We start from the raw sequence: 103,692 nt of genomic DNA, 5'->3' as shown, positions 1-103,692 counted from the left end.
GGTGGGGGTGGGGGTGGGATCAGTGCTCTAGAGCGTCCCCATCAAGGACAGAAATTAAACTACTTAGATATGTTATCTAATAAACATAGGAAGAGGTTCTCCTTCTCATGAGTCACCAAGAGGATATGAATTAAAATCACGATTAAAATCATTACTGTAGGGCTTCCCTGGTGGTGCAGTGGTTGAGAGTCCGCCTGCCGATGCAGGGGACACGGGTTCGTGCCCCGGTCCGGGAAGATCCCGCATGCCGTGGAGCGGCTGGGCCCGTGAGCCATGGCCGCTGAGCCTGCGCGTCCGGAGCCTGTGCTCCGCAACGGGAGAGGCCACAACAGTGAGAGGCCCACGTACCGCAAAAAAAAAAAATCCCTACCACACACCCAGTAGCATGACTGAAAAGAAAAAGAGTGACAACACCAAGTGAGCGCAAGTATGCAGAGCAAGGAGAGCTCCCGTTCACTGCTGGTGGGAGCGCAAGCTGGTACAAACACTTTGGAAAATTGTGTGGCGGTACCTACTAAAGCTATAAGTACAGATGACTTCTGACCCACTAATTCCACCCTAATTCCATCAAATAAAAACAGGCATGAGAATGTTCATGGCACCACTATTCTTAAGAGCCCAAAACTGAAGACAGCCCAAATGTCCATCGACAGGAGAATTAATAAATAAGCTGGAGTATATTCACATAATGAAACACGACAGAGCAATGAGAACCAACAAACCACAATTGCATGCAGCTGCATCAGTGGATATTAAGCCAAAAAAGACAGACACAAAAGAGTGCATTCCATGTGTTTCCAATTAAACAAAGTGCAGAAGCAGGGTCTTGGGAGTTAGCATAGTGGGTCTCCTTGCAGGTAGATAGGAACTGGTAGGGAACACGAAGCAGGTTTCTGGGGTGTTGGTCATGGTTTTTTTCTTGACCGGGATGCTGGTTACACACTGGGAATTTCTGTCTTGCTGCACACATGATACATGCACCTTTTAATGTATATATATATACGTCAATTAAATTTACAAAATGAAACAGACAACTTAGCTTTCAATCTTTCCCTAAGCACCTTCCCACCCCCCACCCTGATAATAGTGATGGTTCCATTTACGGAACACCTATCGTGAGCCAGGCACTGCAGGTCACACTGCTGATTCTCACTATCTCTGGGCGAGGCGAAAGGTCATTTTGTGGATGAGGCACCAGAAATGAAGAGTAATTACGCAGCTTGTCCAAAGCCATCCAGTGGACAAGCGGTTGAGCCATGAGTCAAACCCACAACCCTACAGCTTGTGCCTTTCCCCTTCAGAAGCCCATTGCTTCTCCAGTATGCTTGGTCTCTTCTCCTGGTCTGCAGCCTGGCTGGGTAGGTGGTTCTTTGCCAAAGATTTGGCTGTCTCCCTGTCCCCTCCCCTCCGTCCCCTCCCCTCTGCCCCATTTCCCCTCTGCAGGAAATGCCAGCAGCTGCCACCATCGCCAAACACCCTAGAGGGCAACACGCTGTTCCTTGATGACAAGCCCCAGGGAGCCACCGGTGCTTACTGTCACCACAGGAGGGTGGTCTAGCATTCCAGAACTTGTCCTTGCCCTTGTGCCAGCCTCTCCTGGGAGCGTCTGGGCAGTGTTTGGGAGCTGTGTCAAGCCAGGGCCTACAGGAGCAGGGCTGGCAGATTTGCACCCATGACTAGTCCCCTGTGACCAGGTCTGGGTAGAGTAGGCTGAGGCCAGCAGCAGCCAGAGGCCCTGGATCCTCTCAACCCTCACACCCTGACTGGCTCTTAGAGGAAGTTCCTGATGCCCTGGGGAGGCCCCTCCCACAGGCCTCGGGAGTGGCCTGGAGGGCGAGCTCCTCCTCCTTCCCCCCTCCCGCACTGGAGATGTCAGTGCCTGGCGTCTCTGCGGTGAAAGGAAGTGCTGGGTGCTGAGCTAGGCATGGAACTGTAGGGTCAGATGTGATAGAAAAAGATGGCGGTGTCCCTGCCCGCAAGTAGCTAACAGCCTTGGTGGTGACAGCACCTAACATTTGTCGAGCACTCACTGTTTGCTGGCACTGTTTCTATCTCTTTATAGGCATTATCTCATTGAGGACTTAAAAGAACTCTTTGAGACAGATACTCTGATTTCCGTTTTACAGATGAGGGAACCCAGGCTCAGAAGTTGAGTGACTTGCATGGCAGGCCCTCTAAGCTGGTCCAGTCTTCCCCTCCCCCTCACGTTCACTCTCCTTGTGTAAGCTCCCACAGTTTGAGCGCAGGCTGGACTTACCGCCTCACTTCTAATGACTAGAATAGGGTAGAAGTAATGAACGTTGCTTCTGAGACTGAGTTATTAGAAGGCCGTGGCTTCCATCTTGGGCACACTCTCATTTTCTGGGATCACTCGCCCTGGGGGAAGCCAGCTGCCTGGTGGTGAGGCAGCCTAGTGGAGGGGTCCCTGTGAGTACATTTGGAAGCTGCTCCTCCCCCAGGTGAGCCTGAAGATGACTGCAGCCTCAGATGACGTCTTGACTGCAGCCTCATAAGAGACCCCAAACCAGAACCATGCAGGAAGCTGCTCTCACGTCCCTGACCCACAGAACCATGAGATAGTAAATGTTTGTGGTTTTAAGCAGCCGAACTTAAACAGATCCCGGGGGGATCTGTTATGTAGCAATAGCTGGCTAACCCATTTGCCTGCACTCATGCAGAGAGAGCTGGAATTGGGACCCAGGTGTGTCTGACTCCAAAGTCCCCACTCTTAACCACTCCTGGTACTGTTTCCCCTGAGTCGTGGAAGGACCACATCAATGCCTGAAGTGAACTGAGACTGCCTAGAACTAATGATGAGTCTGGGAGCCGAGGAACTTAACCATTCTGTGCCTCAGTTTTCTCATATATAAAATGAGGATGATAATAGTACCCAATTTCATAGGGTTGTCACAATGATTAAACAAGTTTATACATGTAAAGCTCTTAGAATGTAGTGAACATTCAAAAAGAGATAATATTAGTATTAGAGGAAATAATGTGTGCAAATATTGAATGAAATAAGATTCGGCTCAGTTCAAGCTCCTCTTAAAAATCAGTGTTCTTGGGGCTTCCCTGGTGGCACAGTGGTTGAGAGTCCGCCTGCCGATGCAGGGGACACGGGTTCGTGCCCCGGTGCGGGAAGATCCCACATGCCGTGGAGCGGCTGGGCCCGTGAGCCATGGCCGCTGAGCCTGCGCGTCCGGAGCCTGTGCTCCGCAACGGGAGAGGTCACAACAGTGAGAGGCCCGCGTACCGCAAAAAAAAAAAAAGTAAAAATCAGTGTTCTTGTTTGCAAAATGGAGATAACAATATTGTCAGTCCTTGTCGTCAGGATTAGGTGAATTAGCAGTGTCTGGAATGTACTAGAAGCTTCATAAATGGCACCTGAAGCGTGATGATCATGACTAATGTTCTAAGGGTGGCACGTGGAGGATAAATGACTAGTGAGTACTGTTGCAGTCCAGCCCCTGTTGACCGCACTCTCCTGAGACACCTCACATTCCCCTGCGCTGGGGTCTGGGAGCCGGCTGAAGGTGGAGGGCGGGATGAGGGTGTGGGCAGAGAGCCTGTGGTTCATGGGAAATCCATGAAGACGCCTAGACCTTTCTTCTGGTCCTTGGGAATGTGCTCCCTTAGAGCACTGGGCTGGCAGCTAATAGGTCCCTCAATCCTCCAATTATGGGATTATGTTAACAATCCCAAGAAGGAAATTGGTTCCATGAAAATCCCCAAGTCCCTGGGGCTGAAAGGCTTAATGAGTTCCCAGCACCAAGGATGCCACCATTTCTCATTCCAATTGATCTTTCTTGCGATCCCATGGTTTGTGTACAAAATATACTCCAAAAGAAATAAATAAGTAAATAATATAAAAAAAGATGGGCCTTACTCTGCAGCCCTATGTGGAAATGTTTGAGAAAATGTGATGACCATCTTTGTTCAAAGATTTGGAGATTTGGGAAACATGTTTGTATAACTTTCCCAATTTGTCATTGAGTTTTTTAGCATAGTGAAGAACCAGATACCATAAAGAAAACACAAAACACGTAGTCCCCAAAATGATACCAGAACATACTTTTTAAAAAGTACAGGAACTTCCCTGGTGGCGCAGTGGTTAAGAATACGCCTGCTAATGCAGGGGACACGGGTGTGAGCCCCTGTCCGGGAAGATCCCACATGCCATGGAGCAATTAAGCCTGTGAGCCACAACTACCGAGCCCATGTGCCACAGCTACTGAAGCCCGTGCGCCTAGAGTCCATACTCTGCAACAAGAGAAGCCACCACAATGAAAAGCCCGCGCACCGCAATGAACAGTAGCCCCCGCTCACCACAACTAGAGAAAGCCCGTGTGGAGCAATGAAGACCCAACGCTGCCAAAAGCAAATAAATAAGATAAATAAATTTATTTTTTTAAAAAAAGTACAACTGCAGAGCAAGCCAAATGTTGCCTTTTTCACCAAGGTCCAACAACGCTGGCTATGAACTTCAAGCAGGAAAGACTTGGATTGTGATCCTGTCTGAGGCAGATCACTTCCCGTCTCTGGATTTTCTCATCCATAAAGTGTGAGGCTTAGATCTATCACTGGTTTTCAAGTTGGGTACCTTGGAGCTCCTGGGGGTTCCCTGGGAGGGGTTCCACCCCCTAAAAAACCAGAGCTTCTCCCCTTTTGTCGGCCTCATATTTTAGGACTCAGATTCTGATTTTTTTGGAAAAGAGCTTTTCCTGCTTAGGGAAAAAAAAAAGAAAAAGACTTGAAAGCTACTTTCTTTGGTCATCTCTAAGGTCCTATCTAGTTCTGGTAACGTTAGAGTCTGTGTTCAAGAGGAGGGAAAGGGTGGTACAAATGGCATAGGAAACACAGGAGTCAGACTCAAAGGAGAACTTCCCTAATAGCAAAGAGCATGGAAGGAATAACATGGAAGGAGAGCTGAGGAACTTTCATTTGCAGGGATCTTTGAGAAGAACAGCAGAAGGGCTTAGATGCAAGGAGGTAGGTGAGCTGATTCCATGGCAGGAGGATTCCACTGCCCTGTGAAATTCCTACATGGGCTCAGCAATTCCTGGATGGGGAAAGGCCCTGCAGACCAGAAGGCACAGTCCCTCTTCTACATTTCTTTCCTTCTACCTGAACTTACGTCTCCCAGCTTTGCAACCTGAGTCACACATTCAACAAACATCCAGGAGTGCCTACTACGTGCCAAACCCAGTGCGAGTTCTGGGGATGCAGCCGTGAACAAGGCAAAAATCCCTGCCCTCTCGGAGCCTACGTTCTAGAGGGCAGCACGGAACTTGACCTACAAACGGCAGTCATTTAGTGCCACCCATACCAGGGCTCCAAGAAAGAAATACAGAACAACAAGAACGACCGCAGGGAGCTGGGACCCAGGGGTTACTGGGGTGGGTCTTCCTTGAGGAGTGATATTTGAGAGAAAGGTGAGAATTAACCAGGTGGAGAGGGAAGAGGACCCCATCCCACAGAGGGAGCCACAGGGAGGGTCTTCCAGCCTTTCCCTATGATGCACAGACATGCTTCCAATTTCTACATTAACCAATTTGCGCCCTGGGTGGTCTCACTGTCTGCATTAGCTTCCCCACCTGTCCCCTGGTGCATGCTTCTCAAACCTGAGTGTGCATCAGAATCAGCCGGGCGCTTGTGAAAACCACGTCCCTGGGCCCCGCCCCCAAGTCCTGAATCAGTGTTGATGAAGTGGAAAGGGATGAGGCTGGGGGCACAGCACAGAGCACCCTGTGGCCCTGGGGCAACAGTAAAAGCGATATAATTAGTGTAGTCACGGAGCGTGCGGGTTCTGGAACACCCTCTGGCTTTATGTGCAGGCTCTGCCACTCACCTGCCAGGTCACCATGGCCCAGTTACTTAACCTTTCTGTGCCTCAGTTTCATCATCTGTAAAATGGGAGTCCCGCAGTATTGACTTCGTAGAACTGTTGGGAGAAATACACAAGTTAATATACATGAAAAAATATGAACAGTGCCTGGCACATTGTACGTGTTAAATATTAGCTACTGTTATTCTCCATGGGTCGCCCTTGCATTAGGGGCCAGCACATGGGTGAGTCACTCTGCATTTGGAGGAAGTGCCTCTGGGTTTTCATATTCCTGGGTCCCCTGGCAACATTGTCATCAAAGAAATACCAAAAGAAACCTACCCTGAGGTAATGCTGCCTGAGGGTAGGGGACATCCTGGGGAGACTTGGGGGTGCTGAGCGTGGACCAAACCCCTTCTGCTCCAGGCCTTTTTCTCTCACCCTAAAGCCTCAGATCAGCTGCCTTGATTTATATTTATTCCATATTGTCAGCTTTTACTCCTGCACCTGTGGATCTGATATCACCCGAGCACCTCTCCAACATATGGTCCCTCCCCTGTGCTTGACTAAATCACATGGTGTCAGGGGCTGCCTGAGAGTTCCCAGAACTCACCCCCTCATTGTTCAGAGGAGGACACTGGGACCCATGGCAGGGAGGGAGAGAGTGACACAGCAGGGACTCTGCGATGTGGTCCTTTACAGAGTCCAGTGTACTTTCACCAAGCTGGCGCCTCCCAGTAGGAGGAGAGGCGGTTACCTTCACCCCTGGCCTTGGTCACGCCTCCACTGATGGTTTCCTTCAGCCCATGACTGGGCTCCAGCTGGAAGACCCCGGGCAGATACGGGGTCTGGGCAGGCATTGGAGCTTGTCATTCAGAGGAAGGAGGGGAACACATGGTCTGAGGCCCTGGCTTGTCCTACTGGCCTGGCTTCCTCGGATGGAGCCCAGCCTGGCCCTGAACAATGTCCTCCAACCAGATGAGACCTGTCATTTAAGGGAGTTCTTGCCCTCAAGGGCCAGAGGCACTGCCACCTCTGGGGCCCCTGGAGAGCAGCCTGTGCACTTGGACTACTTACTTCCTGGGACCACGAGGTGAGGAAGAGGCTGAGGTTCCTGCAGTGCCTGGCAAGGCGGCCACAGCCTCTGCTCTGCCCTCCACTGAAGCAAACTCAAGTCCCTTCAGCCATTTAACGAGCAGGGAAGGGGCCCCTTTAATCCTCCCAGAAACCCTGTAAACTAGGTATTATTTTGTCCCTATCTTATATGTCGAAGAGGCTCGGGGAAGTGGTGAGGGCAGAAAGTGGAGCAGGAATCAAACTCAGGCCTGACTCTGAAGCTCCGTGTTGCTCTGTCTCCAAGTAACCAGGCAGAGGTTGGGGAGGTTGGTTCTGGGCAAAAATAGAACCACACAAACCAATAATATAGGGCACTAGAGAGCGGTGGAGAGAAAAACTGAGATAAATTAGGGGGACTGAGGATCAAAAGAATGAGAAATTAAAGAGGAGAGGGAGAAATGACATCTTCTTTGTGTCCCCAACAGCAGGGGCTATACAGCTGCTTTACACCTGCTATATGCAGGTACATCCGGGTATAGTAGGAGAGAGACCCTAGGTGCTTGAGCTACACATCCAAAACACAAATGAATGCACGGCCTGGTGGGGTAGCCTGGAGAACCTGCCCATCCAGAGGGAGAGCCTCCACCCTGACCCTGCCATGTGCCCTGTAGGACTGGGGCCCAGGGTTGCCAGAACTCCAGGGCATTTTTTCAAGAGAAGCAGGAAATTAATTTTTAAAAATGTGAACCCTCTTAATTTAAAAATGTTAGTAACCAAAACAGTTTAGCATATCATTTTAGAAAAGGAAAAAAAAAGCCATGTTCAGCTCACAGACTGCAGGGGTGCAACCTCAGCTTTACTGCACTTGTTTCCATGAGGATCTCACCACCAAACTGTGAGCCTTTCCAAGGCTTCAGACCGCAGGAGGAGCAGTGTGGGCTGGGGGGATCGAGAATTGAGGGCTATGAGACTGTGAGGAAGAAGCATCCAGATTTTCTAGAAGGGAATCAGACTAAATGAGACCAATGCATTGCCAAAAAGATGCAAAGGAGCCATTCTGCCTTTGACCCTGGAGGTGCCTTCCGCCTGTTCTCCGCGGCCACAGCATTGCCGGAGCCCTCAGCTCCAGGCGGAGAACATGAAGCTATGGGCGCAGGAGGGCTGAGTGGGGCAGAGAGGGAGGGTTGTTTGGAGGCGGAGGGAAGCAGCTCAGCCTGGTTGCTGAGAAGTGAATCACATCTCCATGTGATGGGTGCAGTCCACACTTTGTAAGGGAACAGGGAGCAACCGGAGTCTGGCTTTTCTAAATATACCAGGGAAGCCAACTTGCCTGGCTCTGAATCGAGATTCCTGACAGGAGGCTCGGCGAGCCCTGGGATCCCACATTTGCAGGCAGCATCCCAGGCTGTGCTTCTCCAATGAGGGGAGAGGGGCTGATGCCGGGAGCTGGGACTTCCGGAGGAAGCCCACAAACTCCATTCTTGGGTTAATACCTGTAGGAACTCTGGGAAACCCTCACAGGCCTGGGTTAAGCTGTACCACCTCGGGGCTTCTGCGGTCAGAGGGGCCACTGGAACCCTACAGCAGGCCTCCTCCTCCTGTCGCCCTCAGCCTTCCCAGGGCTGCCTGGCACAGACCCCCCGTTTGTGTCCTCCAAGCTTCCGGGTACAGGCAGTGTCCCTGACATCTTTTCCAGGGTCTGGGAGGGTCCATCTCCCCCGATTCTCCAATCTTCTTGTAAGTCTGCACCTGAAATCACAGTGTGGACAGCTGAGGCTCTGCCTCCCTTCACAGGAAGCTCAAGTCCCTGGAGGAGCACGAAATCCCCTCACCGTACACCCAGAAGTAGCCTGCAGGGCCGTGCTGTGGGCCGGGGATGCGGGGTCCAGCTCTGCCACGGACCACCTGTGTTCCTGTCTCTCCTTGGACTCAGTTTCTGGACAAGTGGAGGCTGCAGGTGACGCTGCTCTTCTGAGGCCCCTTCCAGTTCTGACATGTCATGGTTCCCTCGTGTACAACATGGGCTGGAGGTTTGGGAAGGTACGAGGTGGGTGGTGTTCAGTGACAGTTCTCCATGGAGCAGGTGGGGCTGCTCATCTTCTCCTGACTGAATATGAAATGAAGCAGCCTCAAGCCGCTGGCAGGCTATAAGCGCCTGGAGCTTTCAGTTTGATCAGCTGTCTTAATGCAGGGGAGAAGAGGCAGAGATAATCAAACAAATGTAGGCTTTAGCCTGTGGACGGAGATGCCCATGGCATGTGGGCACACATCTGGGCACCCCGGGCACTGGAGGCCGGGCCCAGCCCAGCTCTGGTCCTGAGCTGCTGTGGATAAGCAGCCACCAGGCTGTGAGAATTCCTTGTAACCAAACTCTCAGCTGTCTTCAGCTTGGCTAATGAGGAGCGCCTGAGGAAAAGGCCGAGTCTGGTGGGGAGGTAGGGTTTTAAGCTCAGACCCCCAGGGCTCCGACTGGAGGTGTCAAGAAGAGTGCTGTAGCCTGGAACCCAGGAGGTGGAGCCCTTCCCGGACCTCCACCTCCCATTGCATCCACTGGGCTTCTCAGGGAGCCTGGTTCAAAGGGTTGCCAGGGGACCCAAGGGCACCAAGAGGACTAAAAGTCTCCAAGGAGCCGGCAGCTGTATGCTTTGAGAGATTATCTGGGTGGGGTAGCCCCCGAAAGTCATCCTAAATGAACCCCCTGCCCCCTGCCAATGCCCCTGTGCTCCAGGGAGCAGGGAGACAGCATGGTGGAGGGAAACCACTGTGCGCTTTGGGATCTGTGGAATTTGGATCAAATCCTGCATCCATCCCTGTTCAGAGGCCAAGCCTGAGCACATGAGCCAAAGCTGCAGGCCCAGCCCCTTCTTAACACATTGACTTCCTAAGTTTCTTTAAAGAACTTACTGGTGTCTGAAACGACCCTATTTAATCATTTGTTTATGTTTCCTGCCAGCCCCCCAGACCCTAGTAGAAGCCTGGGGACTGAGAATACAGTGGTCCACAAGCCTGGAGGAGTTCCCACCCTTGTGGAGTCTGCAGTCTTGACAGGCAAACAGGTGAGAAAAGATGGCAGTGAGAAATGGGAGGGAAATATAAGCGCTGTCACAGTGGCCTCAGAAATTACAATATTGCATGAGACATACTTCACTGTTGCCTGAAATTCTCACTTAACGGCGCTCCTGGTTTTTTCTGGCTCCCTGGCACTGTGGGAACACCCAGGAAGTACACCAGCGCCGGTCCTAGGACCTCGGACAGGCACTTCCTGGAGGCCAGGCCACAGCCACTCCTGAAGGACAGGAAGGAATTCACCAGGTGGAGAGGGAGAACCTCCCAGCAGAGGGAATGTGCTGGACAAAGACCAGGAGGTGAGAGCCAGGCGCCCCAAGGGCCTGATAGGCCTTCATGAACATGGGGTGCAGAAGGGTGGAGACAAAGCAGACACAGGTTACAGAAAGTCACTGGGTCAGGTTCAGGGGTCTGGACGTTGCACCAAGAACAATAGAGTTACTGCAGGCTGAGACAGAGAACGACGTGGTAATACTTGCATTTTAAAAGGCTGTTTGGGCTGCTGTATGGAGAATGGATTTGGGGGGAGGGCAAGGGTGGGAGCTGACAGCCGGTTGGAAGGCCACTGCTGCCGTCCAGCTGAGATGGTGGTGGCCCAGATAAGAGAAGAGGCAGCGGAGGAGGGAAGTTGATAAATGCTTTTGATCCTCTGGACATAGAATCAATAGGATTTAGCGACTGATTAAAAACTAAGTGAGGGCCAGTGAGGGAGCAGAAGAGGGAAGATGACTCCCAGGTTCTTGGCTTGACCAGCTGGTGGATGGGATGCCATCCAGTGAGGTGGGAAAGACTAGGACGGGGGAGGAGGAAGGGATTGTGGCAGGGGGAGGCGGGGAATTTCATTTTGGATAGGCTGAGCTCTGGGCGCTTATGGGATGCCCAAGTGAAGGGGTCTAGTAGAGCTCTGAGATGGATGCAGGCTTGAGTCAGAGGCCTGCAGTCATCAGCACAGAGAGGAAACGTGAAGCCGTGGCAGCCCTGCTCCTCCTCTCCAGCTCCTGCGTCAGACTCCAGAGGGGCCTGGCTGGGCGGTGACAGGGGGCACCGTGGCCTGAGCCTGATCCCTTCCTGAGCACCCAGTCCCATGGGCAGCCCTCCTTGGTTCTCACTGATGCCCAACACATGGGAAAGTGACTTGCTGCCTTACCTTCTGAGTTCTCTTAGATGGTTACATAACATGTCTCAACTTTAAAGTGTTCTCAACCGATTCAATTAAAAAAAGTAATGTGGGGGCTTCCCTGGTGGCGCAGTGGTTGAGAGTCCGCCTGCCGATGCAGGGGACATGGGTTCGTGCCCCGGTCCGGGAGGATCCCGCATGCCGCGGAGCGGCTGGGCCCGTGAGCCATGGCCGCTGGGCCTGCGCGTCCAGAGCCTGTGCTCCGCAACGGGAGAGGCCACAACAGTGAGAGGCCCACGTACCGCAAAAAAAAAAAAAAGTAACGTGGGCCAAAGAGAACATGTTCAAGGGCCAAATCTGCTCCGGGGGCTGTTGATCAGGGGCCTCAGATTTGAAGTAAGGAGTTAGGATGGAACCTTCAGGGTCAGGAGCCCTGAAGGCAACGTTCTTCAGAGTAAGCCCCTGGACCAGAATCCCTCGGGGAGCTTGGGTGAAAATACAGCCCCAGTCTCTATCTCCAGTGATTCAGATTCAGTAGCTCTGAGGGAGCCAGGAATCTGATTTTGTCAAGTACCCTGGGCGATTCTTGATGCACTCAACCTGTGAGTCAGGGGGTTGGCAGAGACTTGAGCAAGTTTGGTCAAGGAGGCAGGAGGAAACCAGAGGAGCGGGCTGTCCAGAGAAAAGATCATTTCAAGAACCATGTTGGCTTCCTGGGAGGGATTCCAAGATCCCTCTTCATTCTCCCCAGCATGTCTTGGCTTCTTCCCAAGGAAGAGGAATGCTAATCTTTGTGCTCAGTTTCGAGATTCTGATGGAGCTCCATCTGCTAGTGAGAGGGAGTGGAGTCAATGGGCACCATTAGGAGGTTGGTGTACAGGGGTGTGGGTCTCTCTTCTGGCTCTTCTAGCCATTAGGTGGTGAGCAGAGCCAAATCTGCTCTTTCTCCCTGGATGCTTTCCTGTCCTTCCCAGCCTAGGCCAGCCTGGAGCCAAGTATGGTGGCACATGCACTCAATCTTTGAGTATTTCTTCCCTGGAGATGGTGGGTCAGCCTTTCTATCACAGTGGTAGGACCTATGAACAACAGGGTGAGAGGTAAGCTGAGCAGGTCTCACGATTGCCTTTAGTCTGAGCTACTTCCTCTTACTGGTTTAGGAAGCATGAGTGTTCTATGAGGAGCTTACCAGAATGCTCCCCTGGGGCTCAAGCCACAGTTAACCATTACACATTCTGTTGGCTGGTTCCCCCTTGTTTCTTTTGCATACACCTTCATTAGAGATGCATGGAGAAAAAATGAGAGTTCTGGGCCAGGACTGGGTATTGCTGGGGCCCCCAGTCTACTCCAAAACCATACCAGTATTTCTAACATCCAGCAGGTAGTACCCCAATTTCAACCGTACGACAAGGACCACAAAGCATACACTGGATTTCATAACAAGGAGGTCACTAGTGACCTGGAACAGAGCTGTGTCGGTGGCATGATAGGAAGAGCCAGGTTGGGTGCGACGGGAAGAGTGGGAGGTGAGAAGCAGAGGAGAGAACAGGAGGAGAGAAGGTGGAGGGCTGGGGTCAAAGCCAAGATGCGGAGGCACTCCATGGGAAGAGACGGCAAAGAGGAAGTACAGAGAGGATGGGATGGCTGGAGTGAGATCCCTAAGTGTGTGTGTGTGTGTGTGTGTGTGTGTGTGTGGTGGAAACATCTAGAACACAAGGAGGGGATTAACTTTGGACAGAAGGTCACCCCTTCCATTCTAACAGGAGGAAAAGAAAAGGGTATGCTCAGTATAGGTAAGTCTATAGATGTGGTGATAGAAAGTTGAAGGAATTGCTACCTGATGGCACATTTCTCTGAAATTGGGGGTGTTATCCTGGGCTGGGAGTGAGTCAGAGGTTTAAGGAGGATGGAGTCTAAAGGGAATCATGGGCAGTGCCAGCCAGGCAGCCCCAAGGGTGAGGCACAGCGAAGGGTAGCAGCTGGATGATCCCAGCTCAGGGTTTTGCCAAGAGGGTGCAGTGGGAGGGCAGAGGGGCACGGGGGTTCTGATAACAGTGAGAAGAATGGTGGAGTCTGGCAGGAGAGTCTGATGGGAAGCCTGAGGGGTCATGGGCAAGAGAGATTGGGGAACAGGGAGAGTTGGGGAACAGTGAGAGAGCTGGAAGCTTCAGAAAGCCATGGATGGGTGTGAGCAGCAGAGGGCAGGGCATAGCCCCGGAGCTGCCCTGGCGGAGGGTGGGGGGGCAGAGAACTGGTCCCAGCTGTCTTACTATGTGGCCCTGGAGAAGTCACGTGCCCTCTCAGAGCCTCAGTTTCCTCTGCACAGAGAGTGATGGCTTCTCTGGCTCCCAAGCATCTAGGTGGTAAGCTGATGTGGGGAGGATGCCACCCAGAGCGAAAGGAACTCTAAGTAAGGTCTTGTCAGATAACAGGGCACACCAGGACAAAGCAGCCATCACCTGGTGACGTTCAGGGATGAGGGTAAAGTCAGGGAGACGATTTCCTGACACCAGGAGCCTCAAAGAGGACATGAGCCCGAGTAACAGGCTGACAGCGGGCACTTAAACTGGGGTGTAGGCACAGGGGGAGTGGCAGTTGGCTGATCCAATTTGGGGCTGTTGGTCCCAGATGGGTCTTCTCAGACAGATAAGTTCACATCCACTGGTAGGCTCCCTTTAGACGCACCAGAAAGTAGCAAATGGTAGACTCCATCCAGGGTTGCTGACACCTGGGTTCTCAATCTCATGTGTAATTCATTACCTATTTGAGATGGTGGTTTATTAAATACAAAAGACAAGGAAAATCTTCCCAGATCCCAGGCTAAGCCCTCGTGCATCTCTTTTTCTGTTCCCCCCAGGACATGTTAACATCCTCTGATGGGGAAAGCTGCTAACAGATTAGTATTTTTCATGGTGTTCAAGGAGCTCTAGCCCTGAAGATGTTTCAAGGATAAAGACTGAAAATAGCTTCCGAAAAGCCTGCAGTAGCACCCCATCTCTTGGAGATTCACAAACTGCATTCAGGTGCAAAAAGGTCTGAATAGCACAGCAGGAGAGAAAACTTTGTTTCAACTTAAAACTACAGCACCGCTCTCCCCCGGCATATCCGTACTCCCATGCCCTCATAACTAATATTCTGTGGCTTTCACTCTGACATAACATTGGCTAAATAAACCACCTGCTGTAAGACTATCACTGTCTGCCCTGGCACAGTCAACTAGTGTGGTTGTAGAGGCATTACGTATGCCCTTGGTTATCTATTTGGTATGTCCCAAATCGGTGTCATTTAAACAGCTCTTGAGGAAGACTTTAAGCCTGTTAAAGAGGCAATAATCCATGGCATGAATAGAAGTATTTTAAATCTATGAGAAAACTCACAGTCCAAGAGTCAAGTTAACTCACACCCACAGAGTGTACTGGACATGCTGCAGACAAGCATTCTCTGGGCCAGACACGGCCTTATAAGGTGGCCTGACATTTTTTCATGGCCCCGGCCACCCTCCAAAAATATCCAGAGCCAGAAGAGTGGGAACTGACTTTCCTGAACGTTTCAAAGATTAACAAGCAGGCTCTCCATTAAACAGGAGCACTAACACCTGCTTTACGACCAGCTCCAAAATCTCTCATTTCAAAGTCAGGCAGCCTGCAGGGTCCTAGCCGGGGAGGTCTCCCGAGGCGGAAGAGAATAGCTGGAGCCTCAAAGCACGCATCCAAGCTGGGTTTTTTTGCTCTAAAAAGTGTTATTTCCTGTACCCCTCCAGAATATGCTTTAAGACCGGGCTGCCATTAATTTATACGGACAAGAGAAATCTGTGACTAATTTGCTATAGTGCGCCTTCCTGCCCCTTCCGCGCCCTTGGACCGAAGCTGTGTTCCAAACGCCTTTGACTCCCAAGGCCCCGGATCGCTTGTGAGGTGCTGCCCCCCAGCGGGACAGCCCAGCTACGACAACACGGAGGCGGAAATCGCCTTTGGGTTTTAACCAAGTCCAGCATCTGGAAATGCATCTGGATTGCATCCAGGAAAGTCAAAGATAGATGTGGAAGCACTGCCGTTGTAATAAGTCCATGTTCTGGAATTAGTGAACAGAAAACACAATTTCCAAACATAAGCAGATTTATGAAATGGGTACTAGGTGCTTAAGTACACCGCCTCTCACATTTTATTTTTGCTCAAGTGACTTTTAAGGTAAATTGCCTTTTTGTGGGAAAAAAAGATTATTTTTGGTAATGAGACCTACCCCTATAACAATAAGGGGTATCGGGGTATCTCTCTAAATTTGAAAAAAAAAAGATTAGTTTCTCACGTTTAAAATAAGTGTTGGTCAACCCCCCCCCGCCCCCACAGCTCTCTCTTCTAACTCTGGTTCCCAGCTGCCGGCAGGTTCAATGTTAATAGGTATGGCTATTTTTGCTAATAGCTGTTTAGAACAGTTTCTTCACCACTAAATAACAACGAACCAGTCTATTTGTAATGCTGGGATTAAAAAAAAAAATGAGGAATTGCAAAGCTAAGTCTTCATTCTTGTTAAAGGGAACAGAACAACACAGCAGTATTTTCGGAATGATGTGTGTAACAGGTCTCTTAATTATACCAATGGTAATTAATTCCTCAGGCTGGGGCTTATGTTAACATAGTACACATAATTGCCATAAAATATGACAATGACAAATTACAAAGCCCTGGCTGGTTTCCCATTACCACCCTAAGATTGAAAGGTTGTGTTTTCTGTGTAGCCTCTACTATTAACTTTACCTCCGTTCTTCAATTTTAGTTGAAATAATTTTCTTTCTTTTCATAAATGAAAGCCTGTCTCCGAAGCAGATGAAACTCTATGTGAGGAGAGAGGCGGTCCTAACCACTGTGCTGGTAATGTCTGTGAACAGACAGCGTTCAGAAAGGAAATGTTCCTCTTTGGAACAAAGACCACGGTCCGGGACAACGGTGACAACTCTGAGAAAAACCTGGCAGACTCAGGAGGGGGCATGTCCCTGCTGGAGGCACCCTGAGATCATCCAGAGAAATAACTAGAAAGCGACCGGCACAGGGACGCATCAGCACTTTGATTTTGAGGTGAGGAAATCTAGGGTCTAGTACTAGCAGGTCAGAAGTGGCTGAGCTGAGTGCCCTTCTCAGTGTCTTTCTGCCCACTTGTTACTGTGGACGTCAGTGTGTAAAGTAGTGCCCAGGATTGCTCTGTATTTGGAGTTGTTTTTAGGAGGAGGTACTCAACCACTTGACCAAGTACTGGCTTTATTATAAGATGAACACTACTGGGCAACAGTATTTCCCCTCTCAACTTACATTAGAAAAGTTAGATTAAAACACACACACACACGCTGTAAGAAAAGGGCCCTCAATCTTTTACTGATTAATTTTTTATTTTTCTTGGTCACCTATATGAGGAATCTGTCTTGTCCTTCTGCAGCCAGGTTGGAGACTGGCTTGGTAAGCTTGAAGACTGACTGGTAGGAAGAATGACTTTTTGGAAACCTCTTAATAGAATCTGTTTATTTTTCCTGTAAGTGTAGAACCATTAGTGAATAGCAGAAATAGATTTTAAAACTGTAAAGAAAGAGCTGGATTCCGTTAACAGAACTGAAACTCTTCCGTAATCCTACAACACCATTCTCAGGCCAGTTCAGTGTGAAAAATCACTGGACTCACTGGTCAGTATTTCAAATCCAGGCAGAGCACACACCAGTTTATTTTGAAATGCAACACAGATCAGTATTTTATGAATACAACTTATTACTACATTAACATTATCAGGTAAAAACAGCTTCCAAATACATGCATAGAAAGTTAAGCATAGTCTTTGAACTCCTTATTTCTAAATATACAAAAAATACATTTAAATTATATAATTTTAGTGAATCAAAGACTTATAAAATTACAGTTTTGGTTTTCCCAACATAGAAAAAATATAAAAATGACTATATATACGGTTGTATAATTTTTTACCCAAATTTCAAAGGAGCAGTATGTACTGATATTGTCTTATAACGTTTTATCTGAAACTCAGAATTGAAAATAATTTGCAGGTTGTACCACATCAATGCCAACCTTTTATTATAAACGAATAACCAGAAACATGACTGGAAGTGAGGGCACAATCTCTTCACATGCCTTAACGCTACATTGTCTAAACCCTTCCTGTCGAAAGCTTGCTCCAGAGGAACGTTTTCATCAGGGAGGATGTGCTTTATTCCATGACTAACTCTCCACGGTGCCTTTGATAACAGTCAGTACGTGTTAAATGAATGAACCCAACCTTAGCAAATAGAACACAGCAAGATGCGGATTAGCAGCTTGTGTCTACAAAGCACTACTGCGTACCTCAAAGAATTTTCTGCCAGAAGGTGGTACCTGAAGTGGGGGATCTGAAACACCCAATCAGGTGGGGGGCTGGGCAGTTGATGCCTTTGACTGTGCCCTGAAATGAAAACGGTAAGTCTGACAAAATACCCACCAAAACACCACCTTCCTCATTCACACTTTATAGGAAGATGTGACATCTGGTGGGGTTAGATGTTCTCAATTCATAAGAGAACACCACCACTTCCAAAGAGAAATGAATTCATGTTAGAGGTAAAGAAACCAGTTACTGAGAGAGATGACCGAAGGACACGGTGGCATGGCTTACTTATCTTCAACGAGCATTTCAAATGTTGATGGACAAAAATGCACACTGGGGTTGAGACCCTTTTTGAGAAGGGAGTTGTTCGCTGCGTTCTTGTTGCCGAAGTTCAATTTGATGCATAACCACTATTTGTGACAGGCTGTTTTTCATAGTGACAAATTATAATAGAGAGGCCCGAATAAAACCCCCAAGCCAGCAATCCTGGAAAACCTGCATTTCTCATCCCATCTTCTACAACTATTCCAAAAACAAGTGAAAAAATCTTACTCAAATTAATAATAAGGCTAATATAACCCCAATTGATTCTATTTTATAGTAGAAATACATTTTTGGAAAAATAGAAAGAAAAAGCATGAAAAATAATCTTTCCCTCATATTTTGTTTACCAAATACAAGAATAGATTCTAATCTCAACACGCCCAAGTTAAGAGTGCTAACTTTAAGAAGCAGAATTTTAATGTTTAATTCAAAAATAATTTATTACACATCTACCTGCATTAAATTATAGGCTGCATATTGTCTTCTCATTTTCATCTTAATTTTCAAGCTTCTATGAAAATAAGCATTTAAAAATTAGTTTTCCATTACGACACTTCTAATATTAGCAATTATATTTTAATTGATAATCAGTCAGTAAGCTAGACTTTTACAGATCAACCAATTAAAAAAAACGGGGGTGAAGTCTGCACAAAGAACATTCTGTGTTTAAACTCTAATGCACATCTAAACTTGGGCTTTACATTTTTATCCAACCCTTTCTTGAAGAGCCTTAAATGCAGTTTAGCAATTAAAGTATGGCGACATGATGTTAATTAGACAATGTCCATATGTCCAAAGTATTTCTTGGCTGATCCAAAATGTGGGGACAATACTACTTTTAGCTCATGACTGCCCAACTGGAACATTTCACTGCCTCTGGACTTACAACTTGGTGGGAATTACACAGGACGATAATTAGGAAAAGTATCCAAACAGAAGAGATGAATGAAAATGTGAAGGTAAAATAATAAGGGCAGATGAACCCATTCCTGACTGTTCTTCCAGACTCCATTTTTAGAGTAACGCCTTCCATGTGCTTTCGTTAATGGATTCTTTACTCCTGTGCGACTAGACTGGCGTCAGGTCCCTAAGTAAGAATTGCTCTTGGCAAACACCTTGCTCAAGGGTGTTCTGAGAATGGTACTGTGAAAGGTACTTGTCGCTGACTAGTGACTGAGCTTTCCCTTTCTGAGAACTGTCATTTTGTTAAAATGTGATTGAGGCTGCGCCCCAGATAAAGTAGCTTCTCTACAATACACACATACTTATCAAATTCAGGCACACTTCGTAGGGGCAGGCAGTAACGACTCGACTGAAAACAAACAAAAGGGTTCTAGCTGTTTTCTGATTATAGGCACTACTCCAAAGTTTCACAGACATATATACATTGTATAAGTCATTCACTAGATAGGGGGGAAGGTCCCAGCCATAACTTCAGAGCATTCCAGAGGACAAATGGCTTCCAGCATGCAGTCAAGCACTTTGAGAGGGAATGCTAAACACACTGCAGACTGAAACATAGCTGCTGCAAGCTGGGCACTGAGCGGGCACAACTTCCTTACTCAGACTGTAACGCTCAAGTGTTAGTGTTACAGATCTTTATTTATCAGACACATGAGGGAAACAGGAGGATAAAAAACGCCAAATCCCTTTCCAGCGCCATCATAAATATTGGGAACTTCTGGCTGAAAGAACATGCTGAAATGGACCAGCAAGGATGTTTTATGTAACGGCTTTTGTTTTGTTTTTTTTATAAAATCCCAGGCCTATGTGACACTGGATTTGGGGTTTTGTTTTGTTTTGGGTTTTTTTTAGTATTTTAAAAAAAGTTCTTACTTATTTTCTATGAAACGTACTGGGAACAGAAAAAGTCTGCAGCATCTTTTGTCATTGGAAAGTTTGTTTCTGGGGGTGTGCAGGAAGCAGGAATTATTCAAATTTCTTGTGTTCTTCAGTATGAGAAAGGACCTTTCTTCTCTGGTGTATCATGTGGAAGTATAACTGGGGAAAAACTGGAAAGAAAAGAAAGAATTCATTAAGGAGATGACTTAAAATCACATGTTCTATGTAAAGCACATGGACTTGAGGTCCTCTCTGACTCTCTGGCCACTTTCTCTTTCAGCAACTAAGGAAGGTAACAAAGTGGGCTTGGAGAGAGAGGAAAAACACAGAGGGACTGACTTTCCCGCTTTAGCCGAGGGGGAAGGGTAGTGTGGACTGGAATGACAGACACTACCCTGACATTACCATTACCAATCAAGATGTCACAGAGCCGCCAAATAATACTCTTTACACTCTCTCATATTATCTTCACATTTATTCTCTGATTCCCCAACAACTAGGGGAAGAATTCTAGTGATGGAGTTATTATTCCTGTTCACAGAGGAGGAACTCAAGCCCCAGAGAGGGTGGGCGCGTGCCTGGGGTCTCACAGCAAATCACTGACAGAGTCAGGACCAGGCTCGGGGCTCCTGACTCTTAGTCTCAGCCTCTCTGTTACTGCACTGTCATCAGGGAGGATCTCCTGAAAGTACTTCCAGAGAAAGGCTGTTCTTTGAGTAGGAAGACTGAAGAGGGGGAGGAACGCTGTGACATTTGATCTGAACACCACTAAGCCAGGTTTGGATGAGGAAAAAGTCCATAAGAAAAGCAAGCCCTCAGGCACCAGAGATTCTATTCTGGGTCATTTAATAGATTACTTTAAAAAGGACTGGTTATCAAATGAAAAGGGTGGTCCTGCCTCCCTAGGGAGTCTTTAGAAATGCGGGTGGGGGGAGAGTATTGAAGGGGGTAGATTACTGGCATTCAGCACAAGGGGCCAGGAATGCCAAAATCCACAACGTATGACAGTCCCCCATGACTAAGAACTGTGTCATCCCAAATGCTTATAGTGTCCCTGCTGGGAAATGCCAGTTTAAACTACCTGACCTTCACAAGGTTACTGTAAACTGGGGGTTCAAAAACCATGTGAAAAACTCCAGTGAGATGGTCTTGGATGTACACTATCCCTCCTTCCCTTCCCAACCGCTCCAATCTCTATTTTTTAGACAGTAACCTGTGTTTGGGGGGAGGTAATTTCTACTACTGCCAACTCTCCTCTCACAGTTTCTTCCTTTTTAAATGGATTCCAAGTTGGCCAAATGTCAAATGATCCTCCCAAAGTACTCCAAGACATCAGTGGGTGTGTGCACACAGATCTGACAAACTGCAGAGGAGGCCCCAGTGCCGAACTGGGCTGCCATCCACTCCACTCACTATTTGCAGGCAGGAAGTTATTCACAGAAAAGACCCAGCTTGTGCATAAAATTCAGCAGTGAGAGAACTATTTTGGTATGAAAGCCAGAAAATTTGACAAGCTCCATAATCTAAAAACTGGAAGTAAAGATATAATTAAACCATAAGGAATGCTAATTGTAATCATTTGAAAATGTGTGGCCAGTCACATTTCTACAGACCTACTTTAGTAAAGGGAAACTTTGAGGCAAAGTACACCAAGGACTTTTCCACTGGCTGCATTTGTTATTACGCCACTCATAAGGTGGCTGTAGCCCCACAGGCTCTGAGGGAGGACAACGATCCAGAAGCCATTCGTTAGGCCCTTAGTGGCAGCAAGACGGCCAAGTACACCTTCTTCATTCCCCAGGCAAGGGCCTGCTGGCTACAGAGGGTCAGGGGTTAGAACTGGAGAGCCGACATGGCCCCTTCATTTTTTTACATCTTCCAGAGGTTTCTCAGCGCCCAAGAGAAAGGAATGGGGAGAATGGGGGTACTTGGGTTGGAAATTTTCTACTGCTCTGTGACTCCCTGGTGACCAGAACTTGGGTGACACCGTCTCCATCTCAATTACCCACAAGTTCACACTGAATCCAACTACAGTGGCTGAAACAATTCCAGATGCATGGCTACTGCTTTTAACTACACCGAATATCTCAACCTGCCAACGGGCCATTTAGAATTCTACCCTCTGCTCTTACAGCTCAGGACATGGAGGGTGGAGATGGCGGCTGTGCACGTTATGTGTGTCTGGCTTGGTGTGTCGGAGTCGGGGTAGGGAGCTGTGCGTGTCACTGGACCCACCTTCCTGTAAGGAAATGGGCTCTCTTAAGACTTGAAGGCTGAGAGCAACTGGAAATGCTCTGCTTGGGGCAAGTTTCTTCTGTTCCTCTAAAAATCAGAGGTGTGGTTATGGTTACTGACAACGTGGAGAGTGCCCTGCTTCTTGGTGCCCTCACCCTACTCATTGTTTCTCATTTCTCTCAGCCTTTTTTTTTAAGGCTGTAGCTAACTTTCTGCAGCCTTTTGAAGGCTATAGCTAACACCCCTATAGCTAACTTTCACCAGTTTGCACAAGGATGGGGGGAGGTGATGTCTACTGAGTCCTGTGGATACTGTACATCCTCACACTGCATCTGCAGCAGAGGAGGAAAAGAGCATCTTGCAAGGGACTCCAAAGCACCTCGATATGAGAAAACTCCCATGGCTGCGGCTCATGGGCCACACACAATATGGGCTATGTGTGCACCAATGCAACAGCAGGTCAGGACCATAACGAAGAGGTGCTGCTTTATGTAAGATCTGTGTATCATTAACTCCCCATTAAAGAGGGTTAAAAGGAACGTAAGTTGTAGAAAGGAAACCAAATTTGGTAAAGAAAGCTGCATTATCAAGAGCAACCTCTCCTAACTCTGCATTTTCTTCTCATAAACACCAAGTTTTGGAAAGCTGGAAACGTGCAGCTGGCTGGAATGAACTGTACAAACTGGTCTCAGTATTAACAACCTAAACAACTGAAAACATTCAGGGCCACTGGCTCAGGCCAGAAGCACAGTGAGTGCCAGCAGACACAAATACGGTCTGCATGACCATCCTGAGCTGGGGTGGGGAGTTAGGGATTTGGAGGGAACCTTTTAATCCCTGTGCTTGTTCTACAAGAGTTAAGCTGCCTTAGAAATGAAAGAATACAGCTTTGAACCAAGCCAAGTTCTCTTATCAAAAAGAGGCTGAGAATGGAAGAAGGGGGAAGGATTGAGGTAAAAGCAGACGTCTGTTGAGAGGAAAGCGCTGCCCTACTCCCTGTAAGACAGCTGGCTCTAAGGTCTGTGTTTTCTCTCTTTTCTCTTTTCAGGCCAAGAAGGACAATTCCAGAGAACTGGGCTTGTTCTCCTTCAGGAACCCTATCATCCTACCCTCCTGTGCTTGACCAGGCTCCTTCGCTACGCTGAGAGGTCAGCAGGCAGAAGCAAAAGGCCGGGCAGCACTGCTTGCCCACCAGAGCACAAAGACGACTCCGAGGTGCAGACAGACACGGGCTGCCCTGGAGAACTGCTCCTAGAACAGAGCCCCTCCTCCTCTTCCACAGACAGAAAACGTTGCAGCAACTCTGAGGTAGGGGCCCCAGATTTCTGACGATGACGCAGCACCTTGTTATTGGTTTGATTTCATGATATTCTCCTTGCCCCTCTCCCAGTTACCCAATACAGCATCTATCGCCATTCAAAGACTTATGCTGAATTTAAATAAATCCTGTGGTGCTCGTTGGGATATGTGTTAGCCTGGGTGTGACAAAACTGCAATTAGGAACTGTTGCTCTAGAGACTGGAAATGAAACTCTAGGGGAACAAAATGAGAAAGCTGAAAAGCTCTAAGTTAATTTTCATTACTTAAATTTTTACACTCTTCCATATTTATCTTTTGTTTGAAAATCAACTACCTTTTACATTGGAAGAGAGATGGCCTTTAGCCACCATGGTTCTAGCACCAGAGAGGAGGACTTGAGCATTAATAAAGAGTAGAAAATGAATCATGTAGCAGAACTGCATCCAAGAACTTCTCCAAGATAAATGTTCACATGAAATCGGGGTGGGCTTTTTCTCTCACAACGCGTGAAATGCAATTTTCCACAGGGGGACACAAACCTGTCACCTACAATTGTTAGGAGGATTCATTCAGTTAATGCTGCGAGCTGAAGAAAAAGCCAACCCTCTAGTCTGAATTTAACCTGAGGTTTAGGGGAGAACATAGCATCTCTCTCACAGACTAAAATAAGACTCAGAGTCACAATGCCTATGGAAGTAGGTAAATGAGAAGAAACATTAACTTTACGTGTCCTTGGGTAAAACAAGATCCTTTTGGATATGTGGAAATCAATCATAGGATTGCAACTGAACATCAGAATTTGAGAAAGGGAGTAAACAACTCTTCCTCAGCAAACGTGACTCATTTCAGAGAAGCCTCAAACATGGCTTTTTCTCTCTGTTCATGTGCTGATAGGCATGTTTGATTATCCATATATTTAAACCTTCAGAATTATTAAAATAATTGGAAACCATCCTGAAGATAACACTATGTCCTATTCAGATGGCTTTGTTTATTTCCAAACAAGAAAATAAATTAATCTATTTTTATTTTGTTTCTAGTTAACTATCAATTCCTTAAAAGTGAAGTAACTGTCTACTTTGATACAGTAAAAATCTCTTTACAGTGTTTTTCAAATACCACAGCAAGCAGTTCTCAAGAGACAGAAAACCTCAAGGTAAGGTCTTTAATGGCTTTTTTTTTTTTTGCTTTCCACTCAGTATTCTCCTGCAATAGACAGTTAACCTATCCTGGAATTCACTGTTTAAAACACATACTGAGAAGGACTGCATTTTGGCAGCTGTATTGAGAAGGGTTCATCTTTATTCAATTACTCCCAGAGAAAATTCCCTCTGACAGTCGGCATTCGACAAAAACCAAAGCGTTCCCAATAAATTAGATTTACGGTGTAAAAACAACCAAAAGGCATTTCACTCTAGTTATTCTTGAGCCAATTTCTGAAACATAAATAAATATATGCATAAACATCTACTTACTTGGAATGTAGGAGATCATTATCAGAATTAGGAACGCGTAATAGTCAAAAGAGAAATTGTATTTGTTAGGTAAACTGATGGAGTACAGGCCAGACTGTCTGACAAAGGGCAAAGCAGCATATATTGTGAGCAATTCTCCTGACACTCCCATTGGGTACAGCACAATGAAAAGCGTGTACCTAAAACAAAACAAAATATTCATTACTGAGGTTCGAAGCCAGCTTTAGTAGAAAGATGCATCCCCACCAATACTGATTACTTGGTAGAAAGCTATCGTTTATACATTTCCCTGTTTACCCAACTGCTTAAGTTCAGGTTTTACAAGCCAGTTTTTGAAAAGGGCCAAAGCAAGTATGCTTCTGAATGTTCTAAAAGAAATGTGTTTGGTCAGCCTCAAAATTTGGCCTAAATAAACAACTCTTCAAAACAACTCCCTAAAATAATTGAGATGATGCCAAATATTGATGAAGTAGGGGCACTGAGTCATGGTTTATACTGAAGGGTCCTGCCTCGTGGGGTGGGGGTGAGTTTGGGGGGGAAGGTGTTGGAGCATGGTGTCCAGGAATCCCTACAATGTACACCAAAGTCTGGTCTGTGGACTGAAAAACCCAGCACATCCAACGTGTGTATACTGCTACAACTTTTCAAATGTCTGTACGTGCTACTGTGAAAAATAAAATATATCCTAATTTTAAAAGACATTAAAAATTTTTATGATAAGCCTTTAGTCATTACATAATTTTCTAGTCAAAAAAACTACAATTACTATCACATGGGTGACTCCACACAATTTTTTTCACTTTAAAAAAAGGAGTTCCTCAGGTTTCAAAAACAATTCAGAGAGGTTCATCCTATGGAACTAACTGGAAGCCATTCTGAGGTGTAAGTATTGCTAAAGAAGTCATCAGCTCAGATTCTAAAAAGCCTTTGGCTGTTTGCGGCTGACAATAAATACTGGGCTCTCAATGTCCAGGTACAGGAATCGTGCTGAGAAATCTGTGACAAAAGAAAGACATGTTCTCCATTGCTACCTTCAGCCACGCTGAGGAGGATGGTGGAAAAGGAAGACTCTTCCAAGGGCCACAGAAGACAATGGACAAAAGAATCTTTCTCTAATTGTAAAATCAGGGTTTGGTCAATGAACTTTCCCTATAACCAGGATAGACAGCTTTCACAAGTCTGCCCAGCTTGGTTAGAAACTGTTATATTTTTCCCATTTTCCTAATACAAATGTTTTTTGAAAAAAAAGAAAAGAAAAAGGAGAAGTTCACATGCTTGAAATGTTGGAGACATTTGGTTTGTGTCTCTGTTTAATCACTAGACTCATAAATTGTCTAGGAACCGTCGTTGCGGAGCACAGGCTCCGGACGCGCAGGCTCAGCGGCCATGGCTCACGGGCCCAGCCGCTCTGTGGCATGTGGGATCTTCCCGGACCGGGGCACGAACCCGTGTCCCCTGCATCGGCAGGTGGACTCTCAGCCACTGCGCCACCAGGGAAGCCCCCCAAGGACAATTTTGATCCTTTGGCTTTGTCACTCCTTCCTGTAGTCATTTCTAACTCAGAAAACTGCTCACAACTGTGTCACACATTAGTTCAGATAATTAGATGAACTATCAGCCTTTTACACAATTCATAACAAATATTACAGCTAAAAATAATCAGAGCAAAGTAAACTGACAATATGCTAAAACTGCCATGTAACATTTGTTATTAATTAAAAAGTAATTTAAGAGTTATCTTGTTGGCAAAATTGAGACAAGAATTGGACTTGGTCCAAAATCCATCAAAATGGCAGAAGCTCATCAGTAAAATTTTCTATGGACAAAAAATGGATGGTATCTCAAATCTCTTTTGAATAATTTAACTGAAAAGAATTGATCCCAAGGAAATAAGTAGAGATAAAAAATTTTAAAGTGTTTCTATTAATCAAAGTTATGTACAGTCACTTATTCTGATGAAATCTACAGACCAGATTTCTACCTAACCCGTCTCACACAATTTCATAGTTATTTACTTATTTATTTATTGGCCACGCCGCACAGGTTGCAGGATCCTAGTTCCCCGACCAGGGATCAAACCCAGGCCCACAGCAGTGAAAGTACCAAGTCCTAACCACTGAACCACCAGGGAATTCTCACAATTTTATTTTTAGAAATAAAAAATAGTATTTAGGCAATAAAGGAAAAATACAGTGATAGATCACTTCAAAAGTTAGTCTTCATTCCCTGTACTTCTTTACCTGGCCCATTTGATGAGGTACGGCAGATGGTTTAATAGACTGAATGTATAAAAGGAGTAACGGATAATTTCTGTGATTGTCCAGGCAATAACAAACAGGAGGACACTGTCTTCACTCTGTACCTGTAGGAAAAGGAAGACAAAAGCAAAAGCAAACACATAAAACATCTTAACAAAGAAGCACTCACCATGTGGGGAGCCGAGTCCCTCACCCCCCTTACAGAGCTGGTGGGTTGAAGAAGTCGACACAGCCCCTGGTCTTTATTCTCAATGGCCATAGCACAGCACAGAAAGAGCTTACCACATAAAGGAACACATGCATGCCTATGACAACAATTGTGTAGAGCCAAGTGAGAAGGAATGCGAGCTTACTGATGAGTAAGAGAGACAGGGAGGGGAAATTATATGAGCTGTAGCCCACAGGGAGAAACAAACACGATGAGTGAGTTTCTGCATGTTCGTTTGCTGACCTGATGTGGAGAATGTGAACTGGCGTTAGTGGGAGCCAAGAATGGTTAGGTAAGATGGCAGAAGGGTGAATTGGTGGAAACCTTGGGTTCCATTAACAAGAATTTTAATTTGATTTACATGACAACTTGGAATCCAAGGAAGTTTCAAAGAAGGGCAATATAATGATTAAAACACAACTGAAGCTAATTCCCTGGGCAGGATGAATTCACATGAGGGAGGCTGGAGACCAGCTACGAGGCAGGGCCCATTTATTCTCTCCCACTGGTGACTTCTGCCCCCCGCAACCCCACCATGAGGCCTGGTTTAACTCAAGGATTACAGAAGCTTCCATGCTGATCACAGGAGGTGGCTAAAGCCAGAAGAGCTTTGGAATACTTAGCCTCCTCTGAAGTTGTTTTCATGCTGAAAAAAATATATACTTTTTTTTTAATTAAAAAAAAATTAATTAATTAATCAATTAATTTATTTTGGCACGCTGGGTCTTCGCTGTGGCTTCTCTAGTTGTGGTGCACGGGCTGTAGAGTGCATGGGCTCAGTAGTTGCGGCATGTGGGCTCTCTAGTTGCGGCATGTGGCATCTTAGTTCCCCGACCAGGGATCGAGCCCGGGCCCCCTGCATTGGGAGTGTGGAGTCTTAACCACGGGACCACCAGGGAAGTCCCCAAAACGATATACTTTAAACAGAGCTCCTTATGTATGTTTTTTAGGGGATGTATTCACTAGATGCCTTATACTGCAAATCTTGCATGAAAATTTATTACCGTGGTATTAACTTTCAGCTCCCCCTCTTCCCACCCCAGCTAGGTTATGATGATCCTTGACACTTGGAAACCGATAATAAGAAACAACCGTGCACACCAATTCACTTATATTTTCTTACATCCGAAAAGAGCAGTTAGAGAGTTGAATGTGAATAAGAAATTCCACTGAGGAAATCAAACAAATTTCAGTTACAAGATGGATCGTCTCTGTCTTACTCCTAACATCTAGTACAACAAAGGTATGGCATTCTAACCTTAACTTTTGCTTCTCTGCATTTGCAATGTTAATTTAGCACTTACATTCTTCCTCAGAAAGTGTACATGGAGCGATCCACCTACACAATGAAATAAGTAGTCATTTACATACCTATTAACTAAATTGCTCTCACAAAGAATTTCATAAATCCATAGTTACTACCCTCTAAAAATAATAAGAATTTTATACTGTCAAGAGCAAGGGTACTTTTTGTTTTCCTGGCACTCTTATATTAGCCAAAGTAAAGCAAAAGCTAAACCCCTCTAAAGCTTACATGTTTCATTTTTCAGTCTGTCCCCAAATCTTTGCTTAAAACCCATCTATACTAAAATATAATTTCAGAGCACACTTTGCTTTTTGATAGACTTTGTAATCCTCCTCATCTTAAGGAGATATGTTTTTACAGCTATGGGCTGAGGCCTTCCTTAAAGACCTTTGGGTTAAACAAGAAGTTCTTCTAATATTTTGCATTGTAATCGTCTTGAAAGCAGGGAGCGTGTTTTATTCATTTTTGATTCCCAAAAGCACTTTGTGATTTTCATAAGTAGGAGCTCAACAGATATTGGTAAAGCAAAACAATTCAATCATAATCAGTGGCCTGCTTTTTGATACCTGATATTAGTTTCTACGTTGTCTTAGAGGCCTTCAAATAAGAGAAAAGCAAACAAAGAAGCCCCCCGGCCTCCCACTCTGATCCAGCCTGCAGGTTATTTGATTCACTGTCCCACCGCCCCATTAGACTATAAACAAAAGAACTGTAACAAACTCAGACTCGGGATGAACGTGAAAACAGTCTGTTCCCAGAATCCAGCTGTGAAGACCATGTCACAATTTTAAAAAGACTAAGGATGGGGAAAATGATCATTCTGTACAAATGATATCTTCAGATCAATAGGAAGTACAACGTGTTATTAGGGAGGGGCTCACATAAAGTCAGAGATCAAGCTTATCTAATTTGCAGATAACTATCCAATAACACAAAATAGGGGTAGAATGGAATGAGTTAAAACCAGTAAGATCAATGAGCAGGTTTGGGCTAGGTTGACCAAAAATGTCTTGAAGCCATGTTTCAAAGCTGCATGTTCACAATCATGGCACACACGGGGGAATAGGCCGGGGGCAACCTGGCTGGCCAGGACACCTTCCTTTGCCTGGTGCGGTGAGCTGCGTGTTGGACCCTCCACACCATAGACAGCAGGTTTCAGCCCCCTGCTCTACAAAGGGAGAGGAGGCGTGGGGAGTGGGTGGCTTGTGTAATTTAGCCAAGGGAGTTTACAAAGAAATTCAAGCTGGAGAAACAAATGTGTGCAAGAGAAAAACCTTTACAAACAAATAGCATCATCTGTTTGCTTTAAAAGGCTCAGGGAGCATCAGTATATGAAAAGCTGTCATTTTTATTACATTCAAAGAAAAACAAATGGTGCCACATAAGAAAATCGCTATCGTAGAAACCCTCTTCTTAGCATTCTGGAAACTACTGCTTATCACTCTGGTTATTTCAAAGAAATCCCCTGATCGTGCTTTCTCTGGTAGGTGTTCTTTCCTCTTCTTGATATACCCTTTTCATTTGTGAAGAGAAGAGATTCTGGTAAAATCTCGGAGGTGAGAACTAGAGTCTGTTCTTGGCAGAACTGTGAACAGTATGTTTATCTCAGTCTCCTCTGGTTGCCATAATAAAATACCATAGTCTAGGTAGCTCAAACAGCAGAAATGTATTTTCTCGCAGTTTTAGAAGTCCGAGCTCAGGGTGCCAGCATGTTTGCTTCCTTGTGAGGAACGTGAGAGAGAGAGGGAAGTTCTCCCTAAAAATATGTAAAAGGTATCATGTGCAAGGATATTAGTGCCTTAGAGGCATGAATCTCATCGCGAAGATCCCACCCTCACGACCTCATCTAAACCTAACCACCTACCAAACGCCCCCACTCCAAATACTTAGGGTTTCCACGTATGAATTTTGGGGGACACAATTCAGTCCAAAGCGTCGTTTCAGACCAGGTGTTGGCAAACTTTTCCTGAAAAGGGCTAAACAGCAAATATTTTAGGCTCTGTGCCATGTGCGGCCTTAGTCAGGTATTCTTTTTTGTTGTTCTTTCACACCCTTTTAAAAATGTAAAAACCATCACAAATTGCAGGCTACATGTAGCCCACAAGTCAACCCTGTTTTAGATTCATTTGACACCAACTTTCCCTGTCTGTTAACCTCTACAAATATCATTCTTCAGCCTTCCTTTGGCAGACTCTGTGTGTGTGTGTGTGTGTGTGTGTGTGTGTGTGTGTTGTGTTTTGCTGGGGGGTGGGGGAGACAATGTATCTATAACCAAAGGACGCTATGGAAAAAGGAAGTAGTCTTAAAAGAATACATATAGGCAAGTTTTTCATGTTATGTCATCTTAAAATCTTAGTAATCTCCTTATGTTTGTGATAAAATATATATAACTTAAAATTTACCATTTTAATCATTTTTAAGTGTATATTTCAGTGGCATTAAGTACATTCACCATGCTGTGCAACTATCACCACCATCCATTTCCAAACTTTTTCATCATCCCAAACAGACTCTGTACCCATTAAATAATATCTCTCCATTTCTCCCTCCCTCTAGCCCTTGGTAACCACTACTCTACTTTTAGTCTTTAAGGACTTGCTCATTTCACAACACTGTAAATCAACTATACTTCAATTAAAAAAAAAAAAAGAACTTGCTCATTCTAGGTATCTCAATTAAATGGAATCATGCAATGTGTCCTTCTCTGTGTGGCTTCTTTTATTTAGCATAATGTTTTCAAGGTTTAGCCGTGTTGTAGCATGTATCAGAATTTCCCTCCTGTTAAAGATTGAATATTATATTGTACGTAAATACCACGTTTTGTTTACTGATTCAACTATTGATGAACATTTGCATTGCTTCCACCTTCTGGCTATTGGAATAACGCTGCTGTGAACATGGATGTACAAATACCTATTTGAGTACCTGTTTTCAATTCTTTTGGGTATACCTAGGAGTGGAATTGTTAGATCATATGGTAATCCAATGTTTAGCTTTTTGAGGAACTACCAAACTGTTTTCCACATTGGCTGCACCATTTTACATTCCTACCAACTGTGCAAAAAGGTTCCAATTTCTTCACATCTTCACCAACAATTGTTATTTTCCTTTTTTCTTCCTGACAGTAGCATCCTAATGAGTATGAAGTGGCATCTCGTCGTGGTTTTGATATGCATTTCCCTAAAGACTAGAGATGTTGAGCATTTTTCCATGTGCTTGTTGGTCATATGTGTATCTTCTTTAGACTGATGGGTCTAAAGAGATCTGACAACTCACTGTATATATGGCAACAACCATGTTTCTCCTTTCCCTGTGTATCCTAATGCTTAGCACAATACCTGGAGCATAGAAGATACTTAGTAAATATGTGCCATCCAGAAAGGGAAAAAAAAGGACACTTAGTTTAGACAGTTAGTGAAATCTGAATGAGGCCTGCGGATGGGACCATAGTATTGTATCAGTTTTGGCTTCCAGATTGGAGGGTTGTTATGCAGGTGATGTAGGAGAGTGTATGAAACATGTACTTGGGTGACAGGACGTCATGTACAGCTTGCTCTCAAGGTTCAGAAAAAAACGAATGATAACGGGTAGATAAATATAGAGGAACAGGTGACAGGAACAGGAACAAATGTAGTAAAATGTCAGTAGTCGGGGAATCTGAATGAAGGAAACATGAGAGTTCTCTGTACTGCTCTAGTTCAAATTTTCTGTAAATTTGAAATTACTTCTAAAGAAATTATTTTAAAATATCACCTGAGAACTAAGCAACCACTTTGGGGACATAATTAGAAGCAAACAATATCATCTGGTTTCTATAAATTGCTTTTGATATGAAGCCTCTAAATCTGCTGGAAGAGGCGGGCTACATAACCATAAAAGAAGATATAAGAACATTTATAACAAAAACTACCAATAAGAGCACACTTGAGAAGGAACAACAGGTTTAATGCTGATCCTAAATCTATATTGACATTACTATTGTCTTACACTGTAAGTACCCCAAGGGCAGGTCCAAAAACTTGCTTTGAAAAGGGGTTAGCTTACTTAAAAAGCAAAATCAGACTTTCAATAAATGCTTTAGATTAGGATAATAATGATGATTAAGATAATGATAACTCCCATTTAGCAGGGCTAATTATTCCTTAAGTATGGTAAAAGTAATTATGTCTAAATTTTCACCAGCTAACTGTGAAACCATTTTAATAAGTATAAAAGAATTCATTCCTATGTGAAGTCAATTATATCTCTTTTAAAAGTCAATTATATCTCTGCTTCAGGACATAGAATTCAACACGGTTGTGTAGAAATTTGTCACTAAAATTTTGGGAAAAGATTAGGTTACATTATAGCTAATATGTTACCTAACTTTTATTGAGCATTTACTAAGTGCCAGGCACTGTTCTAAATGCTTTATATGTATTAACATATTGCACCCCCAAGACCACCCCATCAGGAGGAACAACAGGGCCTGGGAGACTAGAACAGCTCCTCAGGAGCTAAAACAGCTGGGCAGCGGAAGCGTGACATGGTGCCAGCACCCTGTCTTTCCCGCCTTGTCAGTTATCCCACTCTACCGTACTGCTCAGTTCTGCTCCTGAGCAAGCCCTGTAAGGGCAGCACCTGTGATTTCTCCTTCCCATGCTTCCTAGTGCTTAGCACAATACTGGAGCAGAGAAGGTACTGAATGAGTATTCTGACCCATCTGCAGCCTGGCCTGCATGTTCTCTGCTTCTCTCCCTTGGTTGGAACAGCCTTGGGTGAGGAGGGCAGCTCCCCAGGGAGGGTGAGGCCACAGGGCTGCTGCCTGGATGGTGACGCCAGCAGAAGGTTTGGGCTGGGGCACTGGACAATTCTGACGACAATCCTGGTCCTTTCCATAACTTTCTGAAGCTTTTTTGAATAAAAATAAAACTCAATTATCTGCTTAAAAGGAATGTCATCCTTGACAAGAAGTTGAAATGTAATAAATATTGACATGTGGTGGTTTAAAAAAAAAAGATGTCTGGATTAGCATCTTTTCCCATGGCAGTTTCACGTGTAAAGTGTCCTTCATGATTTAGTGTTTATTAAAAATCCATGATAGGGTACATGGTAAACAAACCAGAAAATAATATTCCTTTTCTATGGAAAATGCAAGTTATATATTAATATTCTTCCCCTTTAAAGGAGAAAAAAATGTGCATCTACACAGATTTTTCTTAACCTACAATGACAAAGGGAACTGGTTAAAAAATTATTTCAATTACAACACAATAACTAAGGACTAATTTTTGACATGGATGATGGCCTAGTTAAACGTTTTGGTCTACGAAAACAAGTCTTGGTCATGAAATTAACTTTTCTGAACATGCAATGAGAAAAATGTATAAGCATGCGGTGAACAAGCAACGCATGACCAATTCTATATTTATGACAGACACGCAGGTCTGAATGCTAATATGTTCCCATTAGTCCAACTTTAATGCTATTATCTGCTCAGCCCATTTCCTGGGAAACATGAAGGAAGAGTGGCAGGTTCCTACCACTAGCCTCTTCTCCAATCACTGCAACTCTTGAATTAAACAGACCTCCAGGCTTCCAGGCTGCATATCCTTCTCTCTCCCAGCCTCAGCTTCCTCATATGGAAACTGAGGCAATATTTGCCTTTGCATGGTTGACGTGAGGTCAGAAAAACCTATCAAATGCTTAGTAAAATGCTAGCCATTTAATATACAGCAGTTATTACTATTATTCCATGAAAGAAAAATTCAATTCAACAAATCTGTATTAAGTTTCTACTATCTATGCTAGCCTCTGCTGGGACCCAGTACAGGTTGGTGGCTGCCTCTTAGGCTTAATTAATTACCAAGATGATATTTTGTTTGTTGTTGTTTTGCTTCCTGTTGGTAAGTGTTAAAGGCATTAGCCTGTACCAACTCTGGGATGTCTAAGGATCTCACCAGCTGCTAGCCTTTCCCAATGATCTTCCTGAGTTCTGTTTCATTTTCTCACCTCCAAAGAGCACATTATTAACTGAAAAGTTTTCATGCAACTATTTCCTTCAACCAAACTCAAACACGAGGACTGCATCAGAATGGGGTCATAATTAGTCCCACCTTGATCATATATACCCAATACAGTCTGAGTATTCTACGAAGCAACAGTCCTTAAACTACAGCAAGACAGCCTGAGAACAGTATTCCCAGCAGTAGGTTACTGTGGCCGCATAGGGAGAGCTGGGGCATACTCACCCCACTGTCCGCCCCAGACCTCTAAATGTATCATCCTAGCGTGCCTACCCAACACTCTAGAGGGGACAGGATTGATCATTGTCAGAAATGTAACTGACATGGTCAAAAGAACAGGAAATTGGCAATATACACTGTGAAATGTCAAGGTTCTTTTGTTCTATGATGGTTTAAGAATTGCAAAAATGTCAGCAAGACAGAATATAAAAACAAAGGCCCCAATGAAAACAAACAAACAAAGAAAAAAAACCCCAAAGGCTATGAATACCATCTCCTGGAGCATAAATATTAAAACAATGTCCCATGATCCTGGTCCACAGATATTTTGAGTTTGTACAGTGCTTTAAAAAATAGTTGAGCCAGTTTTTTAAGTTAGAGATTTTACATTAAAAAAAAAAAATCTGTATTTCTGCTTTTTCTTAAAAGAGCGACTGCATAACACTCGATCGATTTGCCAATCACTAGCTGAGGGGAGTACGGCCTTTCTTCTGAGATGATGTACACCCTCTAGTCATCATATTCTCCTTGAACTTTCCTTTAACACCCACCTGTGGGACAGACATCTAGTGCCAACTGATAAGCTCTGCTACAGATGGCAAAGTGCTACACAAATGTAACATGACTATTTGAAAAACTCTGAAGTTTTAAAAACTATTAAGTAGTATATAAAAACTTGGTTAATTTGATTAGCTTTTACACTTGAAGCTCTCAACATACACTTCTTTGAAGCAGTAACCTCAATAAAAGATTCCCTAAACTTGACCTAAAAAGACAGCACCAATGCAGAAGGCAAAAAAGATGCATGATTATCGACTTTTTGGTTATCCTGGTAATTTTTTTTGCCAGAGAAAAATATAGTAAAGGGGAGAAGATGCAATAGAAACGATTATGGCGGCAATTTAGAGAAAAGACAAGTTAAAAGCCTTTAATGCATCAAGCCTAATAATTAGCCTCCTCCCTCCCTTCCAAATGCAAGCACACCCTCAGCATGCTTCCACACACAACCACACATGTGTATCAAGTCACGTCTTACAAGTTCCCAAAGCGCACCAGGGTCACTTCAGACTGGAAAAGGGTCCTCTCTCTGGAAAATGCAGACGACTTAGTAATATGCTTTATTTTATCCATGATGCATCACAGCTTTTAAATGAGAGCTTCTTGACTATATAGGGCTTCTTGATATGGGTAGGTAAAAAAGGTTATTGAACCCTCTTCCCAGAAGCAATAGAAATACACTTCATATATATTTCACAGGAGCAGGGGGATAGGGATGATTTTTTCAGGTTCCCCTGTCATCTGCAAGATTCCCACTGAGACCAGTTACCTGCTGCATTCACTGTGCAGGTCAACTGTCAGGAGACTGAACGTACTGTTATTCTTGTCAAGTTATATATTTTTAATTAAGTTACCTGATTCTCCATATTTATGCTGAAAATACACTTATACTGAAAAAAGCTACAGCATATAAAGGACCGATTTGGCAAAGGAGCAGATAATTTAAGAGACAGTTCCTCCTCCTACATATTAAAAAAGTTTTCCAATGAATATTTATCAATGCTTTAAAAATGCCACTCATTGTACCGTGGAGCACAGCTGTTTAAAAGCAGTTTATAGCTAATAATTTTTAACTTTCCTTGACTTTGCTGACATATGTTAGCAATGCTCACGATGTATGCCACCAGCTCACTTTTACAGTGTGAAATGAGAATCTCTGAGCTCACTGGGATAATAATGTTGACTATATTTCTATGGTATCTTTGAACTCAAATGGGAGAGAAAAGGCCTGTGAAATGGTTTTCAACAAAGGCAAATGTGGGACATGTTATCATGGTGAACCCACTGCAAAGGCCAAACTGCAGGTCTCTCAAAGGTAGGATCTATATGGCCTCCTGCCTCACCAGTTAATCAACTGCTACCTCTGCAAAAGATAAGAATACCATCCACACTGTTTCCCACACCTGCAATCAGGATTTTTATGACAATTTAATCTAGAGTACCAAACAAAAAGTCCCCAGATTTAAAGAACACAGCATACCAAGTATACCACATAAATTTCCTTTGGCTACTTTTTTTTTTTTTTTTTTTAATTCGGGCCTCTCACTGTCGTGGCCTCTCCCGTTGCGGAGCACAGGCTCCGGATGCGCAGGCTCAGCAGCCATGGCCCACGGGCCCAGCCGCTCCACGGCATGTGGGATCTTCCTGGACCGGGGCACGAACCCGTGTCCCCTGCATCGGCAGGCGGACTCCCAACCACTGTGCCACCAGGAAAGCCCTACTTTTTTTTTTTTTTTAAATCACACAGTCATGCACATATGAGATAAAATATATGGACTGAAAATAAAGAGAATGGTAAATAATATTACACTGAACAACTACAGCTACACTGTCCGATACAGTAAACTCCAGTCACATGTGGCTATTTAAAATTAAATTACATTAAAATTCAGTTCCTCATTCACTCTAACTTCATTTCAAGGGTTCAGTATGTGTTCACATACAACTAGTAGTTACTATATCGAACAGCACAGACACAGTACATTTCTGCCATTACCAAAAGTTCCTTTGTACAGTCCTGGGATAGAGGAAATATCCAAAAGAAAAATGCTGGTAACCAACACGTTTCTATCACTACATGGGACCAGAAAGTTACCCTTTTTGGCTTGAAATAAACATCTGAATTCACTTCACTTTCAAACCACGGATGAAAACTGGTTTGAGTGTCAAATTCACTTATTGGTTAACTCTCCACTGACAGTACAACTTGACAGCACACTTCTATGACACAGGCTTACTTCCCTGCATTATTTATTCTTCAACTCAAGCTGATGACATATAACCAAAGCTGAAACCACTTAGGTTCCCAGCCTGTAAATCTCATTTCAGGTGCTTCTTTGGGAAACTACTATTTTACATGCAAGGTAACCTTTTTTTTTCTTTCATCATTCTCATTCCTATTCCATGACAGTTTCCTAGTGCCAAAAGTCAAACATCTTTGTTAATCTCAGGACTCCAAGTATCCAGATTTGGCTCTAAACAGGCGTCCTACTATTTCTAAGTAGCAGCAATTACATATATTAAGATACTACCCAATAGTATGAAAATGTCTTATGCTTGAAGAGGATTCATTCCAACAATGAGCTTCTGTGTCAGAAATTCCATTATCAGAAATAGAAGTAAAAAAAATTAGGAGGAAAGTAGGAGACACCACTGATACATCCAGAACGTCAATTAAATGGGGGAGAAGCGTTTTAGCATAATATTTTAAAAGACTAACTGAACTGTAAATGCACTGGGAAACCCAAGATCTGGAAGTTCTGGGGCAGAGGGAAAGGAAGAAGCCAATAGTGCTCAGGCCTGAAAGGCCTGGCCACCTGCAGGGCAGTCTGGACTGGGCAGGCTGGGGGGCAGGTCTGGCTTTGAGTCCCGGAGGAACCTCATAGAGTGGGGCACTTTCCTTTGGAGCTGACAGGTCAGGCTCTGGCCCTTCCTGCCCTGAATGACATTCCCCCAAATGAAGATAACCGTGCAATCTTCCAGGGAGTTTGTCTGGTTTAACTGCTCCCTCTCGTGCCAGAATTGAGGAATGGGAATGGATGATGTCAGATTTAGCCCTTGGGGTAAGAAAGCAAAAGAAAAGGTCCAGAGAAACTTCAAGTGTGAGGGTGTTTGTGGGGCAGGGTCACCGATGGAGGAGGGTGCAGTGGAGGAGAGCCGAGAGGAGAAAAAGATTAACATTAAACACAAATGAAACTGATTTCCTGATTTTGCTGGGCCTGGAACCTATTCAACTATTAACTGACAAAGGGAGGCTATGTTCTTGTAGGATGTAGTGGTAACACTCACTTGTATGGTTTAAGATGTTTTATTTTACTTTAAACAGAACTGACTTAATTATCAAAGAACAGAGTATAATACATTTTGAACAAAGGAATGCCACTGAAGTTTTCCAAGGACTACAAAAGAACTAAGACAATGGGAGAAAGATGCAACATGGAACATCAGAAGTGAGCCTACACTGAACCCAAAAGGATCTAAATATTTTGCAATAAAATTTTTATACATGGTTCAAGAAAATGTTGAAAAGGGACAGAAAAACACTGAGAGAAAAACAGACAACCTGATTTTGCCAAAATCACCTACGCTAAATATATTCAATGTCAAAGTGAACCATCCAGCCTTGGGAAAAGTAACACTATCTTTAAGTGTCCATTATTAACAGATGGCGGAAGTGGCATTAAAGTACTGCTACAACTGTCTTGGAGTTCTCTAAAGTCTGACAGTGTCTGACTAGCAATCAAATAATGAGGTTTCCCACCTTTAGGAGAGGTGCTAATTTTAAAAGTGAAGGTGATGCAAATCCACCTACAGAAATATTTAAAATAGAAAGTAAGGGAACAGATGGAGTAGGGTGGAGAACTTTAGACATTTAGCACTCAAGGGGCCAAAAGATACTGAATGTCTCCCAATGTCCTTTGCTAACTGAGATGGAACGTCACTGTGGAAATGGCCTGGGCTAGAAGACAGTGGCGTGGCTTCTGGTCCAAGCACAGTACCCAAGGAGGGAACAACGTGCCCCAGATGCAGCCTCTCAGCTCCTCATCTGAATGATATGGATAAGAAGGTGCCCTTCTTGCCTAACCGAAAGCCCATGTTCACGGATGGCCGTTAGGGACAAGGAGCACGTGCAGCCACAGGAAACATGCTAACAAGAGAAGCAACCTCAAGAGGCAGCGAGAGCATGAGCGCACCACGAGCCCAGCTGGAGGACCGAGCGGAGAAGGAGAACCTATAATGCAGCACAACAGGAAAAGGATCACGGAGTATCCTCCAGGAAAACAATCGTGGAGTATCGGGGATACCACTGTACTCAGTCCTTTAGCTTCCACAAGAGTGAAAAAGCAGAGGAAAAGAGGAAGAAAAAAAAAACCTGTGTGGCATCTATGAAGGAAGTAGCAATCCTTCTGAAGTGAAACTGCTTTATAAGGAGTTTCAGAAGCTGCTCAGCAAAAAACTGCATGCTAGAGACCTTGATTTCTAAACACTGCTGCCTTGTTTTCATGTATTCCCCTCAGTTAATCTCCACAAAAACTCTGTGAAATGAGCAGGACAGATACCAGTATTACCATGTCACAGATGAGAAAAACAAGGCTCAGAAAGTTGAAGTGCTTTGTCCTAAGCCACAGGGTAAGTGTCGAAGTGCACACTCACCCACTCCTCATGAAAATTATGGCTGTTAAGCCTCCATGTTCTAGAATACTGAATTTGACTTACCTAGAAAATAACAAAAGTGTCCAAGGAAGATGACATTTCTTGAGAAAACCGAAGAAGAGAGATGTTTGTGCAGTATTTCCTTGGGTGGAAACGATAACAATCTACCTGGAATAATATATGATCTACTTGGTGGCGTTGGCCAGGCAACAAGAAGCACCTGCCCAGGATGGAGCCCTTCCCTCCAACTCGCCCCCCAAACAAATGATGCTTTAGCTTCTTTAATGCCATGGTTTCAAATCTGCCTCTGACTTCAAGGTGGGCCCCTCAAGCTTCCTCTTACATGCAAGTGAGCCTCAGCTCCACAGACACTAGATTTTGGAGAAGGCACCAGAAACTCCAGTCCCTCCACTTAGCTAGGTAAGGGAACTCCAGGCTTTCATTCTCTAAGAATGAGACTATGGCTCTCAGATTTGGGACAGAGATGGTGAAATCTGGTTAGGTCTCGAGGAAACTAAGCAGAAGTGGGAAGTAAAATCAAGAAAAAAAGGGCAAATAAAATTACAGCACAACACTACAGTTTCTTAGAGCATTTCTCAAACCTTAGAATTCATCAAATTATCCAAGGAGCTTAATAACAGTGATGACTCTCTATCTCCACTCCCCAAAATTCTTTATCAAATGTGGGGCGGGACCTGGAAAGTGCATTTTTAAGAAGCTTTCTGGTAATTCTGTTCCAAACAGTCCATAAACCCCAGTATGAAAAATAGTCTTGGAACTTTCATGGAGAAAGGCCAATTAATTGGAGAGATTTAATCAGAGTGTCCTAAAATGAGCACTAAAAAACCAGAGAAGCACGTGGGCAAAGCATTGCAGACAAGCACCCAGGGCCTACAATTGATTTGTACATTTCACATGTAACCGATCTGAGTGGAGAATCACATGCACTTGGTATGACAGAACCGCTGAAGAGGAAAAGTGCTTCTGGGTCTGAGATGGGGGTTTTCAACTCCACACGGGATAAAGAAAGTATGGTTAGCACACAAAAATAAGGATGTGTTTACATCACATTTCTAACCGGTGAGAGCAAGTTCTGATGCAGTGGGAAGACTGTGAATTCAGAAGTCTGCTTTTCAACTCTGCCATTTGACAGACAGTCATTTGCCTCTCTAGCTTCCAAACTTTAAATGGAGACTACAACCTACCTCAAGAGAGCTGTCAAGAGTGGATAATTATAACATATTTTAATAAAGCCCTCTGTAAACTGTAATGCATCAAACAACAACAAACAGCATAATGATATCTTTATCATAACTGGAGGTTACTAACTTTCTTAAACACTGATGGCAAGCTTTTTGTAGGCATCTTGCTGAGAAGTTAGCAGAGACGGCAGATTAAGTGTTACAGAGCCCAGTGGCATGCCAGAAAGAAGTGGGAAACAGCTGACTGGTGAAATCACGAGAATTTACGGAGCATTCCAAAGGAATGTGGGCAAACATCCTTTTCTCCAATGGTGGCAAAGGGTGAGGAAGAAAGGAGAGAAGGCTCAGCACTCCAGAGTATAGTCTATTTTACACAAATACCACTGGTAAGGTGTCGAAGGTGTTTGTTGCACTTAGGCTAAAGTCACAGCGAGAGCCCAGCAACTTCTTACTCAACCGCTGCCCATGCCCTGGGACTTCTGCTCCAAGAACATGGCGATCTTACACTAAGAACTCCGGAGAGGATGTGTGTGGGCTTCTCCAAAGAGGGCTGGGCCAGGAAAAGGGACAGTGGCCTACCTGTGTATCCAGGAATCTGGGGCTTGGCTTAGCTACTTTTGGACAAGGAAGAATATGTGCCCTGTGGACTTGTCTGTTTCTGAAGGGGGGTCATAGTGAGGGAAGGAAGGTGGCATCTCCCACTGCAATTCACTCTGAAAAATGTCAATCTTTTTTCAGTTCAATGAGGAGACAAAGACACAGACCCAAACAGAGGGTGAGGGGAACAAATGCCCATAGAGGCCTGATGTGGCAGTAGCAGTGGGCAGCCTGGCTAAGGAATGGGAAAGAAGCCAGTTCAGTTCTGGAGGTCAGGTGGGAAAACTGGAAAGGAAACAGGTTAGCTTGAATTTCTGATTCCCTCCTGTATCCCTCAAACCCTATGTCCCACCCTGAGCTTGTCTGTTTTATCAGAAGTTTTACTTTGCTTATATAAAAAGTCCTTTTAAAAGGAAAGAAGTGGCAAGGTTATTTGCTCTGTTAGGTCAAGAAAAAGCTTTTGAGCATAGAGACATTTTTTCTTTAATATCCTGCTCATCAAGGTGTCCTGCTAGTGATGGTGGGTCCTTATACATCATAAAAGAAAACCATCTGATCACCTTTTAGTCCTATGATATACCTGGTGACATCTACGTGACTAGCATTCCATGCAGTAAAGAATTATAATGACAAGTAAGGATGCAGGTCCTAAAGGGCGTCTTAAAAGAAAATATACCTCAAATATGAAAAAAGTAATATCTAGTCTTAAAAGGTATACAGGCTATACCTTAGTACATCATGTACAATTACAGAAAACAGGGGAATGAGCATAGAAAATATAAGCAGGCCAGAGAGGGTGGAACAAGAGTCCAAATCCAAACGTAATGCTATGAAAATGAAGAACCTGTGTCCACTTTAGAGGGAAATATGATGTAAAAACAAACTGAGAATGAAAGTAGAGTACTGTGAAAAGAAGCTGAACATCACTATGAGAAAATGATATATATTTTATGAAGCAGTTATTTCTGAGGTCAATTTCCCTATGCATTGGTTATGTGATTCCCACCATTAAAATAAACAAAGCTGGATATAAAGAATATACAGATATTTTAAAGATGTTTCGGTAAAACAGAAGAATGGAAGTTTAACAGGGAAGCCATATGTAATGTTGTATAGAACAAACTGAATTATAGCTAACACTAAACTCTACGGCAGGAAAAACAGCCTTTGGCCAAGACAAGGGGGTGAGGAACAGGTCACAGACAGCAGACTGGCCTCTGAAACGCCACAGCAACAGCTATTAGCTATTAGCAACTTGGGGTGGGCCAGGAGGGAATCTACTGCCATAAACAAAACGATGAATGGGTTCTTTTCAAAGAAAAGGGGAATGAGGAGAAAAGAAGTGTGATCTTGGAACAGCAAATACTATTTACGTGAGAAAGGAGTAAGTCAATTAATCAATAGGGTATATGTGAAAAGAAGAGGACCCAAGAGGTGACAGAAAGACAATAAAATTTACTACATTCCTAAGAAAATGATATGTTAACAATAGTAGAAATTGGGTAAGTTTGGTTGCAGAGAAACAATTATGAATATGCAAATCTAACAAGCATATAACTTAAATTACTGTAAGGCTCAAATATGACACTACCTGTGAAACCATCTGTTAAATGTCAAGTCTGCATCTGTCAGGCAGGAGGTTACTGAGGGCAATGGCCAGGTCAACAGAGCTGTAATCCACAGAGACATTTAATAGCTTTCTAATCCAAGCTGTCTTCCTGCTCTGCCCAGGAAATCCTGGCAAATGTCGGTAATAGCAATATGGTAACAACTGCTTAACTTGAACTGTAGTCATTTTTGATTTACCTGTCTACCACCCCGCTTGCCAGAAGTGCTGATAAGCAGAGGAGTGGTTTTTTTTTTTTTTTTTTTTTTTGCGGTAGGCGGGCCTCTCACTGTGGTGGCCTCTCCCATTGCAGAGCACAGGCTCCGGACGCGCAGGCTCAGCGGCCATGGCTCACGGGCCCAGCCGCTCTGCGGCATATGGGATCCTCCCGGACCAGGGCACGAACCCGCGTCCCCTGCATCGGCAGGCGGACTCCCAACCACTGCGTCACCAGGGAAGCCCGAAGAGTGGTTACTGAAGCAGAGGAGAGGAGAAGCAGAGGTCATGAACAACCCATCACCTGGAGCATTAGCTCCTGGACACCTAGGGTCTGACTCTACTGGCAAACTGATTAAACACTCCAGAGTTGAAAACACTCTATCTTCATTTAATTATCGAAAGTACATAATTACCTGTTTAAGAATATAAATGAGTTACTATTAGGAAGAAAGTTTAAGTCACTTAAGACTATTGGGAAATGAAAAATTCGGGTTGCTGGTTAAAATGGAAAGGACACAGTGTATACACAAAAGTAAAGGAGGAAGAAATACAGGTTAAAAATGATTTATAGAAAGAACTTTGAAACCAATGTAAACAATAACTTTTCCTTACTCCAGAAACAAGAATGAGGTCAAGGGGCAATAAGCTACATTAGGATTTACTTGCCTGTTTTTGACTTTTTTTTTTTGTTTTAAGAAATGTGATTACTCTAAAAAGTGATCATGTAAAAGTATGAGATTGTTTTACATTCTTCCTACACAGAAAGTGTAGACAGACATCTTCAAGGAGTGAAAGAGCTTAAAAGAAAAAGTCTGTGAATCTATAACAGAAACAATAACTTAGCTTAGTCAATTTTGCTTAAAAACTCATTATCTATGTGCATTTTTCTGTATGTATATCATACACCAATAACAAGTTAAAAAAAACATTAGTTAAAATACAAATGAAACTGTCTAAGTAAATTCCGAAAAACAAAATGTTTTGACAGGGATTTCAGAGTAATAGAAGACAAAGAAAAAACCAGAATAATGCTAACGGATTAGCACATTTCATGAGGCTAAAGAACCCAATAATGCTGGTGATAAGTTACTGAGACTGGAAAACTGAAAACTGAATCTTCCTGGTGGCTACAGGTACTCTTCCTCACAATGACATTAGCAAGTAATAATTGACTTTTAAAAAGCCAAAAACATACTAGAAAACAATTCTCTTCCCTGATACCAGAAAATGAAAGCTTAGTTGTGGATTTACACCCATGGTAAATCCCTCCAGTTCTTACAAGAAGCATCCCTGGGCCTGCCTGGGTATCCACACCCCCAGACCCCCAGCAGAGGGTATCCACCACCCCAGACCCCCAGCAGAGGGTATCCACAGATCCCTGGGCCTGCCCAGGTATCCACCGCCCCAGACCTCCCAGAACCACTAGACTCAGCACACTTGGGAATTCCATTAACCTTGGTGGGCTGGGTGGAAACAAGTTTGTTCCTCCTGGTCCTACAAAGATTGGACTGTTCTGGGAATGCATTAATGTCTCTCACTTCCACAACGGTCCCACTACAAGGATGACGATGTCCAGAGTTTATGGTGCTGGATCCAAACAAGAAAGCAGAAAGATATAACTGAGGTGCAGACCACATCCATACCAGCCAAATCTCCAAGGGAACTGAGATTTCAGGACTTTGTGTAATAAGCCTTCTCTTTACAACACTGCATATTTGGGGTATGTTTCCCACTAGTAACCCAATTCCTACAGTACAAGGGATTTTTATCTGGGCTATACTGATACGACCTGGAGTTCCATCTTTAGCCATAACACACATGTGAGAAAGAAAAGTTGACTAACGTTTGTTAAAGCTGATAGTATTTTATTTTTGTCAATTTAAACACTTACCTCTTTGACGCTATGTGTTACTGCCCATATTAAAAAAACTCTTGACATCACCTGGAAAGAAGTCAGGACAACAGAAGATGGAACAATTCCTGAAAGAAATTTTAGGATGGGTAAATAAATGTACTGTACTAGTTTCAAAATGTAATAGATTTTCTAAAACATCCAAATTTTAATGTTTAAAGCCAAAACTATCATGAGCAACTGAAACTTATCTACATTGCTATATAGACTATGTTTTTCTATGTAGTCAATATTAAAACTTTTTTCCTCCCTCAAAACAATAAAATTGTTAATGGCAATAGCAAACCACAGAATCTAGGTACCTTTCGTAGGTCTTTCAAAACCACTTATACAGGTAGAGAAAATAAAACCACTGCTTAACCTTTAAAATTAGACATTGAAAGTTCCTTTTACAATACGCGTTTCAAAAATGAACAGGCAACTATGGAAGGAAAATCAATGGTATTTGTGTCACTGGAATATTGGAAGCTCCTGGATATCAGACTTGATATGATATACTATCTAATGGTTAAATTGGCATCTTTTATAACCCACTTGAAGAGTCTGCCAACAAGTGGACAAAATCAAAGTTTATATACCATTTCTTCTTACCTTGTTCTTAACAGTAAGCATTGGTACAATTATCTTCACAATGTTCTCAAGTTATAACACTGGAATCATGTTTAGTTATTTCAGATAATCATCAAGTTCTGCTAAGTTTACGTTTCTTTGGCTTCTCCCTTCAGTTCCTACAACCACAATCTAGAGACCAGCCACCACCATTATATAAAATTCTTCCCTCCTTTAATTCATCTTAAACCCAGCAATAAGTCATTATCTGAAAACATTCTCCTATCTTTGTTAAATTTACACTGGCAAGGAACTGCTACAAAAATAAAATCTGGAAGCAGAATTATGGGTATGCAGTCCAGTAGCCTCTCCACCATTTCTCACTGGTCTTACTGCTACCAGCAACTAGACTTAACAACTTTCTGGACCTGTCAAGTTGCACGTTGGCAACTCCACACCTGCCAGGAACCCCTCATCATGGTTTGTAAATTCTTCTTCCGCTTTAAAACTAACCTCATCTACAATACATTCAGTGGACTATCCCTGATCAATTTTCATTCTTCTAAGCCCTCTAAAATACACTCAGACTTCTAGACATTTATATAGTTGGACAAACTACAACTTGCCAAAAGACCACGTGCAAATCATATAAAGTTCTATAGGTTTGGCTATGAAAGAAAATTATATCTTAGAATGAGTTTTAAAGAAGATCTGGGCTTTGAAGAGGTAGGATTTGGTTCTCAAAAGCAAGTAAAATGGACATGTCAAGCACAATGCTTGGCATATAAAGATGCTCAATAAACCTTTGTAGAATGAATAAAAGAAAAATATAAATGTATGGACATATAAATCAATGGAATAGAACTGAGAGTCCAGAAATAAACCCTCACATTTACAGTCACTTGATTTTCAACAAGGGTGCCAAGACAAGTCAATGGAAAAATATTTATTTTTCAACAAATGGTGCTGGGACAACTGGATATCTACATGCCAAAGAATGGAGCTGGGATACTTTCTTACACCATATATAAAAAGTTACTCAAGATGGATCAAAGACCTAAATGTAAGAGGTAAAATTATAAACTCTTGGAATAGAGTTATTTACATAGATGTAAATTTTGTGACCTTGGATTAGGCAATGGTTTATTAGATATGATACCGAAAGCACAAGAAAAAAAAAAGGGCTTTATCAAAATTAAAAACTTATGTGCTTCAAAGGACACCATCAAGAAAGTGAAAAGAAAACCCCCAGGTAGGAGAAAATATCTACAAATATATATAATAAGGAAATATATAAAGAACTCATAATTCAACAATAAAAAAAACTACCCCATCTAAAAATGGCAAATAATTTGAATAGACATTTTTCCAAAGAAAATATGCAAATGGTCAATAAGCACATGAAAAGGTGCTCAGCATCATTAGGGAAATGCAAATTCAAATCATAATGAGATACACTTCACGCCCACTATCATTGAAAAGACAGATGATAACAAGTGGAGATGTGGAGAAGCTGGAATCCTCATGCATTGCTGATTGGATTAGAAAATGGTGCAGACACTCTAGAAAACAGTCTGCCTCAAAATGTTAAATACAGAATTACCCTATGACCCAGCAATTCCACTCCTAGGAATATATATACCCAAGAGAAATGAAAACATATGCCCACAGAAAAACTTGTACATGAATGTTTGTGGTGGTATTCATATTAGCCAAAAAGTGGAAATATTAAAAATTTCCATCAACAGATGAATGGATAAATAAAATGTGGCAAAGCCATATAATGGGACATTAGAAATAAAATAAATAAAAAGTAATAAATAATAAATAAAAGGAAATGAAGTAATGATACATGCTACAATATTAATGAACCTTAAAGCATTATGCTGAACGAGGAAGCCACTTACAAAAGATTACATGTTGTATGATTCAATTTACATGAAATGTCCAGAGTAGGCAAAATTATAGAGACAGAAAGTAGATTAGTGGTGACCTGGGACTGGAAAGTTAGGAAGAAAATGGAGAGTGACTGCCAATAGGTACAGGGTTTCTTTTCGGGGTGATGAAAATGTTCTAAAATTGATTATTGTGATGGTTGCATAACTGTAAATACTGAACTGTACATTCTAAATGAATGAATTGAATGATATGTGAATAAACCTTTTATTTAAAAATATGTACGAATGAAGTACAGAGCCTGATGATATAATACGTAATACTGCCAAAGAGGCTAATTAGTGAGTCAAACATTAAGTGTATATACTTAGCCAGATCGCATTTCAAATAAGAAGAACTAAAAAAGATTGACAAACAAAAAGTTTCCCTAAATGAGTTATTAAGCACTTGCCACTCAAGGAAAGATCACCACTCTTTCTAGCTTTTTTTTTTTAACTCAAAGGCCAGTTCATCACATAAAAACATGATTTTTTTTTCCTTTTATTTCTGCTCTTTCTTTTTTACCACTGAAACAATGGGCTAGACTGCTAATGGTCTGAGCAGTGCTCCAGGGTTGCTGCTATATTTGGGTAGGGATCAAAAAAGTCGAGGATCTGGACCTCAGATTTCCAAGTTCAAAAATCTAATTTTATGCCACTCACGAGCAAGAACTAGGCTTTTGGGAGACTGACTCATTAGTCAAATCCTAGTTATTAAACCAAAATGTCAATTTATTCACTTGTAATAAAGGCACAGCCTTTGTAATTACTAAATGTCTGGGATTTTAGAGACCCTCATCTAGGGGTGCTTTTTTCTGCTGTCAAAATCAGAATGCTTTGTAAGTGTGACTTTGAACAGAGGCATTTGGGAGATCTGAAGAAGAATATCACAATTCAGTTATATACAGCTTTATTAATTATCCCTTCTCTACTATAAAGCTCCCTTTTCTAGGAAACATGAATATTTATATACGTTTCCCTTTCAAAAGTGCTAAACAAAAATTACCTGATTGTTTTCCTTAAAAGTAAGTTTTGGTAACCAAAAACAAAGACTTGCTTTTCTGGTAAATTTCCCACCAGTCTTTTCTTCTAAGTATATTTTTAAATACAGTTCAACTTCTATTGTTTATACTCTTTGTGGTTTGCTTTTCTCATTTAACATTTTAAGAAATTTTCTATCTTACAACAAATATGTTCTTCAAAATTTTTAACTTGATTCATAATATTCCTTTGAGTTGAATATGTTTGCTTACCTATTCTCCTTCTGTGAGACATTTAAATTGCTCCAATTTCTTGACACTATAAATGAAGTAATGCAGTATTACAAATAACACTTAAAATTTTTTGAGGCTTAGACCCCTTTTTTTTTTTTTTTTTTTCTTGTGGTACGCGGGCCTCTCACTGTTGTGGCCTCTCCCGTTGCGGAGCACAGGCTCCGGACGTGCAGGCTCAGCGGCCATGGCTCACGGGCCCAGCCGCTCCGCGGCATGTGGGATCTTCCCGGACCGGGGCACGAACCTGTGTCCCCTGCATCAGCAGGCGGCCTCTCAACCACTGCGCCACCAGGGAAGCCCCTTTCGACCCTTTTGTTAAAAAAGGATTATTTCCTTGGGACAGTTCCCAGAGGTATAACTGCTAGGTCAAATGGCATGAATGCCTTTAAAGCTCTTGAAATATACCGCCAAATTGCTTTCCAAAAAGTTCATATCAATATACACTCCCACCAGCAGCATAAAAGAGTGCCTGCTTTAGCACAGCCCCAGAAGTAAATTTAAATCTTAGAAAGTTAGGGAATAAAAAGCCGACCGATGCTTTCTAATTTGATGCAGATGCAGAGATGTTTCTGGCTTTGCCTGCAGGTGCTTCTGCATTCCCCATCCAGGGAATCTGCCTAGTTAGGCACCTGAATTTTTTCCAAGTGATGCCATCCATACCAACTCTCACTTAGCTTCTATAGCATATGAACCTACCTCAACCAGTCACCCAGCAAACAGCACTGCTGGCCCTCACCTGACAGCCCAATCTCAAAATGCCTCCTCTAAGGGATCAGTAAAAAGGTCAGTGGGAGGAACGAACCCTTTCATAGGGAAGACCATCTGAAGTCCAGGAGCTCCAAGTTTATCCTTGGATTCAAGCCAGACAAACAACAAAGGGCCACAAAGATGAAACATATTATTTTAGCTCTGAAAAGAACTGACATCACTGAGTTGGGTTTATTGTTATCATCAGGTCGGTTTCATAAGAACTGGTTAAAAAATTATTACCTTATCTGCTGTAGGAATGGTATGCAGTGTAATATCCACCCTATCACTCAATGCCCCTTCTATAAAGCCTCAAGTGGGAAGTTTGTTTAAAAACTTAACGTTAAGAAGTGTTTGCTCCTCTCCTCTCCTCTCATCATTCCTCTCCAATGATAAGAATTATATAACTCAGTTGCCCTTTTCAACTTGGTAGTCAGCAAGTTTCAAGCCAAATATGAATCATACTACAGTACTATATTTTGTGTTTAAGGTACCACAGATCCTTGTGGAATGAGGAATATAGATAGATAAGACAGACCAGATCCTCTTTCTTTTCTAGACTTCTTACAGTCAATCCCACTGTGTTAACATTTGTTATACCATTACCCTTTATTTGAATACAATGTTCATTAACAGCATGTTTAAACTACCCAAACCGCACATTTTTTTTTTTATTGTTGACTGCTTCAATTGGTTGTTTCCAAATGACGGAGAGATTCTGCAATCCTATCAGTAAGCTATTACTAGATCAAAATTCATTCAAAATGATTACTAGATATCTATTATTTGTTAATTTAATTCAACAAACATTTTTGCAGTACCTGCTCTGTGCCAGGTACTGTTCTTCATGCTAGGGTTACAACAGTGAAGGAAATGCCCCTGCCCTTGTGGACTTACACTCTCAGGCTATAACTGATTTACTTTGGGATAGCTTTTATTTTTAGCACGTTTTCCCTGAAGTTGATGTGAGGCTACTAAACATTTATAAACTGGAAAATGGCATGAGTGCTTCTTGGTTTCAGAAAGATATCTCTGTCAGCAGTGTGAATCTTTGGCAAGGCAAGGTTATAAATTGAGAAACAATTATGAGAATTTATGTTGAAAAGGCAGTGAACTTTCGAAGCAAAACACTGGCAGATAAAAGAAGCACAGGCACTTGTGTGAGTGCACATAACAAGCAAAAGCTGTATAAAGGGGATTCGGCAATCAGGTTCTTGTTCCTCCAGAACCAGGGTGCTCTGAGGACTCTCCAAACAGTTGAGCCCTGCAAAGCTGAGTAGCGCTAGAAATCCTCCCTGCCTGGTGCAGCCCTCACATGGGCCAGGGTAGTGGGATTGGGAGACTGGCTACATATGACCAAGACCAGGTTGAAAGTTAAGTACAGGAAAGGCAACACAGGCTGGAAGCAGAGTAGCATAGTGTTCAGACGGAGCCCACTACCAAAGCAAGAAAGGAGACACAAAGTTGGTGCCAGCAATTCAACTAAATGATGGAAATTGAAATCAGAATCTCCCTACCGAAATCCCAAATCCACTGAACTAAAAGTAATAAACATTAAATAACAACAACAACAATCACTAGCAGCAACCAGAAAGGAATGGGGTACAACTTTATACCATGTATTTTAAAAAGTGCTAGCCAAGAAAGGATTATTGTACACCTCCTGCTTTGTTCCCAACTCCCAAAAAGTGATATTGGTGAATCAACAAAATCACAAGAATTTTCACTAACAGGTCTAGATTGGGAGAGAAACATAAATTTCTGACTGGAGTGTAACAGACGTGGAGGCTGAAAAGTGATGGAGAAGTAACTAACTGGGAGCCACCTCACAGATGCTAACTAAGCCTTTCAGACCCCACAGAGTTGGAAGACTGGTACAAAGTTCCCTATGAGGACAGGATATACTTTCTAAAGGGTTGAGGAATCCCATGATGAAGCGATTAAATCTCAGAAGAGAAGGAAGAGCTCACCTGTTTTTAAATAAGTAATTCGTTCACACTGTTCAAAGCTTTTAAAGTATAAAAAGATACACAGAGAAAAGTCTCCCTTCCAGTCCCATCCTACTACCACTCAGGTGCCTTTCCTACAGGCAACCAATTAATTTTTTGTCTATCATTCCAGAGATATATTTTAGGTATACAACAGCAAATATGTAAGTCAATGTATAAAGATACATTTATACACACCCTTTTTCCAATTTTTTCCATAATGACAGTCTTTTCTTCTTTTAAAAATATCCTGATGATCTTTTTATATCAATACATGCATACACTTTTAATTACTGAGGCTTTATGTTTCAATATCTGTGTACTCTCCTAAGCCCTACCACCATGCCCTCAGCATGTAGAAAAATACATAAACCAGGAAAACCTTCATCCTTAAACTGTAGCTTAGAGGGGAAGACAACTGAATCTTAAATACTGTGGAAATGCAGTCAGGGAGGATTCAGTAACACAGCAAATAAAATGGCTGGACAGGGCTGCTTGCCCTTTAGCAAGACAAAAAGACATGGCAACCATATGAACATAATGCAAGAAAAAAACAAAAATAAAGCATGCATTGACGGCAGGAGGAGAATTCAGATAGATTCGAAGCACAAGAAGGATCTGAGGCACCACTGCTGGCTTTTAAGCTGGAGAGGCCACGTGCAAAGACTGGAGAGCAGCATTCAATTGCTGAGAGCAACCTCAGGCCAATAATCAGCAAGGAAATGGGACCTCAGCACTATAACCACAAGGAACTGAAATCTGCCAACAGCTTAGAAGCAGATTTTTCCCTAGAGTCTCCAGATAAGAACCCAGCCCAGCTGATACCTTGATTTTGGCTTCGTGAAATCCTAAGCAGAAAACACAGCTGAGCCCACTCAGACTTCTGACCTACAGAACTATGAGCTAATAAAGAGGTGCTGTTTTAAGCCAAAAAGAAAAAAAAAAATTAAATCAAGAATAAATAAAATAAAGCTTGCACTGCATTTAAGGGAAAAGTCAAAGGTTAAAGCAACTGGAAGGAAGATAATCATTACAGAAGACAAAGACAATCCAACACAAGAATAATTGTTATCCCCAAAGTAGAAAACCCAATATATGGAACAGAAAATGTATTTAAATACATTAATGTTTTAATGTATTTGGGTGTAATCCAAGAAATGAAAGAACTAAATTTGTACTGAAAGAATACACTGTATCTCAGAAAACAACTGACAGTGAATAAGTAAAACCAAGAACTTTCTTAGTTAATAAAATAATACTTTGGGATCCAGGAAAAAAAGCAAGTTACCTACAAAGTGGCAAGAAAATCATCCTGGCTTCAGACTTCTCCACAGCAACATTCAATGTCAAAAGACAATGAAGCAACACTACAAAGGTCTGAGGGAAAGAAAGTATGTTCAAGAATATTGCACCCAGACAAGATGTCATTCTAGTGTAATGGCAAAAGTTAGACATCACTAAATGTGAATGAACTTGTCACATAATGCCTATGTGACTGACCCCGAGAAACACATGCTGTCAGAAATTCAGCCAAACAAGATACAAATCAAAATAAAGAACTCAGGAATGGAGAAGTCATGACAAAAGGGCCCATAGTAGGCAATGAATCCATTCATATATAACACTAAGACAAAACAATTATGGTAATTATGGTTATAGAACAGAATGTAAATGCTTATAATTTATAATATTATTAAATTAGTAACAATTTAAAAATGGAGTCAGGGAAGAAGAGATGGAAGAATTAAGAGATATTGCCTAAAATATTGCTAAATGTAATTCTAATCTAAATTTTTCATAATCTTTTTGTTAAACTTTAAGGGGCCTTTTAGTAAATAATACATCTCTCATGGTTAAAGGTTTTACACCATATTCTTTTTTATAAACTCAATAATTTAAATGAAAACTAGCATGTATAGCATGAGCTATATAACTTGATTTTTCTATCCATCTACTTTTTCTTCCTTATATTAATATATATGTGAGAAGAATGCTCCCTGGGATGATGTTTATCTAATATAGATGACGACTAGCACTACTGGTACAGTTTTTTTAAAACTTTATGTACTTTTACACATTGTTTGAACTCATAAAAAACATGAGTTAAAAATTTAAATTAATAAAATCATCGTTCTTAACAAGAAATGAAACATTTGGCATCAGCAAAAGATAATTCTGGAACTGAACTAATTCCAATCTTAAATAGGAATTTTCTTAAATATTTTCTCTTAGAGTACAAGCTATTCTTAGGGAAACAAAATATTTCTGGCCAAAATGAAGAGAAGGGTGGGAGTATGAAATTCAAGGAAGAAGATTACTGGCTTCTTCTGTTTTTGTTTTTTAAAGGACTGACAGAAGATAATTTTCTTTTCTTTTTTTCCAGAACATAGAAAGGCCATGCCTCTTGGGCTTGCAGCACCTGACCCCCCCAGAAAGCAATTTTCAATATATTTATCATAACCACACTTACTTTATTGAGCTCTGACAAAAGAAATTTGTGTCTTACACTGAAATCAACAGCAAAATTATGGTATTTATATGATAACCTCTGGATTTATTTGAGATTGGCATTTTGAAAAGATACACTAAACTGTAAGATGGCATTACATTTTGTGTTAAAAGGATAATGTTACTAAGTGCTTATTTTTTACCAAATTGAAATGGATATAAAGGAGAAGCACAAGAAATCAGGTACAATGATACTTCACGTGTCTAGCATTGGGAAAAACCGTGTAGTTAGAATGAAATCTTTTCCCTTTATGTGACAAAACTTTAAACACAGAGGTGCTTCTCACACTGGGGCATGTATACCCCAAATATGTGCTTTAGGGTCCAATCCAGTGACATGCTACTAGCAGTCAACTTACTCAAACTCAACAGTATGAACTCAACCAAAAGAAAATAAGATAGAAAAATACATTCATGCGGGCAACTTTACCCAGCATTTCACAGTGTGAATGTGTGCACCGGAGTGAGCAGCGGTCTCGGGTCTCCTGGCCATGTTGATTGTGATTTTACTGTCAAAGATAATAAAATATTCATCTAATGAGGCCCTAAATGCGAGCCAATTATTTTATCCGGCATTCAAATGAAGGAAAAGTAAACACTTTCAACACTGGAGGGAAAAGTGCCTGTGCTGGACTCACTGAGAGTCGATACTAAGTTGTACTGCTGTATGAACAATTTCAGGTGTTTTTCATTGGAATTTTACCTCTACATAAGCAATTCCACTTTAGAAGACAAAGCCACAGGATATATATAATGCATCTTCATGGTCCATTAATTTTCCCTGAAATTCCGGGGCGGGGGGAAATCCATTTTTACATTAAAACATAAAGAAGGGGACTTCAAGTGTTTCATATTTATGGCAAGTTATCTGGTCTTTACTCTCAAACCCCTGGAGAGGAAGTATACTCCTCACAGATATTAGGCAGACTTGAGAAAAGCTGGAAAAGCACTATGATACATAATAAAAATATAAGGTAGGAAGTTGAGTGCATGGAAAAAGGGGTAGAAAAAATCTCTTGAAACCATGGGAGAAATCAATACCTAAATGGATGTGGTGAAGGCCTGTACACCTGCTTGGGGCAGAACACAAACTTGGCTTAGAGCTCCTTTATGACTAATGTAACGAGAGAAAACAATCCACGTGTAATTTCAGTGTACATGAAAAAAACAGAACCAAGGGGCTCATTTTTGTTTTGTGTTTTTTTTTTGGCCGCCTCACCGGGCCTGCGGATCTTAGTTTCCCGACCAGGGATCAAACCCACGCCCCCTGCGTTGGAAGCGTGCAGTCTTAACCCCTCGATTACCAGGGAAGTCCAGGGGCTCGGTTTGAGCATGTACTTATACGTAAAATGGCTTTGACTACAGTAGTAGTTTCAAGTTTACTGGATGTCCTCTATACACTTTTCTGTTTGTTTTCACTGTTTCCTGTTTCAGATAGTCGGCTCTCAGAGTGTCTGCCACTAGCTTGCTCTTCCACTTAACTGAGGTTCTTACATGTAAAAAGTAACAATAAACTGGCTTTAAGAGATCCAGAGGCCTCTGAAGGAAATGAGCTCTGGAGGGTTTTATCAAATATCCAGAGGCTTTTTTTCATTTGTTTGTTTACTTTTGGGGTCTCCATTTTTTAACAAAGTTACTGGAAGTCTAATCTCTGAATGAGAGCAAAATATAAACATTAAAAAAATGACACATTTCCAACCATTCTGAAGATAACATATTATAAAAGGGTGACACATTTTGAAAAAGATGAAAACATAAAAATATTAGAAGCCATTCTCAAAGAGGACACAACAAGTCAATTATAAGTCATGGAACCTCACTCAAACCTCTATATTATAGTTAGCATTCCAATAGCAAATTGTCACCTGATTAGTTTTACTGTTCATAGAGCTGTAGGTGTTTTAGATCAGACTGTTAAGTGCAGCCTTGAAATAGGGATAGTTCATATATATTTCACCAGCAAAACTACATCATAAGCTTTTCTTAAAAAAAGATTTATTAGTATCTCTATTTTTACACTTATCAAGTTTTGTCTTAATATACTTATGAAAATTCTATTATGTAAAGCTTTTTCAAAAGGCTGAACCCAATCTGATTGTCACTTACTGGAAATAACAGAAGATCTAATGTCAAGTTTGAGAGTATAATCATTTCCTTACTACTTGAAAAAAACAACAATCACAGGATTTCACTTAAGCAAACCAAGAAATACACTTCTGCTAAACCATGTTTTTTCTCAGTGAGTAGGGAAGGAAGATTGAAGATGAAGTTTAACTTTACTAGAAGGTTGTGAAAGAAGGCTTTCTTGGGAAAGATTCTTTATTTAAAAGAGCAAGTAACCACAAGGGTTATTTAAGTATGGTGATGTTTAGCTAAGAAAATCTTGGCTGTCAGAGTTGGACAGGGTCTAAGAGATCAATTCGACTCAGTTCTTGATAGATGAGGAAACTGAGGTGTGAAGAGGTAAAGTGACTTGCCAAGCTTACATGATAGTTGAATACAACAAATTAATATTAAACAAACTTATGTTTAAAATTTGGTGGTTATTCACAAAGAAGGTTAATTATTGGTCAATATATAGCTATAAGAGAATTAAAGTATTAGCAACCAATATGACAAAAGGTTAACATTCGAAGCATATAAAGACACAATTGTTTTTGTCTTTTAAAAAATCAAGACCCTAATGGACAAATAAGCAAAGGGCATAGTAGATAATTCACATAATAGAAAACATAATAAACATGGAAGTATATACAATTTCATAATTAGCAAAAAAGTAAGAAACGAGTAACCTATGATTTTATATGATTAACTTAGTGAATATTAAAAATAATCCTTTGCAATTCAATTTGGCTTTTTTTTTTTGGCCCCGCCCTGCAGCATGTGGGATCTTAGTTCCCAGACCAGGGATCAAACCAGCGCCCCCTGCAGTGGAAGCACAGTGTCCTAACCACTGGGCCACCAGTGAAGTCCCAATTTTGCAATATTTTTGTTAAAAGAATCTTCATACTCTTTGAATTAGTAACTACATGTGAAAATGTATGCAAAAGGCATAATCCAAAGACTAAAAAGTTCACATATCAACAGATATTGGTTGAAAAATTAATATTTAAAAATGGGGGCAATCTAAACATTTTCCACTGGGAGGCATGACAATACATCTAATTCAATGAGATATTTTGTAATTTAAAAATATCAGTGAATACAAGATAAGCGTGAAACACCCTGTCATATCAGAAAGTAAGGACACTAAAAAGGTGACTGAGGTTCTATCATAAAGGACTCGGAAGACAATCTGAAGATGTTCCCAACTGGCCAAAGATGGCCAATTTGAGCATTAAAAAGAAGAAATACAATGGACTGAATCACACCAGATATGTTAAAATACATGAGTTCATGATGATAAAATAAGAAGCAAAGACCTTCACTGTCCCTTTGACATGCTCTGATTTGTGTTGTATGGAGGAAGGAGTGTGTGTGTGCGCGTGTATATGAACATGCATGCGCGCGTCCATTAGTATCAGTGCCTGCCTGAGTCAGGAAAATGACATCTCTGGTTCTGTATGAGGACAACGGTGTATATAAAGCAACATGAAATGCCAGCCCTCATTTTGTTTTAACTTACAGACTAATGTCAATTGTTCTCAGAACGGGATTTTTCCCTCAAAATTGAAACTGCTTTTCCTTTTGGGTTTAATGAAGTATTGCTAGTTGAAGCCAGTCTGACATGGTGACAGAGCTGTTAGACTGATGAGAAGTGTTGCTGCCTGATTTAAAGCCAAACCCTGAACCCTTTTAAAGAACAAAAAATATTGTATATGGGGAAAAAACCCACAAACTTTTACTGGTTTTCTTTAGAGGATTCTGGGAAACCAACACATTATTCTGAAAACTGGTAAAGGGAAAAAAAATCAAGCTTGAAAAAAAAAGAATATATATATCTTGTTATGTCACAAGAAACTAAGGAAAGCAGTTTGGGAAAGGGGGAAGGGAACTGGATAAGTGGAGAGCCAGGGTGGGACAGGGGCTCACTTTTCACTGTATATACCCTTGAATGAATTACCTATTTGAAAAATAAACTCATTTAAGTATCACTATAGAGATTATTTTAAAAAATGGAAAAATGGTTACATTAAAGGAAAAAACCAGCAATCAAATGGTAGCCACTCTGATTTTAATAATGTAAAAACCGTATATGCACGTAGACCAGGCCTGGAAGGAAACACAGAAAAACAAAATTGCTGACTAGACTTGCAGAATTTAGGGCATTTTTTCCTTTACATTAAAATGAATTCCCTTGTTATATTTATAATGTTATTTGTCCAATAAATAATGTTAAGGTGGCATTTAAATGGGAAACATCGTGTTTTCACTCTGTTACCCATACTTGTAGGAAAGCCCAGATATTTGAACCTTGAGCCCATAATCAAGGCACTAAGAACCATTTGCAGGCAACTTGACTCTTACTGTAAGCAAGAGATCTAAGAAGGATAAAAGAAAGGGTATACTGAGGGTTGTTCATACAGTAGATGTTAAAAGGACAATGACTCTGCCCAGCTCTATTTCCCATTCCTGCACTAATGCGGGGGTGGAGGCGGTGGTGGCATTCACTGAGTAGGAGGCCAGCAGAACATGGAAAGAGCCTGTTGACAGCGCATAAAAGACACACACTGAAAACGCTACTTGCAGGAGGAGTGAAGCTTGTCAAAGTACTGCAGAGGCTGGGAAAGTGAAGAGAAGAGAAAGAGCAATTATAACCTGAACCTAACAATTCCTCAGCTAAATTTAACTAGAGAGGTGGAATATATCTGCAGCTTGAAAACGATAGGCAAATGAATGTTCAGGTACAAAAAGGCCCAACCTACACAGAACTTTAAAGGGTCATTGTAAAAAAAATTTCTATTTTCATATCAATCATCTGCTATTATTCTGAATATATTTCAATTGTGAACCCCTCAAATAAATAAATGGACTTAAGGAGGTATAAGGAAATCCTAGGCTCAGAGCAAAACCTTTTAGTTCTTGTTATAAGTCAAAATTAGTAAGGATTTATTAATGTCAAGCTTTTCCAGAAACATTACTTTAAAAACTTTTAGCTATGAATAATGAAAATTAAACAGTCACTTCCATTTACCTTTTCAAGTTTGAAATGAAATTATTTATTCGAAGCCTTCCAAATTTTTGTCACGAGATATCTCAGTTAATATACTTATTTACACTGAACTGTGTTCACAAATAATTCCTAAATATATTACTTAGACACCTAAAATACATTATCCTAAAAAACAAATACTTTATATGCATTAAAATGTATATCTAAAAGGTAATGATAACTACTTCTGGGTAGTTAGATTAAATTGATTTTTACTTTCCTCTTTATGTCTTTCAGTATTAGCTGATTTTAAAAATAATGTGCATGTTTCACTTTTATATAGAAATAAGGTTATTTTAGAAATAAGGCCTTTTCACTTAAAAAAAAAATCACCACAACATGATTTAATAGCCACAACATTACAAATTCTGTTAAGAATAAAAATGGATAGACGTTCAATCAAAACAATGTATAATTGTTTTCACACACAACTGATTTACAATTATTTTAGCAAACAAAAAAATCACATGTAATCAAAAATCTAAGTTGCAAACAGCTTTTGGAAGAGTTTATTTATTCAGGTACCCCCTATTCTAATAAAGACTTTGCTGGGAGGAGTTGATCATATATAAAGTCCTTACTGAGATTTATGATCATGTGTATTACTTAGGGGTACTGAGATTTATGACCATACATATTGTCTAGAGGTAAACCAATCTATGTTTTTGCTTCTCAAATCCAACTTTAAAAATATAAGGCAGATTAATTATTCACATCAAGTACTCTAATATCACTATATTCTGTTGCCAAGTGGATGGACTCATGGATTGCTCTACTGGCTCAAGACTTGAGCAACCATTCAAATCCTTTGTGGTGACCACTACTGGTTGATTATTCAGTGTGCATTTTCCTCTCTTCCTTACTAACAGAGTACTGATCTTATATGGAATAGCAGTGTATCCTGCTAAAACACTAGCTTCTTTGGAATCCCCTGCAGTTGGAAGAAGCCATGTGGCACAGTTCTGACCAATGAAAAATAAACAGTTTCTGGAAAGCCTTGCTGTGAAGCCACTTTCTGCCTGTAATGTGACATGACACCACATAACTCATCACAGCCACATTATAACTACAGGACCACATGCACCAAGACAAAAGTGACACACTTCCGTGAATGGTAGAGCAGAAAGACAGATTACTTGTTATACGTGAAAAAGAAACTCCTATTTGGCTAACGCACAGTAGTCAGAATTCTGGCACGTATAGCCAAATGCAATCCTACTTATATACTCTTTCTTTTGCAGTTGAGAAAATGAACCAAAAATCTGAAGGGAATTTGAGTAGACTTAAGAAGTCAAAGTACATCAGAGTGCAGGACAAGGTAACACTTTTAAAAAGAAGCTATTCCAATTACACTTTCCAGTCATGAAGACTAATGGCATCTGTAAGAAAGATGGTGAAAGTCTGGTGTAATATTTTCTTCTGGTTAACAATTTCCTAAATCATCTATAAACCAGATTTCATATCTCAAAACAAAATCACTAATATTTTATGTCCAAAAACAACAGCAAAAAATCTGCTCTCTTTTGCAATTATGACATGTGGTATTCATGAGCATCTTTTAAAAACATTTTCCTGGAGCCAAGAATGTGGCTTGCCAGGTCAAGATCTACCAGATATAACTGCAGTATTTACTGCACATTTAACTATCATAAATAGTTCGTTGCCCTTAAATGAATCATTTTTCTTTAACAGTGTTGGAAATGTGATTACCCTATTCCCCCTGCACAGATTATTTTAAGGAAAAACTCTACCCATAAGCACCATACTCTATCTAAGCAAATCACCCACAGATCTAAGAGGAAAATGTTATATGAAAGGAGATAAACTCTAGAGAGCTAGAATATATGTATTTTACTTGATTCTTCACAATAAACAAAGTACTATGAAGAATCACTTTGTTTTGAATTCCAAAGAAGTTTAATAAATATTTATGGGCTGAATGTGTGAATGAACCCTAAGAATAATGAACACAGATCACATATCCCAGAGCAGGTTCCTGTAAAGTTTAGGAGAAACCCCTTTTGAGGTTAGAGTTTCAGAGTGGAGAGGGATACCGTTTCCTCATGGTGTGCCATTATGAAGCTAAATCTCTCACAGGCTATTCTACTACAGGTGGAATCTACACCGAGTGTCACCAGCTTATTTTGCTCCTACCATGTATCCCTGAAGTACTTGCCAAGATGACCAGAAACTCTGTATTAGGTGCTATCTGTTAGACCATGATTTACTTTAAATTATATAGAAGTAAAGGGAGAAACAATTAGGCTATGTTGTTGCTCAACCTACAACAATAATACAAAAATCTACTATTAATTGAGAGTACTCTATGCATCAACCATGGCTCTACATCCTTTACTTATATTAACTAATTTACTTCTCACAACTCCTATGAGATAGGTGCTATTATTTTTCTTTTTCTTTTTCTTTTTTTTTTGGCCGCCGTGTACAGCATGCAGGACCTTAGCTCCCCGATCAGGGATTGAACCAGGCCCTCAGCAGTGAAAGCGTGGAGTCTTAACCACTGGACCACCAGAAAAGTCCCTATTTTTCTCATTGTATAGATGAAGGGAACTGAGGTCCAGAGAAGGTAGGTAACTTGCGCTAAATCACACAATGAATAAGTGGTAGAAGCAGAACCAAACCCAGGCAGTCTGGCTTCGGAGTCCATGCTCTTAACCACTATAGGAAGGAGAAAATCAAGCAAAACAAGCCCGTGGATGGTTTTAAAATATGCCCACAAATTCTTTGATACTCCTCCCTTTAAGAGGTAGCCTACTTTTCCTCCCCTTGAGTGTGGGATGGACTTAGTGCCTTGCTTTGAACAAAAAGAAAAAGGTAGGAGTAATAGTGTGTGATGTTAGGGACTAGATCATAAAAAGCACTGTGGCTTCCTCTTTGCCCTCTCTCTTAGATCATCCACTCTGGGGGACACTAGCTGCTGTTTCACAAGGGACTTTCCAGCAGCCCTATGTGGAGAGGACCAAGTGGTGAGGAACTGAGGTCCCCTGCCAATAACCATGAGAGTGAGTTATCTCAGAAGCACATCCTTCTGCTCCAGTCCAGTCTTCAGCTGACTGCCGTCCTGGCTGGCATCTGACTACAACCACGAGAGGCTGAGCCAGGACCTCCCGGCTAAGCTGCTTCTGAATTCCAGATGCACAGAGACTATGAGAGAGGAAATGTTTGTGATTTTAAGTCACTCAGTTTGGGGGTAATTTTAATGCATCAATAAACACAGAACCTTTCATCAGAACCATATTTTCAATATAAAATTATATTTTAATACATTTTGTGTAAAATACATAAAAACTTGTGTAATTAATACGTGTAATTACATAATTACACAAATTGTATAATTACATAACTATCTGTAATTATATATAACTATATGTATAAGCACATATAATGTACATGTTATATATATAAAATATATACCCACATATATGTAACTACATGTAATATGTAATTATATAATTATATAAGTATAAATTAAGTAAAAAATGATTTTGAGTGTCTGCTCATTCCGTGGAAGCAGTAACCATTTTAATCACTGCAGAAGGGTAGAACAATATATCCCCAATGTCCCTTCAAAAGCTACTCTATTTACTTAATAAAAAATTAAACAACATATATTAAACATATATACATGTAGAAAGATTATTCCTGCCTTATATCGTCACATACTCTTTACTTTTCCTCTTTTCTTATAAGTCAATAAAGAAATAATACATTCCAGCTCCAAAAATCTATCATAAGAACAAACTGTCTATTTGATTCCTAACAGTCTATTTAAGGTGCTAATTTGCCATTATTTATAGACTTGATTCCTTTCTGAGCAGCTGTCATTAACAGAATAACTTAGGAGTTCAAAACATTCTTTATTCAACTCAACTGCCTCCTGGAATTGTTAGTCATACATCTCAAGGTTACAACTATGATAAAAGCTAAAGATGAACCGAGTCTCAAGAAGGCTATGAAAAAGAGCCACCATTACATACAGCAAGATTAGTTGACGCTCACTGATTGATATTCCGTTAAAGCCCTCATTCCTAATCATTTAGGTCTCTTTTACCAGATTGGAGTCTTTCTGAAGGTGTTTCCTGCACCAATGTTTTAACTGTCTGTGGCTTTCAAAGCACTCCAGAGCTGTCATTTGGAAACCCATGTATGCCCAGAAGACAAACACTAGTGTACCTCTTGGTGTAGAAGGGAAAGAGAGAAAACAGTGAGCTGGCTTCTAGTCTAGAAGTATTTGATACTTTGTCCACACCATTCTCCCTGCTTCAGGCTTTAGAAATGGTACTCTGGCCTCAAGCTGTCTCATCCTAACTCAAATTCTCTAAAGGAAGAAGAGTAGAGGCATGACCATACCTGGGCAATGAGGGCTGAGGAGAGTCTGAGAACAGGAAATGCAGGGGGAACAGATGAGGATGAAAGTCGAAAAAGAAATGGAGAAAATGAGCAAAACTGAAGAGGCAGGAAAAATAGAGGGGAGGAAGAAAAGGCAAGGAGGAAAAGAAGGAGGAGTAGAGAGATTTCAGAGGAAGACATGAGAGCACAGAGAGAATAAAAACATGGAAAGGCAAAGAAACAATGTTCCTTCAAGGAAAAGAGAGCAAGTGTGAGAGAGAGAAGGGTGTGGGGGGGATAGATGGTGAAAAAGGCAAAGAAGCAGGGGAGTCATAGCTTACCTCTAGGTCTCTCATTAGGCAACTAGTAGAAACTGGGAATGCCACAAACAGATCCAGAGAATAAGAGAAAAAGCAGGTCTGAGATAAAATGATGACTTAAACTTTATGCATCTTGAGTTTGTTGTGTGCATAAAGGAGCCAAGTGGCAATGTTCATCTGGGCAGCTGAGCTGGAAACTCAGAAGGCTGGTGTGGCCCAGAAGAGAATATGTGGGAGCCAATGAAGCTATGGGGAAGGTGTGGTGAGGTCGAAGAGGGAAACTGCACAGGGAAGAAGAAGAAGGCTAAGGACCAAAGCCCAAGTACACCAGTATTTGAGGGACACAGAGAGAAAGAAGAGCTCATGAGAGAATCTAAGGACAGGTGCAGGTGACCTAAGCCACAGGAAGAGAGCTAGGAGAGGGAATGGGCAGGTGGAAGAGTGAACTGAGAAGCAGCAAGGGAAGTGCTGTCCTTACGGAGAATGAGGTTTCCACTAAGGTAAGAAAGTTGAGGAATTATTCTGTGAAAACAGAGGTGAATTTGCTTCCAGTGGAAAAGGGTTCCAAAAAGCACTGTCATCTCTCCTTCTGTGCTCCCATACCCCTTGGGCAGAACTTTTGTCACACTCGGCTTCATGTTTGTGTCCTTGGCTTGAGAACAGGGTGCGGTCTGCTGATATTTGTATTCTCGGTGCTTAGCACAGTGCTTGTCACCCGGCACAAACTCAGTAAATGCTTGGAGGTTTTCTGAAGGGCAATGGGAAGTATGCATTAGTAAAAGTCTTAAAATATGGTATGACCTTTGACATATTTCTATAAATTTATCTATAGAGACTAGTCACAACTGTGTATAGATTTAGATATAGATGCAGTTATTTGCAAACTTTATTCAACAAATACAGCATTGATTAAAAATCACAATGTCTACATAATGAATACTACACAAGCTCCAAAAATTTTTATTGACCATCAATAACAAATAAACCTATACAAAACCTAAACCCTCAGCACAACTAAAAGATACAGACAACTACAGACTCAAATCACATGTAAGTAGAACTATAAACACCAAATTCCAGCAGAGCCATGTCTTGAGCCTCTACTGCAAACCTTTATGGAAAGTGAGTCTGGAAAAATGGCATGTTAGCAAGAAGAGAGGAACAGAGGGCTGAAATTTGAGGTAAAAATTCCCCCAGGAAGAGGCAGTCCACCCTAGGTACAAAAGCACTGAGAAAAACACTTTGTTGATTAGACTAACAACAGAGAAGGGAATTACTTAAGCCTGTGGGACCCAAGTGGCAATCTCAAAAAGGCATCACTTCTAGAGAAGAAATGGGTGAAAGGGAACGGAGAGATGTCTTTTAGTGAATGGATGGTGAAGGAGGAAAGAGACAGGAGGAAATCTGTGCTCCTGTAACACAAATGAGAGCTCAAAACAATTGACAGGCATACAAATCCTATTCCTACTGACCTCCTCAAACAAAAAGGCATCCTTTGAAGAGACTACACTTCACTATGTTTACACATAAAAGTGTCCTCAAGCTAGTAATCTTATAAATCAAACCAAACTTCCAACACTAGCCACACAATGAATACATAAAAGCAACTTACAATTGTACAAAACTACTATCAGAAGAAAACAAAAAAAGAGGATCAAACATTTTAGCTAATGAAAATGCACTCAAAAAAAATCACAAAGGAAACTTTAACACAACACTCCAAACTGAATATTATTAAATAAGCATTTGAGTATATGAAAAATTATTTTTAATCAGAAGTTCAAAAACTAAGAACAGAAATGGACCAAACCAGGCAGAAATGAAACAAAAGCTGAACTCGGGACAGAAATAGAAGAGAAAGACAAAATGATATCTGACCTAAGGACTACTTAAATTTCAGGTGATCAAAAGAGAATACATTCAAATGAAAATTTAACAAAGGGCACTGAAGAAAGGAAGCAAAACAGCCAAGAGAATAAAAATGAAGTTAAAGTAAAAGGGATCAGAGAGAAAATGGCTGAAAAAGAAGGGAGGCAAACAAGGTCTAACATACAGATATTTGGAGCCCCTGAAAAAAAAAAGCGTAATGAAACAGAACTAAAATTTAAAACTATAATCCAATAAAACTTTCCAGAAATAAAAGAAGGCCTGAATTACATATCAAAAGAGGCTACTAGGTACCTGGGAAATTGCCCTGCAACAGTCAACTCTAAGGCATATCCTAGTAAAACTATTAGACTTTAAATATAAAGAAAAAAATCCTCAGTGATATCAGCAGGTTGGCAGAATAGGATTTTTCAGCATGAAACATCAATTTGAAAAACTATCCACACATAAAAGTACTTTCACAATAGCTAAGGATTCCAGGTGAGAGATTACAGCACCTGGGTGAAGCACAGAAATAAGAAAAGACTCACTGAAGACCAGAATAGGAAGGATGACCTGCATCACCCTTCACCATCAAGCCTGGGTAGCATAGTACAGAGGGAAATACCCTCCGATGGGGGAAGGAGAGTGAAGTAAACACCCAATTTCACCACAAACTCCAGCACTAAACCTATCCCTGCAGCCCCTGGCTCCAGTCCAGCCCTCAGGGCCCCAGGCTCCAAGCTGGCCCTAGTGCCAGGCAAACCTCCATGGCCACCAGCTCCAGACTGGCTTGCATGGACCTAGGACCCAGGCCTATGATCACAGACCCAGGCTCACTCCAGTGCCAGACTGGCCCCTATGGACCCAGGATTCAGACACACCCCAGCGGACTCAGGCACCAGGCCTACTAATCTGCTGACCCAGGCACAAAGCCAGCTTGCCTGAGGACTCCAGCAGCAAGCTGACCCACAGACCTCATCAGATAGCCTGCCCAGAATTTCTGGCCAGGTGGACTGGTGAAAAGCTTTCCAAGCTGAAGCCAGTTTATAAAAACAGACGGCAATGCAAGGCTAAGGGCATGAATAAACAGGGAAACATGACACCATCAAAGGAATGAATAAAGTACTTGTAACTGATACTAGAGAAATGGAGATCTACAAACTGCCTGACAAAGAATTCAAAATAATCACAGAAGAGGTGCAGTGAGCTACAAGAAATGCAATTAGATAACAAAATGAAACAAGAAAAACAACACATGAACAAAATGAGAAGTTCAACAGAGAAACAGACATCATAAAAAAGAACTAAATAGAAATTCTGAAGCTGAAGAACACAATGACTGAACTGAAAAATTCCACAGAGAACTTCAAGATCAGACTTGATCAAGCAGAAGAAAGAATCACTGAGCTTGAAGACAGGTCATTTGAAATGTGTCAGTGGAACGAAAAGAGAAAAGAATGAAGAAGTGTGATGAAAGCCAATGGGAAACCATAAACTAACCAATACATACATTATGGGAGTCCCAGAGGAGAAATGGGCAGGAAGAGAAAGAAATTATGGCATTATTTATTTAAGGAAATGATGATAGAAAACTTCCCTAATCTGGAGAAGCAAACAACATCCAGATCCATGAAACCCAAAGAACCCCAAAGAAATTATATATACAGAGATCTTCACTGAGATACAATATAATCAAATTATCAAAAGTCAAAGACAAAGAGAATTCTGAAAGCAGCAAGAGAAAAGCAACTCATCACAGTCAAGGGAATCCCTATAAGACTAACAGCAGATTTCTGTTAGGCCAAGAGACGATGATATATTCAAAGTGCTGAAAGAAAAAAAACCCCTGCCAACCAAGAATACTATATCCAGAAAGAGTTTCCCCTTCAGAAATGAAGGAGAAATAAAGACTTTCCCAGACAAACGAAAGCTGTGGGAGTTCAATATACTAGACATGCCTTAGAAGAAATGCTAAAAAGAGTTCTTCAAGTTGAAATGAAAGAACACGAACAACACAAAAACATATGAAAGTAAAAATCTTACTGTAAAGGTAAGAATATTGTCAAATTCAGAATATTCTAATACTGGAATGGTGGTATGTAAATCACTTTTAACTCTGATATGTAACTTAAAAGACAAAAGTATTAAAAATAACTATGGCTACAATAATGTGTTAAAGGATACCCAACACATAAAAGATGTAAATTGTGATACCAATAACAAAAAAACATGGGTGAAGTAAAAGTTAGAGTGTAGTTTTTATATGTGGTCAATGTTAAGTGGTTATCAGCTTAAAAGAGACTATTTTACTACAAGATGTTTGATGTAAGTCTTATGGTAACAACGAAGAAAAAAACTATAGTAAATACACAAAAGATAAAGAAATCAAAGATACCACTATAAAAAAAAATCAAATCACAAAGAAAGACAGCGAGAGAGGAAGAAAGGAACAACAGAACTACAAAATGGTCAGAAGGCAATTAACAAAATGGCAATAGAAATAGCACCAATAATTACTTTAAATGTAAATGGATTAAATTCTCCAATCAAAAGACAGAGAGTGGGCTTCCCTGGTGGTGCAGTGGTTGAGAGTCCGCCTGCTGATGCAGGAGACATGGGTTCGTGCCCTGGTCCGGGAAGATCCCACATGCTGCGGAGCGGCTGGGCCCGTGAGCCATGGCCGCTGGGCCTGCGTGTCCAGAGCCTGTGCTCTGCAACGTTAGAGGCCACAGCAGTGAGAGGCCCACATACCGCAAAAAAAAAAAAAAAAAAAAAAGACAGAGAGTTACTGAACAGCTTAAAAAACAAGATCCAACAATATGCTGCCTACGAGAGAAATACTTTAGCCTCAAGGACACACAGGCTGAAAGTGCAGTGATGGAAAAAGATAGTCCAAGCAAATGGTAACCAAAAGAGATCAGGGGTGGCTGAAGTACATCACACAAAATAGACCTTAAGTAAAAAACTGTCACAAGAGACAAAGAAGATCATTACATAATGATAAAGGAGTCAAATCAAAAAGGATATATTAATTTTGATTATATACACACCCAACATTGGAGCACCTAAACATATAAAGCTGATAACAAAACTGAGGAAAGAAATAGCCAGCGGTACAAAATCAGCAGGGCACTTCAATACCCCACTTCCAACAATGGACAGATCATCCAAGACAGATCATCAATATGGAAACAGCAGACTTGAACAACACTACAGATCCAAAGGACCTAACAGACACACAGAGAACTTTCCATCCAACAGCAGCAGAATACACATTCTTTTTCAAATGCATGTGGAACATTCTCTAGGATAGATCATGTTAGGCCACAAGACAAGTCTTAACAAATTTAAGAAGAATAAAATCATATCAAGTATCTTTTCCAACCACAACAGTATCAAGCTAAAAACCAATAACAGGAATAAAATTGGAAAATTAGATTCAAAAGGGAAATAAAAAAATATCTTGAGACAAATGAAAATGAAAACACAACATACCAAAACTTACGGGATGCAGCAAAAGTAGTTCTAAGAGGGAAGTTTCAGCAACAATGCTTACATTAAGAAAGATCTCAGCTTCCCTGGTGGCGCAGTGGTTAAGAATCTGCCTGCCAATGCAGGGGCACAGGTTCAAACCCTGGTCTGGGAAGATCCCACATGCCGCGAAGCAACAAAGCCTGAGTGCCACAACTACTAAGCCTGCACTCTACAGACTGCAAGCCACAACTACTGAAGCCCACGCTCCACAACAAGAGAAGCCACCGCAATAAGAAGTCTGCTCACTGCAACAAAGAGTAGCCCCCGCTCGCCGCAACTAGAGAAAGCCTGTGTGCAGCAACAAAGACCCAATGCAGCCCAAAATAAATAATAAGTAAATAAGTAAATCAAAAAAAAAAAAAGATCTAAAACAACCTAACTTTATACCTCAAGGAACTAGGAAAAGAAGAACAAACTAAGCCCAAAGTTAGCAGAAGGAAGGAAATAATAAAGATCAAAGCAGAAATAAACAGAGACTAGAAAAACAATAGAAAAGATGAATGAAACTAAGAGCTGGGTTTTTTTTAAAAGATAAAATTGACAAATATTTAGCTAGACTAAGAAAAAAAGAAAGAAGACTTAAATAAATAAAATTATAAATGAAAAAAGAGGCATTATAACTGATATCACAGAAATACAAAGGATCATAAGAGACTACTATAAACATTTATATGCCAACTAGATATCCTAGAAGAAATGGATAAATTCCTAGAAATACAACCTATCAAGACTTAATCAAGAAGAAAGAGAAAATCTGAGCAGACCAATAATGAGTAAAGAGAGTGAATCAATAATCAGAAACTTCCCAATGAGAAAAGCCCAAGACCTGATGGCTTTACCAGTGAATTCTACCAAACATTTAAGGAAGAATTAATATGAATCTTTCTCAAATTCCTCCAAAAAACAGAAGAGAATACTTCTAAACTCAGAAAATAAAATAACAGGCCAATACCTCTGATGAACACAGATGAAAAAATCATCAATAAATACTAGTAAACCAAATTCAGCAGCACATTAAAAGGGTCATACATCATGATCAAGTGGGATTCATCCCTGGAATGCAAGAATGGTTCAACATATGCAAATCAATAAATGCGATACACCACATTAACAAAATGAAAGATAAAAGTCATATGGTCATCTCAATAGATGCAAAACAGCATTTGACAAAATCCTGAACCTTCTCAAAAACTCTCAACAAATTAGGTATAGAAGGAATGTATCTTAACATAATAAAGGTCATATATGACAAACTAACATCATAGTCCATGGTAAAAAGCTGAAAGCTTTTCCTCTAAGGAACAAGACAAAAATGCCAACTTTCACCACTTCTATTTAACATGGTACTGGAAATCCTAGCCAGACTAATTATGAAAGAAAAGAAATAAAAGGCATCCAAATCAGAAAGGAAGAAGGAAAATTGTTTTTGTTTGCCAATGACATGATCTTATATATAGAAAACTCTAAACTTCACCCCCCCAAAAAAAACAACTATTCAGTAAAGTTGCAGGACAGGAAATCAACAGAGAAAAATCAGTTGTGTGTCTACACATTAACAATGAACTATCCAAAAAAGAAATTAAAGTCAATTCCATTTACAATATCATCAAAAAATATATAAATATTTCAGAATAAATTTAACCAAGGGGATAAAAGATCTGTACACTAAAAATTATAAAACACTGATAAAAGAAATTGAAGACACAAATAAATGGAAAGATATCCTGTGTTCATGGATTGGAAGAATTAATATTGTTAAAATGTCCATTATATACCCAAATATACCCAAAGTGAACTATAGATTCAATGCAATTCCTTTCAGTATTCCAATGGTGTTTTTTATAGAAATAGAAAAAAAAATCCTAAAATTCACAAACACAAAGGACCCTGAAAAGCCAAAGTAATCTTGAGCCAAAAAAACCCCCCAAACAAACAAAATACAATGCTAGAGGCAGTATACTACCTGATTTCAAAATATACCATAAAGTTTCAGTAATCAAAACAACATGGTACTGGCATAAAAACAAACATATAAACCGGTGGAACAGAATAGAGAACCCAGAAATAAATCCACACATTTATGGTCAAAAGATCTTTGAAAAAGTGGCCAACAACACATAATGGGGAAAGGATAGTCTCTGCAATGATGGTGCTGGGAAAACTGTATATTCACATGTTGAAGAATGAAACTGGACCCTTATTTCATGCCATGTAAAAAAAATCAACTCAAGGTGGATTAAAGACTTAAAATATAAAATCTGAAACTGCAAAGCTACTAGAAGAAAGCATAGGGAAAAAGCTTCTTGACATTGGTCTGGGCAAATTTTTTTGGATATAACCCTCAATGAACAGGCAACAAAATAAAAAACTGACAAATGGGATTGCATCAAACTAAAAAGTTTCTGTGCAGCAAAAGAAACAATCAACAGAATGAAAAGACAACCTACCTAGATATCTGCAAATAATATATTTGATAAGGAGTTAATATCCAAAATATTGATATATGAGGAACTCAACTCAATAGCAAGAAAACAAATACCAAAACAGAAAATGGACAAAGGACCTGAAAGGGCACTTCTCAAAGGAAGACATACAAAATGACCAATAGGTATATGAAGAAAGCTCATCACTAATCATCAGGGAAATGTGAATCAAAAACCACAATGAGATACCACCTCATACCCATCAGAATAACTATTACAAAAAGCCAAAAGATACCAAGCGCTGGCAAAGATGTGGAGAAAAGGGAACTCTTATACACTGTTGTTAGGAATATAAATTGGTATAGCCATTAGAGAAGACAGTATGGAGGTTCCTCAAAAAATTTAAAATAGAATTACCATATGTTCTAGTAATGACACTTCTGGGTATACATCCAAAGGAAATGAAGTCAGTATCTTGAAGAAGTGTCTTTACTCCCTTGTTCATTGCAGTATCATTCACAACAGCTAAGATACTTAATCAACCTAAGTGTTTACTGATGGATAAATGGATAAAGAGAACATGATACACACACATATATTATCCAGCCTTAAAAAAGAAGGCTGTCATTGCAACAATGTGGGTATACCTGAAGGACATTATGCTAAGTGAAATAAGCTAGGCAAGAAAGAGAAATACTCCATGATCTCACTCATAGGTGGAATCTAAAAGAAGTCACACTCATAGAAGCAAAGAACAGAATGGTGGCTGCTTAGAGCTGTGGGATGGGGAAAAAGGGGAGATGTTGGTCAAAGAATACAAAGATTCAGTTGTGCAGGATGAATAAGCTCTGGAGGACTAATGTACAGTATGGTGACTGTAATTAATATTATATTGTATACATGAAATTTTCTAAGAGAATAATCTTAAATGTCCTCACTACAAAAAAAAATGATAACTGTGAGGTAATAGATATGTTAATTAGCTTGAGTGTGGCAATCATTTAACAATGTATATTTATATTGAAGCATCACACTGTGTACTGTAAATATATATAATTTTTATATCTCAATAAAGGTGGAAAAACAGAAAAATTTTTATGATTTTCAGGTAAAAAGAAAAAATATCTTTTTTTTCCTTTTGGCTGCGTTGCATCTTCATTGCTGTGCATGGGCTTTCTCTATTTGTGGCGAGCGGGGGCTACTCTTGGTTGCGGTGCATAGGTTTCTCATTGTGGTGGCTTCTCTTGTTGCAGCGCACGGGCTCTAGGCACACGGGCTACAGTAGTTGCAGCACACGGGCTCAGTAGTTGCAACACGCAGGCTCTAGAGCACAGCCTCAGCAGTTGTGGCGCACGGGCTTAGCTGCCCTGCGGCATGTGGGATCTTCCCAGACCAGGGATCGAACCCATGTCCCCTGCATTGGCAGGCAGATTCTTAACCACTGCACCACCAGGAAAGTCCCCAAAAGACAAAATATCTTAAAAGGGCAAGATATTAGGTTGGTATCAGACCTCCCAGGAGAAACACACAAGCAAGGCCGAGTAAAGAACATAATGAATGTCAAACTGGAAGTTCTGGCTAGTGCAGTAAGACAAGAAAAAGAAATAAAGTATACAAATTGGAAAGGAAGAAACAGAACTATCTTTATTCATAGATGGCATGATTATCTATACAGATCTACCCAAAGAATCTACCAAAAAACCTCCTGGAACTAATAAGCAAGTAGAGCAAGGTTGCAGGATACAAGGCCACTACATACAAAGCCAATTGCTGTCTTATATGCCAGCAATGAACAACCAGAATTTGAAAAAAAAAAAAATTTGTAATAACATCAAAAAAAGGAAATACTTAGGTACAAATCTAACAAAATAGGTACAGGATTTTTACATGGAAAACGTCAAAACAATGATGAAAGAAATCAAGTAAGATCTAAATATATGGAGAGCTAGTCCATGTCTGTGGACTAAAAGACTCAATATTGTTAAGAGGTCAATTCTTCCCAACATGATTTATAGATTCAACACAGTATCAGTCAAAAATCCTAGGAAGCTACTTTGTAGATATTAACAAACTGATCCTAAAGTTTATATGGAAAGACCCATATAATACTGAAGAAAAAGAAGAAAGTTGGAGGCCTTATATCTATTACAACCAAGACAGTATGGTATTGGAAAAATAACTGACATTTAGATCAACAGAACAGAATAGAGAGCCCAGAAATAAACCCATGCAAATATCTGATCTTCAACAAAGGCACAAAGACAATTCAATGGAGAAAGGATAGTCTTTCTAATAAATGGTGCTGGGACAACCGATGTCCATATGTGAAAAAGTGAATCTAGAAACAGACTAGACATTTTTCACAAAAATTAACTTGAAACAGATCACAGACCTATTTGTAAAGTGTAAAGCTATAAAACTTCTGGAAGAAAACAGGAGAAAATCTATGTCACCTTGGGTTTGGTAATGAGTTTTTAGATACAACACCAAAAGCATAATCCATGAAAGAAAAAAATTCCTTCATAAAAGCACAATTTTTTGGTTTTAAGCTGGTTAAGTGTAAAGTTGGTTGGTTTTAAGTTAAACTTTGGTTAAGTTGGACTTCATTAAAATTAAAAACTTCTGCTTTGTGAAAGAGACTATTAAAAGAATGAAAAGACAAGTCACAGACTGGGAGAAGATATTTGCTAAACATACGTCTGATAAAGGATTTACATCCAAAATATAGTAAGAATTTTAAAATCTCAACAGGAAAACAACTCAATTAAAAAGTGGGCAAAAGATGTGAACAGAAATCTCATCAAAGAAGGTATACAAATGGCATATAAAAATATAAAAAAATGTGCACATCATTTGTCATTTGAGAAATGAAAATTAAAATAAAGGAAACTCGGACTTCTCTGGTGGTGCAGTGGTTAAGACTTCAAGCTCCCAATGCAGGGGGCCTAGGTTAGATCCCTGGCCAGGGAACTACATCCTACATGCATGCTGCAACTAACAGTTCACAAGCCACAACTAAGGAGCCCGCGTGCCGCAACTAAAGGAACCCACGCGACGCAACTAAGGAGCAGACGAGCTGCAACTAAGGAGCCTGCCTGCCATGACCAGCACAATCAAATAAATGAATATTAAAAGAAAAAAAATAAAGGAAACCACTGCATATATACTATGATGGCTAAAACCCAAGGTAGCAACTGCTGGTGAGGATGCAGAGCAACAGGAACTCTCATTCATTGCTGACAGGAATGCAAAATGGTGCAGCTACTTGGAACAGTCTGGCAGTTTCTTACAAAAGTAAACAGTCTTGCTATATGATCCAATAATTGTGCTACTAGGTACATAATCAACTGATCTGAAAAGGCAAAAAAAATTTTTTCCCACACAAAACCAGCACACAAATATTTACAGCACCTTTATCCATAACCATCCCAAACTGGAAGCAAACTAGATATCCTTCGATAGGTGAATGGATAAACAAACTGTACATCCATACAGTGGAATATTATTCAGAAATAAAAAAGAATGAACTTTCAAACCATGTGAAGATATGGATGAATCTCAAAAGCAGATTGCTAATTGAAAGAACGCTGTGAGGTAGGAACTGTTATTAAAATACTAGTGGAAAGATGTTCACTATGAATGAAGAGGAAAAAATTCCTTTCCTAGGAAAGCTGTACAAAACTGTAAAAGACATACTACGTCATACAGATATTCCAGATATTCCAAAGTGTTCTTGCTTCCTTCATTAATACACTATTTAGCATTCAACTCCTGCTGTGGAATCATACATCAAAGAATTCTTTTGCTAAACTTTCACTTTTTGGCTCAATGCAATTAACTCGGTCACTAGATGGTGTTTCCAGCGTTGCTGGACTAACCTTGCTTTTGAAGCTAAGAACATAAGTGGAAGGTTTACTGACTTCAGACTGTCACAAACCATCTGACCAGAGATCTTCTGAAATACTTTCTTTGTCTCTAGCTTTTTAATTAAGCAAATTAAGGTAATTTTTAATTTTAGAGATACCTTGTGCCTATAATTAAGAAATATTTATGAGATAATCTCCAGGGCAATGCAGGAAGTTTCAGCTTTTTGTTACCTAAAATATTAATGATCAAGGCATGAGAGAGAGATGGAAAAACATCCACTTCTCTTTCCTCTCTCTCTTTTCAGTTTCAGCTATTGATTCATTACTATTTTTATTAGACGTCCTCCAGAAGTCTTTACCTTCAGAGTGTCTCCTTACTAATACAAGGGTGCCATCTAGTGATGGTCATGGGTAAATGTATGCCATAGAAAGTGTGTGTGTCCATCTCCCACCCCAATTCAGTTTTCTGCTGGGGCTTTCAAGATGCATTGAGAAAGCAAAATAAACAAATGGGACCTAATTAAACTTAAAACCTTTTGCACAGCAAAGGAAACCATTGACAAAACGAAAAGAGAACCTACTGAATGGGAGAAAATATTTGCAAATGATATGACTGATAGGGGTTAATCAAAATTATAAACAGCTCATACAACTCAACATCAAAAAAACCAAACAACCTGATTAAAAAATGGGCAGAAGAACTCAAGAGACATTTTTCCATAGAGGACATGCAAATGGCCAACAGACACATGAAAAGATGCTCAACACTGCTAATCATCAGGAAAATGCAAATCAAAACCACAATGAGGTATCACCTCAAATCTGTCAGATGGCTATCATCAAAAAGAACACAAATAACAAATGTTGGCAAGGATGCGGAGAAAAGGGCACCCTTGCACACTGTTGGTGGGAATGTAAATTGGTGCAGCCACTGTGGAAAACAGAAGAGGTTTCTCAAAAAACTAATAGACCTACCATATGATCCAGCAATTCCACTTCTGGGTATATATCCAAAAAAACCCCAAAACACTAATTTGAAAAGATACGTGCACCCCAGTGTTCATAGCACCATTATATATAACTGCCAAGATATTGAAGCAACCTAAGTGTCCCTTGACAGATGAATGGGTAAAGATATGGTATACATATACAATGGAATACTACTCAGCCATAAAAAAGAATGAAATCTTGCCATTTGCAGCATCATGTATGGACCTGAAGGGCATTATGTTAAGTGAAATAAGTCAGACAGAGAAAGACAAATACTGTATGATATCACTTATATGTGGAATCCAAAAAATGCAGTAAACTAATGAATTTAACAAAAAAGAAACAGACTCACAGATATAGAGAACAAACTATCGGTTACCAGTGGGGAGAGAGAAACAGGGAGGGGCAGGATCAGGGTAGGGAATTAAGAGGTACAAACTATTGATACCATGTATAAAATAAATAAGCTATATGGATATATTGTATAGCACAGGGAATATAGCCAATATTTTATAATAACTATAAATGGAGATAACCTTTAAATTGTGAATCACTATATTGTACACCTGTAACATATAATATTGTACATCAACTATACTTCAATAAAAAATGCATTGAGAGGGAAAATGTACTAAATCTATCAATACTATACTTAAAACAAGTTTCCTAATACTCATACATAGGTATATTTAAACATCTAGCGCATCCTCCTTTTCTATTATTGCCCAGATAACTGACCACCTCTGAAGCTACTTCATAGTTAGTTTCATGGAATTTCAGATCATCCAGCTGAAAGGAATGTTAGAGATTATCTATTATCTAGTCAAACTCCTACTTCTTCAGATGTGAAAACTAATGCCCAGAGGGAGGATGCCTGACTTGCTACACAGCTAGTAGTGTTTCCAATGGGGTTGGTTTGCCTTAGCTTGGTTCCTGATGGACTGGAAAACAAGATAATATTACCTTACCGAGAAGATATTTTAAAATATCTCAGTAACAGGTTTCCATTCAAACCAAACCCCTAGCTGTTCCTGCAAGGATGGCAAAGGGTAAAATTCCCTGATCTAGGCTCTATTCATGGCTTTCACTTTTCCAACTGGGCTCAGAAACCCTCAGGGATTATGTTTTGCCCACTAATAATCAATGGAAGAGCTGCTACGGCTTACTGAGTGCTTGCCAGGTGCCAGGCAGTGTGCGTGAGCTCTGGGTAAGCCCCTCACCTTCCCTGCTCAGGCACGTTGGGCTCCTGATGAGCATACGCCCTATTTGTCCCTTCCCTTCATCTCAGTACATTCACTCACAGCCGGGAACAACTTATGGAGCTGGATGTTCCAGGCAAAGGGACATTTTATGTACAAAGTCATGGAGTGTGAAAATGCAAAGTTTATTCAGAGAAAGTGGCTGAAACTTTGGGTATGAGGAGCAGAAGACGCAGGTGCTAAAACTATCTTTCTTTCCTCTTCTCTCTCTGTCTAGAGGGGAGAAGGCAAAATGTGATCAGGAGGCAACAGAATAATCAAAGCTCCAAAGTAGAGGGAGACTAAGCTAGACTGGTCTGAAGGGCTTGGCTGATTTGGGAAAGATTATGAACATGGTCTTGGTAGAGTTCTGGTGTCGGGATGCTGGGAAATGACTGTACTTAATAAATGACAAAGACAGAAGAGCAAGCAGGCCTCTAACCTCTCCACTGCACCCAGACAGCCCACTGCACCCAGAGAGCCCTCTAGGCAGCAGACACAGGCCGGCCTGCTGGGAAAGGTTAAGTCCATTTCCCCACCTCAAAGGGCTTCTCCTTCCCCTGTCAGTACTACCACTAAACATGCCCCCAGGCAGAAAGCAACTTCTGAATCTAAATCTGCACCATTTTGTATTCCGTAAGCCAGGAAAACTGGCTTGGGGAAATGGGTCCCAGGGTTGAACACACTAAGAACAGGGTGGAAGAGAGCCAGCAAGGTCCATGTGACCCTGTGTCAGTTCCCACTAACAAAAGGGGACATAGATCTCAGGATCAGAAATTTGTACTTTGGGAATATGGCTATTTCTATACTGTTTGTATTTTTGATACTCATTCCCTTTTTGTTCTTCCTCACTTTTGGTAAAGTTCATTTAAAAAATGTCAACTAAGCTAAGAGGCACCAAAGAAGGTAGTTTTGTTTCTGTGCCCAGCCATACCCATGAGGGCTGGGTGCAGGGGTGAAAGCAGAATTCCAGGTGAGCAAATCTGGGGGAATAACCCCTTTCCTCCACAATGCTTTCCTTCCAGAGTTCTCTTCTGCTGCAACACGGAAGGTTCTGGATCTGGCTTTAGTAATACGTGAGGGCGTGTCCTTCACAATACTGCACTGTAAATGAGTAATAAAAGCTTGAACCTCTGGGGGGCCGGGCGGGGGGGCGGATGGGAGGAGGCTTTGCAGTTTGGAGCGGATTTAGTTCATTCTCATTGGTGGGAGGGATAAGATTTCTGGTAGGAGACTGGGTCTCCTGGTGCTTGTCTCTCCGGCAGCTGCCCCTTTCCTCCCTGGCACCATTTGTTACTTAATAAAATCAGTCTGAAGCCATATGCTACCTATTAATATTAGGGTGATTACAAATTTCTTAAAATTAATTTTTAAGAAATAATTAAGTAAAAGGTATCATCAGTTTACGAGGGGAGTGCAAGCTGGAATGTACAGCAAATATTTGAAACCACAAATCTAGGATACCTACGCGAAAGGGCTTCTGTCCTTGTCTGTTGATGATATCAGAGTGCTAATACTCAACTTCAGACATAATACCCTCTGGGCTATGACTGAGCTCCTGTTCTACAGTTTTCAATCAAGAGAACTTCCAAAGTTATTTATATTGACAGTATAATTTCCAACACAAAGGTTCACCAAACACACAATGTTACATCTTATTAAGAGTATCATCAGGGGCTTCCCTGGTGGCGCAGTGGTTGAGAGTCCACCTGCCGATGCAGGGGACACGGGTTCGAGCCCCGGTCTAGGAAGATCCTACATGCCGCGGAGCGGCTGGGCCCGTGAGCCATGGCCGCTGAGCCTGCGCATCCGGAGCCTGTGCTCTGCAACGGGAGAGGCCACAACAGTGAGAAGCTCGTGTACCGCAAAAAAAAAAAAAAAAAAAAAGATTATCATCAGTTCTAGTCTCTCTACCTCTAATTTCTATCCCAACAAAGCAGGGTAACCATACTCTGGAGTTAGCTGAGAACCACCCATATCCAATATGCCTCTTCCACAATCTAATCTTGAGCACAACACAGAAAAACAGGTAATACTTCTTTCAGTACAAACTGTACCATGTGGTTAAAGAAAACCACAACTCTTCTTTGCAGTCTTGTAAAAGACATGTCTCACCTGGGTTTTTAAATTCTCATTTCCAAAAAGAAAAACACTGCGTAAATAAAAGCATTATGAATTTTGGTCTGAGGGCTGCGACCACAGTATTTAAGAAATCTTATCCCAGAAAAAGACAAATACTGTTTGATTTCACTTGTATGTGAAATCTAGGAAACCAAAACAAAAACAAAAAACAAAACTCATAGATACAGAGAACAGACTGGTGGTTGCCAAAAGCAAGGGGTGGAGGTGCGGGGAAAGGGTGAGGGTTGTCAAAGGTACAAACTTCTAGTTATAACATAAACAAGTCCTGGGGATGTAATGCAGAGCATGGCGGCTACAGTTAATAATACTGGATTGCATATTTAAAGTTGCTAAGAGAGTAGACCTTAAATGTCCTTATCACAAGAAAAAAAATTATAACTATATGAGGTGATGGACATTAAACTTATTTTGGTGATCATTTAACAATATATACATATACCAAAGCCTTATGTTGTACACCTGAAACTAATACAATGCTATATGTCAATTATACCTTAATTAAAAAAAATATGTCCCCAACATGTGCTCAAAAGGGCTATCACTTGTCCCCTTTCCCTCCCCGCAAAAGAAATCTTGTTCCTGCATTATCAGTGGAGAGCAAACAACCCACTTTAAAGAAGTTGGGGCATGGAAACCCATTTGGAAGGACAGAGGCCTGACTTTCTTACAGAAATGAATCCCTCACGTGGAATTTTAGTTTACTATTTCTGGAGGCTATTTTTGCCAAGTTGCATTGTCACAACCATGGACAAGAAGCAACTCCAACCCATACTAAGAACAGGTGGCCCTGAAGCACTCACTTACACAGAAATTACAATTTAGGAAAAATAAGAATATGGAAGAGTTACACTTATATAAATCTAAATATGGAACATTACATTAGGGACAGAATAAAACTTTTAACATTCTACGACATTATTATTGTTAATAATAAGAACTATCATTGTATTGGGCAATTTTCAACATTGCTATATCTTAGACATTAAGCTAAGTGTTTCTCATGTGTGTCCTCTCGTGTTTTCACAACAACCCTAGAGGTAGGTATTATTATCCTCCTTTTATTGAGGAAGAAATGAAGGCACACAAAAGTTGAGTTACATCCTGAAAGTAACAGCTAGTAACTAACCCAGGTCTGACTGAGGTCTAGACTTCTCATCAACAATATGTAAACTAAAGACATCTCAAGGCATTAAAACAAGTTTCTAAAAGACCAAGCTATCACAGTGAAAAGTTTCAGAAAGCCACAGGAAAATAAACCGTCATTCCAAAAGTAAACTTAAGTCGTACGAGTAAAAAAAATAAAGGGTTGCCTTTAGGCTAATGCTAGAAATAGCCTATTTATTAGTATTCTTATTGATTTTTTTAAGAAACTGAAAACATTTTGAAACAAGTTTCAGAAAATTTCACCAGAATTTAGTAAGATTATGATCAAATGTTCACTGAGCTCCCACTAGGAGCCATGAACTGTTAGGTGCTGGGATACAGAAATCAATAGGAGAGAGTTCTCATTCTTGGAAAAATTCAGTGATCTTGGTGGGAGATATAGGTATAGTGACAGACCATAATACATTGTGGAAAGTGTGATAACAGAGTGAGTTGCAGGGTATTACAGAAAAGTGAGGAATGGTATGTAATCTAGCCAGAGGGTGGCAGGAGAGTTTACTGGGGGAAGCTGCCGGCTGCAGGGGATGGGCTACCACTCCGGCAGAGCACAAAGCCTGGGCACAGACCAGAGGCAGGAAGTAGTGCAGTAGTATGGGGGGGCGGGGGGATACAAGAAGGTTAGGGTTGCTGAAGCACAGAGTGGGAGGCAGGGAATGGACATAGGTAAGGCTAGGGAGGTGGGCAGGGTTCAAATCATGAAGATGTTTAAACCAGCGAAGGGTTTTAAGCACGGAAGTGACATGCTCAGAATCATCCTTTAACTAAATCCCTCGAGGACTGTAAGCATGGATTTGGAGCCACACAGCCACAGGTTCAACTTCTAGCTCTAGGGCTTATTAGCTAAGTGAACTTTGGCAAGATATAAAACCTTCTAAGCCTCAGTTCTGTCAACCGTACAATGAGAAGTAAGTAGATTATGAATGTAAAGCACTGAAACATAGTAAATACTCTTATTATAATGATCGCTCTTATTATTACTAATATTAATATTATAAACCTACAAGTTCAGGGAGTGTGATATGGGAGTCCAGATGAGACATACTCAGACTCTGAACAGGGCTGGAAAAAACAGGACAATCTGAGAACTATTTAGGAAACAGAATTGAGAAAACCTGATGACCACCTGGCTATGGGAGTATGGGGAAAGGAGAGGAGACATCATGGATGAGCACTAGGTCTAGAATGGGTGACTGAATGGATAGTGGTTGGAAGCTGGTGGAGCACCTGACAAGAAGAAGGAGGCTGCTGAGGAGAAGGAGGTGTACATCCAGGAGTGGACATCCAGGAGCTCATGGGGTGAGTCTGGAGTCTGGGGTGCAGGTGTGGCTTGGAGTTAAAGAACTGAGGGTCTTAAGTACCTCAACCCATGAGAAGGGAAGAGATCACCCAGAGGACCTGTTCAGGCAGAAGAGCAGTGCGCTGGGCCAGATACTGGGAACACCCACAATTAAGGGGCAAGGGGAGAAAGAAAAGGCCCCAAAGAAAGAAAAGAACCACAGAGGACCAGAAAAGCCAGGAGGGCTCAGTATGATGTAAGATAAAAGAACAGGATGTCACAGAGGGGGTCATCAGTGGTACCCAACGTAGTTGAGAAGTTCAGTAAATTCCAAACATTAAATTCCTCAGAATTTAACAGAAATTCGTGCTGATTTTAGACCAGAGGGCAATTTTAGTAGGGCAAGGGGTACAGAAGCACAACTGCTGGGTTAAGGTATAAATGGGAGCGCGGAAGTGGAAAGAGTATACCAGAAATCTGGTAAAAGGGATGAAGAGGACTTATGTAGTAATAAGGGAGGAAGGCGGGGTCAAAGGTTAGGTTAAAAATTATTTTTAGGATGGAGCATTCTGAGCATTTTGTGAGCTGAGAAGGAAAAGGCAGATGACAAAGGGTGATGATGCAAGATAGAGAATCACTGATGGAACAAGGTTCTTGAGAAAATAAGAAGGAATTTTAAAGTATCTCCTGTGTGTCAGGCACCAAACCAAGACCTAGGGACACCTGTCAACAAACCATCAGAGAGGAGTGTGACATAGATACTACTCCTCGGAGTGCATCCTGCCAGAGGCGCTCAGAGGGGCACCCATCTGAGTGTGGCTTTCCTGAGCCTAAGCCTGTGCCTGTTCACCTCTCTGTTCCCACTACCCACCAGTGTCTGGCCCCACCTGGTAGGCATTCAATCATGTTCTTGGTATGAATGAATAAATATACTTGTCAGAAACTTTATTTCCAGGGGTAGAAATTTTATAGAGGCATGAGAATATATTCTAAGACAGATAAAAGGAATTTGTGTATTAAAATACAAGGCAATATTAATTAAAATAATAATATACATGCTTGGAAAACATGCATCTAAGAGCTTTGTACAGAGGCAGCTGAAGGTTAAGAGAGGGGGGCAGACTGGGGGCACAGGGTTCAGTCATATGGAGAAGGCCTGAACTGGTTCCAGAACGCTCTCTCTGGCTGAACATATCTCCCAATCTACAAATTTAAGCACTTAAGAAGGGACAACTTTTTCACCTCAAAACTCTAGATAAAGGACTAAAAAGGGAATGTATGTAAGATTATTCACTAGCTGGAACCCATTCACCGTAAAATAAAGTCAGTCAGGTGGGCTCTGGCTCAGACTGGCCAGGTCCCAAGTGAGGCTGTGCCATTTACTGGCTATGGGACCAGGTTCCTTAACCTTCTCTGGGAAAGCAGACCATATGACAAATGAGTCTCCAAGCTCCTTTCAGATCTCTTGCTTAAAGGTGCTAAAGCAGTTTCCTAACCTTCTGAATCATGTTCCTCTGAGAATCTATGAAAGCTATGAATTCTACCCACCTTCCCAAGCAAACACAGACACATCCATACAAAATTTTGCAAATCATTTGAGAAATCTCTGATTGTACACCTCCTCCTAGTGAGAAAATAGCCGAGGTGCAATTCTTTATAAGGAAGATGTGTGTCTTCCTTAAAAGTAATAGAGCCCTGGTATCATAGTGATCCCTTTAAGGCCCATGGTGGAGAGTTTGCTGTGCGTCCACCTGAACCGTAAGTCTCCTCATCTCTGAATTCCCCAGTGCCCCGAATATAGTAAGTACCCACTTAATTTATCCATTATGTTGATCAGGGCCATAATGGTTTGAATGCATAGTTCTGGAGTTTTCAGACTTTTGGTGCTTCTCAGTGAGTAGCAACTTCAAATCCTCCCTTGGAGAGACAAGTCCACATGCACAGCAACCGCTATGGGTTTACTCCACAGGGTCTACCAACTTTCCAAAATTGATTTCTGCTTAGAGGAGTCTAGCCGTCCCAGACTAGAAGCTATGCCTTAGTTCCAGAGCAGAATTTGATGGCCCTCCGTATTCCCCAAAGAGGAATCACATTGTATCTGCTTTTAGCAGAAATCTCTCACATTGGTATAACGCTTTGTACTTGTACTTTCCAATCCCTCTCACATACATTAAATATTCATCTGAGAGGTAGGCAATATACGCAGTACTCCATTTTAAAAAATAAGGAAAGAGAGTATAACATTTAAGTAATCAGAGAGGGCTTTCAACAGAGCCCAGCACTCCAAGTCACATTTTTATAAATATGCTAGGTGTTTCTCTATTTACCCTTGTACTGAGAAGGTAGGAGAGGCCTCTTTAAATTGACAGAGAAAAATAGCCATGGCATTTAATAAAGTGTTCAGTGATAACATCTAAATAGTACCCATGATTTTAGAAACCAAAAGCCTAAGCAATTTTATATATAATGATAAAATAGGTTAGTTTTTTCAATGTTCAGTAAGAATCTAATCAACCTATCATTCATGACTTAAAAAAAGAAAGCAGAATCCACTCTACATAAGTTGGAGGGGAATTCCATACTCACCTACTGCACAATGTAAAATCTAGAGAGAAAAAGGGGGGAAAAGAGAATTAGTAAAGATCAATAATATTATAGTTTTATTTCATACAAACTAGCCTTTCAGAAGAATAGAGCAGTGTCTGCCAGCATACTGAATTCGAAAAATGAACATTCAATTTTTAAACTTGGCTACAGACTATTTAACAAAATGTAAATTCTTGTTCAGTTTTTTGTTAATTCATTTTTAGTTTGTGTATCTATGGAAGATTTCCTAAGGAATAAATCTTACCCAGTAGTTTAGCAAATGTCAAGGACCTCTTCTATAATACATAAAATGGTAAGAGCAGCCAGTGTACAACTCCCATGTCCCATTTGTACAGAACAGAACTATCACAGACTATGGAACACAAGATCAGAAGAGCCTTTTCCTACCCGGCAGGCCCTTCAATGCAGACATTTATTCTACAAAGCTCTACCCTTGGACCCCATCTTATCTCATTCTGTGATCTCATTACAGGGGTATTCCCAGTCTAATCTCTAACCCCAGATTTCTTTGAACTCCAGGCCCACATTCCTTTGGACATCTCCATCTAGGTGTACCAGCAGCAACTCAAAGATAGCATGCAGGCTTCCCTGGTGGCGCAGTGGTTGAGAGTCCGCCTGCCGATGCAGGGGACACGGGTTCGTGCCCCGGTCCGGGAAGATCCCACATGCCGCGGAGCAGCTGGGCCCGTGAGCCATGGCCGCTGAGCCTGCGCGTCCGGAGCCTGTGCTCCGCAACGGGAGAGGCCACAACAGTGAGAGGCCCGCGTACCACACACACACACAAAAAAAACCAAAAAAAAACCAAAAAAAAAAGATGGCATGCTTCAGCAGGAAGCTCACCCCTCCTTTCCTTCATACCTACCATGCCTCTTGATCACCAACCCCCCCCCCAACTCTCAGATTCAACTGCTCTTTCCTTTCCTTCACTCCCAAGTCAAACAGGTTTCCAAGTCCTGCCAATGCTTTTGGCATGTATTCCCCAGTTTTTTATTTCCAGTGCATGGGTGAGACTGCTATCTCCTCTCCATCTCAATGGCCATCTAACCAGCCAATTAGGTTCTTCCAAATCCCCTTCCAATTCATCCTGTATCTGGCACTGCTTTAACCTGGGTGGTGGTAGTAAAGAAGTAATTTGAAGCCATCTACAAGGTTGATTTAATGACCAAAGCTTTTCTGGATGATAAGACCTAACAACCATTGCAGTGCATTTTGGAATACATTTCTCAAGCCGTCATTGTGTTGTTTGAAACTAACAATAACCCTGGCAGATGGGCAGGACAGATATCTCTACTTGCAGATGAGAAAACGAAGGCTTAGAAACACTGCTCAGCTTCACCAAGGTAGTAAGTGATGTAGCAGATCAAGAACCTAGATTTTATTCCTACTATACTGCTTTTTCTATCATTTCACTGTATATTAGTTATACCTGAAAAAGCTATAACTTGACAAGATTTAGCTCTATCTAAAACATGCCTAGCGACTATGTGAGCTATATGAGCTATGTGAGCTATATGTGTGCCTATGTGAGCTAATAAATGAGTGTGGTTTTAAGCCACTAAGTTTGTGGTATTTTGTCATGCAGCAAGAGAAAACTAAGACAATGACCTTCTTCTAACTTAATAAGCTTTTTGTTTAATTTCTCGTGAAGATTTTTTAGTATGAATATGTACTACAAAACTATCAATTTATATTTGGAGAGGGATCAGCCCATGGTATATACAAAAGTCAGGGGGAATACAGACCTCCACTGAGTTGGACTGTCTCAGACAGCACAGGACATCTACTTATAGCACCCCCATTCATTGTGGCAATCAAAATACCCTCTCAGTTTTCTAAATCGCACTCTAGAGGGGTCACACTGCTCTTGCTGAGATCTAATGAGAATTACTGAACTAAAATAAGCATACCTCATTCAGAAGACTTGCCATATTCAAAATCTCCCTTGAAAATATGTCATAGTGCTAATGATCCAATGTCAGCTGCTAGGAGTGTTCACGCGATTGAATGCTCCCCAATGTGTCTGCCACCAGTGTCTGTGTTCCCTGGGTGAGCCCCCCTTCCCCAGCCTCTCCAGGAGACTCCCCAAAGCCAGCAGGAGACTGGGGCATGAATGGAACTGGTAGAATTTGTACACAGGCAGCCACGCTCCAGAGCTGGTGCTCTTAACCACTACATGTATTATTGATTTTGAGATCTGTGCCTTACAAACCATAAATATTCAGAACTTCGAGCAGTACATTTGCTTCTCTCCTGTGTCTGGAATGAGAGATAACCAGAAGTACAGATTTAGACTCATTCATGAGCAGTTTCTAATGGTCTAGCTGGATGGTCAGGGACTTGGAAGGAACAGGATTGGAAGATAGTGACAAGGAAAGTTGGGGAAGAAGTATGTGGATGGATCTCTTAGAATGGGCATAGACATTGAAAATATTTGTCTCACGTGAATGCTCACCAAATGGCATCTACTGTAAAGGAGACTCTTAATGATGGTGGACAAAATGATGGACACTATTAACGTCAGCTAGACTCCTCCCACCCATCCCAGTGTTTCCTCAATAGACCCATGAACAAATTGGCCACGTTAACAAGAATGGAGGCTACGCATGGGATCAACAACATGAACTTCTTCTTAGCAAGGCAGACCTGGTTAACCCTACTGCTGAGCGCCTAATCTGCCAATAGCCGAGATCAGAATTAAGTGCCCTATAAAGCATCATTTCCCAGGTGGACAGCACACAACCTGATGGTAGGTCGATTACATTGGATTTCTTCCACCAAGGAGGGAGCAGACATTTGCCCTCACTGGAATAAACACATACTCTAGATATGGATTTGCCTTCCTTGCCCACAAATGCCTCTGCCAGTGTCGCCATCTATGAACTCACAGGGTGCCTGATCTGCCATCATAGCATTCTACAAAGTATTGTGTCTGATCAAAGAACTCACTTCACAGCAAAAGAAATACATACATCAATGGGCTCAGGCCCACTGAATCATTTGCTCTTAACCACATATGCCATCACCCAGAAATGCCTGGCTTAGTTGAAAGGTAGATTTACCGAAGACTCAGTTATGATGCCAACTGGGAGACAGCACCTTGAAAGAATAGGGTTCTGCCTTACAGGACGCAGTTTATACTTTGAATCACAGATGCTGTATTCCTCATCACCGGATTACAAAGGTCCAAGAATCAAGGGGAGGAAGTAGGAGTGGCTACTCTATTATACCTATTAACCCACCTAAAGAATTTCTGCCTTCCATCCTGGCAACTCTGAGCTCTACTTGTTTGGAGAGCTTAGTCTTCACAAGGTTACTGGTTGCACCAGGTGACAACAATGGTTCTACTGAATTGGAAGATTAGACTGCCATCTGGCCATTTTGGGCTCCTTATTCATGCTACTGCACCAACAGGCAAAAAAAGGGGGCTTATCTATGGATGGAGTGGTCAATCCTGATTGCCTAGGGGATATCATGTTGCCATACACAATCGAGGCAAAGCGGACTATGTATGGAAGCCAGGGGGTTCTGAGGCACCTCTTAGCATTTCCAGTAGTAAACGTTAATGGAAAACTACAGCAACCAAAAAGAGGCAGAATGACTAAGGACTCAGACCCCTTGGGAACGAAGGTTCGGGTCACTGCTGTGGGTAAGGGAAATATGGAATAGGTAGTAGAAGAAGGAAGCCACAGGTATCAACTATAACCTCATGACCAATTACAGAAAGAAAAACTGCAAAAAAAAAAAAAAAAAAGCAGTAAACATCTCTCTCCTCCTGAACCCTTTCCATTTCCACCCAGTGGCAATAAGCTCATTTTAGTTTCAAAATTCAACCTCAATGTTGAATGTCATCTTTCACAATAGGTTACTTCGAAACATCTTTTTTGTAAAAGTTTCTAAGATTTGCACTAAGGAAATTAATTTTGTAAGCTACCAACAAGTTTGTTCAGTTTCATTTTTTAAAAAGACTTCCATTTTTTAACGAGTAGTTTTAGGTTCACAGCAAAACTGAGAGGAAGGTACAGAGCTCTCCCATTTACCCCCTGCCCCCGACTCAGGCACAGCCTCCCCACTATCAAAATCCCCAACCAGCGTGGTATGTTTGTTACAACTGATGGACCTGAACTGACACATCACTGTCACTCGAAGTCCGTAGCTGAGGGTTCAATGTTGCTGTTATACCTTCTATGGGCTTGGACAAATGTATAATGACATGTATCCACCATTACAGTATCATACAGAGTAGTTTCACTGCCGTAAAAATCCTCTGTGCTGTGTCTATTCGCCCTTCAGTTTCATTTTTAATCCAAGGTAAAATAACAATAACAAAGTCCAAAAAAGAGTAACAAGTCTCAAGAGGAATACGAACCCAAGCAGCTTTAGTTCATGGATTTAACATCATTCAGCTATAGTAAGTCCCAATTTCTGTCTTTCAATTCAAAATTCCACATTCTTGGAGAAAAGTCTGACCAGCCCAGTTTGGGCCAGGTGTGCAACCCTGGATCAGCGAGCTATGGCCTGAGAGGCAGAGTCAGGGGTAGAGATGCAGCTGGTATGGGTCTAGTGGTAGAACTGCGAAAATTTCCAGAGAATAAAACCCCCTGAGCTGGGCAGCTCCACAAAGCATGTCTACTACACTCATGTTATGGAGAGGTCTAGAACTAATTTGGGTTATGTTTACCAGTATTTGGTTAGTTTTGAAAATTATATGTATTTATGATTTCATCTTTTTTTCTTAAAACTTACCTATATAATAACATGTAGTCTTGAAAGACATCGATATGTTATCAGCAGTTATCATTAGCTTATGACTGACATGTTTTTTCTTCTTTATGTATATCTGGGTTTTGCTACAATGAATATATAGCACTTATGTTATAGATGATTATGATTAGAGGCAAACACCTTTCCCCTCTCCTCTGGCTTCATGAGAAGGCTTTTCTTCCAGATATTTCTGGTCTCTCTCCACCCATTAATCACTTTACTTGGGAAAGGAAGGATGACGCATCTGATCAGTAAACTGGCAAGAATGGGGCACGCGTACCTCAGCTCCACCCTAGGGCTCCCACAGAGAAGCCCGAGCTGTCTGGTTTTCTCCATGCTGCCCTGGCCCCTGCTGCCTGGGGGAGGCAGAGTCTACCTCTGGAGTTCAGCTAGCAAACCTGCTTGACTTGCACACTAACACGCAGCCTCCCGCTAGGCCTTTATCACTAATAAAGGTGATATTTAGGGTCCTTATACAATGAGTTATTTCCCAACGTTCAGAACATAAGCAAGAAAAAGAGGGTATTTAGTGCGCTCTCTCAAAGGTTTCAATCCAAACATGTTTTCAAAATCCTTTTATATCCGTTTTTGAAGGAGGAAATAGGTGAAATTTCCTTAATCACTGTTACTTTTTCTGTCACTTAATCTGACCTTTTTTGCTGTATTTGGCTCTATAATTTACTAATTCATTATCTGCTTTATTTTCGTATTCTGACTGAAATGTTGAAGCCCCACAGCACTTAGAACTGGAAAAAAAAGTGTTAAGGTCATCTAATCCAGAATATTCATTACAGAGGTTGAGACCAAGTGGCACAACCAAGTCTTAGTACCCAAATTTCTTGTCTCCGGTGTTCTTTTACATATACGGTGACACTTCTCAAGTACAATTCTATTTTTACTTCTTTAGCCATTTCTGCCAGCTTTTCTATGATAATCATTCAGCCATTAATAAATTCCACCAACATGTGTCTACCATGTTCCTTCTGCGTGACAAATTGTAAATGCAGCAAGTTTCTCTTTGGCTTCTGCTCTGAAATCAACTTTATCTTAAGCAGGATGGTCCTGTTTTTCTTGTATGCTTGGTCGTGGAAGGCTGGTTTGTCCTTAAGTAAGCTTACATCAGTCTTTTACAGGCAACAGATTGTTGAATTTTGCTTTTTAAACGAGTAACCACCATCCTACTTTTTTACTTTGATAAAATTAATGTCTACTTGCAAAGACATCAGAAACAATGCATTTGTGTGTAGTCAATCATCCTATAATTTTATTGTTACTGCTACTGTCTTTTTAACAGATGTAAAATTCTGTACTTCATTTTAAATCAAAAGATAACTTATCTAAGCTGCCTATTTTCTTCTTTTTTCAAAGAACTTTTTTAAAAAATAAATTTATTTATTTATTTTATTTTTGGCTGCATTGGGTCTTTGCTGTGTGTGGGCTTTCTTTAGTTGCAGTGAGCGGGGGCTACTCTTCGTTGCGGTGTGTGGGCTTCTTATTGCCGTGGCTTCTCTTGTTGCGGAGCACCTGCTCCAGGTGTGTGGGCTTCAGTAATTGTGGCACGCGGGCTCAGCGGCTGTGACTTGTGGGCTCCAGAGTGCAGGCTCAGCAGTTGTGGCCCATGGGGCTCAGTTGCTCTGCAGCATGTGGGATCTTCCCAGACCAGGGCTTGAACCCGTGTCCCCTGCCTTAGCAGGTGGATTCTTTTTTTTTTTTTTGTGGTACGTGGGCCTCTCACTGTTGTGGCCTCTCCCGTTGCGGAGCACAGGCTCCGGACGCACAGGCTCAGCGGCCATGGCTCACGGGCCCAGCCGCTCTGCAGCATGTGGGATCTTCCCGGACCAGGGCATGAACCCGTGTCCCTGCATCGGCACGTGGACCTCCAACCACTGCGCCACCAGGGAAGCCCAGCAGATGGATTCTTAACCACTGTGCCTCAAGGGAAGCCCTCAAAGAACTTTTAAATCTTATTTTCCTAATTCATTTTTGTTTTCTATTATACTTTATTACATATTATATCTTTCCTTTTTAATTTAAAGATTCACAAAGTGATATGTAAATGCACACTAAAGTATATAGAATAAAAAGCAGAAATTCCCTTGTATTCCCCCTAAATACCACATCCGTCCTCAGAGGTAAGCACTAGTAACAGTTTGATATGCACCCTTCCGTACCTTTTCCAGTATCTGCAATTTGCTTTTTCTTCTTTTGATTTTCCTAACCTGAAAACATCACCATATTTTAATAATTATTCTCATTACTTTTGTCTTATGAATTAAAAAGTTTATAAACTCTGTTGTGACCTAAAATTTACATCACAGGTTTGTCTTCCTTTGCTTTTCCTCCTTCCCACTTCGTTCTACCCTGGGAGAATCTGATATATTTTATGAAATTACATGTGGATACCTTGCAATCTGTATGATGGTCTAAAGCTATGCTGTCAATGCAGTAGTCACTAGCTACATGTGCCTATTTAAATTTCAGTTAAAAGTAAATAAGACTAAAAACTGAAGATTTTCAGTCTCACCTGCCCCATGGGCTCAACAGCAGCTAGTATATCAGACAGCACAGATTTGGAATATTATCGTTGCAGAAAGTTCTTCTGCACAGTGCTAGTCTAAAGAATTGGTTAATTTTATTGGACTTCCCTGGCGGCACAGTGGTTAACAAAATCCGTCTGCCAAGGTCGGGGACACGGGTTTAAGCCCTGGTCCAGGAAGATCCCACATGCTGCAGAGCAACTAGGCCCGTGCGCCACAACTACTGAAGCCCGCACGCCTAGAGCCCATGCTCCACAAGAGAAGCCACTGCAATGAGAAGCCCGTGCATCGCAACGAAGAGTAGCCCCTGCTCGCCACAACTAGAGAAAGCCTGCATGCAGCAGTGAAGACCCAACGCAGCCAAAAATAAATAAATAAATAATAAATTTATTTAAAAAAAAGAATTGGTTAATTTTATTTACTTATATATCAGTTAAAAACCCTTTGATAAGGTTCTTTCAAAGTTCTATTATTTTGGTAGGTGTTTTCAAAATGTCTCCATCTGTAGGAAATTGCATGGTCTGTTATTCAGGAACCTAATGCTGTCTCCTAGCTTCATATGAATCTTTTTATTTTTCAAAGTCTAACGTCCCAAGTTGTTTTACTATTACACTTTAAGATCTCTTCTCTGCTAGAAATCACTTATCTTTCTTTTAAGTTTAAAAATTTAACAAATAGGTGCCCAGGAAGGGAAGGGATTTTTTTCCTTGAAAAACAGTGCCTATGTACAACTCCATATACTCTCAATAACCACACTGAGAGGGGCTTTCCATTCTGAATAGTTTTCTAGAATTTTTCCTGATTGTCTTTGAGTTATACTTTCCAATCTTTTCTACTTCTGGTAGCCGTACTTTTTGACAGGTTGTATACCCTCATTCTGTTTTCTAGATAGCTTGGTTCTACTATACTATTCATCTGTTAAGTTTCACTGCTTTCCTGTATATTTTGTTTTTCTGTTTTACTGATAATCATTCATGCATTAGCTAGTCCACCAACACATAATAACTCTGATATGCCTGGCACTATGTATTTTGTAATGTTCTTTTTGACATTCAAATAGTACATTCTAAACAGTCCCAATGGTTTCTGCTCTGTAATCTGTTTTATCTGAGACTATAACTAGGAACTCCTGCCTTTCTTGAATCTTCAGTATCACTTATTTCTCTGCACTGTGGCCTGCTTCCTGCCCTGAACCGCCACCATTGACATTTTTAGTTCTCTTTAAAAAAAAAATTTTAGCACACTCTTTTCTATAGCCAATACCTATCTTCTCTGAATACCGTATCAATTTGCTTCTATTTGCTTGAGTTGTTAAGCAGTGAGGCCTGTGTGGGTGGACTCCTGTTTCCCACAGTCTCCCTCTTCCCTTCTAATGTTGTGACACTTATTAATTATACCCAAGTTCTATTTCTCTCTGGTTTTCACACTGTTTCTGAAGCTGGTTTGTCTGGGTTTGCTGTCATTCCTGTTTGTGTCAGATAGCTCTACTATGACTTGCTCTGCTAGCTTTTCAGAAGTCTCTTTTAGAGGGCTGGTTTCTCAAAACAAGTCCTCAGAATAAAGTTAGTCTAAAATGTGCATATAGCTGTGTTTCAGAAGTTCCTTTTTAAAATTACTGAGAAATTAGCATGTTTCCAAAAGGAAGAAAAATATTACAGATGATGGTTATGTCCCCAGATGAGTTCAGAAAAGCAAAGTTAATATATAATGTGCCTAAAGTATTAGTAATATCACAGAACCCAACCACCTAGTATCTCTGTGGGAAAAAATCATCCAGTAGTTGAGGCAAAAAGACAAAAACTGGCAGGGAGACAAGATGGGAGCCCTCTTCCTACAAATTCTTAAGATTTTGCTATATTTTAGAGAAATATCCAAAATCAGTTTCCTATTATTTCATTAAAGGATCTGAGGAGAGTTGTGACGTGAGGCATGAGAATTAGACCAGAATACAGAGATGGGGCTTAGAAAACAACAAAAGCTATCTTCTCTCCTTCACTGCTTCTCCAGAATCAGTTCTGCCATTTCAGACCCAGTCCTAAATCAACTCTAGGAAAAGATAACAAATGACACTATTTTTCTTTATTTTATTTTATTTTTCGGTAGATAAGAGGGTTCCAAGCATTAGAAGGAGATGGAAGAGAATAAGGAAAGGAGGTGCCTGTGGTCCATTAGATATTCCAAGATGGACGGTGGCAGGTAAATGATATTGAATATATGTACTGATGTACATGTGTTGAAGATGGTCTGTATTAGTCTCAACAATTAATGTCTCCGCAGAGCAGTCCTTAACCTACTGGAATCCTCACTGTCAATCACAGAGGCACACCCAATTACGAGTATTTGAAAATGTCTTTGCTGTAATTACATTCTTATGTTAACTAAATATATTTAGAAATCCAAATTCTCTTAGAAATAAATTTTAAAGCGCCATAATGTAGGATCTTTAATTTCTAAACTTTAACTCAGTTCTTAACAAAGCTGGAAGGATAGTCTGTCCTTATCCATGAACATCATGGACCCGAAAAAAAGAATAAAGTAAAAAGAAAATTTATCCGGCTCATTATAGATGAACGGCATTTTTTTTTTTTGTGGCATGTGGGCCTCTCACTGTTGTGGCCTCTCCCATCGCGGAGCACAGGCTCCGGACGCGCAGGCTCAGCGGCCATGGCTCATGGGCCTAGCCGCTCCGTGGCACGTGGGATCTTCCCGGACCGGGGCACGAACCTGCGTCCCCTGCATCAGCAGGCGGGCTCTCAACCACTGCGCCACCAGGGAAGCCCCTGAACGGCATTTTTTAAAAATTGAGATATAATTCACATATCACAAAATTCACTTTTTTAAAGTGTACATTCAGTGATTTTTAGTTATGTTCCCAAGGTTGTGCAACCATACCACCATCTAATTCAAGAATATTTTCATCACCTTAAAAGGAAATCCTGTACCCATTAGCAGTCCCTCCCCATTCTCTCCTCCCCACAGCCCCTGGCAACCATTAATCTACTTTCTGTCTCTATGATTTGCCTATTCTGGACATTTTGTATAAATGGAATCAAACAACACATGGCTTTTTGTTTCTGGCTTCTTTCACAAAGCATGTTTTCAAGATTCATCCATGTTATAACAAGTACCAGTAATTCACTCATTTTACGGTATGAAGATATATCTTATTTATCTATGAATGGCATTTTAAAAATATACTTTTGCTACCTATGTTAATTAGCTCTCAGATTCAACTCAAGACACATTGTAGTTATTCACACACTGATCCCTTGGCCCACAAAGTTATCAGTATTTTACTTTCTACCAATTTATATATCACCTCATACCTTATCATCTTCACTGTATTGCGTCTCATTAACTTTGGTAAATACTTCTTGGACTTAATGCCTAGCACCACTTTTCTATAAATTGTCCCTTCCCTCCAACTTCTGTATGGTTAGTGTGACCCTACTCTCGTCTACAGGTGATTGGTCCAGGAACAAGCACCTGATTCAAGCTGGACATATTAGGCCCTTCGCTAGGAATACGGAAATGGAAATAATATTGTTTTTAATTAGCTGCTCTCGATTGCAGAAACTACAATCTCAGGAGTTTTCTGTTACCATTGTCTGCCACACAGACTAAGAAACCAAAAAAAACCCCAGTCTGCAAGAAGAGAAGAATCAGAGAAAAAGAGAGAGAGACAATAGTAGAGATAAGAGACAGAGCAAGACCTCCTGGGTTCCCTGTGGTGCTCCAGTCCCAGATTCCAGGCCATTCCTAAAGGCCAGCTGCATCCCCACCCTTGGATTCCATGGGACATACTATACACTTATAATAAATTCCCCTTACAGTTTAAGTCAGTTAAGGCGGTTTCTATAATCTCCAGCCAAGGGTCCTAACATAGTCATCTACCCAGTAAGATTTTAATGTCTTTACTAGCAAGGGCTCAACCTCCATGGCACCCATTACAGTGACTCAAACACATACTTATTTAACTGTCACCTGTGGAATATTTTGAAAAACTATCTATAAAAATTACTCAAGACATTCTTGGATACGTATGTGGAAAAAAATTAGGATTTCTGTCTACTTTATTAAAAAGCTATATTATTGGGACTTCCCTGGTGGTCCAGTGGCTAAGCCTCCATGCTCCCAATGTAGGGGGCCCAGGATCAATCCCTGGTCAAGGAACTAGATCCCGCATGCTGCAACTAAAGGTCCCACATGCCGCAACTAAAGGTCCCGCATACCGCAACTAAAGGTCCTGAATGCTGCAACAACAACAGAAAGATTCTGCATGCCACAATGAAGATCCCGCACACGGCAATGGAGATCCTGTCTGCCGCCGCAACTAAGACCTGGTGCAGCCAAAGAAATAATTTTTTTTTTTTTGCAGTACGCAGGCCTCTCACTGCTGTGGCCTCTCCCGTCGCGGAGCATAGGCTCTGGACGCACAAGCTCAGCGGCCATGGCTCACGGGCCCAGCCGCTCTGTGGCATGTGGGATCTTCCTGGACCGGGGCATGAACCCGCGTCTCCTGCATCGGCAGGCGGACTCTCAACCACTGCGCCACCAGGGAAGCCCCAGAAATAAATATTCTTTTAAAAAGCTATATTATTGTATCACAAACTCAATATATCTTTGTACCCATTTTGCAAAAAATCATTTAATTTTCTCAGAAAGTCTTTCTGTATTACACTACTACATGCCCATTTACACTTGCTTAGTAAATGTTTTATATATATATATATTTTTTTAACATGTTGGGGGTAGGAGTTTATTAATTAATTAATTTATTTATTTTGCTGTATTGGGTCTTCGTTTCTGTGCGAGGGCTTTCTCTAGTTGTGGCAAGTGGGGGCTACTCTTCATCGCATTGCGCGGGCCTCTCACTATCGCGGCCTCTCTTTTTGCGGGGCACAGGCTCCAGACGCACAGGCTCAGTAGTTGTGGCTCACGGGCCTAGTTGCTCCACGGCATGTGGGATCTTCCCAGACCAGGGCTCAAACCCGTGTCCCTGCATTAGCAGGCAGGCTCTCAACCACTGCGCCACCAGGGAAGCCCCAGAAATAAATATTCTTTTAAAAAGCTATATTATTGTATCACAAACTCAATATATCTTTGTACCCATTTTGCAAAAAATCATTTAATTTTCTCAGAAAGTCTTTCTGTATTACACTACTACATTCCCATTTACACTTGCTTAGTAAATGTTTTATATTTTTAAAAAGCAAAGTGTTATATTTTCCTAAGAAGATTTGAAGTTTCTTGAGAACAAGTAATCTCTATTTCCTCTTAAAGCAAATTCCCACAGAACCTACTAAAGAATAATCACACAGATTACTATTCAGAATATTCATGCAGAGATATAAGTGAGTAGCTGACCTCCCTGGGACTCATTTTTTCCTCCTATAAACACGGTTTATTGTCAAGCACTAATAATTCCCATAAGGACAACTTATCTGTAATTAAACAACACTAAGAACATTATTATACTATGTAGGTTAGGTAGGCAATAAAACATTCCTTAATGGACGGCTCAGGAGACGCAGCTCTAGCAAGTCTGCTCTCTTGTCCCAGGTTGAGGGGTCTACTGCCATCACTGCCATCTACAAAGCTAATTCTCTGCACATCCCAGGGAGTCTTCATTCATTTTGCAGAGTTCTTTTCCCAAAATCAAATCCAGGGTTTGTCACCTAATTGGTTCTTAGTGGGGATAACAGAGATAAAACCAGAACTCCAAAATATTTTCTTAAATCCCTATTAAAAGTTTTATAGGGATAAATGCGCTAATCCCTCCAAGTCTAAGATTTGGTTCCTGAGTAGATTTTACATCACACTATTTAATGTCACAACCTTCCCTAAGATATCCTTAAATTTTAAAAATTATACCTCTAATATTACCAAGTCTTACAGAGACAGAACCCCCTTTAAATTAGTAAATTATTGAAGTATTCCAGTTGGATACAACTTCTTACTATATCAAGCACTCAGGCAGTTTCTGATGGTCTTGACTCCAAACTTGGTTCTCTGTAGCTTGAGAACTGTGCTGGCCAAAGCTCTGACAGACAAGTGATACTTATTTACTACTGCCCCTTTCCCCCCAAAATTTAAGCCTCTAAGTTTACAATATGGCCCACACAAGGATTTGCTACTCTCCTCAAACTCAAACTGTTAGGGCAGAAAGGAACTTTACAAATCTACTTCAAACTAATTATTTTACAAATGAGAAAACAAGGTGGACAAGAGATAAATGACTCGCCCAAATTCACAAAGTAAGTTGGTAAAACCAGCATGCTTAGAATAAGGGCACTCAGCCTCCAGCTGTACGTTCATTTCATCATACCATCTAACTTAAACATATAAGTATGGACAGTATTGAAATCTCTCTGCTTTCTGGGAGAAAAAACCCCAAAAACTACAACTTTCTGCTTTCAGAAATGAGGGTGAGGGCTTCCCTGGTGGCGCAGTGGTTAAGAATCTACCTGCCAATGCAGGGAACATGGGTTCGAGCCCTGGTCCTGGAAGATCCCACATGCCATGGAGCAACTAAGCTCGTGTGCCACAACTACAGAGCCCGCGCTCTAGAGTCTATGAGCCACAACTACTGAGCCCACATGCTGCAAATACTGAAGCCCACATGCTGCAACTACTGAAGCCCATGCATCCTAGAGCCCGTGCTCCTCAACAAGAGAAGCCACTGCAATGATAAGGCCACACATCACAACGAAGAGTAGCCCCCAGCCTGCGTGCAGCAACGAAGACCCAACGCAGCCAAGTATAAGTAAATAAACTAATTTAAAAAAAAAAAGAGGGTGAGAGGTTGAGGTAACATCTCATTTCATGGAGATAAATGGTCTAAGAGCCTTCCAAATGTCATGATGGGCTTGGCCTAAAGGCTAGGTAAAATGAAACTGAATATCAGATCTTCTCTGCAACCTGAAAATTTTTCACCATAATGAACTATGGCAGCTATGGTGTGTGCCCAAAGCTACCTCATTCTCCCTTTTCCATTAACGAAGTCTACAGTCCCTTGGCCAAAAGTATGGGCATGTGTCCTAGATCTGACTAATCAAGTATTTCACATCACTGGCAAGAGTGATTGGTCTAGGTAAGACCAACCAGAATCCTTCCCTAATGCTGAAAAAATAAGCTCTCTCCCACCAGGCAGAGAAGGCAATCTGCAGTAGGAGAGCCTAAGACTAATATTCAAAGAGAAATAGAGAGAAGCAGCGATGAGAGATGGAAAGAGAGTGCTGCAACATCAAATCCTTCGTTCTCATTCCCAAGCTCGTTCCTTTGATTTTTTAAGTTAACCCTATTATCTTTATCAACTACAGAAGCCAATAAATTTCCTTTTGCTTAAAATAATTTGAATTGCAAGTCAAAAATCCTATCATATACTTACCCCAGAAGACAGGACTGGATATATATATTACCCTTAATACAGGGAAATTAATAAACTATTGTTTAAAAAGGTTTTTGGAGGCTTTTAAACAGGCTCTACTATTTCTTATATCTATCACTCCTGACATCCTACACTCACCAACTTCACTGTTCCCATTATATGCCCGGTCCCTGTAAGTATCTGAGTTTGCTAACACTTCCCTAGGAAGTCCCTGGAATTTTTAAAAATCCTAATATAAGCTTGTTTCATTTGATTGCCAATAAAAGTTAAATGTAAAATATATTCCAGGTAATACAAGTTAAATGAGATCTTATTTATGTAGAATGTCAGAAAGATAAACCAGGTATCAACATTATACATGGCGTTCTACGAGGCAAGTTTTCAACATTTAAAGCAAATCCAGCAGAAACATGGCTACTTCAATATAATTTAGTAGCTTGTTTTTAATTTTAAAACAACAGAAATCAACAACAACAAATCTCAGGACCCACCTCCAATAAGGCTCCAGTTTGGAAGAATTTCAAAGGCTTTTCAATGGAATAATAAAGGCTATGATAGCTACCCTTAGCCAGGTATGCTCTGACCAGACCAACAGCTATAACGAGCCACCTAAGAAAAAGAGCAATCAGAAGAAAAAAAAAATAAGTAGGATTATAATAGAAAGATGTGGCAATCATAGATATTACTAAAGGTGACCTCAAGATCTGTGTCCTAGGTTTATTGATTATCACTCTCAAACGCTAAGCTGTATGTAATGCACAGAAATGTTGCACCTCCAGCAGCACCCTACGAAGAGTGCTTTTTGCAAAAGCACAGTGGCACCTCACCCATCTGGAGCTCGGCTTTTTGGCAACCTTGCCCGTTGAGAACAAGACCAAAAGGAGGGAAATAAGCTAAATTGGTCCTTGAGCAGCTAAATTAGGTGCCAGGAAGTCCAAGACAAGAGAAAAAAGCTATTAAAGGAAAATTTTAAATGCCCTGTGCAGTTAAAGGGTCTGTAATAACAACAGGGTGGAGAGATGTTTTAAACTATTTATAGAAGTATCTCATTGAACATACCCCTCCCTTAAAATCTATTCTTTTAAAAGACTGCAAATGACATATGAATAAATGGTTTGTTTTTTAAAAAGAATAAAAGGTTTTTAACCTGAGATTCCCAAAATCAATTTAGTAAAGAAAGCCAGATCAATACAAAACAGGGACGCACTTAGGCATATGGCTCTGAACTCTACATTTCTGTTCTACTGTCCTCCAAAATAAATTTCTCAGGCCCTGTAGTTTTTTATTTGTTAAGTTCCATAATGAAATGAGGTATATCATTATTAAGGTGTGTCTCCTTGAAGGTGCTAACAGATTTATTTATGTGTAAAATCTTAACTAGGCAGTGGGGTATGTGGTCTATGTTATTTCTAGAAACTATCATACAAATACATCGAACAAGAGTTTGTAAAAAAAAAAAAAAAGAAATGAATTCCTTAATGGTGTAACTGGTTCAGCATTTTCAGTAACCTAGAAAAAAAGCTTACTTTACTCTCATAGCCCCAACTTTTCTTCTGGTTTAAGATACCACTCCTTACCCTCCACCCCATTCTCCATGTTCATGGTTCAGGAATAAAGGCTTCTTTTCGTCTTCCCCAATGTATCTTAAAATCCCTCTTCAGCACAATGCTCTCATCAAAGCCCTTGCTAAGATGACAAGAATTTTTATATATAAATACACACATATGCACTGATGAATATTCTTTTAAAATCATTCTGTGACCATTTATGTGATAAAGAAAACGTGCATCTGTAATATGGCTCTTAAACCCAGAACTACTACTAACAAGTTCTGTGACCTCAAGTCAAGCAAGTCACAATTTCTCTGAGCCTAGGTTTCAATACTGGCTATTTCTAATACTAGCCATAAAGCCTATGATCCTCTCAAGATGTGTTTGTGTGTGTGTGTGTGTGTGTGTGTGTGTGTGTGTGTGTGTGTGAGAAAAAAGCAAGGTGCTGAAATGCTAATCATTAGCATTCACATTTTTAAAATACCCATGTACACATATTTGCTTGTATCAGTATCTGAAACATAAACAAAATTATCTGCCTTCCAGGGAGGAAATCTGGGTGGAAGGGAAGGTAGAGGGAAGATCTTCACTGTATGCCCGTGCATACATTTTCAATTTTGCACCTGGCCAATGTATTATCTATTTTAAAAATAAATAAAACTGGATGCTCATTATACAGTTCTTTCAACTTTTCTATATGTTTGAAAATTTTCATAATAAAATGTTAAGAATTTTTTTTTTTTACAAATTTATAAAATTTAAAAATATGTAACAGTCTGATCCTGTGATCCTTGTCACCAAAAATCATGGGGTCAGAGAATTAGAGGAATCTTGGAGATCACCTAGCTCAAAACTTTAGTTTTTACAGATGAAAAAACGGAGGTCTAGAGAAATAAAATGATTTATCCAAGGTCACACTGTTAGTGTCATAACTAGAACTAAAAACTCGCTGCGACAAGGGATGGACTGAAATAAAGGAGAAACAAGAGGGGGTAAAATCTGTTTCCAGGGTCTATTCCGCTTCTCCCCAGTAACTCTGCCTTCCATCTCTAGTGTCTTCCCCACCTCAATCCATCCTACAAAGTCTAAACTCACCTAAAGCACAGGACTGCTCATGTCACTGGGCAAAAACTTTGAACGCTGCTCCACTACCTTTCCCATTAAAGCTCATCCTGGATTTTGAAAAGAGCCGCCGAAATAAATGGTCAACTCTGCAGACACAGCTCCCTCCACTCCCTTTGGGGAGAACAGCTCGCCATTCGTGCCTTGCCGCCTGGGCTCTCAGCGCTGCAGGATCGCCCGGCACAACGCCCCCCAGACATGGACGTGTGGCCAGCCCATACGTCCTCCCAAGGCCCTCCGGACCAGCGCCTGGGCAGCCTCCCCCGAGCCCCTTGGAGCACTGGAACTCCAGCTCGGTACCTGGGAACTTGCTCGGCCCCCAGCAAGCATCCAGGCGGATTCAGCCTCGACTGCCCCCGGAGCCCAGGTGCCGGGGCCCGGACTCCCGCCACCGGGGCTGCGCTGCGCGCGGCGGGCCAGCCGGGCCGCTCCTCCTGCCGCAGAGCCCCCTCCCCGGCCAGACTCTCTCCCCGCCTTCCCGAGCCCCAGCCTCACCCCGCGGTCATCACCACATTGTAGATGACCAGGTACGCCGTGGCCAGAGGCCCCGGGCCCTTTTTCTTTCGTGAGCCGCTGGCTTCGCCGGCCCCGGCCCGGGCCCCGCCGCCCCCATTCCCTTTCGTCACTGCAGTCGCCGCGGCTGCCGCCATATCAAACGCCGGGAGCACGCTCTCCTCGCGCGAACACCTCCGCCCAGACTGGCCACTGCGAGCGGGGTGGAGGGAAGGACAAGGGAGAGGCGGGGCCGAGGCCGCGGGGCGGAGCCAGGGACAGCGCCCACGGCTGCCGCCATCTTGGAGGAGGGCAAAGACGCTCCCGGCCCTCCGCCCCTCCACTCGCCTCAGTCGCCACCGCCATCGTGGAACAGGGTAATCACCGCCGCTTTTGCGCTCCCGGTAATAACCTCCGGCGCCATCTTGGATTAGGTCAATGTTGTGTTTGGCCTTATTCGACAGGCCACTTGTTTCTGCCGTCTGGATGTTTTGTCGTCCCTGGTTATTCTCTCTCCTATAGTTTCCGCCTCTGTGTGGGATTAATAAAATGATGCTTTCATTTTCCCTTCTCA

At 41.3% G+C, this 103,692-nt stretch overlaps 1 protein-coding gene across 1 annotated transcript; it reads right to left on the bottom strand.

The window, feature by feature from the left end:
- Positions 1-19,526: 19,526 nt before the first annotated feature.
- HACD2 (3-hydroxyacyl-CoA dehydratase 2) lies at positions 19,527-103,347 on the bottom strand. Its single transcript, XM_065876448.1, has 7 exons — positions 103,122-103,347; positions 100,446-100,563; positions 85,246-85,264; positions 45,315-45,403; positions 26,833-26,954; positions 24,593-24,771; positions 19,527-19,753 (listed from the first exon to the last, which is right to left on the bottom strand). The coding sequence occupies exons 1-7, from the start codon at positions 103,274-103,276 to the stop codon at positions 19,671-19,673; spliced, it is 765 nt and encodes a 254-aa protein (XP_065732520.1). The 5' UTR covers positions 103,277-103,347; the 3' UTR covers positions 19,527-19,670.
- Between the last annotated feature and the right edge of the window lie 345 nt (positions 103,348-103,692).

Source organism: Phocoena phocoena, chromosome 4, assembly GCF_963924675.1.
Source record: "Phocoena phocoena chromosome 4, mPhoPho1.1, whole genome shotgun sequence".
Classification (NCBI taxonomy): Eukaryota; Metazoa; Chordata; class Mammalia; order Artiodactyla; family Phocoenidae; genus Phocoena; species Phocoena phocoena.
This window is presented reverse-complemented; position numbering and strand designations above follow the sequence as displayed.

Bases quoted from the DNA above. Each gene is read 5' to 3' on its own strand.
- HACD2 (XM_065876448.1), bottom strand. From the start codon at position 103,276: ATGGCGGCAGCCGCGGCGACTGCAGTGACGAAAGGGAATGGGGGCGGC. The intron at 100,564-103,121 runs GTGAGGCTGGGG...TCTTTTTCTTAG, and splicing joins AATGTGGTGATGACCGCGGG to GTGGCTCGTTATAGCTGTTG. The intron at 19,754-24,592 runs GTAAGTAGATGT...TTTTCTTTCCAG, and splicing joins AATGATCTCCTACATTCCAA to TTTTTCCCCAGTTATACTTC.